The 113,047-nt window shown below is 34.1% G+C and overlaps 5 protein-coding genes across 5 annotated transcripts; 2 read left to right on the top strand and 3 right to left on the bottom strand.

The window, feature by feature from the left end:
- Nucleotides 1-15,139: 15,139 nt before the first annotated feature.
- On the bottom strand, nt 15,140-31,917 carry LOC132547493 (uncharacterized). Its single transcript, XM_060211251.1, has 12 exons — nt 31,107-31,917; nt 28,598-28,761; nt 27,238-27,330; nt 24,944-25,099; nt 23,640-23,819; nt 22,592-23,129; nt 20,326-20,531; nt 20,035-20,148; nt 19,354-19,512; nt 17,993-18,109; nt 17,341-17,526; nt 15,140-16,420 (listed from the first exon to the last, which is right to left on the bottom strand). Exons 1-12 carry the CDS (start codon nt 31,123-31,125, stop codon nt 15,899-15,901), a joined length of 2,454 nt encoding a protein of 817 aa, XP_060067234.1. The 5' UTR covers nt 31,126-31,917; the 3' UTR covers nt 15,140-15,898.
- Nucleotides 31,918-44,517: 12,600 nt separating this feature from the next.
- LOC132547479 (ubiquilin-1-like) lies at nt 44,518-62,659 on the top strand. The gene is made up of 15 exons (XM_060211233.1): nt 44,518-44,622; nt 48,535-48,687; nt 49,520-49,588; nt 49,977-50,108; nt 50,684-50,809; nt 51,586-51,636; nt 51,866-51,943; nt 52,299-52,431; nt 54,161-54,295; nt 54,598-54,737; nt 55,163-55,246; nt 55,601-55,716; nt 57,617-57,863; nt 58,405-58,489; nt 58,661-62,659. Exons 1-15 carry the CDS (start codon nt 44,518-44,520, stop codon nt 58,717-58,719), a joined length of 1,713 nt encoding a protein of 570 aa, XP_060067216.1. The 3' UTR covers nt 58,720-62,659.
- Nucleotides 62,660-63,686: 1,027 nt separating this feature from the next.
- LOC132547483 (DDB1- and CUL4-associated factor 12-like) lies at nt 63,687-75,562 on the bottom strand. The gene is made up of 9 exons (XM_060211238.1): nt 75,441-75,562; nt 72,451-72,728; nt 71,638-71,844; nt 70,556-70,616; nt 70,054-70,226; nt 68,284-68,346; nt 67,866-68,025; nt 67,349-67,494; nt 63,687-67,121 (listed from the first exon to the last, which is right to left on the bottom strand). Exons 1-9 carry the CDS (start codon nt 75,448-75,450, stop codon nt 66,966-66,968), a joined length of 1,254 nt encoding a protein of 417 aa, XP_060067221.1. The 5' UTR covers nt 75,451-75,562; the 3' UTR covers nt 63,687-66,965.
- A 3,338-nt stretch (nt 75,563-78,900) lies between these two features.
- On the top strand, nt 78,901-79,824 carry LOC132547515 (uncharacterized). Its single transcript, XM_060211270.1, has 2 exons — nt 78,901-78,951; nt 79,267-79,824. Exons 1-2 carry the CDS (start codon nt 78,901-78,903, stop codon nt 79,822-79,824), a joined length of 609 nt encoding a protein of 202 aa, XP_060067253.1.
- Nucleotides 79,825-97,975: 18,151 nt separating this feature from the next.
- Nucleotides 97,976-103,177, bottom strand: LOC132547514 (neuronal acetylcholine receptor subunit alpha-10-like). The gene is made up of 7 exons (XM_060211269.1): nt 103,102-103,177; nt 102,335-102,474; nt 102,041-102,085; nt 101,268-101,377; nt 99,889-100,424; nt 98,686-98,888; nt 97,976-98,332 (listed from the first exon to the last, which is right to left on the bottom strand). The coding sequence occupies exons 1-7, from the start codon at nt 103,175-103,177 to the stop codon at nt 97,976-97,978; spliced, it is 1,467 nt and encodes a 488-aa protein (XP_060067252.1).
- Nucleotides 103,178-113,047: the final 9,870 nt, after the last annotated feature.

The following is a 113,047-nucleotide window of genomic DNA, read 5'->3' as shown; positions in this document are numbered from 1 at the left end:
TCCGAAATGAAGATAGCATAGAACAGCCAATAAAAACGCTTGTTTCGGGGCCATTTGACAGTCGTATTATCATTTGTCAAACAATATCTTTTGAAGAACAATCATTATCTGTCATGTCATGTATACATAATGAGTCGTATAAAAAAAGAAAAAATAGTGTATTATTTCCAAATCATCATTCGATACAATGACGCTTGTGTCTGATCCATATTAAACCTTAGCAACATAGATATACATATACCTAAATATTCTAGTGAAAGTCTTCTAAATTTAAAAACATATATCCCCCTTTCAAAATGTCATTTCCGTTCTGAAATTTACATTTACCCTGTAACTGCAATTGATTATTAAGTACGTTTTCCTAACCATTTTGCGGTTTTATCTTGTCAACATATGTGAGTTTGGATGCTATCTTTCCTGGCTGACCTTAAAGAACATCTCAAAACAAATATAACACATTTGATGCAGTGTGAAAGTAGTTGCAGCTTTAAAACTTCTTACCTTGTTTTTTTGATGGTAAAAATATTTAACAACTTTAAAAAGCTTTTAAAAACACACAGATTTCTTTGTGATACAGATATGTATTTTTGTAACGTAAAGCGCCAGGGACTGGGTCAATACTGAAATAAAAGAAACAACAAAACGTGGCCAACAAAAATTAAAAGGCGTGACCGAACCTTTATCTTTCACGTTGATGATAGATAATATAGGATTTCTTAATGTTTGTGACTTCCAAGTTTACAGGTTGATCTATCACCTTAGTGCGATATGTGTTACTAGGATTGGCAGTCAAGCGTTTTCTTTCCAATGCATTGTACAACATGTCGGTTATAATGACGTCATTGCCGTGTTGTAATAGAAAGATCCCCACAGATTAAATTTTCTTCTTGTCGTATTTCTGTTATAATGTGTCACCGTCCTGTTATACTGTATTCAATTTCTACATTATTAAATGACATGAACAGTGTTGACAGTCTCATCTTGTAAACACCGAATACAGGTAAGTTAGCATACAAAATAAAGTGAATAATGCTCAGAACATATTATTGTCGTGTTTGAAGTGTTCATACAGGTTGAATGTGTTAGTCACTATAATATACTAGGTAGTTCTAACGACTGAAAATAAATGTTGCACAGGAATAGTCAATTTAACAAAAGGGAAGGTATGAAATAATAATGATAATGAAAATACTAATAACGCATTACAGAAAACGTGAATATATACAAGGGGGATATAAACAGATGCTTCGAAAGAGTAAACGTCCTCTGTTTTAGAATTTTAAGGCACTAAAAAAGAAAAAAAAAGTTAAAAATAAGTCGATTCATGTATCACATTACCTCAAAACACACAAGAAACATGTTTATGCTGATTTGTTTTCCCCAAGAAACCTTTTCATGGTGACATTTACGGTTTAGATTTTCAATCATAGCGATACTGAAGGTAATGTCTCGTTAATGGATTTCGTGTAGATATCACAGGAAAACAACGCCCTCAGATAGGTCCGTGTATTAACATATATTCAATGTCTGGACATATATACCAGTTCAATGACATGAAAGATGTCGAATTTATTTCGATGAAATAAGCAGGCTTGCCAGATTAAATTAAAGATAATTCATAAATTAACTTATTCATTTTTTTCTCCTGAGAATGCAAACAAAAAGATCATACGAAAACTTCAGATTTCAATGTTAAAATATTTGTGGAATATTTCAAATCGATACAGAATCTTATGAAACATGATACAGACATGCAATTTAATACATTGTTGTTATTGAAGTTCTGGATGAATGTTTATGAAGCACTTATTACGAAACACAACAGCGTAAAGGAGAGCCCAAAAATAATGACGGGTATTGCTTACTGGTAATTATGAGGATTCTTTAAAGCTAAGTTCTACATTATAACCATGCTCTACATGATACCCTCATAACTATTGGCAATGTCATCAAAACGGTTCACTTGTAAATCAACCAAACCAATATGCTCGATTTTAGTACAATGAATTGAAACGTTACACCACATTCTAAAGATTGTTTGTGATGTTTAAGATCCCAGCCAGAAAGAAAATGTTGTGTCATGCTCAATCGTTCGGTACGATATCAGTAACACTATACAGAAGACACACGGTTTTGCGAACTATTTTGGGCACTTTTATCTGATAGTCAAAGCTATCGTCTTACCTTGAAAACTAAGGTCGATACATATTAGTGGCATGGATTTTCATGTAAATAACAATGATGTTACTTTCAATATATCATTCGAAAACAATATTACAAAAAGACACGAGAAACAAAATGAAAATTAAGATTAATATATCCGTCTCCTACATGAGCCATTTCTGTATCAAAATTATATGCATTATACAATTAAAACACAGTGTTCGGAAACAGCAAAATTAATGACATGTTACTTTTTACCTGATGAAGACTAAATATCAGAGTTGAGTATTATGCAGTACAGTTGTATTTCTGATAAATGTAATTAAGAATAGTAAATACCTTCATGAGCGTTTAAAAGAATAATTTCTCATGTGTGAATATTTAAAATCACACAAGTTATCTATTTCAGCTTAACTAAATATCAGAATTTGCAGAAGTGTACCTTACATGAAAAAAAATATTGCAAGCAGTCAAGCATCTCTGAATTTTAGCTGCTTTTGAAGGTTTCAACGCACCACCGACGGACGTAACGACGACGTTGTATTGATTCCATCATATTCACAGATCTGAATACATTTTCAAGGCTTTCAAAAGTAATAATAAGGACAAAAATCATTATTATATAATACAGTTGTTAGTAATTTATGTCTCTTGTGCGTTATATGTGTATTCGGTTATACAATAAATATAATAATATAACATACCAATGACACGTGACGTACAACAATGAATAGCCAACATGCTGATACAGTCATTTTAAGAACATTTGCAAAATCTATACGCTACACATGTATTTATTTTAAGCTTCACATGTTATTTTAAAGCACGTCAACACTAGACAAATCACCATCAAGACATGTACATATGATCGTCACGAATTGGAAACATCGAGAAAATACCAACACGGCAACATAATAAGAATCCAAACTCAAATTCCATAAAACTAGGACAAAATGTAAACACAACATTAACACGGAGATTCCTGAAAAAGTACAGGGAAAATAAGACCAGGTGCTCTGGAAGTGTAAGCGTCTTCTGCTTCATTGACGACATCTGCCATGTAAACCTTGGTCAATCAAAATTAGTAATGTCACGTTCTTAAATGAGAACAAAGAACGGAACCAACTGGCAAACTAACGAGGATCAATCGTACATTGTTTTATATACATTTTCCTCTGTTACTATACACGATGTACACTTCAAGCCAAGAGATGGATACCCAGTCATTGACAAGGTCATATAAAGCATATACGAAATTCGGGTATGGACTGGAAGCTACAGGCAACAAAGGGTATATTCATTTCTTATTGTTTATGATATTATTAGATAAATACTTTCGCCATCAATTGTTCCATTACGATATAATGTTTATAGTACCAGCCTAAACCTCTACGTTTTTGCCACTAGTATCCGTCTCCTTGGTGATGCTTCAATATTTTCTGTCGAAGCATGTGTCATTCATCTGGCACTCGATTATATCAAATATAAAAAATAGTCTCATTGTCCTCAGACTCGCTTTTTCTCTTGGAAATTTAAAACCATGTCATTTTTAAATGCTTTAATCAGAAACATGATTCTGAAAATAAAGATCCAAAGGTTTTCAGGTCATGTTGAAACGTGGGTTATGAAAATGCGGACAGGGCAGCTAAAACGCCATAAATTTAGTATAAACTGACATCTGCCATATTTGTTTCTCAAACCAGACAGCTCTGCTGCAATTAAAGGTGAATGGCAGCAACGATGACTGCAAGAGACAAAGAACGACAAACACATCTTAACGTTCTTTCCATCCACGGGGTAAGGACTCATCTGTCTGTTGCACATGTGCTTCTACGCTTGCAGTGGAACAAGTTTTAATTGATTGTTCAGATTTTTTTCACAAATTTGAACGAAGTAATTTTAGATCCTTGATATGAAAAACCTGTCGTAGATAGAACTAGACAAAATACTGAACCAATTCTTTTTAACAAAATGTCGCCTACAGTTTGTCCATTTCCTGTCTTTTTTCTCCATTTTGACGATATTGGTGGGGTTTATTACAGGAATATGTAATATGTATGTAGCTATTACATGTAATACAGTCATATGTAGCATGAATGTGTTAATTCCGTGTAATGCAATATATGCACGAGACGATCCACGATGGTGAAGTATTTATAAACTAATCGTACATTAGATACCATCCGTTACCATGCACATATCAGCGTTGTATTGATTTAATCTGATATGCGAGACTGCTACCATGGACAAGGTCTGACTACAACCATGTCATTTGTCAGCCATTATCGTGTGACGAGATCAAATGACACGATCTTCACACCTCACTCTCTACATATGGAATATCACGTGGTAATAAACACCTTCATAGATATACACCTTTTTTCATTACTACGAAAACAAATATTATTTCATAATTTCGTCAATGCTAAAACATCTGCAAACGGTATTAGTATATACACGCTGAAATATGTTTTAAAAAATATAAGACATGCGTAAACGATATTTATATAGAAGCATAATATTTAAGGAGTCATTGCGATTACGAAGTTATATCCCTTCATTGAATCTCGTGTGCTGGAGTTATTAAAACAGATCAATAAACCGCGCGAGTTCGGGGGTAAATGACTTACTACCGGATCGGAAAATGTGTTTAAATGCAGAAATATAAAAATCTTTCAACATTTTTCAAATTCTACAAATAATTTCATGATAATTTCATAAAGAAAAAAGTACTTCAGTGCAGTCAGACGGTAAACTAAAAAAAAACACTTGATCGAATAATCATCACTCCGCTTTTTTCCAGTTCTTCTAGTCAAACTCCTTTATAGAAACATTTTGTGCTAAAATTGAATACTGCCGAAAAAATGAAAATGTTGAGATCGCTAAATAGCACCAACCAGCGTTTTGATATTTGCGACCATTTTTGATAGTAAAGAGTTGCCGCACTGACATATTTGAAATCGCCTCCATTTCTAAAGAGTTCCTAATCGCAATAGTCTTATTCCTCTATACTGAAAGTACCTAAAAATATGCATACCATCATACATATTGTGTCAGACTCTAGAACTGAGAGTTTATAGCTTTATTGACAAAATAATTTGACCTTCACCATTGACCTTGCGAACTTGAGATGTAGTTGGGTGAATTCATATCTCATTTCAAGTACTTATGCTCTGTTATTTTATAACAAAATATTTACCAGTAGAATATTTCAAAGTTAACTTCGTACTTTGATTCTTGAATTGTAAATTCGTTTTCAAATTAAATTTCATAGATCAAATGTTAACATTTCAGCATACATTTAACGAGCAAACGATGCCTTGTTCACGGAGATACGAAAATGGTCAGGATTTTTACAATTAGTTTTGTGAACACCATTTTTTTTTCGTCATCAGGTTCGTTTTCACCATGATTTTCATCATTAGATTTGTTTTCACCGTGTTTTTTACGTCATTACTTTAGTTTTAACTATGATTTTCACCATAAGTTTCATTTTCAAAAAGTTTTTTTTCAATATAAGTTTAGTTTATGTTTGGATTTACTATTTTTTTTTCTTTTAAATGTAACATAAGAAAATTTAGTGGTTTCCTGTTAAATATCATAAATATGTCATTAAACAGAAAATCTGTTTTACTTATGGTATTAAATGGGAAATCATTCATATCCGCCCTCTATTTAAAGCGCTTCAAAACAGCGAGAAAGACATGTGCCATAAAACTAGTAATTCAAGAAAGACAAGAACATGTGTTTTTTCCCAAAGTTTTTACACAACTGGACTGTTATCAGAAGCATTGTTTTCAGAACCATCAAGCCCAGAATTTAACAAAGATTTTCAAAATCGAACGATTTCAAAAGAACATCATCTACAGTAAATGAAATATCACACAGGTTACGGCAAATCCTGGGGTGTGAAATTACACCACCAGTGTCTTCCGCCTGCAAAAGCGAAGATTGTGTTGAAGACACAGATGAAGGTTTCAGTGTAACAAGTGTCGTGTTAAGTTGTATAACATGTCCCCTACTATTCTACAGTTGAGAATACACATTTCTTTGACTCAAGACCACATAGATATGTAAAAAGGCTTAAAATTATCCGTCAACATCTCAAATATTAATAATGCAGTCTAATTTTCTCACTAATGAATGAAAAGTTCTTGCTTAATGAGGTTAAGAGATTCACAATAAGGCTAACACCACCACCACATATACCTTGGCTGGCGTCAGATATTCTTTATTATATCTATAGTACGTGATACACGCATGCGGAAATAACACTCATCACAATTATGATGCACATCCAATCAGTTGCAATATCTGATGACATGAATCATTGCAGATCAGGAAACATCGCCCATAATTACAATGACTGTGATGTTTTATATTCGACGTGATTTACAACTGACGATATCTAAAGGGGGTTTCAGTAATTAAAAAAAGGTAGGTGAACAACTGAAGATTTAAAGATACACCTTTATCAAGATGCTTGATAGATTCATCCACAAAATATTGAGAAAAGTTTAAAAAATATTGAGAAAAAGTTTAAAAAATATTGAGAAAATTTCAAAGACACACCAGTGAATAGCATACTTCAATAAAAAAAAATTAGAATAATAAATTTAGAAAGAATATAGCTAATGATTAATTAAATTCCATCGTACAGCTGTTTCGTCCTTGTAGGACTTGTCAGTGGTGATAAGGGCATAAAAAGTGAAAACAACAGGAAACGGATTAATTGATAACTGGAGAAACTAATAGCATTGTAGTAATATTGTTACAATATAATAAATTATTGTAAATACATTATTTTGATTTTTGGGTTTGTTTTTTTGTTTTTTTGTTTTTTTGTTTTGCTTCTTTTTTTTGGGGGGGGGGGGGGGGGTTTTTTTTTGTCATTCTGTGTATACACTAACAACTTATACTATATAAAGTATCTTCGTTTTTGAAGAGGCTAGAGTTCTAATATGGTATACGCATACCATGCACACTTGTTAAACATTAACCGAATCACTACAATCGAGAATATCATGACTTTCTTACTGAAATCATAGCAATAATGACAACACATTTGATTCAAACATATTTTATTGCTATTATTTTCAGCCACGGGATTGGGCACAAGCTATTACAACATTATTTAAGCCGTTTCCCAAAACAAATTATATTTACAGCATTTGGCAAACAAGGAGGTCATGAATCGAAGCTTTTGATTAAATACATATTAGAAAGTTATATTGATCTCTGACCTAAAAACGAATGAGACTTATTGTAATTCAAAATATATAGCTAGATTTAATGAAAGTGTGCACATTTCTAGATATCATTACATTAGTGTCAACAGGCAGATTTTCCAGAAAGAAGTAAGTCTAGATTAAAATACAAGGCAACATTTTCAAGATTAAGGAACAGCAAACGTCTCTGCTGATCATAATTGAGACAATCCAAGAACAAAATGAAAACCATTTTTACAAGAGACTCAATATGAGCATTCGGCGTCACCAGTATGTCTTATCCATAATAAATAATATTTACTACATCGAGTGACCGCGCAGCTCTCGAAATGACGCTTAATTACGGTCATTAATATCGAATATACTTTAAATAGCACCACAGCGTAGGGAGTTAAATAACGTCTTAAAGTTTGTTTGATACGTCATTCGTTGTTTCCTTTCAGAGAATCCTCTTGAGAGGCTAAGACTATATATTGTTCAGTGTCATGCAATGACGTCATTCAAATCAATTAAGGCCGTCACAAATTAAATTAATGAATAAAATTGATAAACTTTATATAAATTGAAATATAATTTGGCAAAAATAGTCTATGACTTCAAATATTATCGTTATGATGCCTATTTTCTGTAATAGCAATATACACGGTTATTGTCACACATTCAGTCGATTAAAGATAGCGCTTATGTATCCAGGTAGTTGATGATGACTTAAAATACAAGAAAACAGGAAAGACTGCTTAGAGTCGAATGAAATATTTTAAACTTAATGACCACAGCCTTACCCTATGCTTTATGGAAGGACTTTGTTTGATATTTGAATTTCAAAACAAAAGGCTAACCAGTACTTTTAAATTGCGCGATAGGAATTTGAAACCTCCGTATGATGAGGATGTCATCTCTAGCGAAATCAAAATTACATTACAATAAGCAAACACGTTTAGAACTGTTTACAGTTACTAGCATTTGGACATTTCTTTTAGAACAGCGATGTTGATCGTTTTTAGATAACTGACCCCAATCAAAAACCACAAATGTCGGACGCACCTTGTCAGTGAGTAAGATAAGCGGAAGTAGAGGAGGTTTGTAGCTAGGGGCACTGATCAGATTATACAGAAACCTTTCCTTCCTTTTTATTACTGTCATATTGAATATTCCATAATGACATCGACACAGAATTTCAACCCATGTGTAAAGAATAGACAGCCGTCCTTGATGAACTTTTTTAAGTTCCTAAATGTAGGAAGGATTTCACAAGCAGTCAATACTGTGCATTTACTTATTAAATATCCACAGGTATTCTGTGAAAACATCGTATCAACTGATACATAATACTAGTGAAACCGGCCCATGGTCCACTTATACACCGCCAAGATATTTGACGGCATTCTGTACTGCAGACAAAATGTATGCGTATTTGTATGTGACACGGCCTTCTTTTCAATTATTTTCCAGGGCCAAATCAGCGGGGGTATAACACGCCTTTTAAAAGGACAGTTACAAAGCTGATCTATTTTTTGTGATGCCATGAATGATAATAATATAATAATGAATATATACAAGGAGATGAGGTACAGTCGTCATCGGAACTAATATGAATTCAATTTAGGATGACAAACCCCCAAACATATGTCATTTTAAAAGGGATTTGGGTAAATCAATATTTCTCCACATCATAAATATTTTGCTATGCGGTATCTCCACGAAGGATTATTTTTTTCTCGCAGAAATAAATATTTGTTTGTTGTGCAGAAGTAAGGAACAAAAAATCATCCACATATGTGAAAGTGTTTTTAATTTGCACCAACACCCTCAATATGTTGGAGAATATTTTTCTTTCCTTTTTTCACATTCTAATTCCAGTAATGAAAAATAGCTTCAGTTCAAGAAATTTCATTTATTTATCATCATTTGCGATTTTCCCAAATTTTCACATTTTCATTTATATTATTTTCCAGATTTGGTCGTCTAGATTGGAAGTAGCCGAAAAGTCGTTTTGTGTGTACATTGAATGAGAGGGAAACTTGGATAACACACATTAACATTTATTAGTTTAAAAACTGGTATCGTTGGTAACTGGTAACATTCCTATCAAGATTAAAATACGTGTCTCACAAAATCTGTAACCAAGTGTTCGACAAAGCCTAGTCGAATTGACTACAGTGCATAATTACCCTTTTTGTGCTTGCTTTTCTCTAATCTGTGATGAAGTCATTATTCGGCTGCAATAAAACTAATGGAAGGTGTTATTCTTTCGAATACGTAAAATCCTTGAACGTTCGCTGATGTGTATCTTTCATCCGAATATTCAAGTTTTCATTCTGTGCACAGGGACAAGGCATGACTTCCTAACCCTCGGTCCATATACATATATGGTCATCATCAATAACATAAGTATATGAATCTTGGGTTGGGAAATCGTGCCAAGTCCCTATGATTTTATGCACTACACACCATTTTCAACCACATCGTATACCGAGTGTGCTTCGAATAAATCCACGGTAAAAATAACGTGGACTAAATCGTAAGAAACTCCGGATGACAATCTATTTGAAAGACTTTGCATCAGGCTATTGGCATACCCGTACTAATCATAATTGTCCACATACAAGGTTAAATTTGCCGAAGAGTTCGTCATACAAAACATGCAAACCATGCCTAGCACTGTAATTCTAATGATTGAATAACTGTGTATGTCCTAATTGTAAATAAATAAATAAATCGATCATGTCCATCGGATATATTAAATACAGCGTAGCAATACGATAGCTTTAAACTTCATCATACAGGAAATTTTACTATGTTAGTTTAGTAGATATCGCAGATCTTTCGATAATGAAATCTTTAAAGAGAACTCCACAACAGCAACAGTCTAATTAAATGTTTTTATGGGCCTAGATAAAGTAGTAGGGTCTCGGGAGTCTTGCTAAATTATCTCTGTTTTCTAATGTATTGATTGTCAAGAGTGCTTCCTTCAATAGAACACCGAAACAAATGACAGTATGAAAAACATGTCTGTTTTAAGAGTGAGTTCCTGTACCCATCTAGTTGCCGTTATGTTTAAATTAAGTTTTATGAATCATGAATAATTGGTTTCTCCAAAATCTGACTAGTTACTTACAGGTTTGCACGGAAGTAAAATAAATGCAGGAGGCTTAGCGGTTTTGATGGTCACCTGAGATAAGCAATATTGAAAATAAGGTTAAACGGTAGTTATCAAGTGTCATGAAACAGAAATTTTGATCATGAATCTATTTTGGTAATTAAAGCACCCGAAGATTCTTCCATTTCTGGGTGTTGAGAAGATTTTTTTTTAAATTAGAAGTTAATTTGACCCTTTTTGGTACCGCCCATCAGTCCCTTTGGAGTCAACCAGGATCAATATGGGCATACCATTAAGCCATCATCATTCACTCGTAATTCTAACCAAGTTTAAATATTTCAAATGGAAATTAAACAAATTATGCTCAAAAATCTATTTTTCCTACATAAACTATAGTAAAAAATACCCCCTCTCCACAGGAAAATGGGAGACCCTGGGACCATGAAATTCACAATTTTGGTAAAGCACCTTAAGATGTTTCCATCCAAGAAGAGCATTTGATTCTACCATACCTGGGTGTTGAGAGAAGATTTTTGAAATTTAAGCCAATTTGACCTCTTTTTGTCCAGCCCATCAGCCCCTTTGGAGTCAACAAGGATCAATATCATCAAGCCGTCATTCTTCACTTATAATTCTCGCCAAATATAAAATATTTCAAATGGAAATTGAACAAATTATGCTCAAAATCTATTTTTCCTATATATAACTATAGTAAACTATACCCCCTTCCCTTTAGGAAATGTGAGATCCTGTGGCCATGAAATTCACAATTTTATTAAAGTAACTTAAGATGCTTCCGTTCATGAAGAGTATTTGATTCTACTAATCTGGGTGTTGAGAAGAAGATTTTTGAAATTCGAGTTAATTTGACCCCTTTTGACTCGCCTCTTAGGCCCCTGTGGGTAGGGGACTGTATAATTCATAATTTTGGTTCATCTTTGGCCAGGAAAGGTTTCTGCAAAATTTCATTGAAATCGGATCAGGAGTTTTTGAAAAGAAGTCGAAAATGTTAAATTGTTTACGGACGCACGACGCTGGATGAAGGTGATCGCAATAGGTCATCATGAGACTTTGTCTCGGGTGACCTAATGACAGATACAAAATGCATGACAAATTTTTATTCCTGAATGATGTTATTTATATATGAGTCAAATGATAAAAAATCGCTATGATTGCTTCGTCCCTGTCTACGTGTTCGGCAAGTCTGGATGTGTCCGTGAATGGCTGCTGGCCAAATGTCGATAACTCTTCATGATTATAATTTATCGTCTGTATAAAAATTTAATGATCCATTACCAGCGGTCAGCGAGGGCAATAATTGGGTAGATACATTATCTGATTGCGGTGGATCTAGTCCATTTGGTTTCTTGATATAAAGCGAATGGGAAGGAGTGTTTAAGTGCAAAGTATGTTGTATCGGATGATAAACTGAGTTGTCATTCAAACATTTGTAAAATTTATTGATCAATATAGAGTTACTTTAATAGTTGAGTTCAACAGTCATAAAATATTACAATAAAATCTAATTGATAATGAACCTTCTCGTTTATTTTTCCATTTCCTCTTTTGCACCGACAGGTAGTATAAGTCAAGATTGTGGTACAATATGTCTATAATTAACCTCAAGTTTTCATACTCTGGTAATTTTCTTTCTGTACAATTTAATCTAATGTGGTTTATTTTGTAAACTCAACCAACATAGTATTGAAAAATTATTACGCACAGATACCTATTCTTGTTGAAAAGATATGATGCAAATCCGTATACTATGGTAAATAATGGGTTTTGGTACATCGTAGTATGGGGAAATAACGAATATAAAATCGTCAGTCTTTTTTTTATCTTTTTATTCATCCATCAATATTGTTTTTCCATCAACATTTCTTGGTATATCATAATGCCGTCCTTCAACTGTTTATGCTGTCTTTTCTATGGGAAACAACATACTCTTAGAGTACGTATTTCTTCCAGCCTTAATTGTCACCTTATTGACAATGACATCACATTCACATTGACTGTATTAATACGGACACCGTTGGTCTGACTGTTTTTGTCTTCCTTAACAACGTCAATAAACGATGTTGTGAAGCAACTGCACCAGCTTCCTTTCTGTTGGCTGATGAATTTCATACTCGTGACTCGAGGGGTTACGCTCACTTTCACTCCCTGCATCCCTGAAACATTCTATGGAAAAATTGAAGTTCCATGTGCGACACCTTGTGGACAAGACGAAAAGACTAGTTTGATCCTTTGATGTACATCACACGAATCGTGAGGTCGCATAACGATATATTGTAATGGCCTTGAAGTTGGGTGTTGCTCTTTTGTAATTGGTCCAGGTGTTTTTCTCTCTCCTGAAACCAATCAAATTACTTTACTTGTGCCTTCAATTTTGTCATGACATGCTCTAGGGGCGTAGAGAGCGAAAATGATAGTAACCTCTGGGAATATCGAGGATGGAGGATTTTTGGAATCAATGTGACATAACTCAGAAAAAGTTACATATTGTGAGAAGAAAATCAAATGGAAGTTGCCATTTTCAACTGGTGTCATAGTGTCATTGTATATATCATGGCATCACAATTGATCTCTGACAGATACAGCTGATGAAAAACGTTCCAACCTATATTAAAGAAGTGACATTATGTGAAGGAAAAAATCATCAACACTTGGAGATGGAGACTACAGAAAAGTTTTATGGTCCTTATCATAAACTTTATTTGATTTTCTGTGTAGTATGTAGTTTGATATGGTCGATTCTCATTAGTTTACTTCATGGTTTTGTGGATTTCAGTCTAGTTAGCATTTAGAAACAAGAGCAGCCACTCTTTAAAAAAAACAGTCAAATCAATCTGCCATTCTGACTATCCGATGGTTGAAAAAGATCTGTTGAAAACTATGAGAAGAGATCTACAGACAAAGAGTTAATGACGGAGGTGCAATTTACCTCAATTTATTCCAAAGTTCCAGGAAACATCTTTTCTATGTTTGTTCATATTTTACTCTCTTTTTATTTATCTATTTGAAGTTTGGATATCTATTTTGTCTATTTTTCTCTAGTTGTTACTGAAATGTGACATTGAAATCCAAGAGTTCAGTTCATATCTTCTAAGCATCTTCCAAATTCATCATTGCATGGACCATTATTTTGATTGGTTTCAGACCTAAACATCTAATCAATCAATTATTTTATCATTTTACAGGACACATGGAACAAAGTTTCAATTTCATCATAACTTCTCCAATGATGCATAGAAAAGTGAATGTTAACAGTAAAATTAGTGATATGTATTCAAATAAGTCTTTTTAAAAAGATGTATCTATCTGTTTTGTTACCTTGGTTATGTAATATATTCAAAATCAATATATATGAATATGGCTTTATATACAAACATATTTCTATGTACACTTCATATTATCATGGACTTAGAATATTTTAAGTCGGTGATATTATATATCATAAAGTATGGTATCACACTGTAACAACATACAGAACCACCAATATGTATTGAAATAATGGAACTCATTTGCTAAACTATTTGAAGAAATATTGAAATACCTTTTTACATAACCATAAAGCAATTTAATATGATTTGGGAGGAGAGTGGGAAGGCTGCAAAACCCAGGTTTCAGCTGCACTCCTAGAACCTCTATCCCTAGACAGTAATCATGGAAACAACAGTGTATGAAGTGAGAATTTAAATAGCTGACCTTTGATAATCTGAACCGTGAGACTGTTTATAAATTAAGTCAGTAACATTACTATCTCACCAAGCCCCTTCAACATCATAATCACCAGGACTTCTAGTCTATATAAGAATATTTACAATTTACACTTTAAAAGAGAAAAAATTGGTTATTAAGTATAACAATTAAACCTAAACAATTCGAGTTGTATGTTTCTAGTGAATCAGGAATTCTTTTCAACTTTAAAAAAACTTTAGGTTTGTAATTTTTGAGTCAGTTTTTTTTGTTTTTTTTGTTTGTTTCCTTTGTTTATACAAAACTCTTGAGCTTGCAGCGGTAGTTTAGTAGGGAGTTTGAAGTATGAAGAGGACGGTGTTTATACATATTTTTCCTATGATCCTTCTCTGGTTGATAAAATTGTTTTCTATCACTTGCACGTGTGATATAAATAGTGAAGCGCATATGTTTCCTTGATGTGTACAGTGGGTAGGAGGCTTAAAATATTTGCATGTGAATCATTCTTAAATGATCTCTCCCGAAGGATCAGAATGACCTATAGCCATTGTGTTTTGTCCGTCATTTTGTCCGTCATTTTGTGCTGTCAATCGTCCATAAACTTTTTGCATTCAAACTTCTTTACAAATTCCACCTGTGGGATTCAGTCGAAACTTCTTAAACGATCCAGAGATCCGGGTCAGCCTGAACTGCAATGCAATGCAAAGAGTGTTTTTGGCCTTTACTGTTAAGATATCTAGAACTGTTTAAGTATTTGATAACCACTGCTGCTGTCATCTCCTATTTAAGTCTTTATTTGATAACCAATGCTGCTGTTATCTCATATCTAAGTCTTTATAGTCAGAGGACCCTTTAGGCCCATCAGCCTCATTTTATACTAGGCACACTTAACTATTGCCTGCCACAATGCAGTTGTCATATTCACATTAAACAACTACGGACTGTATTTCCAAACTTTTAAGATTTATTCAACTATTCACTGCATACACTGCAAGTTAAAGTTACTTTTACACAGAAATCTACAAACACATGATACCCTTAACAATATGTTGGTACATTATGTATTTTGTTGATTTTCCAGTAAAACATAGTAGCACATTTACCAGCAAATTATGGTCAGGAACTGTTTACATTAAACCACCATGCATTCACAGGGCACACAATTTTATTTGAATTTAGAATAATTAAGGTTTTCCAGAATGACCAAGCATTTAAACTCACCGATAATCAATAAAAATCAGTTCCATAACATGAATTTTCTATACAATTCCATAAGAAAAAAGAACAGATTGACGCTTTATTCTATATGGACATTTTTAAAAAGTATCAAGTTTTTGTCAATTTTCAAAATTGCAACATCATCATGCAGTGTAAGACAATTCATGAACACAGTGATATATATCACAAGTTATTTTGCATGTATATTATTGATTCTAACCCTGTGTTAATAATTCAGACAAAATGGACAGATTGAAAACAAATAGAAAGCTTTGTTACTTATCCATTGAGGAATGAGCGAGTACATTTGTCACATATACGTAGATAACAAAACGTTTGCCGCACTGTTTTAATTCACAAACATAGAATCTAAAAAAAAGCATGATACCAGTAACACACACACAAAAAGCCAGGTGACCCTGTCCTTAGATTTCATCACACAAAAAGTTGGGATGTCTCAATGCTTTTTTTCACAGATCGAAATACTTCATTTGTTCGCTTCCTCAAAGTCACTGTCAGGCGAGAATGTATCACTATATTGGTTGTCAATGGAAGGGTAGCGCCATCTGATTCTCGCAACCACACAACTGGGAGGTTTTGGTACCTCTATATCACCTTTCCCAAGATTATTCCACTGCCATAAGATGAAGCAGCGATACGCTTGACGTCTGTATTGGGCATTGGAGAAACTGCCCATTTCTGCAAAACTTTCAGAGGGCAGGCCAATGTCTAGTAGGCCCATGAGAAGGTGGTCAGGCCGGAGACACACGCTGCGGAATATAGGATGGAAACTGATACAAGGTGTCTGAGAGCAACACATCTGCATCTGGCTGTTTTGCATTTCAACACACTGAGTACAGGAGCACCATATTGGGGGCGTGTCTATCTGGACCCGGTGGTAAGGGGCGTGGTCAGGATTTATATAGGCTTCCACATGGAAGGGGTCATCTTCTAACATCTTGAGCAGGGCACTACGTGTTTGTTCCAGCGACATCCCCAATATTTCCTGCTGTAATCAACATAATGAAACATTTATGAATGATAAACGATTGTTTTTATAATTATATATTTTGGAAGATTTTTCAAAGTTATACGTAAAGCTTGAGGCAAACGGAGATGCAATTCTCTGTTTAATTGTTATTCTCTTTTTTTCTGGAATCTATTTTTCATTATGTTTTTTTCCTCACACCTCCACAGATGCTACATCAATTGTAATATATTCAACCCAAGTCACATGAACATTTCATGAATGACTGAATTTTACTAGACATGGACCATGCCATTACCATGCCCAATCTCCCTACAATATATCATAAAACCAAGGTGTCATTACAAAATAAATACGCATAGTGACCAGTTTACCAAGGCAACTAAAATATTTTTGTCAAGAAAAAAAATATTACCATGCATGCACATCTACATATGACTTATAATATTTCTCTGTAGTTTCACTGAGACTGGTTCCTGAGTTTAGGAGAAGTCTTGACAAGATCTCTCTAATCATAAGTCTTATTTGATTACCATGACAACCACTTAACATTTGACCTTTTGGAAGGTAACATCACTTTAATTACTATCCTTGATAATTATATAATTTTTCAGAAAAACCAGACAATATTTCAATTCTGGCCAATCAGAAACCTCCATTAAGTTTCAATAAAAATGGTCTTGAAACACCCAATATGTGAAATTATTGGGCTTTGATAAATCACACAACTATCAATGAGATACCCTCAAAAACAACCTTGACCAATAACAAACTACACTGAAGAATTTTCTTTTAGGGTCCCACTGAATAATCCTTTCTTTACAAAGCAGTTACTTTCCTAAAATGTTATCTTACACAAAAAAAATATTGCAGAAATATTTGGGCATCAAGCAATTGAAGTTTAAAGACACTCTGCAATATTTTGGTAAATAAAATCTCACCTGTACTTTATGGACAACAGAATTTTCTTGATACGTTTCTAATTCTGCTTCTCTCTCCAGTTGTTCATTTGGGGATAATTCATCTGGGTTGATTCGGGTGTTACGAATACTTTTTGCAGCATATGGTGTTTTCTTTTTTCTCTTCTCCTTTTTTATCCTGGTTTGTCTCATTGGTTTAAAACTACCCTGATAAAATGCCAAAGAAATACTTCATAAAGATTTGTATTTTGACATAAGCACAGACTAGATTTATGGAACAGCATTTTGTAGGTTCCTCCTTAAATTAATGACAGCTTAAGGCAACCTTATTGACATTCCCTAAACATCAACCTGAAAAGATGTGGTACTCGATAGATGGCAACAAAGATATATCAATATCATTGTTCGTCAGAGTACAACGAATATGAGTTCTAAATCTGTAGTGTTTGGATTTATGTTTCCACATGCTGGTATATATATATCACCCAAAATTAACCGATCTCAAAACTAGAGCTATTATGAATATAAGCTTTTTAGTAGTTTCTTACTAAATAAACCTGCATTTTCATAACATTGAAGAAAATAAGCTGTGTTTTATTATCAAGTTTTAAGGGCATACAAATACTCATAAAGAGACACACGATTTCCATTTAAGCAAGCTAAACTGACTCACCTCTTGGTTCCTGTAGCGACATGCATTATTGTTACATCTTGAGCATCCAGTTAATTTACAAACACATGTTCCACATGTACCTGTTCTGTAGCACGGACAACAAGGGTTTTTCAGCTTCTAAAATGACCAAAATAAAATGTTTTTATTGAATGGATCTTAGGTACAGGTAAGAGCAGTCTGTTTCAACAAGATGGAACAGCTTATTTCCCCAGTCAGAATAGAAATGGTAAAGTACCACCTGTCTGACAATGTTTGCTTTCTTTTCATCTCAAGGACAATATTCTTTTAAGTATTGAAAAACAAGAATTCCTTAGAACTGTATATGTCTTCTGCATAAAGTGTCACAGTCACCCAGAAATCGAACTGGATGTGCAATGTTCAACCATAAAGTTGTAATACCAAATTTCATTTCTATAACTCGAAGCATAAAGGGAAAACTGCACAAAGCAACATTCCTGAGAAATTTTCGAAGTTCAAAGGGGCATTACTCTGCCAAGAAGGGTTACAGACTGCCAAGAAGCAAACTCGATGCGTAACTTCTGACCAGGAACTCATATACAAAATTTCGTTTTGATAACTCAAAGCATAAAAAGTCCGGAAAACTTTCATACGGACGACGCAGGAGCCGACGCCAATGACAGAACTGCAGGCGACACAAAAATGAAAATTACTGTAAGTTCACGGTCTATTAGTTAATAAATAAATCTGAAGAAAACCAGCTTCAACGTTCTTTTTTGTAGTTTTTCAACCCAGGTAGTTAAAATGCATATATGTCTCAAAGATAATGTTTCTGAATACATGAATGAAGTTTGATGAAAACTACATCAGAAATGAAGATGTTATATTATACATAAATGATGTCTAATTTTAAATTTTGCTGATATATATTCATCAAATGTGAATATACAAATAAAAGATCAGATGTTATACAACTGAAAATATATATGCTATTTGATGATTTCACCAATCAGTAGAGAAATGAGTCTGTTTATCGATGACAAAAAATTTGTTATATAAATATGGACATCACTGAGCGATTTTTCTGACATTTCCCATAATTCCTAGTGGGGATATATACATGTAATTATACTAATACTTTGTATACCAAATTGAAAGCTTTATGAAATTACTTGTTTACATAAAAAATGAAAGTGTATGTATAACATGAGTGTAAACTAGTATATTAATTGCTTGTTAACACATGACACTGTACAGATGCCTTGACCTGCAAAACAGCCAGTAAGAATTCTCATTCTTACTTATTCTTATAAGTGTAAACAACCAATAGAATATCATTGAGGCATTAATGTATCTGAATAATCAAAGCTGCAGTACTATTTTACACTAGTTACAGTACTTACAGGACAAATGTAAATGGGATGATTTTGATGAACTTCAATACTGGGCACAGTCACATATATGCGCTTTTCTTGGCGAATTCTCATCTTCAACTTTTCTAGTAACTCCAAACCACATCTGAGGTTTTTAACCATTCCTACTCTTTTCTTTTTTGTATCAGCCTGTAAAAAATTATCAATGAAACAAAGGTTGAAAACTGAAAAAAGTGTTAAAGTGTAAAAAGAAATACACTTAATTTACAATGCACTTTATAAGACTGAAGTCCTCTTGCCCCAAGGATGCTCCAATGAAGTTCATTCATGCTTTAAATGTTTCAACTGATTTTCCCTATTGCACACTATCGTTCTGGCCTCAAAAACCATTTTAAAAAATACTTTGGGTGTACATCAGAACAGCCATACTAAGTACATCACTTAGTCAGGAACATTTCTCTCAGATTTTGAACTTTCCTTCTTTGTAGCAGGTCTTTTTGTCATAAGTTAATAAAATTTGATTATACACATTTTACTACTCAAAAATAAAAATGAAAAAACACAACAAAACAAAAACCCATTGCATGGGCATTGCATCATTTTTTATCCATAACTAAAAATGAACAAAGAGCTTATTCTAGTGAAGCATCCTGAATCTTAATAAATATCATCCAGATCTATTCTATATTCTGTATGTTCACATGGTCTTACTTTGAAATCTAAAAATCTGATGATATAATGTATAGAGATCAAAGCAGGACATGGCTGTTTCTTGAGAGTCTTCTCGGATTTCCGAAGCCTGCAGGTACAGACATCAGTGCAATTCTGTTAAAAAAAAATGTATAAATTTTAAACATTTGAAACAAAATTATATCATGAACATGAGACCAAATGATCTACAATAGCAATAAGGTAGTTCTTCGCTACAGGTATTTCAAGGAGGCCCTGCCTCAAAATGAAACTGTCTTCACAAATTGATTAACTTTATACACCATATCTCACCTTCTGCTCCTCCGGAGTTTTGTTACATAACACACACCACTTTTTCTTCTTTACTCTATTTATATTTGGGTTTCCATTGAAGCGACACATTCGAGTTTCTCTTCCCAGTACCAAGTAGGGTACGTTGTCAGCCACATAGTCAGCCGGCTTCCATTGTTCACAGAGTGGAACCCATCGTAATCGATGATTGTCCAAACACTTCACCTCTGCAAAATGAGATATTGCATAAAACTTGTGAAAATAAAACCTACAGTGATTTGTATATACTAACGATTTCATTTACCAAACTATACATGTATATATCTGAAACTTTCAATATACATACGAGTGAAATCTGAAGACCTGTCCTATGTTTCATTTCAACTTAATACAGATTTCATTTAAAACTTTTCTAGCATTTATCATTTGAAATCAGTGAACAGGACTTCATCTCATATCTTATCTTAATGATCTACATGTTACTGTAAACCACTTTTTTTGAGAATACTTTATTTTTGCGAACTCACCTGAACAGACATATTCACAACTAAATAATTCGTGTTATATATGTCTAGCAGATTTCATTGTGATAATATGATAATGTATATATGAATTCCATATATAAAACAAAAGTAAAGGCAAATTAACAACAAAGTAACAAGGATATCATTATGAGATTCAAACTAGTAATCATGAGATATTTGAATTCACAATTGGCTCTCCTCTCATATTTACGCAAAAATAAATCCTTGCAGTAATTTACAGTAAACAGCACAGTGTTCAGCATTAACTTTAACAAAAATAGAAAAACACCAAAAATTGCATCCCATAAAAACAGATCATCCTCCAGTATTAACACTCTAAGGTCCCTTTTGCTAAAGCGCTTGAAACGGTTCGACCAAAAGAACCTTCAAGAAAAACGTAGGTACAGATCAAGATGGAGGCTGGACTGTGGAATTTGGCACATGCAGATTGATGGGTCCAGCCATACCAAAACTAACTTGCTGAAAATCATTAGTTTGTAGAATTTCATCATTAAGTAGGGTCGGTGCACTCACATATTTCTGAGAGAATTGTGCTATTAAGTATGAGTGAAATGGATGGTATCTTAATTCTAGTTTCATGTTTTATACTTGACAGGAAATTTTGAAACTGCATTTTAAGCTTTACATATATCAGGTCCAACATCTGGTACATGTATCTTCTTTCATCATGGAATAATTCTAGACCACATGAACCATTTTAATTGAGCTATGCAAAAGCAGCCTATTTAATGGAGCATTAAATGAAGGCTTGCCATAGAATCCCACAAGTGTGTTGTTCTACATATATTACCCCATTTTTCTTAATATATCACATATCTATCCAGCTGAAAGAAACTGTAAACACGAAACTATGAATAACAACTTTGCTGAAATAGAATACTGTTTACTATTTTACGGCTGGTTATTGAAGCTAGGAAATGAATTTTGCAGATTTTTCAGGGAATCATTAAAACAGAGAATTCTTTTAGATAATCAAGAATGATGTAATACTTCATAATACACAAGTAAATGAAGAATCCTAATACTAATACAACACAATCACAAGTATAAATTATGACAAGCGAATATTTTATGTTGTATAGGGTTGCTTTAACATTTGAAATGGTTAGACCAACAGAACCTGCAAGAGCAATGTGTGGTATATAGATCAGATGCATTCATTCATCATATAATAATTCCCGACCGCATGAACCATGTCAACATGGTTAAATGAAAGCGACCTACTGGTTTAATTTTAAGGGCAAATACTTCTTGGATGTTCTTTTTTTGGGCTGGTTCATGGGTATAAGCTGTATGTCTATGAACTGGTGTGAACTGTAGAAATGTCAACTGTCTATTTATTATTTTGTTATCTTTACTGACCAAGAAAACAAATATCACACAAATATTACCACTACACAGTAATTCTATTTTTCATGACAGGAGCACTAAAACACTTAAGATTAGTTTGCACAGACATGTAATACATGGAAATATAGATATAAATTATGTCAACATACTGCTGTTAACCCTTTGTGACCTGATTTTTACTGAATATGTGTATGTTTGAAAACTGACAACATGAATATAACTATGAAATTTAGCACATCTTTTTTTAGACCCGTGGAAATAACTGACTATATGTTTATGGTAAATTTTAATACATTGTAAATAAAATGATAAAAAATTTTCAAGCAAAACTGCAATTACAGGTTTATCCTAAACCTTTGAAAAAAGAATACAAGCGGACATTATAACATTACCTGTTATTTCTAAATTTACAATCCTTGTAGTTTTATTGCAACGGAATATACTACATGTGTCCTCTTCATATTTCTTTATGCATTCTTCCATAACACTTCGATCATCAGTGTAAAAACAGTTATCAGATACAGCTACACTGCCCTCTATCCCTTTCCATGGCACTTTTTTCCTCTGCTGATCAATATGTACAAATTTCTCTTCCTGGCTTTTAGTACCACTTATTCCAGGTGACTGGAGAGACTTGAATTTTCGTCCCAGTGCTGGAGAATTTGACACTCCTTGTACCATCTCCTCCTGTGGTGTTTTTAACAGTACATATCGTGCAGTTTGGTTTGGTGACTCTAACAAAACTAATTTTGCATACGTTGTGGAATTTTGGGACTTGGAGGGTGATGACACTGATGGAAAGGGAGGTGACTTAGATATTATATCTGTTGGCCCTGTGTTCATTGAAGCCAATGCACTAGCAGCAATGTTCCTTGGAGAAGTGGGTTCAAAGTCTAAATATTCTGTTGCGTCTTTTCCATTATCAGTGATCTGTTCAGAAAACAAAAACTGCTGCATCAACTTTCAGCATAATACATTTCAGCACTTGTTAGTGTACACTTGACAAGATTTAAAATCAAATTCATCAAAGTTGATCAAATTTAGTAAAATCAAAATGAAACATTTTGTTATTATTAGAATATCAGCCCATGATGTGTCCATTAGTATATGTTTAACAATATAGTCATGTTCAAAATTATCATTCATATTGTTTCAACATTTCAAAACATATTTTGATATGAGGCATGATTAAGTTAAAATTTAATCATGACATTTGTCAAGAATTTTTTTTCATTTCCTCCCTTCTGTAGAGTGCAGTAACATGCCACTGGTCCTTGTCTCTAAAAAAACAAAAACAGAAAACTACCACAATAGAATCCTGAGAACATTCGAGAGTAAAAAAAGACCAGGAAGTTGTTACAAACCAGTGTTGACATTAGAAGGTGGTATGTACCTATTATAAGGTTGCATGTGTACCTATATGTTGATTAAAGTACTCACCTCTATCTCAATACCACTGGGTTCCACAAACTCCTCTACCTTCTTTTCCTCTTCTTCTGCAACCTCCATACTCTCAATACCAATTTTACTGACCTCTGCTGGCTCCTGTTTTATCTTGTCTGCTAACAGTTTCTTTGGCAGTGACATCAGCAGTTCTTCTAATGCAATCTTGACAGGCTTCTACAAGGATACTCTCTAAGTTTCAGCACTATTGACATACCGGTACATGCATTACGTAAACAGATATGTATTCCTACATAATCTTTAGAGATAGTTAAATGTGTATGTTTACAGAATTGGGACTTCTGTTAACTATGAAAATCACATAGATGGAAAAACTGTCAACCAGTCAACCAATCAACCATAACAGTATTTTCTGCAAGATTTTTGTGTTATTATATAATTTTAGCATATTGAATTTAGAATTCCAGTGGAATGGGGAATATAAGCTTGTATTACATTTTCGCATGTAAATGTAAATTTTAATAATGAAATTATACATGAAATTTTCCGGTGGATATAACAAGATTGATATTTTCATTCTGCTTTGGTCAACCAGATCACAGCAATGGCAGCAAAAACATCAATTCTGCCAGAGAGTATTATTGGAACCACAACACTGGCAGTGGTAGCATGTGAAATGGTAGGAAACAATTGTTTTATTGTTAATGTATTGATCCTGCCGATACAAAATGACTTATCGAAATGTTTCATGTGCCATATTCACTTACCATATGTTAATTATAAATGATAGCAAGATTTGTGTCGTAGATGTGAGACTATATATCTGACACTTTACTTACAATAAAGCATACATGATATATTTAGAGAACTAACATCGATGAAAGGTTTGAGAAATACATAACAAAGAATATTCATTATTAATTGATGAATATAAGTTATAATTCATCTCACTGGGTGCAAACTTGGATATTTTCAACCTCCCTTCAGAATTTTTATTGTAATTCACCAAAAAAATATTCTCTATATAAGTGAGAATCAATCAAATAATCAATAGCCAATCATTTAAGGCAATAAATCAATAAAGACAAAGTGGTAATACACAATGACTTCAGAACTAGAAAAGGGAAGATATCAACAAAATGTAAAATTATAGCTAATGATCCAGTATGTACAGTAGAGAATGTCAAGTAAAAATATTCATAAATTTTGTTAAGTAAAAGGAGAACGTTTATTGGTCTAGAAATCTTTATCGAATAGTTATTTCAACTTTAGCTAATTTTTTAACACAGGGTATGAGTATGACCCATTGGTAGCGATGAATGAGAATGGTGTATACATACCTCTGTTGCTACTTCAGGAGCAGGAGGGTGATTATGATCATCTTCCTCTGGCATCCTTACATATACTTTGTACTCTTTTATTGTAGATTTATTTGTAAATTCTTTCTGCAGCTTCTCAGACAAAATTGTCCTCTGGTTCTTGTCTTTTTCTTTATTCTGCATGTAAGATACAAATTCATAAAAAAACAGTCTCAGCTTTGGGCATTAAAAATGTAAAGATCATGAATCTGATTATCAAATAATAATTCATTAAATCACCAGCAGCTGTATCCACCAGTAAGTCTGGGGACATATTTCAGCTTCGTTGAGTTTTGAGAGAAATGAAACCATGAAAGCAGATTTAAATGTGCCAATGGCATCAGCAGAAACAAAAGACTGACTTAGGGACCAACTTCCATAGTGTGATACTTCTAAGATATAAAGAGTACATTGGGAGCAATTTCTTGATGTATTTTAAGTCATATAGATTACCAGGGGCTGGTTTGAATGCCGGGATTGATAGAGAGAGCGACATCATTGGATCCAGTTTACGGAGTAGGATGAGTCTGTATTGAAGTGTGGGGAGTTCTTACAAACACTCAACATTGGACTAGTATCATATACTTGATTTAGCAGGTGCTGTAGGTGTCGAAGACTGCAGCAGAATATCCTCATTTGGAACGACTTAGGGTTTCGTTGTCTAGTCCTTACTGAACTAGGTCTTACTTTAACACTGCAATGGTGGAAACCTAACAAATTGTTTTCTTTTGATGTTATAGAATTTATATCTCATCTGAGACAAGAGAGAGGCTCTCAAGATATCTGACAGAATTAATAGTGTCTTGTATGTAGTCTGTACATAGGGGAAGATGTGACTGGTTTTTGATGGAGACATGCAGGACAGAACATTTGTCAGGATAAACGGATATAAGCCAGTGTTCAGTTTGAAGTTTTTCTGTATCACAACATCCTCAATACTCCAGGGGTTACCATTAATTTTGCTCTCTACACCCTAGAACATGACATAGCAAAGTTGATGGCACAAGTAAAGTAATTTGATTGGTTCCAGGAGAAAAAAATTTACCAATCACAGGCTTATACGCTCATTTTTAAGATTACAAAGGAGTGACATCCAACTTCAAACCCAGTACAACATCCCGTTATGCAACCCAGAGATTGATTTGATGTACATCAAAGGATCAAAGTAGCACATAGAACATTCAATTGGGCTATAACATGATCCAGAGGGGCAGAGAGTGAAAGTGATTGTAACACTTGGAGTATCGAGGATGGTATCACTAGAAGTTTTTTATTTCTCAATGTGAAGCTGTCATTAGAGATAGAAAGTGCTATATTTTCATGTATTCTGTCGGATTATTGCACTTTGATTTTATCAGTTAACAATAGTATGAGGCTTAAAACAGTACTCCGAGGTATACCAGATGTGATAGGGATTGTACCGGATGTTTAGCTATCATGATATAGAACTGTTATAAACAAATGATGCATGCAAACTCTGAGTTTTTTATCCGATACCATAAAAGTTTCACTTATACAAGAGATCCCAGAAGGTCTTGGCACCCACCATTGCTTGGTCTTTATACATGTTTGTTCAATGAAAGTTTGTAATTTTAATTTCCCTTCTTTTTTATTTCTTCCTGTTTTTCTTCTTAATTATGTGAAATTTGAAAATTCCCCCTAAGAAATAGTAAAAATAATCTTCAACTGCCAAATTCAAGATGGCTACCTGTTGTCCATTTCGTTTTTTGATCAGTCCCAAAATGAGAAGGGCAAAGCTAATAACCAACGGTAATCTACATGATATATTAAATTTGGAAAGATCCCTACAGTACTTCTCCATAAATAGTGATAACATCCTTTCATTGACAAAATCCAAGATGGCCATATGTCTGCCATTTTGTTTTTCTGATCAGTTCCAAAATCAAAAAAGTACAATAAGAGATTATAGGGAACCTAAACATTAAATTTTAGAAAGACCGGTCTTATACATCTCAAGAAACAGTATTAACAAGAATTGTATATAGACAGACGAACCACAGACAAAGGGCAATTTGAATAGTAGAAGATCATACAGACACAAGACTTGTAATTCACCATAGAGAAATAAAGGTGAAAATTTGAAGCATTAATGCTTTTTGTTTTAATACTGGTTAGCTCCACAGGCACTTACCATAGTTTGAATATGGTATAAAAAATTAAATATGTATGCTTCCTTTTAAGTGTGAATAAAAGGTCGTACTATAAATAATACAATGCCTAAAACACTTCTTAAAAACAACAATGTGCATACCTACCTTAAACTGAGGGAATTTGATAACCTTGCATATCGTTACTTGAGCTAAACAATCAGTTTTGTCAGACACACCATATTCATGATCATCTTCACTCTGTAAATATATACAATTTTGTCACATTGATATAATGTCACTTCCCAATAGGCCAATATCTGACTCTGTGCACCCTTTTGAATATCATTGTCATATCTATGAAGTGTAATTCAGTTGCACAATGCAGTTTAATTCATTGTTTGCCTCTACTGAATCTTACCATATATAAGATATTGTATTAATTGGTGCCTATTCACTTGTGTGACTTTGTACCATTTTTGAGTTTGCAGGCGTTAGACACTGCTGGTGGTTAGTCCCTGAGGTTTGCCTTTACCTGCCACATTTTCACACATCCAAATTGTGGTATGCATAGTTCAGAATATACAAATGTACTTGACCTTCTTCGAAAAATATCTGATATAAGAAAATCATGAAATTTACTGAATTAAGGGACAAGTGCACCTCTCCATCTAGATTTTTACATTCTACAGGCTCTTCCTATCACTGATGAATCCTAGAAAGACAAAACAGCTGTATGATGCCGTTACTTCATTGGTTGGCCTTAATTTATCTGATCTTACCTTACATAATATCAAATGGTGCTATTCACTTTCGTGTCTTTTGTACAATCTTCTAGTAATTTTTTAATGAATCCTCGGTACATGGAAATGAAAATTGCTATTTTCTAGGCAAAACGGTTTCCTCAAAAAGCAAATACAGTATTTTGTAGTTTTATTTCAATAATATTTCTTCAATACCAGTAACTCAATACATTTTTAAACAAAAAAAACAAGCTTAAAGTATCAAAATCAATTTCATTTTAAGCTAATATTTTATTGCATATCTTGTATATATCTATCTGAATGGCAAACTTTGCCAATATCTATAAACTTGTCATTCTCAATAATCTACAGTCACTTTCGCTCTCTACACCCCTGGAATATGACATGGCAAAATTGAAGGCACAAGCAAAATCACCTGATTGGTTCCAGGAGAAAAAACTGACCAATCACAGACTTGAACACTCCTTTTCAAGATTACAAAGGAGTGACACCCTACATCAAAGCCAGTACAACATACCGTTATGCAATCTCAAGATTAGTTTGATGTCCATCAAAGGATCAAACTAGTCTTTTCCTCTTGTCCACAAGGTGTCGCACACCTATTATGCCATGACATGTTCCAAGGGTGCAGATTGAGCTAAAGTGATTGTAACCCCTGGAGTATTGAGGATGTTAACTTTGTGGACGCTTTCAAACTTGATATCTCTAAAATGACAAAGGACACTGAACTATCAAGATTAAAGAACTGTGATACAAGCACTTACCGATAGTTTCCTTTTGCGACTTCTTTTACGAGGATCCTGTACATGCACACATGGCTTTTCTTCCTTCCCTAACACAATGAACGGGATATCATCAGATGCCAAGTTGAACCCATATCCATCTGCATCTTCAACGTCATCCCAGCATATATCACAGCCAGTGTTATCTAAAGTGATAGTAAACTGGCCTTTATACAATCTTTCAACAATGCAAAATCATGATATATAGCAAAAAGATATGAGAAAATGTGTTTTTGTAGATCAAATCATTCTGATGTTCTATCAACCTTTTTTTGGTATCAGCCTTGAGTAAAGTATTTTTGGTATACCAGACAGCTCTTATAATTTTTTCAAAATTTCTAAAAAAAGACTTACAAAATTAAAGTCAAAAATCAAAAATCCTTTCCTATATAGCTTTACATTAGTGAAATGTATTTTTCCAAAACACAAAATCTCCCAACCAACCCCATTTCCTTGCTTTGCATGTCTATGTATCTGCTTCAGAAAACCAGATATCCAGATAAACAAAGCATAAAAATATGCTTCTGATGTATTTTCATAATTTTTGTTACCTGACATCCCCCCCGCCCCCCGCCCCCCCGGCCTCTTTAATACTACTAACACTCTAATCTATTTCCAAATTTTCAGCTTAAATTATTTTCATGAAATATCAGATTGGTAATTATAAGAAAAGTGTTATAACATTAATTCAAATTAACCATCTTCCTTTCGTTAGATAATTTCCATTGATATATATATATATATATTATTCATTGTGTGATCATAAACTTTCCATAACACTGATGACAACCTAATTCTAATCAAGAGTAGAGACAGAGTATGGTGTTAATAAAGTATCATACATTTGTATAAAGAAAAGAATAAAGAACATGGATGCTGTTGAGGATATTTTTAGCTTTCACTTGTGAATTCGAAAGGTTTGGATACTCAAACTTAGCAGATAATGATATTTGGCTTCTGAAATTACTGAAAATCAATTAACTGGACAACATAATTTAAGCATCTAATACATTTAAATAATATGTTTTTGTTAAATACATGTATTTGAGTGACTGCCTTTTCCTTGCCCGAGGTTTCGGATTATTTAAGAATTAGCAATTTAGCGGAACTCTGCATATATATGTAGATAACAAGTTTTTGTCACTCAAATAAAAGATGGATAAGTATGTGTGATTATTGATGGATAAGTCCTTGAAGTTCAAGATCTCATCACATTTTCATTTCTGAAACATGAGAGAGTTAGTCACTTGATCAGGTATAGCAAGTACAAATGTACATTTAAGTGCACATTTCATCTGAGCTCAACTGCAAATGTACCTCCATATCATCAATTTTTCACCATGAAAAAATCTAAAGGGAAAATTCAAGTGCAATATGCTGTTCCAGTGTTTAATGCTACCAAGAGAAATTCAATTATAATTAATGAACTACTCTTTATCAAAAACTGGTTTATTATTATTATTATGTTTATTCAGGCAAAGGCATAATAAAATTACACATTACAAATATCACATTACATGAGCAATTCAATAACAATTAAAATCAGTAATAAATTATTGTGGATTTCTTAAAATTATTAATTATAAAATATAAGATATCACAGAAGAATTTCACATACCTTAAAATATCACAGTTTAAACTAGTATCGCAGAAATTAAATTACACTGTGCTTGCAAATCTTCTAAGTAAAATAGTTGAAAATTTTAGAAATATCAATAAAAAAGAGAGAAATTAGATAAAACCAGATGAAAATGCCTTTGGCCTTGGATTACCCATAAAGCCTATAAAATAGGCTTATTTCCAATGGGGTCCATTTAAGGTGTAATCATTCCGGTTGAGATGTAAAGCCATGGAAAATTAGATTGAAATAATTTTTGCAGCATTAACTATAAATGAAACAGAGCACTACATTTGAAAGAAAATTACATTTACATAGAAGATATGAAAACAAATACTGAAAGTGAATAAAATGTTTTGGCACATTTCAGGGCATTTATGAAAAAGGATGGGATTTGAAGAGATATTACATAATAATATAATATGAACAATAATATAACATAATATGAACAATAATATAACATCACTACCCGTTCAACCAGACGCAAAGAAGTGGAGGTTGAGCTCAATAGTAGACGAAGGGGTTGTCAAATTCGCCTTTTGATTGTAGCATCAGAAATTGTTTTACTTTTTTAAAATGATATTTATTTTCAGAATTTTTAATATTTTCTGGAAGGGAATTCCAATCTTTTGCGGTCGAAGTAGAAAAGGAAGAACTTTCTATGCTTTTAACGTTTTTTATTGAGAAGTTCATCGTTCCAGATTGATCGTTTGATGGATATCTGAGATAAACAACTTCATTAATTCTTCTTACAGTTAAAAAATCTGGGCAAAAGATGAATTTTAGAAAAACACAATTATGCAAGCGGTGTGGGTAGGGAATAAAAAAAAACAGCGATATGTAGGGAAAAACCCATCAACAACAAAAACTCACATTTTTGTGTAATTTCCATGCGCAATCACAACGAAATCGAATATATATGTGAAGAATGAAAGTGGTCAAACTTATTGCTACAGACCAAAGATTGGGATTCTAAGTTTAGATAAGATCACAGACCACCGGTCTTGGGGACCTTTTTATGTGAAAATATTACACTGCTACAGTAAAATACCAGGAAATTATTTCATTAGTATCATATTTCTATGTCAAGACACAGAGACTTGGCACGAATCTTGACCCATGGGCCATATATATGTATTTTCGTGATAAGGGTTGTAACACCTTGATGTAGATATGGAATTTCTCCAACCAGGGACGTAGATCTACGTTCCTGCTGCAACATATGAAACATAACAACATCAAAGTGAATTCTGTGTGGACACAATTATGGTTATTGTATACCGAAGCAAGGGAAAATTTTGTGATTTTGGCATAGTTATTGATGTACTTATTGGAGACAAGAGCATGTTTCATCTGCACAAGGAAATCTCCACCTAGCAATTTCTTCATATATTATTATTTCTGAAATAGATCATAACTTGGTCAATTCTTGGTCAGTCATGTTAATCAAACAATCACTGGAAAGTTAAAATATTTCTCTTAAAGGTAATGTAGGATTCATTAAATTATGCGGTCCCTAGATTATCAAAACACACATATTTAGAAATTACGTTAGATTTTTCCCTTGTCGGGAGTTACAAACCTTTGTCACTATTCGTATAAAGTCCCTGTGTATGTGAAATAAAACTATTACACTAACAAATTAAGTTCCTGGTAATCGTAGTAGTGTAGTATTTTCACAAAAAACAGTCAATTCCTGAGGTCTGAATAACAGAGATAGTGTATAATGTTATCCCAATGTTACTTCGTGAAACCGAAAGTACGAAAACATTAGATAGGTAACATTTAGCGTCAAGTTGGACATGAGTAGGTAACTTTTAGCGTTCATGATTCATACCAATGGTGTTCTTAGTATTTTTGATTTTGTATTTCATACGGGTCCTTAATTCCTCATCACATATGAATTGATATGCATCTTCATCTGATAGAAATTCGCTGACTTTGCATTCTTTCGTTTGCAATGATACGGCATTGCCCTCCGCCATCTTCAATGTCGCCTAAAACGTAGACTCCCGAATACCGGATGTCGATAAAGGAAATTTTAAATAGGATCATCATCGGAAGGTCCACTTCCGGAAGCGTTTATATTATATAGTGCGTAAGAGATGTAACTTTAATCAAACTCCATTTTACAAGAATGTCGCTCACATGTATATATTTTTGTTGCAGCACCAATAATTAATATCAACCTACTTTAGTGAACAAAATACCTTTGAAATTCAGAAATAGATGATATTACGAATATTAGGTATGTACAATAGGAAGAATACCAACAACAATTTAGACAGTTAACTCACACAGAGAAACATTTAAAATCTTTTCATATGCTTCGATCTACATCCTTATCCAAATGGAAGTGGGTGGAGCTTTTACGTCATCAATGGTTGAAAGGAGCGTTTTGATTGGATCAGAACATCGGAGAGCTACCGTTTCGAACAAAAATGTGCATATCTTGGTTTTTGTTGAATTTCGTTTTAATATGATAAATACTTTGTCTCGTGTTAAAACCAAATTTATAATCTAATCTCCATTATACCCATAAAACAAGCAATAAGCAAACTACCTCCTAGGGATATACCGGCATTGATAAAAATGAAATAGGAATGAAACTGCTAGAAAGCTTAACGGTTTTCTAAAAATAGTAATTGTTACCTTAATTTTTACCTTATAACCCTCAAACTCTAACTTGATTTAGTCCTTTTTGAATGAGTGATAGCTGATTAAAATCCTTTAATAATTAAAGGCGCTAGAGTGCTTACATAGATTTCCAAAAAATAATATTATTGATCTCGAACTTCACAGTAGAAGTCTGAGATTCAAACTCTTTTCCAGACAGAGTATAATAGTCAATTGAGCAAGAATAAATTTTCAAGAAGGTCGTTAGACAAACAAGAAAATACAAACACGTGAAGAACAATTATCGTAATCCAAACTCAGTTTTAAAATCTGAAAAAGTACCAGAAAAATAAGACCAGATGTTCCGGAACAAAAAGCGTCTTCTATTTCATCGACATCCGTTATGTAAACTATGTGATCAATCCAAGTAAGTAATGTCGCTTTCTCAAATGAGAACAAAATGATACAACAACGGAACCGAACAAGTAAACTAACGAACAAACTTTCGAATCAACATTTAAAACCATAGGTAGGGGATGAAATGATGTTGTTATCCACAAATGGAAAATTCACAATCGGGAAATTGAAATCACAACGCTTATCATACAGTTTAATGTAAAGCTGTCCAGGTTGATTTTGTCACTGTAGGAAAAAGTCGAAATCAGCGGCTGATGTAGAAGTCTGCCTCGTCCTGACAAAGATTTTTTTAAAACAGTAATAAATGACCTTGACCTTAATCCTGAGACCCTGAAATTCGAAGTCGTTCAAGATAAAATTATTCTTTATATATGTGTGAATTTGATTAAAATTACGCTAAGGATGAAGCCGCTAGGATGCTGACAATGGTCTCTTATCTTTAAACAAATAAAGGGGGATAACTCTTACACATACATACAAAATTTTGAGGGGGGAATTGAAGACCAGAATGATGTATAGATTATATATATAAAGTGCTACATGTTTTAAAAATAATAATCAAAAGGAAAATGTCAAATTGGAAACAATCATATGCATAATACGTTCATCATTTATCGAAAATCCAAATTGCAAATTAAGGGGACGTGCTTCATTTTATTGAAATAAGTGCTCCAAAATGCTATCTTTTAAACAACACTGGTTAAAGTAAAGTTTAGAGACGGGAAAATTCATAACCATTGCTTGCCCTGTCAGGAGATAAGCGTATAAAAAGGTTATTTATTGAAATATGGTCACTGGATTCTGTTATTTTAACCAATAGGGCCTGTATCGCTCACCTGGCTTTGTTCGGTTGATTATCAAAGATTCAAACCATTCTAAATTCTAAACTACTAAATGTTTTAATCTAATTTTCTACTAGCCCCCATCTCAGTGGATCAGTGAAACTATTTTTAACTTTTCCTCGCCCTAGGATATTTCAGAGAAAATTAGCACAATTAGAAATAATCACAAATGAGCTGAAAGTGAAGAGAGGAGGGCAAGACTTAAAATAAAGAGCCTATTATGTCACAGATTCTGATAATGGTCAAACTTACGTAGGTCTTCATTTATATTATAAATAAAGAAGAAGATATCATACTAAGAAGGAACTCTGGGGAATCAGAATGGTAATTCACACCGTTTGTCAAATCCTCGATCTGAATCACAATGTACACGTAACGTAAACGTGATGTACACAAAATGTACTGTCCAACTTTGTACATATGCGTTTGATGTTAAGTGTTAGATCAACACTAACCTAAGCTTCTAGATTGAAGTATATAGCATAAAAAACGCAATGTTATTGGAAATAGCATCAGAGCGATACTCAACGACATCGAAGTTGTATCTCGAATTCCAACGACTCGGTTTTAAAAGACTGTATTTGAATCATGGAATCTACTTCTTCTACAAACAAAATCAAGAAAAGAAGTACGGTAATTAAATGTGTCACTGCCAACCAGACTGAAGTTTAAATATTTCGCATACTTGGAAGATTATTTTTTGATGCATGTTAAATTATAGCATTCTTATGTATAAACCATGTCGTGAAATAATTGTCCTTAGCGTGAGTTATCGCCCCTGTTCTAAATCATGTGACCTAATAGAAAAAAGAAGATGGAGTTACTGGCGGGGTTGCGACGAGATCCTAAAATTTGCACAAAAGACGGCCGACAGGTCAGTAATTACAAGTAAGTTTCGTTTTTATTGTAATCAATGATGTTATTATTTAACAGTTTATCCCTCCCACTGGACTCGGTTGTTAATTCAGCTCCATTCGATTGAAAGTTTACCTTTTTACTCCGATTGGTGCAGTGACTGCCAGTTACATACCCCAGGAAATACTGCCCGGCCTGAGGGAGCGGTTTCCCGTAATAGGTATTGTTTGCGGAACGTCTCTTCTGTGGGACTACTGAGTCCTGACAAGGAAAGATTACCTCAGGCCGACACCCCCACCCCAATGGCCACCCCTAAAAATATATTGAAAATCCTACCTTTACCTGGGTCCAGGGATCTGACATGGGGATCCACGCCCATGTTGCAGTAATTATATATAATACATCTTGTAGAGCACTTTAGACCTAGCCTCGCCTTTCAATACACACATATCTACATGTGGTCGACGCTGGGGTTAGATATTCATTTTTAATTATAATTCATAATAGGCCTACATGTTACATGCCACGGTGTGGGCTAGGGTGTGTGTGTGGAGGGGGATATATGTTAAGTATTGGATCTTTCAGATCAGTAGATCAATTAAAAGTTAATAAGTAGTTAACTTCGCTTGATAGCAAGCATCAGATCTTGACAGATGTTTAAATTTTAACTCCATGGAAAATTCAATGTGTTAGGTAAATAGTACTGTAGTGAAACTGGACTGGGCAGATCAATTGTGACCAGTTAGCTCAATAAGTTGAGCATCGGTTTGTAGTTTGGAAGGTCCTGGGTTTGAGCCCGCGGGTCTGGCGGCCCATTTTTTCTGCTCCTGTGTTACAGAACAATACCCCATCCTTTAATATTATAAGATAGCTATTGTTTTAACATGTGTATTCATGTAAGTGATTAAAATAAAGGTGTTACTGATTTCATTTTTTTCCTTAAGTGAACTTGGTAAAGGTGAGAAGGCAACAAGTTCAAGATCTGGAACATCTGGAATAAAGACAAAGTCCAGCGATATCTACTATCCAGTGACGATATTACAGCAAAATGACCAACGAAGTAGAGTCCACTATATAGGTAATCATAATGACATAAATCTGAAACAATTTTGAACTAGTGCTCTAGTAACAGAGTAAAAGTGTCCTTCCATGTGTATATTTGTTATCAAAAAAATAATTCATATAAATATATTTATAAATCAGGATTTGATTATTTCTGTAATTTTATTTGGAATAGATACTTCAATTTTACACATAGATTGTCCAGTGGTAGTCTCTCTCATAGTACTTGATTTTGATTGTTTTAAATGATTGCTGCTGATATAAACACTTGCACCTGGTATTGATCTATCTCATGTGAGGGGTCAGATACAAAATGTGACTGATATTAATTCTTCTTTTTGTAGGATACTCCCACAAATTTGATGAGTGGTTAGAGCGGGATGCAATTAAGGAGAGCAGAAGTACATGTATGATAAACAGCTTTCTGCTACAGCAGCTGCTGGTACATCTACTGAGGGAGAAGCTATTTTAATGTAATATATAAAAGTGTCTAATTGAGTTGAAAGTATACCAAATTATAGGTTACTGTGACCTACGTTTTGACCTTTAACCTACATAAAAAGGCTTGTCCTGGCTATATCTCCTATATATTATAGTAAATGTCACTGGAACTTCATACTTGTCTTCGGTTATGAGTTCACCTTGCCAAGCTCGTGCGTCACCTGTCAGAAGTAGGTCACTGTGAGCTCCTTTTGATGTTTGACCTACATTAAACAAATTCATTATATGCATATAAATTCATGCTCGTTGGAGGACTGTAATTTGTCAATTTTTTTTTTATTATTATTTGATTTTTACAATACTTAAAATTTGGAGAATATTATGGAGAGTCTTACACGGTGATTCTGAATAACCTTGGGTACATGGTACTTTTTCTTTTGAATCACAAATAGATAAATATTTCTTTTTTCCCCATTCACAGATCCAAATTAAAGACCAGCTGTGCTCATGTGGAAAGAAAGACACCCATAAAGTTATAAGGATCCCTATCAACGAGCAAAGTCTAGAGGATGTTGGGATGTTAATATCAAAGGCAGTATTACACAAAGTGACCCATGGAAAGCGTGTTTACTGCATCAGAAATAGACATGCTTTGGAAAAGTTCCTTGGGGTTAGTTGGGACTTCAGGATTATAAATCAGCAAGGTGACAATTTCTATGGCATCACAGACACAGTGAGGTTTTGGGTCCATGAAAGAAAGCCGATGAAAGAATACATTTTGTATCCAGATTATGCAGAGGAAACCTACTTAAACAGAGGAATGACATTCTGTTTTACTTTTGTTGTGAGCCCTGGAAACAAAGTTTTGTGGCCAGACTTGTTAAATGCTGATAAGTTATAGACATACCAGTCATTCTCTAGAGGTTTTTTTTTAGTTCAGACTTTTAAGTTTGAGTTACAATAAGGATTAAATCCTTCACCATATACAAAAGATATGCTTATTCCAAAAAAAGTTCTTTTTAAAGTATTGAAAAGTGGAGAATTTTGGGGGAAATCTTTAGGAAAATGTATGGAAAGATATCAGGAAATGTTGGAAGATGAAATGAATATTTCATTTATAGCAAATAACAAGCAAAGACATCTTTTGAAAGTTGAACTTGATAGATTAAGGAACACAAGTATTCAGAAACACAAGAAGGGTGGAAGGCAGCACCAAGAGTTCATTAAGAAATTGGAAAATGCAATGTACCATTGGAATGTTGGGTTAGATAGACATTAAATACAAGCAAAATTGGAACAAAAAACAATTGAGAATGATAAAATTTTGTTAGAGAAAAGTAAGCTTGAAAACACAATTTCATATTTATCCACAGAAAATGAGAAGCTTATTGAAAAATTGAAAAAGCAGTCAGAGTCTGAAAAGAGCAATTTAACATCAACTCCAAGAGTAGGTTTGAAGAGGAAATTAAGCGATTGTACACCATCATACAAAAGTAAAGTTAGAAAATTTGAATCCCAAAAGTGTAAAACCTCTCTGTCATTTCTCAAAGAGTTTAATTGCCAACCCATATCTGTGAATGTAATGCGGGACAACGGTAGACCTAATGTCATAACACTAGTAGATTCTGACAAATCAGTAAAAGATGACACTACCTCTTTATCTGTTGATGAGATTGAGGAACTAAACATGCTCATATATGTTCTTGATTCTTTTAACATTTCAAGAAATGCTTATCATGAAATAAGCATGTTGTACCATTCCCTACCTCGTAGTTATAAGCTTTCCCAGTATATATCGCATCTAAACTCTGGGTTTGATATAAGAGATACACCAGATGGGTCAGGTGTACAACAGTCTCTGAAGGTCAGACTTGAAGCCGTTATCAGTGACATTGTTTCAGACAATCCTGAATTTGCCCCTGAAAATGTGCTGAAAATAAAAATATCTGGAGATGGAACTCGCGTTGGAAAACATATGAACTTTGTCAATTTTACATTTACTGTGATGAATGATTCAAAGTGTGTATCAGTTCAAGGAAATTATCCCTTGGCAATAGTAAAAACTAAAGAGGCATATGATGAGCTAAGACATGCATTGACAGATCTGAGAAATGAGGTCAGAGATCTTCAAGGTTTAAAGCTGGATATTGGAGAAAGATCTTTTCATGTGAAAAGATATCTTGGAGGAGATTATAAATTTCTTTTAATGGCATTGGGAATGTCTTCCATCCAAGCCAACTACAATTGTATTTACTGCAATTGTTCAAGAAATGAGCGCTGTGATTTGAGCAAATGTTGGTCTTTAACTGACAAGGAAAAGGGTGCTAGGGTAGAATATACATGTCAATTTGTATCTCAAGGAAAGCAGCATAAAAGGTCACGGGTCAAACCACGGCAATCATTTTCAGTTGTCAATCCCCCGCTTTTCCCAGAAATACCTCTTTGTGATGTTGTTGTTGACATACTTCATCTTTTTTTGAGAATTATGGATAAGCTTTTGGCATTGCTGATCACTGAGTTAAGAACTGTAGACAATATTTCATCCCAAAGAAGTTTAAACGCAGGTGTACTTGATAAAACAAAGTTGAAATGCATACCACAATTTGAAAATGTACTACAAAATATCGGAGTTAAGTTTGTGTTTTTTATCAATAAAAACAAAGAGTTTGAGTATACAGATTTACAGGGTCCAGATAAAGAAATTGTCTTAGGCAAGTTACAAATCAAAGACCTTGGACTGAGTGAAGAAAGATCTTCTCAGATTCAGGAGGTTTGGAATCAATTCAGTGTTATTAACACCATGCTCAAGTCTAGGTGTGATGTGAATGAACTTGTGGAAAAAGTTGATGCTTGGTGTTCTTTGTTTGTGTTGGCTTACCAGTGCAGGGACATTACACCATACATTCACTTACTCAGGTACCACGTCCCAGAGCTCATAGAGATGCATGGAGGAATATCACAGTTTACCCAGCAGGGTTTAGAGAAAGCCAATGATGTTGTCACAAAACAATATTTCCGTAGCTCAAACCATAAAGGTAATGCAGCATTGAAACAAATAATGGAAAAGCAAAACAGAATATTTGAACTAGAAAAACACAAAAGACTGAAAGTTAAATCCTATACATGTAGCATATGTGGTTCTGCACATAGGAAAACTAAATGCCCTAACAAAGAGAATGTTTTGCAGTAATGAGTACATTCATTCTGAAATGAACTATAATATGAGAGCCTGATTTCATTCATCAAAAATTTAGATTCTATTGTATAAGAGACATTTAATGTTCAATTCAATTTGTTGTAACTATTTAGAAAAAAAACTGCAGGAGTTTGGATACAAATATAAGTCATTCTTTGGATGATCGTCGGTTCTTCATTTATTTGTTTTCTTTATTGTATTACTGTAAAAAACTTTCCAACATTTACCTTAAATAACAAAAGTTTCTTTCAAATTGATTAATTTCGAATTAATAAGTTTTTTTCTAACCATGGTACCAATATAACTTCTAGAGCATGTGTTAAGCTCATCAGTTGAATTAATTAATTTGATTGATTCATGCCATGTATACAAATGTGCACGTATATGTATTTCAATACGATTGCTATTACACATATACTAAAGTTCCGTCAATTCCCTATTTACTATAAATGCAGTGACAAGAAACCAAAAAGTGTGATAATTTTTTTATATAAATTGCTCATGTAAATTTCATTTAATCATTGTCAAGGCAGACATGTATTTTTATGTTTGTTAAATAAAATATATAAATATTTGAGCGAAGTTTGTTACTTTATCATCTCGTTTTGTTAGCTACATTGTATAACCAAGAGGAATTCTGTATGCTTGTGACCCTACATTATAAGGTAGAATCTTGAGGCATTCCGAATTGATTATAACTCAGAAAAAATTGGGCTTAATTTATGTCGACACCGGCAGTATTGGGCATCGCAATGAATATTAAAAAGACGGTATTTATTTTCATTTGCCATAGGAAAGAGCATTGCCGACAGCTTTGCATATAATTAACCTTATTTCCCACCAATGTTCAAGCAAATTGGTCGACCAACCTAAGCAGTGCCCATAGATTCCTGGAGTTGTTCATAAAAGTTGCTACAAAATGGCGCTTGGATTCTGCCTGAATATGATGGAAAATGTTCATTTGACGAATGATTCTCGTCATTAAGCACGTCAATAGTAATATCTTAACCATCAGTGCAACATGATTAAGAAATTAACAAATGTTCAAACTTGTACAACATGGATCCATTCGGCAATATACACAAAATTGTGAAAATGTAAGTCCGCGGTCGATAAACTCGTACATTGACAAAGGACAAGGGACATCACTCTAATTTTTTAAATTTAGTACAAATATTTCACAGTATGATTCGTAGAGAAAAAAACCCGCCGTAATAGTACATTCGGATTAGTTCATATTCAGACGGCAAAGCACACCTAATGGAAATGTTATTGAAAGAAAGTCCCTTTTATGGCTCACGAACTGTTGGGAATTTGACAATCAAAATCAAGGGTCAGTCAAGCGTAGCCGGAATAACTGAGTCAATGACAAGGTCTAGTGATGTGTTGCCGGAATATTGAGTCGATACTGACGCCGGTATACCGAGTCGTTACTTACTTATGGTTAGTCAAGCGTAGCCGAAATACTGAGTCAATGACAAGGTCTAGTGATGTGTTGCCGGAATATTGAGTCGATACTGACGCCGGTATACCGAGTCGTTACTGACCAGGATTCGTGATGCCGGTATACCGAGTAGTTACTGACCAGTACTAGTGATACCAGAATACTGAGTCGATACTGACCAGTACTAGTGATACCAGAATACTGATTGGATACTGACCAGTACTAGTGATACCAGAATGCTGAGTCGATACTGACCAGTACTAGTGATACCAGAATACTGAGTCGATACTGACCAGTACTAGTGACGCCAGAATACTGAGTCGATACTGACCAGTACTAGTGATACCAGAATACTGATTGGATACTGACCAGTACTAGTGATACCAGAATACTGAGTCGATACTGACCAGTACTAGTGATACCAGAATACTGATTGGATACTGACCAGTCCTAGTGATACCAGAATACTGAGTCGATACTGACCAGTACTAGTGATACCAGAATACTGAGTCGATACTGACCAGTACTAGTGACGCCAGAATACTGAGTCGTTATTGACCAGTCCTAGTGACGCCAGAATACTGAGTCGACACTGACCAGTCCTAGTGATACCAGAATACTGATTGGATACTGACCAGTACTAGTGACGCCAGAATGCTGAGTCGATACTGACCAGTACTAGTGATACCAGAATCCTGATTGGCTACTGACCAGTACTAGTGATACCAGAATGCTGAGTAGTTACTGACCAGTACTAGTGATACCAGAATGCTGAGTCGATACTGACCAGTCCTAGTGATACCAGAATACTGAGTCGATACTGACCAGTACTAGTGATACCAGAATCCTGATTGGCTACTGACCAGTACTAGTGATACCAGAATACTGAGTAGTTACTTACCAGTATTAGTGATACCAGAATGCTGAGTAGTTACTGACCAGTACTAGTGATACCAGAATGCTGAGTAGTTACTGACCAGTACTAGTGATACCAGAATGCTGAGTAGTTACTGACCAGTACTAGTGACGCCAGAATGCTGAGTCGATACTGACCAGTACTAGTGATACCAGAATCCTGATTGGCTACTGACCAGTACTAGTGATACCAGAATCCTGAGTCGTTACTTACCAGTATTAGTGATACCAGAATACTGAGTCGATACTGACCAATACTAGTGATGCCAGAATACTGAGTCGATACTGACCAGTACTAGTGATGCCAGAATATTGAGCCGATACTGACCAGTGCTAGTGATACCAGAATACTGAATCACTTCTAGCCATGCTTATAAGCGAATTTTTCCGGCATGCGTCTTTTCCGTTTGAAAATTTGTTTTAAAAATTGTTGTTACACTTTTAAGTTTGAAATAAGTTTAAAAAAGAATATTATTATTGGGTTAGTCGTATATATTTGTATATATGTATGTCATTCTAAAGTACAACACATAATTCTAATAAAACGTAATGTTACATTGAATCATGATATATCATTTCGTGTCTGCATCAATATTTAAAAAAATATTTCTTGTGAAGCTAACCTGAATTATAAGAAAAAAGAAAATAGCAAATAAAACAAAAATAAAATTCCACCTGTTTCTGCCTGAAGTACGGCCGTTATTCGAGAATATGAATGACCAATAAAAGAGAAACATAACTATATGTTAATTTTCAATAAAAAAATATGCCTTGTGTAGTTCTCTTTCGTGTTTGCTGCCAATTTTTACTTCTTTTTTTTCTCTCTCAAAAATCTCAAGAATAGCATTGGGAGAATTGTGGAATGAGTGGGTCGGTATGTCTTGTATTAAAATCATGATGAATTCAGCATGGGAAATTTGTGAAAATAGTCTTCTCAGTATGTGATATCAGAATTCAAATTCAAAATGAATTTGTGGTACACGTATCTTTTACTTCTGTCAGTAAAATATCACATCAACAAATCTTGTAGTTTGACACAGTGTCCCATGTGTGCGTGCATATGTGTTTGGTAATATATGTGTATTATAGTCTCTGTGGGTATATAGTCAGGTGGTGCCTTGGAAACGCGATGACGGCCGAGGTTCGATTCCCGCCGAACATATATCCCAAAACTAAAAGGTATGTGTTTTAACTGCCCAAACTGGTACTCCAGTAAGTTTCTCTCACAGCCAGATCATTCGCGTGCTTCTGTCAAGCCAAACGGGAGTGATTAATATCACTTTAATTAAATTAAGTTCATATTTTACCGTGAATGCTACTTGGACGCGCTAATGTGATATCTTTCAGTGTCACACCACTTTATTATCAGCACAACACAGAACATTTACTATCACAATAAAGAAAGTTCTAGTTTTACCAATTCAAACTGATTTATTTAATTTGGGTTTATAATTATCGCCCCGTGAACAGCCAGTTTCACTTCGAGGTGGGGTCTTTCCCTGACGGCTGGTACATCACAAAACAACATGAAGAAGTAAAATAATTTAAACCTATGAGTTAGAAGAAAACGAAAATCCCTTAAAAATGGGGACATGCGGTTTGTTAACATGTATTGTAACGGAGTCACACATTCAATGGACTTTGCGGCGTCAGTCACGTGAGGTGGTCTTTCAGGTTTCGGTTCCAAAGTAAAATGGATACAACGATAACTTCTTAGTCAAATTTGTGAGCCTTGATATAGAATTTTTTTTTCCATTGAAGAAACCCTGCGTTTCGACCAGCGACTGTTCAATCTTTAAGTATATGTATGTATTAGACAGAAAGTGTCTCGTCCCATTTGAAACACCGTCCTCTTATCATAGTTTTTTTTAGTAAATAGAAAACATCAGAAAAATTGGGTAACAATTGTTTATTTTACATAACTGTACAGCGATCAATCGCCCATTCTGGAAGATTCGGACGGCCACGCACTTTGTGACGGTGTTCAAAATACGCTTGAACAGCAATTCTAAGGAATAAAACGGATTCGGTGATTGATAAGTGACAATACGACGATATATATAATGCTGGATTAGCTGAACTTTGCATTAAAATCATATCATAGTCAAAATTTGCATTTGAATTAAATCAAATCAGGACGAATTTTTCTGTATACCATAAGAAGCTCTCTACAAGTACTTTGATGTGGTCTTTGGGACAGCCTTTGATATGCTCAAAAACTCGTCAAGTCCCGGCGACACAGTACTTATGCTAAGAGTTTGACGTAATACCAACCAATGAAAAGGATTCGTTATCCGGGCTGAAAATGTAAAGAATTATCGAGCTGTTATTATTTTCTTTCTAGTTTGAAAATTGATAGACGCTTTTCCTAACTGGAGCTTGCTAACTGGTATGGATTTTGTTTAATTCCGGAAAATAATTCCGGTTAATATACAATATCTTTCAAACATTTCGACGACCGATATATATCCCATGATTCATCAAAAATAAATCAAAATGGCTGATGACGATAAGTCTGAACCTAAGATGATGACAATTTCGGTGAAAACGCCGAAAGAAAAACAAGATATTGAAATCAGTACAGATACATCAGTGAAAGAGGTAAACATGTTTCTGAAATTCCGAAATTGTCCACGGATATAATCCCTGTAATCTGTTGGTGATTGCCGACATCTGTCGGTCTCAACAGTTGGTCGCCAGTCTTCGCTGTGTCACAGTAGATAGATTGACACACCTTCAAAACCTTTTGACATCATAAATCGTCAAATCCAATTGATGGTGATATGCCATTGGTGTAAAAATATAAATATACTAAATCATTTTAAAGTGTACATGCATGCAACTTTTGCATTACTAAATAAATAAGTTGTTCAGAATATCGTCTTAGTTTTTATCCAAGGGGTTGTGTGTGTGTCTTTATTGTACTTTCGTCTTTGTACTACATTTCTGTATTTTAGGTTGAACAAGTTCGTCGCAACATTGCATTTGATTGAATGTTTCGTATTTTTGGATAAAAACTTCAAACACTCTCTGCAAAAACATGGTGCATATGCGCAATACTACTCACTTGAGCAAATCGAAAAATTAGGGATACAGCTAATAGGGCGCCTCTAAATACCCAATACCAGCTAAAATACTAACCCAATACTAAAAACTATTACTAGGAACTACCCATTACTACCCTGGTTTTAACAAATATGGGTAAATAAGAGAGTGTTTTCATTAATGTTCTAGAGAGGGCAAGTCGGTTTTGGTACAAGGTTGTTTTGGTACTTCAAATAAGTTGTTTCGGTACTTTTAAAAATGTTTTGATTTATGTTTTTCATTAGATTTTTAAGGTGTTTTATCATTGATAAATATTGCTCATTCTGTTACTGAAAAACTATCACTCAAAATGACATTCTAGCTTTGTAAAATATTTTGTAAGTACTGAAATGACTAGAGTTTATTCTAGAAGGCAAGGCTATCATTATGGTTTAACATTAAATTAAACTAGCATGGGATGGTGGTTAGAATCTAGTGTGCAATTGCAGTTTGTCCAAGTGTTGGGTGTGGTAGCTACAGCTTCAAGGAACATAGTGTGAGATCAAGGTTTTAAGCATTTCCAGTTTACTTGTAAATAGCAAAATCTCGGACGATGAAACTAATTAGTCAGCAAGCACACCATGCAAGTTCATGATTGACTGATTTTCGTAATTATTTTCACAGTAGTTATTTTGTACCATGAATTGAGGGAAATTTGAAACAATTTTTTAAAAAAATGTCAATTCTCCAGATAATGGACACAGATATTTTTAAAGTTCATGTCGAGACCAATTTTACCCACTGATTAAGTCATTTTTATTCAAATCACCCTACGACTGTAGTCTGCCTTCTGTCAGTAAATAATTATTGTTATCACTATTTCTTTTACTGAGTGGAACTATCTGAAATATCATATGTAGGTTCCCCTTGGTTCGTATTTGTGCCCTTTTGTGATTTTATGGCAGATAAAAAACTAAATGGCTTAATGATGACCATCATGGATTTAGACAAAGTACTGGATGGTTCTTTTACAAATTTCATATGTAAGTACCACAAAAATTTGGGAATAATTTTTAAAAATGGCCATCTTGGATTTCAACTATAAAAATTTGTAATCATTATTTCTTGAGAATTTCGAGACAGAGATTTCTCAAATTTCATGTGTATTTTTACTTTTGGTCCTTAGTTGTGCCCTTCTGGCAATATTCGGCCCCATTCCCAATGCAAAATAGTATCTTTTTTTCCCAATTTAGACCCCAAATTTTCCCAGTTCTAAGGAAATTGCTGCTATTTTCCCCAATTCTAAGGGCCCTGGGCCCCAATCCCAAAATAGGGTGTGAGAGCCTTGTAATGACAAATGGCCTTAGTGGATTTTGACAGTTAAGATTATGATTTCTGATGGGTAATTTTAAAATTTCATATGATTAAGTACTACATAAGAGGAAAAAAGGGGAAAGATTGAACATTGAAAGAACAAATAAATATAAAACAATGGTGGGTGCCAAAGGTTCCTCAAAGTTCTGTTGTTATTTTTGTTGCTTATCTATCTTTTGTTGCAGTCTGCTTAATGTCTGTTTTATTCTGATCAATAAAAGAAACAATTCAAATTATGAATTAAAAACTTGCTCTGTGATCAACCTTAAACATCCGGTGGAATGGAATGAACAATATAAAAGAAACTATTATCAGCACAGGTGTTTCTAAATGTTCAGTTAGTGAACTGTTTTTATCAAGTGGCATTAGTATCAACATAAGTCATTTTTTATTTATCTTTAAGATGAAATTATAATCAAGGTAAAAAAGTGTAATTAAAAGCATGAAGAATTATTTCATACTGATCTCATTAATTATTTGCACAATGAAAATGCAGTAAGCTTGCTTGTAGAGTGGCCTTGCGACAACTAATAAATTTATTTAAATAGTAGAGATGATAAATTTGATTTACCTAAAGACAAGGGAACTCATATATACTCTGAATCTTAACATATTTGATTCTAACCCATTGAAGACAGGATATTTCAAACTTTGATTAAAATCCATCTGCTTATCATCAGAGAGGCATTAACACATCATGTCCGCTAAATAGATGATTCTTTTCATGATAAACATCCAGAGACAAGTTTGTTTGAAGATGTATTTGAGATTTTTTTCATGCATGGTTGCATGATTAAACATACTTGTAAAATCAGATAGGAAAATTAGATACTGCAGAAATTTAATACACCCAGAAAAACAGATGTACTTCAAGAATCCATCAATATCTCTGTAAATGATGTCACTAAAATCAGCCCTTTTCAGGACTACTAAACTATACCACATTTAAAAATAAGCTATAGCTTAGAAATACTATTTCCAATGACTGTATCTAATTAGGCTCCAGACCCTTGTAATTTCAGCCAATTAAAATTCTAATCAAATACTAGGCCAAGGTTGCCTAATAGAATTGCTGGTTTCAGTTTACACAATCACTTGTTTAATTATAATGCAACTGCTAGATGTGAAAGCTTTTGTATTGAGTCGTGACATTTGATGTATAAAGTGGCATAACATGTCTTAAGTAAATATTTAAGAAAAAATCTATTTTGTTGTATTGTTGTAGAATAGTGTACAGAGTAGTTTTGGTCTAGTAATTTATGAAAAGTTAGATATTTGATTATTTGCAATTATCAATTGATATTGAAGTGTTGGGTCAGAATTGGGAAGTATTGTGTAATATTGTGTAATTAGATATGATGTGCTGAGAAGCTGAAATTTGAATTATTGTGTTAAGCAAGCCCAGTTTCTCATAAAGTACATGTGCTTTTCTATTAAAACTAGAATATATTTCTGATTCTATAGTTACCCTATAGTATGGCCATTTTAACCCACCAAATAGATTGATTACATGAATTCAATATTTTTGGGTGTAATTTGAGAAAAGGCAACAAAGTCTTTATTTCTTGTAAAACAGTCATTTATAAAATAATTTATGAAATTAAAGAATGTACAAAATTTTCACTTCCTGTTTCATTAATATACCTTAATATTCATATATATAGAATATAATTTATGGAATTAAAGACTGTACAAAATTTTCACTTCCTGTTTCATTACTATACCTTAATATTTATATATATGGATGGAGGAAGTGACATTAATCATTGCTTAATTTGCTTTTAAATGATGACACAAGCAAAAAAGATAAGGCATGTCCTATATAATTACACTATTTAATAACAAAATCAATGTGTGAATCCAACTACATTCACCACCCGAAACCTCCAAGTAATTTAATGACCATCTTCCAAGCATATGTTTGATATGATCAAGTGAATTCTTCCCTAAAATGTTATTTGCAGAGAAATTCTCATGGTGAAGGAGCAAACTAAAACCAGGAATATGGATGTAAAATGTACAGTCTCATTACTGATTTTTGTTAATTAAGAAAATGTTTTTGTTTAGAAAGATATCATGACAAAATGATACAAAACTTTTCAATTTTTTTTTCAGTTTCGAGAAATTGTTGCAAAACAATTTAGTTCTCCTTGTGAACAGTTGTGCTTAATCTTTGCTGGTAAAATTCTGAAAGATGCTGACACACTGGAGCAGCATGGAATAAAGGATGGGTTAACTGTTCATCTGGTCATCAAATCGGCAAACAGGGTAAGATTAGAGAATTAAAATCACTACTTTCACATGATTTTCTTAAATTTGTAAACAATTTATTTGAATGTCATGAAATTAATAGATTTTTTGTACACTACTATTGAATTATTATTATTATTTTGGTTTCTGTTTTATAATTATTTTCTATCAACATTTTAATGGAAACGTTACCAGCATAGTAAAACAGTCAGTTTAGGATGAAAGTTATTCTGACTGCCTTCAATAAAATTATGTCCATTTAAAGTCTGATTTCCTGGCCTGGCTCCCTCCATGAACTGTTTATCTATATCATGTGATACTAGTCAGAGATACCTGATGTAGAGAATTGATTTGGAAGGAAGGAATTAAATTTTCCTTTAAAGCTTATTAGCAATTATAATTTATGATAATAAATGTTGTAATGTTATAATATTTTTTAAGTTTACAAAGGGAAGTAACTATCATTACTCTTATCCAGTACAAAAGTCTGGTGTAAATCTTTCAGTTGTTTCCTAATGATCAGCAGCAAGCTATCACTGTATTTTTCGAAGATATTTTTAAATGGTCAGATAGACATTATATTTCTGTATATTTGAGGGGGATATTGTATTTAGTACAGTGTTGCAGCAGTAAAATTTTAGTCCACCATTATCAGAATTTGGATTTGGCAGGTAAAGATTATCATTGCTATTTCTGCAAAGAAATGTTCAAATGTATTATCATTAAGATCAAACAATGGTTGCGCCAAGATCCCTCTAGGATCTCTTGTTTAAACTGTTTTTGGAAAATTGCCATCAGTAACTATTTATATCAAAACATATGTTTAAAGCCATTTTTTTCTGTGTTTTAGTCACAACAACAGGCAGCAGAGGTGAGCGCTGCAGCGAGTCCATCAGCACCTTCTCCAGCTGGAGTACAGGTATGTTTGTCTTTTGGAATATTTTATTTACTCTGGTAGAACATCGGTTGATTTAAATCTAGGTTAAGTCAAATTATGTTGTTAGTCTACAAAAAAATCACATTCATGTTTGGACAAAAGGATTCACACTTGATGGTGTGTGATTAAGATTGAATATGGTTGGATGAGGGTTTGAGAGTGTCATCTAGACCCTGAAACACTCCGTACAGAATTGACATAAAGAAATCTGACAAATGCCAAACTACTTTAGACCATTGGATTCATGTTCGAAATAACATAGATTCACTTGATAAGACAGAAGTATTGATTTAATTAATAAAAAATGCTGTTATTTGTTAGTATGTTGAATTGGATGGTTATTGACTTGATATCAATCATCAACTTGCAGCCCCCTGCAGGGCAGCCAAACATTGCTGAAACCCCATTTGGAGTAGGTGGACTTGGAGGACTGGCAGGCCTTGGTAACCTTGGAATGGGCTCAGCTAACTTCATGGAGATGCAGCAAAGGGTACAGAGAGAGGTAGGCACAACACAGCCCTTTAGAGACATCACAATCTCGGACAGATTATATCCTCACATGGTCTCATACAGTGTTGTCTCATATAATCTCACAGCGATGTTGTAAACAGATCAGTCTCTCACAGCTTCATGTAGTATTGTTTCTCACATTGTAATCTGTCACAGATCAGTCTTATAGAGTTTCATACAATGTTTTTTTTCTCACAGTGACAGATCTCATAGATCAGTTTCACACAGTTTCATGCAAAGCAATCTAACATCGAATAGTCACATAGTCATGCAAAGAAATCTAACACAGTATTCTCAGAGTTTTCAGAAGTCTCACACAAGGTATTGTCACAATCTTATGCAGAGCAGTTTCGCATTTCCCCAAGGACTGTTTTGCATTATTTTGTCCAATTTGTTCATTTAAAGCTTGTTACGAAGAACCTGGTGTACTAAGTATTCTGTGTTCTGATTGTACAACAATAAGTGCAATGTTCTTATAGCATGTAAAATGGGCTTGTTCAGAGTTGAGTAAATCCATTCAAAACTGATTTGGTTGCTTCATTCACAGATGATTTTATGTTGCTTCAGATGATGAGTAACCCAGAAATGCTACGTAATATGATGGACAATCCATTTGTCCAGCAGCTCATGTCGAACCCTGATGTGATGAGACAGATGATCACCACCAACCCACAGATGAGGGAGCTGATGGAGGTAAGCAGAGGGTTTTCTAAAAATATTGTATACTTTGGACCTTTATAATCTGAAACCTTATTTATATCTCTTTTATGTTAAATAAATTGATAAAAAAAACTGAAAATACCATTTTTTAAATTGTAGAATATTTCAGAAATTACATTTACATCATGAATGGAATTAAAGCTATAAATTAAAAACATTTATTTTTCCAGAAAAGAAATAAATCCAAAAAGGCCTGTGTTCTGTTTAAAGTTTGATAATATGTGTAATAAACTACAATATTACTGACAGTATGCAGAGATGCCAATAATTTGTGGAAATTTTCTGAAAGTTTATAATTATATAGGAACATTTCATCCAGATTACTAAGAACACTGAACTTTGTGATCTTGAATGTATGTACATATGTCACTATAATCAGGCCTTTCCAGAAGTAAAGGACTAGGAAATTAAAGAAGGCACAATACTTCATTTATCCCTCGACCAAAAACAATTTTCTGGCTGGTTTTGTAATCATAAGGAGAAAAACACATCAAACAAGATTTCAAGTTGTAATACCAATTAGACAAAATTTGTGATGTACATTTTATGAAGTCGGTAGACATGTGACCTGTTGTTCTATAATTTCAGTAAGTAGATTTGTGTGTTGCTTGCCATTGTTTTCATTGTTAGTAGTACAAGGGGTTAAAATCAATGAAATAGTACTGGTAAAAGTAACACAATAGTAAAACTTTACACTACTGTGCTGATTCTTGTAGTCTAATGTATGTTGGAATAATTTTGTGTTTTAGAGAAATCCAGAAATTACACATATGTTGAACAATCCAGATTTGATGCGGCAGGTGAGAAAAGATTCATTTCTTTATAGATTGACAAGATAATTTTTTCAGCCTGAATCTGTTATTTTGCATATGTATTAAGCAATTTATTATTTTTGTTGAATAAGAGATTTCTGAAGAAGTAATTAAATAGTTATCATTATAAGTGTTGTAAGAAAAAAAACATAAGAAATTACTGGACATTTAAAAGTTTTTTTCTTTATTTACGTGTCTTTTCTGTTTTGTACAACAGACAATGGAATTGGCACGGAACCCTGCCATGCTTCAGGAGCTAATGAGATCACAAGACCGTGCCATGAGTAATCTAGAGGTAGGTAACAAATTGTTTCTCAAAAGTTTTAGATATTAAATCACTTCGGAATAAATGTTAATGTTGAACCATACATTCACATTTACCATAGAAAACTGTTACTCTTGTCTTTCACTGCTGATAACCTGCTCAGTTGCAGAAAGAAGTTAAGGATTTTTGTTGCACATATTCTATGTAGTTTAAATGTCTATACTATACAGGTATACCTCACACAGATTATTCGAGTTGTTCAAATGAACTTAAATACAGAGTTCTTATTCAATGAAATTGAAGTGGTAGTTATTGGGTACACAAATGTATACATTGACTAATTCTAGTAGATAGATGTAAAAAGAGACATTGTTTTCATCCACAGAGTATTCCCGGTGGTTTTAATGCTCTACAGAGAATGTACCATGATATTCAGGAACCGATGATGAACGCAGCACAGGAAGGTTTTGGGAGCAGGAATCCCTTTGCTTCACTTGTCCCTGGAGAGTCATCAGGAGGTTAGTAGCATGACATATTATCTGATATGTAAATATTGAGGTTGGGCAGGGAGGGTTGGAGGAAGGAGGGGGTGATGATGAATCAAATTATTGTGGGTGTTTGGGGTCGTAATATTCAATTTAATTATCATACAAAGAGTCTTCAAGGGTATTTAGGAATACTCCCATACATATATTTGTACATAAAAAAATGACTTCCAACCTTGTGCATTAAAAATCTAGGTCGCTGATACTATAAATAGAAACCTTATTACAAAATTTTCATATCATTGTTCTTAAGGCTCCATTGCTTGTCTGATTCATACCAAACTTCATATATGTGTTCACATAGATCACCTATTGTATGAGATCAAGATTTTACCTTTGATGTTTAAAAAGCTAGGTCAACTTTACTATGAAAAGATTTTGGCTAAAATTCACTTTACAGACTGCAATTTGTCTACCAGGAGACTTTGATTGTGACATTAATAAAACACAAATGCCTTATCATCTTTAAAATACTCTTATCATATTAAGTCACATACCTAACATTTTGGTATGTGTCAGTTTATTAGATTATATCTATACCATAGACATTGACGTCATGAAATCAGCCACCATCTGTCAAGGTTTTTGCCAAAATCTGATAACTGGATTTAAATTGACAGTTTGATTTTTGTAGTTTAACCTCACACTTCACATAAATTTCGGGGTTACATGGTATGTTACTGTAAGTATGTGCATGGACTGTTTTTGGTTTTTGTTTTTTTAGCCAACCATCATCAGATGGTGGGCTAATCAAATCACGCTGCATCCATCCATGTACTGTTCGTCTGTCCGAAACAATTTTGTTATTGCTATTTCTAGAGAAGTACTTGATGGATCTTTCTCCAAATGCATATGTAGGTTCCCTTAGGTCCCTTATAATGCTTGTTTGATTTGGGACGGATAAATAAAAACAAAATGGCTGAGAGGCAGTCATCTTGGATTTTTTTCAATGAAGTTTGTTATCTGTATTTCTTGAAAAGTAAGGGATGGATCTGTCTCAAATTTTATGTATAGGTTCCCTTAGGTTCTTAGTTGAGCTTGTGTGAGTTAGGGACTGATCAGATAAAACAATTGGCAGACAGGTAGCCGTCATGGATTTTGCCTAGTAAAGATTGTTATTGCTATTTCTCAAGAAACACTGAATGGATCGTGATTTACACTATATGCAAAAACAAGGCATGTTCATGGAAGTTTATAATCAGATTTTGGTCCATAGACAATGCCTTCCCATATCAAAGATGATTTGTGTACGATAATGTCGAAGTGAAAAAAAAACACGAAAAAAATTAACATCTTTCTCTGTCAATGTTATTGAGTTTCATCTCGATTTTGTAAAATTGTAAATTAGACATGGTATTGTGAACACTTCTGATAATCATGTAAACAGACAACATTTCTGTCATAGAATTGTATAAATGTTGTCAGTAAATATATGTCCATTCTGATTAAGTGCTAAAAATATTATTTTAGATCTCCCTAATCTACTGTCAAAGCCACTTGCAGTATCAATTTTTTTAAACACCAGACAAAGAAGGAAATAGGCTTGCAGCAAAACTGCTTCATCAAAATGAAAAATATCGAAGTGTTAGATGTTAAAATTACACATCTTTGAGGTGTTAAAAAAAAACCATGGTAGTGACCCATAGATCAGGGGGTGGGGAGTACATCAAGCTCATGCTCACTTGCGTTTTTATTTTTACAGCAAACACCAATGCAGATGGTCAACAAGGTAGGGAAAACACAGATCCATTGCCCAACCCCTGGGCTCCTCAGTCCCCCAGTGCCACCACCACATCTGGAACCACAGGCACCTCCAGCACCACTACACCATCTAGGGGTTAGTATTATGAAACTATACTAGTGTGTGGCGGAAGATGTTTCAGCCTTTTTTTAGCCATTAACTGTAATTTCTCCCAGATATAAATGTTGACTGATTTTGTCCCTATTTAGTATCCAATAATTTTGTAATGTCATATCATGCTCTATAGTGTAATTACTATGATATGACTAATAACATAATAAGGCAGCATCTCTGTTTTGGATGGAAACTTCCTACTGATTATAGATTTGAAGAACTTTCATTTGTCGAATTGGTATCAATTAGCGGCTGAATAGTTACCATCTAAACACCTGCTTTAGGAATGTTTGAGACGCCAGGGATGCAGAGTTTGATGCAGCAAATGACACAGAACCCACAGTTAATAGAAAACATGCTACAGGCACCTTACATGCAGTCGATGATGGAGAGCATGGCTGCCAACCCAGACATGGCACAACAGGTAGGTCATCTCCATGTCCATTTAGATATCATTTTGTTTACAAAATGGAGAAAAAAAAGGAAAACAGTTATTATGGTTGTATCTGCCATGGAATTTGTAGCAAATTAGAGGAGGAGGCTTTAAAAAAGGGGGTATTGGATCAAAATCAAATAAAATTATGTAAGTAAAGAGAGAGGAAAAGAGAGAGAGAGTCTGCAGAAGTAGTCGATTGAAGTTGTTTCTCATTGAATCATATGTAGAGATCCTAGTATGATTTTTGTCATCAAATGTAAGGAATTATTGCTATTGCCTGATACAGGTGTCAACTCCCACATAAAATTTATTTTTTGAAAAGTTAATGGCATCAAGGAATGCCTTTTTAATTTGATGAGATGGATGTTATGATTGTTTGATAAAGAAGATAACATTGTGTTTACTACTGTCAGATGCTGAGTGCTCACCCTATGTTGGCTGGTAATCCTCAGCTTCAGGAACAGATGAGGCAGCACATGCCTGCCATGATGCAGCAGGTTTGTACAAACACTGAAAAGCTGAAGTAACTGTTTTTGAATTAATTTGTATTATAATGCCTGCTCTTGTTTCATTTGCTACCATTTCAATTCCAAAGACAAAATTTCATCAGCAGTTCATCACAAGCTTTCAATATCCTTGTGAAACAAGAGAAAAATCAGAATTCGGATTTGTGATTTGAGATTGAAATCAGAAATATTGAAAGTAACAAGATGTAGATTTGTATCGTTATATTTGGTAAAATTTTGCTGAAAATTTATCATTTTGATGTTATTGAAATTTGTATACTTGTCCATTATGATTCAAAAGCAACTATGGGGCAAAGAAATGACCTAATGTCTTTTCAAATTCAGATGCAGAATCCTGATATCCAAAGAGTGATGACCAATCCTAGAGCATTGGAGGCTATGATGCAAGTACAGTCAGGCTTACAGCAGCTACAGTCTGAAGCTCCAGGTCTCTTCCCTCAGTAAGTAATACAGAAATAACATATAGATATAAAAATCTGAAGCTCCAGACCTCTTCCCTCAGTATGTAATACAGAAACAACATAGATATAAAAATATGAAGCTACAGGCCTCTTCCCTCAGTAAGTAATACAGAAACAACATAGATATAAAAATATGAAGCTCCAGACCTCTTCCCTCAGTAAGTAATACAGAAACAACATAGATATAAAAATATGAAGCTACAGGCCTCTTCCCTCAGTAAGTAATACAGAAACAACACAGATATAAAAATCTGAAGCTACAGGCCTCTTCCCTCAGTAAGTAATACAGAAACAACATAGATATAAAAATCTGAAGCTACAGGCCTCTTCCCTCAGTAAGTAATACAGAAACAACACAGATATAAAAATCTGAAGCTACAGGCCTCTTCCCTCAGTAAGTAATACAGAAACAACATAGATATAAAAATCTGAAGCTCCAGACCTCTTCCCTCAGTAAGTAATACAGAAACAACATAGATATAAAAATCTGAAGCTACAGGTCTCTTCCCTCAGTAAGTAATACAGAAACAACATAGATATAAAAGTCTGAAGCTCCAGGTATCTTCCCTCAGTAAGTAATACAGAAACAACATAGATATAAAAGTCTGAAGCTCCAGACCTCTTCCCTCAGTAAGTAATACAGAAACAACATAGATATAAAAATCTGAAGCTCCAGACCTCTTCCCTCAGTAAGTAATACAGAAACAACATAGATATAAAAGTCTGAAGCTCCAGGTATCTTCCCTCAGTAAGTAATACAGAAACAACATAGATATAAAAGTCTGAAGCTCCAGGTATCTTCCCTCAGTAAGTAATACAGAAACAACATAGATATAAAAATCTGAAGCTCCAGACCTCTTCCCTCAGTAAGTAATACAGAAACAACATAGATATAAAAGTCTGAAGCTCCAGGTATCTTCCCTCAGTAAGTAATACAGAAACAACATAGATATAAAAGTCTGAAGCTCCAGACCTCTTCCCTCAGTAAGTAATACAGAAACAACATAGATATAAAAATCTGAAGCTCCAGACCTCTTCCCTCAGTAAGTAATACAGAAACAACATAGATATAAAAGTCTGAAGCTCCAGGTATCTTCCCTCAGTAAGTAATACAGAAACAACATAGATATAAAAGTCTGAAGCTCCAGGTATCTTCCCTCAGTAAGTAATACAGAAACAACATAGATATAAAAATCTGAAGCTCCAGACCTCTTCCCTCAGTAAGTAATACAGAAACAACATAGATATAAAAATCTGAAGCTCCAGACCTCTTCCCTCAGTAAGTAATACAGAAACAACATAGATATAAAAGTCTGAAGCTCCAGGTATCTTCCCTCAGTAAGTAATACAGAAACAACATAGATATAAAAGTCTGAAGCTCCAGGTATCTTCCCTCAGTAAGTAATACAGAAACAACATAGATATAAAAGTCTGAAGCTCCAGGTATCTTCCCTCAGTAAGTAATACAGAAACAACATAGATATAAAAATCTGAAGCTCCAGACCTCTTCCCTCAGTAAGTAATACAGAAACAACATAGATATAAAAGTCTGAAGCTCCAGGTATCTTCCCTCAGTAAGTAATACAGAAACAACATAGATATAAAAGTCTGAAGCTCCAGGTATCTTCCCTCAGTAAGTAATACAGAAACAACATAGATATAAAAATCTGAAGCTACAGGTCTCTTCCCTCAGTAAGTAATACAGAAACAACATAGATATAAAAGTCTGAAGCTCCAGGTATCTTCCCTCAGTAAGTAATACAGAAACAACATAGATATAAAAGTCTGAAGCTCCAGGTATCTTCCCTCAGTAAGTAATACAGAAACAACAGAAGAACTGGTCAATGTTGACTAAAACTATGTTTATGTTGATATTCAGATTGAATCCAGCAATGGCTCTTGGTGTGCCGACTACCTCTTCTCCTGCAACACCTGGCACCACAGACTCCCCAACAACTACTACTTCTTCTCCCTCAGGCGGTGCCACCTCCACTACGAACTCAACAACCTCCACCACCACAGCGGCAGGTACCACCCCTAGTACGGGGACCACACCTGCAGCCAGTCAAGAACAACTTACAAATCTGATGTCACATATGATGCAGATGATGTCACAGGGCAATGTCGTAAGTTTTTAAATTCTATTGTCACAGGGCAATAACATAAGGTGTGAACTTCATTTGTCACATGGCAATATCATAGAGTAATGTAATAAATTATAAACTCAATATGCCACAGGGCCATATCCCATATCGTTATGCGATTTAACCAGGACATGATGCAGGCTATTTTTGCTTGTTGGCTTCATTGTTGTATACTTTGTTCTCATTTGAGAAATGACGTTGCTTATTTAAATTGACCAAGATTCCAATGGTGGGTATTGTCAATGAAGCAGAAGACCCTTATGCTTCCAGAACATCTAATTTTATTCTGTGTGTTCTTTTTCAGGAACCTTGGTGTAAATCTTTTTTGGTCTTGTTTTTCTCTAGTTTTATTGAATTTGAGACTGAAGTATAATTATGTTGACATGTTGGTATTATCTTTTAGTTTTTGTAATGACATTATTATCAGTATGTCAGTCCATATGTAAACAATGCTGATTTAGCATCTAAAATTATGTCATTGATGTTGGCTTTGAAGTTTTGCTAATGTTTGTCTAACTTTCAGAATCAGCCACCTGAACAGAGGTATGCATCACAGCTTGATCAGTTAGCCATGATGGGTTTTGTAGACCGAGAGGCTAATATTCGAGGTCAGTTCTTCTAATTTTTAGTAAAACTTTACATATTGTAACTTTGCAAATTGTATCACCTGAATACCATAACTTCACGTCTATTAATATGTTACTTTTGAAAATGAAGATTTATCTCTGGCCTTACAAGTTTACGTAAAATTACCTGTCTTTTCTCTTTGTCTATTTCAGCATTACAAGCTACGTTAGGAGATGTGAATGCGGCAGTGGAACGATTACTGCAACGATGATAATAAGCAAAATACACGAAAAAAGACATTATTTTATGTGGTTACAGATACAGACACAACAAACCTGGTTATTGACAAAGTGTTTCACGACTTCAGAACATCTCAGAAACTTTCAGAACGGTGGACTGCATTCTAGACTACAGCAATCAGCATTGTACATTCGCAATCACATTATGCATGTGCATTGCCAATTTTCAATATAGAGTTGGAACAGCTGAACAAGCAATTTGATAAACAGAAATGTGGTTGAACCTTGTAGTCTGTTGAATTAACAATTGGTTTTTCTTTGTGATGATTTTCTAGATAAAAACCTAGGGTTGAATTTAACAGTCTTTTTGAAATAATTCTTCAACGTAGTATTAGTGCCTAGTTCAGCTGTTACAACGGAGTAAATGAAAAGAATCCACCTTTTCCGAGTATATTCCGAGATTATTCATGATCTTTTTTCTCCAATTCAAACATAAATTAGTAATTTAATATTTAGATGATGTGAATTACAAAGTCTTGAAAAGAAACCATTGCATCTTTAATAGTGTTTCTAGAATATTTCTCAACCTTTTTTTCCACAGTATGATTTTTTGATGTGTAATTGACAATATTACAACATGTAAGATTTAAAGCTGTCTAAATTAGCTGTTGCTTTCGGAATAATTTTTTGATGTTGTAGAGAAGCGTTTTTAATCATTTGAGAAGAACAATTTTATTTACAAAAGCTGTAAAAAGAAGTTAAAATGTGAACAGTATCTAAAAAAATTATATTGCAAATGCCGATTACCCAACACAATAATATACTTGTTTGTATGTTTAATGGATTCAGTGGAGTTTTTTTCTTTGGTTTTTCTTCTTTTTGCAAAAAAAAATTCCGAATTTCAGAAAAAGGACACCTGACCAAGCAAGAGCCCAACAAATGATAATGTCTCTTTGATACTATATTTGCTTTTACTGGTATTGAATACAAAAGCTACTTTTGGTACTTATCTCTTAAATGTATTATAGCCTTTTAAAGAAAACCTTGATTTTCAGTTTGTTGGAATGAAGACATTACTGTTGATCAAGATTTGCCCATATTGATGACGTTGTATTGATATTGTATTGGTGCAAACTTGACAGGTGGTATGTATAATGTGAAGTTAAATTTGTTGCGGACACATGTACTTCATCTTTATTACAGTTCTATTGTAGTTTTGAAAACCTCACAATTTTTAAGTATATGTATACAATGAAAGTTGATCAAAATTTGGTCCTTGATAAATGGGTGTTTGATATCTTCAGTTAACAGTCCCATAAAAAATCAAAACTTGATTTGCGTCTCAAAATAAAAGTTTGAAATTTATTTTTCAATGTTTCATTCGGCCAAGTTAATAACATCAATTCACTGCTTGCTAAATTTGACACCATCCCATCCTGTACCTTGGTTTATACCTGGCATTCGTTGACTGTTTAACACTTTACCGAACACTAACAATTTTCTTTTTACATTTATTTACTCAAGTAGTTGACATGTTGTATTATATAATTATAACTATAACAGTTTGGTTTTTGCCCGTTTCTAAATTTTTCCTAGTTTCTGCCCTAACTTTTTTGAAGGAACTTCTCTTCAATGGCAAAAACATGACTTGGTTGAAATTGAATATAGCACTTTTGACAGCAAATGACAAAATTTGTGCATTGCAAAATAAACTATTTATACAGTGTATTAACTCCAATGTAGATTTACTGTAGTCAATATATTATTTGAAGTTGAAAGTCAGTCAATACTTTGTTATATGATCAGAAATAACAACTGTTTGTTAAATTCCATGGTTTTGAAATTAAAGAACGAAATCTGTATTTATTGGGGAAAAAAAAAAAAAATTATACATTCACATTTTAGTGGTAGTCCATTGTAATTTCTGTTTTTTTTTTCACTGGGTTTTCTTCACCTGACTTGTTTGTCAACTTTCTTTTGGAACTACAAGTTCTCCATTTATTTTTACCTTATTTTTTTAAACTTTAAATCATTAATATTTCAACAAAAATATGAAATGTCACTGGACTTTGATTTCATTTTCTTTTATGAAATATGTTTTCATTATTTTGAAGAGTACTTTTTGTTAAGATATATAGATAGGAAGCTTGAATATAGGATGCAGTCACTGAATGTGAAAGACGATTGATCTTTTTCAGTGTCTATATTCCACACCATTTCACCAAATTTTATTTTTACACCATTTCATTTGAATTAAATGAAGAAAAACAATACATGATGAAAAGAGTATTATATTTCTTTTGCATTGTATAGCTAATACTATAACAATAATTATATACAGAATAAAAAAACAGGTGATGACTTAGGAATACACTTCATTGCTATGTGAATATATCACAGGCAGGTGTACTTTTTGTGTTGTATGATATTTGTTTTGTTCATTATATTACATGTTCATCTGTATTCAGTCGGTGTTATACACTATTAGTCCTTCTGGTCAAATCTTTTCTTGTTTAAAGCTCACTATATTTAATTTGGTGAGAAAAAGACAGATTTCTTTGGTGACCTCTTGAGTCCGGTTAAAGCTATTCCAGTCAAATATCTATCCCACCTCAGGACTACTGGGGTACTACCCATGTAATTCAGTTGATAATTTGCTTACAAGTGATAGGTAGGAAACAGACATGATGAAAGTGATTTATTTTTGGAGTCCTTTGGTCAAGTAGATGTTTTACTGAAATAGGCCTCAGTCCTTTGGGTGAATTCCTTTCCTTTTAGAATGCAACATCTTATTTCATTTTATTTTCTGCTTGCTGGTGTTGTGAGATATATATCAAAATGTATAAATATGTGCCATGAAATCGTTAATGCCATGGTAATACAGAATTTTTTTTTCTGTTTGAAATATGGTTAATGGTCACTCATGTATGTTAAAGCACCTTTTGTACTGTTATCAGGGCATTCTATTTTCTCCGTCAACATATCATTGGTGCAGTATTTGATGTTTACTTTTAAACCTTCAGCAGAAATGGGTTAATCATGTTGGGCTACAATAGTCTACACGATCTGGATAAACACTGGTTGAAATTTTGATACTAGCAGTATTTCATTTTTATGATCAATAGGTTTTTGTGATCAGCTGCATCAGAAATTATTTGAGGAAGTGTGCCAGAAAACCACAAGTAAACACAGCCATCAGGATAGGTGTGATGTTTTTCGTATTTGTTTTGTGGTAAATCGTGTCATGGTTAACCTTTCATTGTGTAAACTTTGCCTTGTTTATTTCATTTTATTTCAAAATTTTGTAAATCTTTTTTCAGCTGTTGTGTACTTTAGTCCATGATATTTTTGTCCAAGTTTACAAATCTTGTTGGAAAGTTCAGTGATTTAGTCAAACATCAGAATTAAGATTTACTGTAAAGAGGTGAAATCTATTGACTCGCCATAGTTTCTGGTTTATCTCCAAAGTGATATGTTGATCTGTGTACATAAATTGATCCCTTGATTTTGTGTATAGTAAGTTAATACATTGTCACAGCATAGCCTTTAATGAATTAACAAATTAATTCTATTAGACTTTTAATTTATTGTTTTTTGTTTTTTTCCTACAGAAGTTTTTTTTTATGTTTGGGTTTAGGTATGGAAAACTCTAAAAAGTGTTCAAAAATTTGTTGCTTCTAAAATTTCAGTCATCTGTGTTAATCAGTTCAAATTTGTAATATGGCACTTATTTGGAAAATACATTCTAGCTAACTTTTCAAACAGTAATTTAATATTGTATATTAAATACCTGCTTTGTATATTGACCAGTTCTGAGTGAACAACTTGCTATACATGGTGAGTGTTCAATCATCCTGATGGGTTCATCATTGTAACCTTTGCCAGCTTATTCTAGAAATTCAGTGCATGTTTGAAACATGTTCTTATACTTGTAACAATGATGATAAATTGACAAATGGTAATATTACAAAAGTGTTTGTGTTTTTATTTATTTCATTTTCAGGAGAGGAAAAAACATAAATTATGCTCCCAAAAAGTTCATGCAATTGTAATGATGAGGCATGTGTGTAAAAGATATTTTCCATTCTACATAACACAAAAGATTTGACATTCGCTTATTGCTATAAGAAACTTAAGCCTCAAACAAAATTAAAAACCCTTTAGCTTTAAGTGACCTATCCTGACATGAGGGATTAATCTGAAGATAGCTTCCCTTCCGCAGCTGGAGCTATCGGGCAGACACTTCATCAGTAGGTTGTCACACCAAGCTCAAACCCATTCTCGGTATCTATTGCTATGCATTTGACTTTAAACACTCGAACCATATAAAGATTGGCTTACCAATTTTTGTCTCACACACTTTAAGCCAGGGCTACATGGTGTCGGATATTATTGTGTTATACACTCGCAATAAATAATGTCACCATTTTCTCATTAACCAAGGGGACAGCACCATGGTCTGTGTCGACTTGAGACGTGCTGGACGAGGCAAGACTAGAATATTCTATCTCATTCAAACAGGTCACCTGGTGTATGTTTAAGGGCCCAGACTTGTGATGGGGTGATGTATAAGTTGAAAACAGTTTCAATCAGGTCTTCCTCTGTCTGACTATACAACTCCAGATCTCACACGACCTTGCTATACAGTCTGCAGGCTAACAGCACCGACAGACTGTCTTGCCTCACTCTATCCTTCCTCCATTATATGACTGTTAAGATCTCACATAACCTAGCTACAGCTGCCTGGCTAACAGCGGATGGTAAGTCTTGCCTTAGTCTGTCCTGATATACTAAGCCAGTTAATTGACATTAGTCCTAGCACTGGCTTCTCCGGCTCGAAGGAGGTGATGTACGGTCTTAGGAAACCCTATATTCTGTAAACTTGAATAACAACCAGAAACAATTTTACTTCTGTTGTTTGTATTCTATATATAAAGGACTCATCCAGAGAGTCTAATCGTCTTGGATATTATTTTTTAAATATAAATAAAAAAATTGATACATATTGCAGGGATTTATTTTAAAATTTAAAAATGCAATTTTCTACAATATGAGAACATTTGCACATATACTTATTCATTTTGAATTTTTTTACAGTATTAACACATACAAAATACCACTGCTTTTCGGGTAATATGTATCCCCATTCCCAGTAATGTTCTCCATCAACAGTGTTATTTCTCTTCTCCTTGTTGGCAATAATCCAGATACTCAAAGATAATTGCATTCCATTACCATGAAAAAATCTTCAAACTGGAAATTATTGACCTATAGCTTTTGAGGAAAATAGCATTAAGTCAAAATGATCACAAACTTCTTAACAAAACTGTAAAGTCATAAATTTGTGTAGGGGATATATTTTCATGAACTTCGTGCCTAATATTAATCCATGAATTTGTATATCAATGAATTGTTTTAATAAAGCATTAATTGTAATCCATCTAATGTACCTTTACCTAAATCAAATGATACTAAAATCTTACTATTGCAAGAATATAATTAAATCTTTTAATATCCCCTCACAAGAAAAAATATCAACCTTTTGACCCACACAAAATCAAACTTAACAAGTGCCTTCAATTTTGCCATGACATGATCCTGGGGTACAGAGTGAAAGTGATTGTATCCCCTGGAGTATTGAGGATGGGTTATATGTATATGGTAGGGAAGTACGGTATTTGTTTTTAACAAAAATACTAGATGGAGAAGCTAAAATATATACTAAGTTGTGAGAATTTGTAGGGCTTTCAGCTTGCACTTAGGGAAAACCATCCTTAAGGGAGACAACAAGTTATATTTCTAACAGTAGTTAGCAGCACAGGAACAAAAAACAAACAACTTTGTAAAATCAATAAACAATCTACATATTACTGGTAACTACATAATCATGCCTTAATCCTACACAAAAATTGTTTTATACAAATAAAATTCAATTTTTACAAGTGTTAATATTAACACACATATCAATCATTTTTACAATTAGAATTATACACAAAGTTCATTATTTGATTTCAATTTTATTGACTTAATATCAAATTATTGAACTTTCCAAAGGTAAAACTTAATCAAATATACACATTGATAAAATTGATGCTAGTAAAATACTGACCCCTCTCCACTACACACACCTTCAAAACAATTTTGGGGATATATTGTCTGGAAAACCTTATCGTTCCAGCTAATATTGAATCTGTGGATTTATAAATGGACAGCACTGCCTTTGTACATGTAATTCTTGAAAAGATGTTACGACTTTACCTGAATGAGTAATGAGACAACAGGGACAGTCCCTGTAATTCTTAAATAAGAAATATTGAATCTACCCATCATATTGTTTTGGACACACAATAAATGCCCTTTACAGTGATACAGTCTATCACATAAACAAATGATATAAAAACAATTATAATCAAATTAAAAATCTCATTTACATAAATTTCCACCAGGAAACACTATTTTTAACCAAAAATAAATTATAATTCATAGCTACATTCAATGGTAACAAATATTTTGCTTGAAAATGAAGGTGACAATTTCATTGAATACATCAATGCTGATATATCCTACATGTACTACCAGTGATTAATCAATTCCAGAAGTCTAATATCATTCAATTAATGTGACAATCACTCAATAATTTTGGCTCCAACTGAAGCACTTTTATCGTTAATCCAAGGAAATTCCTCCTAAATACTAAAAAACAAAACAGAAAAAAACACAGCAGTCATCATATTTTTACTGTGAAGAAAATGGAAACTTGTTTTTAGTTTTCCAACTCCAGATTCATTAAACTACATCCCTGTTATATATAACAGAAGTACACAAGCAAATCTCTTCTCCCTAACACAGATCTTTACAGTTTTTAAAATATTACAGCAACTATGAGAATGAATATCAATAAAAATTAAAAATCAGAAAAAACTTGGAAGTGTTTACTATTGCAATAATCCCAAACAGTTTGGTATCCAACGCTGAACAGGTCACCATATCCGGTGAAGCACCTTTTTAAAAGGTTAGTATAGCAAAACTTCCGTGAGGTATATGTGCTTGTCTCAAATGATGATTATTCAATAAATAATTTAAGACAAGATTCAACAAGATTTCTTCAAAGAGTATCATACTGCTGTTATGGTAAGCACTATTTGATAAGATTACCAATGAAAGCTCCTCTTTTCCTTGGTCACAATAGCTGTATATTCATGCTTGTTGTATGCTAAACTCAAATTTCTTTTGATTGAAACGTAATTTCATGATTTCAGTATCATTTTTCCTATCCTTCAATCAGCAGCTTGTGTTCTGTTTGTGTCCTTTTTACACCTAAAACTTTCAACACCAATAGTTTGTTTAAATATACAATGAAAACTTTCATCATTAATTTGTGTAAAATTACCATTGGTTTTTTTAATAATATCTACTATGAAAGGTTTGAGGAGACGTGGTCATTAAGCTAATAATTTCTATCATATCAAAATATGGGTTAAATCTTATTTATTTAACTGTGAAAATGCTGTCCAAGTTACAAAGCAGGAATTGTTAGAGTAAAAAACCAAACATTTTAGATCTTATTCCTAAAATTAATTTAGAGCTTGTATAATGAACTTGTACTTCATTTTGAATTTGTCTTATACGGTTGGCATTCATCAAGCCATAATCACCAATTAAAAGCAGTTCAATATTTTCAATTTTCATCTTGTGATAAGAGGAGGGAACCTTTGTCTGCTATCACTTCTTGTAATATTCCTACACATTCAGCGGTTCCAGTTAATAATATACAACTGAAAATATTCTAAAAGAAATAACTGATTCCAAAAAATTGACTTGATTGTGTGTACAGTTTCAAAATTACATTTAATTAAGTAAATTAATACAAATTTTAAACTGCCAAACAATTGTTATTTAAGCTATCGCCTATAATTTAATTGTGGAATTAACTTATTCTAGTTACATGAAACCAAAAAATATTGACTAAGGTAGAGTACCATAAGTATTTGTTAAGAGGCTGTGTCTGATAATAAACCCACAGCATTATTACAGTGTTGTGGACATATCAACTTTTATTATTTTTTCACTGTCAACAATTAAGGAATATGTTGAGTCAGAGAAAAAGTTTCAATCCCTGGGCTTATTGGCGAGTTCATGTAATGACAGTATTAATATTGACTTATCCAACATGTTTGATAAGTTGATGAGATCTAGTCTAATTGCTTTAGATATTCTATGTTTTATATCTTCAATGTCTCTATCACATGTTCGCTGCAGAGTCCTATGAAGAGTAATATCAATGCCAGAGACCAGCGTAGTTACCCCACAGTCCAGCTGGTAGAGGTCCACCAGCTGCAAATAATCGTGTCCCTGTACTGTCAAACTGGTGTGTGTAGATGGCGTTAGGATAACTGTTGTCCATAAAAAATTCTCTGTAGTTCTCATCTCTAGACTATAAAATGAAAAGATAAAAACTGTGTAAAACATTTTGCAAAAATTTATACATGTAGTTAAAATCTTAAACCTTTTTTTTATCAGTATATTCTGGAATGATAACAATAAAGAGGTCTGGTAGTACAAAGAGAAAGATCTATCATAAAGGACTGATTAAATAAATCGATAATTTGACTCCAGTACAAATGAAAAAAATAAAATTTTATCACATTAGATGAAACATACCAAGAAGCCATCCCCTACTGTCATTGTAAGTGGATGGCCACAACCACACTCCAAGTATTTCCCAGCTTTGGTGTCAAAAAATAGAATATTGCCGACACCTGTTCCTATTGTCAGAACATCATCTCGGAAACTCACAGATCGTACCCCTGTTGAGTAATAATGAGACAAATTCAAGCAGCTGATTTCATCACCGTACATTTTTGAAAATGAAAAGGATTCATGATATCTCAACTATCAAAATAAAGTACGAACTTTGAAAACCTCGTTCTAACCTTGAACATGAGGATCTGCCGAGAATGATCCTTTCAGCTACCAGGTAATGATCTAGTCTTTCTAATTAGACTATGAATTCAGTACTTATGACACCTTGTAGGCACTGACAGCATGTTTCAAATGTTCAATCATGAGCAACAAATGTTCAGTTGTGAAGAGGATGAAAAATCTGAGCATACAATAACTTACCGGTAATCAAGTTAACAGAGCCCATTAAATCTTGAAGATTGTAAAATATACCAACCTCCACCACGATAACGAGAGATTATGGTTGTAAGGGTGTTAGGGCAGCGAGGGTCAACAAGGTTGATGTGAGACTGTGAACCAACAGCATATAATGTTTTTTCCTTTGAGACACACATACACACATTTTCCTTTGTATGAAAGAGTCGTCTATAGGTCTTCTGCAAAATGTCAGTTCATAAATTGTTAACATGTGTATTTCATGAACTCTTGCTAAACTGAGTTTAAAACATTTATCTCTAACATATCAGGACTGCACAGAAGTCTTGAATGATTTTTAGTTAGAAAAAAAAAGAAAACTCTACAAAAATGATAAAATTTAACAATGCTATATAGGTATCATAATTTATGTCACAGTCAACTATAAGTTCTGAAGGTCTTGGATAACATTATCACAGACCTATTTCAAGAATACTTACAGCTGTGAACGTCTCGACATCCCAGAGGTAAAAGTAAGCATTCAGAGAAAGGACAGCTAACTCCTGAAACCATTACACAATCATGATGTACAAGTGGATCTAACAGAAGTGAAAGCAGATCACTGTCAATGCATGTATGATTGTGCAAATTCCATTTCCTTTATGTCGTTGATATAATAACAATTAGTGCAAAAATTGCAAAATTTTGAAATGCCCCCTTTGTCATAAATTATGGTTAAGGAAGGACCAGAAGTGTTTGCTGTGTTAAAAAAATTTCCAGATCAAATTGATCAAAATCTGAAAATATTGAAATTTCAACAAATCAAGAAATAATCATTTTTTATCTTTTTTTTTTGTTGTTGTTTACTGGCATGTAAACTGCAATGTTTTATAAATGTTTTAAATGACATTTGTGAGTGTATTATATTGAAATATCTGTAAAAAAAAAAGATGCAGTTAACATACCAGAAAACACAAAAAACAAAATTGTAACACTTATTTATTATTTACATTACTTAAAAGAAAAAGAAGTGTCATTCAGGGGATGATATATGCTCTGATGGATCAGCTCGACAACTGATCAAATAGCAAATTAGAGCTGAATACATTTTGGTGGTAATTAATTGTTGTCGGACTTAAAGTGTACTTAATTGTCAACATCAGTTTTGTTTGTAAGGCCAAATCGAGTATAAACACTGGAAATGTAAATAATATAATAAGCAAATGTCGCTGTTACTGTTGGAGTACGCATAAATTTGTAGTATAAACAAATACGGCATCTATGTTTAATATATATTCCACCAAATTCCAGACTCCTTATCCTTAATTCAAGACATCTTCATGAAATTAAAGGCCTGATAAGACCTTTTCACCATTTTCAAGACAAGGCCTCTTCATGAAATTGAAGGCTTTGTAAAGCTTTTTCACTTTTCAAGACAATGCTAAGTTTCCAGGGCCTGAATGCACCCTGAAACATTTCATGTTAGTCCATTTGTAAAGACTTGAATAAGAAGCTCACTCAGTATCTATAGTATTAAAGTAAACCGACAAGGACAATCAGTACCTAAATGTGATAGAAATTACTAAACCAATCAGGAGACTCTTATTCGGTTTCCATAGTGACCAATTGGAAAACATGTAATTTACAATCTCCCAAAAAATTTCTAAGCGAGGACATAGCTAATGAAAGCAAGCATGTTCAGAATAATGCATTTACGCACTGTCAGCAAAAATCACCCTGATCTTAACCTAATGATATCTTAATGTTGTTTATGCCCAGTGGTATGAGCTACATGTATGTAAATTTTCTTTTGTAAAAGCTGCCAACAAATAGGGAAACTAGAGAGACGACAAGGAGTGAAACGTGACGACAAGGAGTGAAACGTGACGACAAGGAGTGAAACGTGACGACAAGGAGTGAAACGTGATGACAAGGAGTGAAACGTGACGACAAGGAGTGAAACGTGATGACAAGGAGTGAAACGTGATGACAAGGAGTGAAACGTGACGACAAGGAGTGAAACGTGATGACAAGGAGTGAAACGTGACGACAAGGAGTGAAACGTGATGACAAGGAGTGAAACGTGATGACAAGGAGTGAAACGTGATGACAAGGAGTGAAACTAAGTAAGAAATTCCTTAACTTTAACTGACAATTGATAGAAATTGTCTGATATAAGCCGATAAAAACATACAAAGTTTCATAAAAGTAATTTCAAAATGTGATATTAGTGTGATGACAAGAAATTCTATTTTTAAAATTTTTTCCACCTTTCTCTGATCGTTGTAGCATAATGCTCGAACTTTATTAGCCTTGTCACAGTACTCCACAGCCTCTGGACCCTTGATGGCATACTCTGGCACCTGTAGACTTTGTAACCGAGAGGTCTGATCAATGTCATCATTGTCCACTCGCCACAGACACAGTCGACTGTCTCGAGAGCCTTGTAAACAAATCAGAAATTGTAATAAAAAAATTAATTTATTCACAGACTGTACATACAATCCAAAAAGCAAAGCTGTTAGGACTGTTTGAGTAAAACATCAATTTGGCCCAAGAACTCCAAAATAAATTACTGTTGTTCATGGTTCAGTCTGCCACCTATTATTTCTAAACAAATTATTGAATGAATTCTATCAGCAGTACCCCAAAGGAAAACATGGAGTCCTTGGGAGGTATAGATGTTTACTGGAAAAGTCCTTACTATATAAAACTAACAGATGTATCATTTTTCTGTATCTTAATTACATAACATTTTGTCTAATGACTTACCTGTCACCAGAAATTCATCGTCTATCCAGGAAATATCAAATATCCAATCTGTATGACCTTTCTGAAATTGAGAAGAAAGCTTCAGTATGTAACCCATGAATAAGACATATATATATAATACTACAACATGCTCATTGATATAGACACGATCTTAAATGACTTTTCATATGAGATACAGCTGTATTATGAGACAAGTCTTGGAAGTTTTCACTTTTGACATCCTTGATGAGACTCATAAAATTTCATACATGAAATGAAAATCAATTTAAAATACTTCTTATAATCATAACATAACTCAAAAAAGTTAAATTTTGACAGGATTAAATAAATGATAAAAATTGAAATGTGAAGGACAAAATCAAATGACAGAGTAAGCCATTTTGTTGTGCCATTTAATAATTCATGAAGTAATGTCTTTGTCATAACATCACAATCAATATCTGACTGGCACTGCTAATGACAAACATTCCTGGGTATACAACACTAAAGATATAAATGTATGCAAAAATATTACATTTTTCCATAATTTGCATAATATCACAGGTTTGGAAAAAATGTCCTTGTCAATCAATTGTATATGTAACAATGTTATGTTACTTGAAAAAGAGTGTACTCATTCAAAGTCAGATGGTTAAGTCATGTTCAATCATGCCTACTCAAGTGTATCTTTATGTCATCTATCAATGGACACTAATGATAGACAGTGAAGTCTCAACAAGTTTGCTCAGCTTTCTTATAACCCTCATTTTGTCATTGTGCATGTGTTTACCTGCACACTTACTTCAGGTAACATCCCAGCCTTAATACATCCCAGCCCATACTCTACCTATATTTTACTTACACTGTATTTGGATTTGTTTGTTTTCTGGGATTAACAATTGCCTGATTGAACAACCTAGATCATTTCAGACATGGAACTCTCGCTAATGACTACCTTACTGAACATCATACCTGAGGACCACAACATACTATCTAGATAAAATATATAAATATGAAAACTTCAACAAAGTATCATTAACTAAACTGAAGCTTTGTACTAGCTGAAAGCTAATTATAATAATGAGAAAATGAATTAGTCTAACCTCCCCAACCATCACTGGGTCAAAGGTTGGAAGTTGGTAAATAGCCAGATCATTGGTGTTTTCAGCCCCAGTGGCAAACAATGTCCCTGATGGGTTTAAAGCAATGCTGTGTATTCCGCAAGGACACTCTGCAGGATAACTATCATCGCTGCTTTTTATGGATGGAATTTGAAAAAGTTTTCCTGTCGAAGAATCCAACACCATCAACTGAAAATTGAAGAGTAGAATAGTGAGGAAACAACATGGTTATTTGTATCACCATTAATTGTGTTGATAGAAAGAAGACAGACTCATGTGTGCCCCCTCCCCCACCCCCCCCACTCCCTTCTCCCCAATTCTCCTTATGTATCCTTTATAAATTGGGATGGGACAAGAGGCCCCAATAGGCCTGCATCACTCACCTCATATTCGATGTTCATGAAAAATGGAATCAATGTTTATCATAAATACATTAACTCGTACACCATTGTTATTCAATGGTTATTAAGAAGAAGTCATTTAAATAGAAAAGTTGACGTCAGATAGATAGACAACAGATGGACTATGGACACTGCACCACCGCATAAGCTCACTTAGCCTTTTGGGCCCATTATTTTCAGATTTTGTATCATATTCGGAAAATAACACATATTTTGACTTAAGGAAATAGGCTTTTTTAGGGCTGTATAAAAACATAATAAAATTACAGCACAGATTGAAAGTCATCACTCCCTTATCCCAAGTAAAATCAGGACCACAGAGGATATGTGTACATCAAGAACATCTGAACCTGAAACATCATCATGTCATTTTAAAAATCTCTAAAATACTTACTTTATTGCATTTTGTGCCAAAGGCAACCTGTCTTTCATTCAGCCAGTGAGAAGAAAAAACCTTGTTTATATCACCTAGATCGTACTCTTTTTCTATCAGCAAACTCGGCAAAGCTCTAGCAATATAATCATTCACAACTGTTTGTGCTCTTTTCTTTTGGTTGCCATACTGTCTCATTTGTGTGTAAAGAAATATTTCCTTGCTTGGGTTTTTGCCAATGTTCAGGTGTTGCTCAGAGCTAGAAAATTCCTTGCTTTGAGGCTTACATCCTCGCCAAGCTGCAACAGAGATAAAGAAATTATGTAAAGACATTAATTTTTATCATCTCATAAATTCCTGAGATATTTTGCTGAAATAAACATTCACTATCATTCTATATATTATCTTATGTCCAGTAGAATATTTCCATCTAAGGCAAACAAAAACGAATAATTTACATGAACAGTATGTAAACAAGATGTCTTTTTACAGCATCTGAACTTTCATTGTAAAATATTTCCATATTCAACTATATGCATGTAGATCTGAAGTCATCAACCGACGATATAAAGGACAAAGATGTCATGTAAGAAGATGAGCTAGAACATGAACAAACATTTGGGTAAGTGTTTGTATGCACTTAGGATCACAATGATCAATCATGCATGAATTCATAACATTCACCCTAAGAAAAATATATTTTGCTAAATTGTTCCGACCCCAGAAAAAGCTATTCTCGATTGGTTATCAGATGTAGAATAACTGGAGCTTCAGACACATCGTAAACACTATGAACACAATTTAATGATCTGGATATACCCTTCATGCAGAAAATGCTGACAGTAAGAAAATTTAATCATCAAGAGATCGGTAAATGTTTTTTTTTGTATCTGTTACATTTTTAGCATCCTAATGCACTCCAGGTGATCTTTCATGTCAGAAAGTTCACAAAGTTTTGTTCCCAGCTGAAAGGGTCCAAATCTATTAAAAATATATATTGCAGTGATAATTAAATGAAACTGGCCCCTCAATATTTCTATTTCCTTTCAGACTGAATGTTCCCTCTTATTATAAGATAAGTTTATTTCTTGTTCAGGACTTATATGCAAGTCCTCTATACCAGACTAAAAAAACATATACAAAATATTGAAAATATTACAGTTATTTTACATAGACCTCTTGCAAATGTACATCATTTATACTTTTTGGAAATTATGTGATTGCAGCTCTGTAATTAAAGGACAGGTCTTGGTTTTCCCTGTGTTTGTCTACTTCATTTTTAAATTTGTTAATATTACTTGCTTAAATGACATGGTCAGGTAATTTATTCCAAAATGGTTGCCGATCTAATTGAAAATCTTTTTTTCCTTAACATGGTTGAAGAATGCTTTGGATATATTGTTCTTGAGTTTACCCGACGACTATGTCGTTGAGCAGCGTTATCCCACAACATTACTGAATTTCAGCATTCCTGGTTGTATACTCCTTTAATAGTTTTTCTAAAGTTCAATCATATCTCGTCTTACTCTTCAAAAGGCTAATGTTGGTAGATTTAGTCTCTCCAGTCTCTGGCTGTAGCTTAGGTTACTTATGCCTGGAAGGCTCTTGGTTTCCCTTCTTTGCACTCCCTCTTTTTTATAGATGTGCTTTTTTCTTATTTGGCGTAATCTAGGGGTGAGCATACTAGGCATTTGTATAAATTCTCATGAGTTACTGTAAGTGTGTCCAATTGAGGTGATATGTTGAGCCAAAGGATTCCTGTCCTCGAGCAGACTCATTGCCCAATCTCATGTGTTTGCATTTGTCTGGGTGCATTTTAAGGAGCCATGTGTCGCTCCATATAAACATTGTATCTAGATCTTTTTGGAGGCATTCACTATCTTCCCTGGTTTTTACAATTTTGAAAATCTTGGTGTTATCTCCAAAAAAAAAGGTACATTTCTGACTGGATGGAGCCTGGAAGATTGTTAACAAACAAAAGAAATAGCAGAGGTTCATGAACTGTTCCTTGGGGGATTCCTGATGTAACATTGGTCCATTAGGAGTCCACACCATCTACTTAACTTTCTGTAACTGACCTTTTGAAAAAACCTTTTATCCATGCAATTATTTGTTCTGAAAAGTTATAAGAATATATACTTATTAGGCAGTTGTGTGGAACGGTATCAAATGCCTTTTTGTAGCCCATGTATATACAATCTATATACTCCCCTTAATCTAACGCCTCTGTCAATTTATCTAATACTTCTAAGAGTTGAAAGGATGTTGACCCCCAGATAAGATGCCATACTGCTTGGTCCAGAAGTAATTGTTGTTTTTCATGGACTTATAGATGTGATTCCAGGATTTTGCTTATGACCAATGTTAAGCTAATGGGACAATAGTTTCCAGCTGCACATTTGTCTCCCTTCTTGAAGATAGCACAAACCTGGGCCCTTTCCCAGTCATCTGGTAGACTTCCTGTTGCTAATGATTGGATAAAGAGTTTTGTCAGTGGACTTGTTATGGTCTAAACGATGGAGATCATCCAGTACCGGAGATTTTTCTGGTTTGAGGGCCTTCAGTAGTTCTGAAACAACCTCTTCTTTACAGTCCAGACTGTCATATCTTCATTAACCTCTAATTGATACAAGCGTGGTGTGACTTCCTCCTCCTCTTCCTTCACAAAAACATTACTGAAAAACTTACAAAGTACATCTGCTTTATCTTCATCGACTGTGATTTTTCATCTTCTGGGTTCTCATTCTTATTCCTATATTGACTCTAATTTACCGACTCACTTTCAACACCCAGATTTTTTTCTTCCACAGGAAAAGAAATCATTTGTCGTTTTGACTCTTTTTTCCTTGCTATTGGCGATCACCGATATTTTGACCGGGGGAAAGGGGATGAGCAGGCAATTGCATGAAGAATAACGATTGACAGTTGGTTGGATAGGTTAATCAAGCCCTGCGTTAAGCAACAGAACAGAAGCAAAATTTCGCGATATCTGAGTTTTAAAAAACATTAACCTTTTGCCATTTTGTCTGGTCGTGACAAATATATCTGCTAGAGCTGATTATTATATAGCCGATCATTTACGTGAATTGATTTGATACATCTTGTCCACTTTCTGTCAAACAAAACCACAACGGAAACCAACAGCGCCCTCTACCGAGTTAGGGGGAGGTGTTCCGAATGTTGTGGCGATATGCTTATAAAATGTAAACCAACTGACGGGCAATCTATATCCGGACAACATTGCGTTCCCAAAGAACAAAAATGTTGCCCCGAGGTTTACAAGACCCATTACAATTTTATCATTTACTCACCCATAAAAATGGCATCCTGTTCTTGGAGTCCAGAACTACAGTAACATGTAACTTTGGTTATAAACAACTAGGTCCAATGCATGAGGTAAATTGAAAAAAAAAGCTTTTTGAAATAAGTGTTATTTCCTTTAATAATAATAATAATAATAATAATAATAATAATAATAATAATAATAATAATAATAATAATAATAATGAAAATAATTAAGCTGGAATTACATGAGATTTGGTTAAAACAAATCGCTGACGGAACTGGATATTAAAAAGCACACACAAAAAACTAGCGTACATCAGAATATAATGTAGTCTGATTTCCTGAAGTTTTGACATCGCGGCATTACAGCAATGGGGTCCTAATTAAATCGATCCATTAGGTCACTACAACACTTGTAACTGATTTCACAAATTAAATACTCATATTACAAACTCTGAATGCATAGCCACTTTGATTGGATTTGAATTGTTTGGAGTTGAACGTCTTGTCAACAGCCAGGGTTATTTTGAGGGGAACTACACGACTTTAAAAACGCAGACCGGTACCGTTTAGTGGTGAATACTTTTCATTTGTTAAGTAGATTTCAGAAAGAAAATGTCTAAAGGTTGTGCAAATATATGCATCCAATGCCGGGTTTAGTATCTTTACATAGATGAAACTATATAGAGAGATAAATAAATCTCACATAACGAAACAATTTAAGTTTGTACGAATTTGCGATTTTGTTTTTGTTTTTTCTCTAAGGAGCCCTCAAAGTGGTAATTCTATAGAGGTCTCCTTTAGGTCTCTGACGAATTTATATACATTTTGCATCAGTAAATTCGTGATAGCTGTTAAAGATAAATTGACTGCATTTTCCCCATTCACGTCAAGTTATTAAGAATTGTAACAAAAGGTAAACACTTTTGAAGTATTGTGACTATCAGAATATTGGACCTTTATGATACAATGGTATTTGTTAGAAAGTGCTGGTGATCTCCCCAGTTTATTGTTATGCTATTTTATATAGATAAGAAACTATAAACTTGGATTTTGACAATTACAGATTGTTATTTGTGTTGTCATAGCTGATAAAATTTTAAAAGTGGATTTCTCTTAGTTCCTGGTTGTAAATATTCAATTTGTTGACTGATCAAATACAAACAGGCGGCTATCATAGATTTTAATTGACAACTTATGGACTTTTCTCAATCAATACATCAAAATATGGCACATTTACATCACGTGACAAACAAATACTATAAACATTAATACATTTACATATATTTGTCAATTTATGGCATGTGGATGTAGTGTTTAGATAGATTTTCATAAAGGCTGGATGAGGTAATAGGAATTGGGAAAGAAGAGAATCAGAAAGTGAAGATTCATATAGGTACTGTAAAATCATTAATTTTCGTGGGCGATTTATTTTCGTTGATCCACGAATTCATATGTCCGCCACCTGTTCATCATAAGTATATTTATTGAGCTATATTTATCCAGGAATCGAGTGTCCATGAGATTGAGTTTTTTTTCTAATAACTATGAAAATTGATCCCCACGAACATAAAAGACTTTAAAGTAGTTCAAAACGCTTAGTTTGTTTAGGCTAACACGGAATCGACAACGTTACTGTTAGTTTCGACTAGTTTTCGATAATCGTCACTTCCTACTGATTTTTTTTTCTGCCCAGAAGAAAAAAACACATCTCATATAGACTGATTGAACAAAATAGTAGACAGAAATTGTTCTGGTTGTAGCCTTCAGTATACTTTGGCTTATCTTGTCAGAAGCAATATAAGTTTGATAACTTGTGTCCAATCCCGTTGTATATATTTGATGCTAACAAAATATGTTTAAACTTAGGAGCAACTGTCTTTTCTATATCAAGAATAGATAAAATGTCAGAAACTTCGTTTTTGTCTATAGCAATATCAGTAAGAGAGTTTGAAAATTGGTTGAGTGGCAGTGATAGAGACATTACACAAAATTAAGTTGAAATAGTTATTGAGTATTTCAGTGTTTTCCTGGTGGCTAGAAAGCCGTTACTTGTGTAGTCTAGGGTAGTAGTAGACCGTGATTGAAATGATAACTCAATTTCTCTTACATTTGAATTCAGACCAATGGACTGGGCGCTTTGAACTAAGTGGTTTTTTTGCTTTAGTACGTTACATATACGATAGTGTTTTCGTAGGACTATTAAACTATGGTTTATCCGAGGGGCTTTGGCAGTTGAAGTCCTGTTTCATAAATTTACTACGCAAAATCTCCTTTGTCTATTAAGTTGCCTGTTTGATTTTGAGATTGATTGGACGCTGGGAACATCTTGTAATTTCAGGGTTATATCGAAAGAAAATGATGTATTCGTAAAATAATCGATGAGGGTTCTAGGGGCCGTTTAAAGCCCCAGGCCTCGGCTGGGTCCTTGGTAAAGCCTGATATTTATTGGGTCCAGGATGCAAAACGCCACACACACCCACAAACACACACCACCAGCACCAGCACCACCTCCACCATATACACACACATCCACACACACCGGATGGGTTGACACATAGTTCGAGTAGTGGCATGCGCATCATAATGAAATATCCATAACTCCACTTATTACCAATATATTATGACGTCACAATTAGATGACGTCATATTCATTGTATCACGGTGATTTTCCATCACAACGCGGTGGACATACTGGTGAGCTGTATTTCATTTTTCTAATTAAGAATGGTTTATGCAAATGAGTACAAAGTATCTCTTAAATCCAGGAGATAGAGAGAGAGAGAGGGAGGGAGAAAGAGGGAGAGGGAGAGAGAGAGAGCGAGAGAGAAAGAGAGAGAGAGAGAGACGGGGGGGAGAGAGAGACGGGAGAGAGAGAGAGATGGAGGGAGAGAGAGAGAGGGAGAGAGAGAGGGGGAGAGAGAGAGAGCATATTACTGACGAATCCTGTTATTGGTGGAGTGGAGGTTTTTAAGTTCCGTTGATTTCGTTAATAGCTCGAGTGGAATTCGGAACTACGGTTTATGTACAAAGTTAAATATTCACGATTTTTTCTTGTAAATCACGACATTTGAGCTCCAAGAATACGTGCGTGTATCACCAGTTGAATAAATAGTCATGCAATTAAATGAAGTTCCTCTATTTCAGATTTTTGGTTGTACGATTTGGTTATATTGCATTCACGTCATGACTCAGCGACGCCACATTGTAGTAGACCCCTCTTCTATAGATCCAAAGGTATGGTGACTTCACAATCATTATGAATAATTTACATAAAATACCAAAAAGAAATGTTTCTGTTGTAAATTTGCTTGTTGATTGCTCCTAACATGGAATGACATATTATATTTCATTGTTGACAGTACTGCTTCCTACAGGTTTTCACAAGAAGACAGAACTACGTAATTTTGAAGGGAATCTACTCATAAAATGAAAGTATTAAATGTTGTGTTGTATCATGGGAAATTGACAAAGCATTTCGCACACTTACGTGAAAGAGATTGTACAAATTAAATTGTTTGTGGTATCAGAAATCCTTGTTCTTATTCGCAGGACCTTGATGATATGGCCAGTTTGGATGGTACAGAAGGGTGCCCAGCTCCACTGTTGGGAAGGTGTTTGTTGGGATGTTACTACTTTTTCAGACCGAGTAAACGACCCATTATTTACGAGATTGACCAAACATTATTCGTGGAGCCTGTTTGGACTGGCACTCATTCTACTGACGTTCAAACAGACGACGAAGTGGTAATCGACACATTAGTGGAATCTAGGCCACTGCGACTCATGTCTTCGGTATTCTCCAGCACCTTGGTGCCATTTACCAGCTATCCTAGGGCTGCGGTCGAGCTACCAGGCCAGCTACTTGACAAATCGGAATCTCCAGCTGAATTAATTTCGAGGCAGATGTTAGGATCAAAAGGTCCGATTTATGAACACACCAAAGGTTTAATACAAGAGAAAAGTGTGCAGGAAACAATGGAACTGCCCGACGTGTCGGCAGCCGATGGCGACGAGAGTAATCAACAATCAATTAAAAAGACCCCGGATGTGTCCGTGCATCGATATGAATGGTTCCGATCCACTCTCGGATGGACCAGCTCTGTGTAATTAGAACTGTAACAACAATGGTTTGATCGGCTCACGATTTACCAATAATGTCCAATGTAATTTCTATTTACTAAACCCACAATGCAACAGGTTGTTTGATAACTTGATAAAGTACACGTACATTGCCAACAATCTTGTGCGTGGTTTGTGAATTTTCAATAACGTGTTTGTCAAATAACTGACCAGATAACCACTGACCGACCAGATGATGTGGTCATCTGGTCACATGTGAACAGTTGATACTGATCTTTATCATGTACACAAACCATGATGGCTATATCCCAATAAAACATGGATGATTGCTACCTTCTTATTCTTATTTAAAAAATAATAACAGAGAAAATATACCGTTTTGAAAAGAGGACAATTTAATATAATTTTTGTCATCTTCAAAACACATCACGAAACAGATACGTTCGTGATTGAACATAGCAAACTGTCACTAAAGACTTGGATAAAAGAAATTTTATTATGTTGACGTGGTAGTATCGTATTTAGTACATTGTAAAATATCATTACATTGAATTTGCATAACAATCACGGACTTTTTGCTTGAAAATTAAAAACATGGTGCTACAACAACCAAGCAAATGGATTATATAAAATAAGAGTGACAGCTATCTTAATGAGAAATAAAATGTACAGGTTCAATGAACTCGAGATTTGCTCTGTACTATGTATTTGTATTGGATAGAAGCACTGACATGGTAGAGAAAAAATGTCTTTTTAAAATGCTGTGGTTAATCAATTTCTAACCATTGTCCTTCTTTTCTTAGTGTACTGTAATGAGTTACTTTAAGATATAGTTAACGGTAGATGTTGTAGATCCCTTCCGATCTGAATCCTTGATAAAGAGTTTTCAGTTGTTAATCATCAAATTTTAATTGTAACAATAATAATCAATTGTTCTTTTCAAATGTGAAATCATATAGGACATAGAGTCAGAAGACGAGAAATTAACCCATGAAAGAGATGGCTATAGTTCACACCTGTCCAGGTAAACTACAGGGGTTCTCAGTTAGGGTTTTACAGGCGCGTCCTTCGAAATAACTGACCAAATGCACTTATACAATGATTTTTTTTATGTTTTTTTATTTTTTGAAGTCCATCTAACATCTTAAAAATAATTGTATCGTCTGATACTGTCCTTCGAACCATGGATCGGTATTATCACGCCTACTCTTTTACGAAAAGTCTCAGGGGGGACAATCCTCACACGGGCCACCTTTTGAAGTCCCATCCGTTTTTGTTTGTCTCGTCTTGAAAACCTTTCCTATCATATTATCTTTATCACTTTACAAAAAGTCTATAGCTTTCTGCGATTCCTCTCCATTCCTTCTGTATGCTTCTGTTCACTATGCCGACTTTTATAGTTATATATGTGATTTCTGTGAATGTGCTGTGCGGTTCCCATCATGTTTGAACTTTATTGGCTGTACGGTCTTAAATGTGGACTTTGTGCATTTTCCTTCCTATTCAGTCGTTTGTTTTAACAAATAATTGAAGGAGCGTGTTAACTTGTGTGTGCTGCTTAATTTATTTGTACTGTTTCAGATTATTTCACAAATGTGAATGCTGGGGGTGGGGCACAGAGGAGGACGCCACATACCTCATGAAATGTCACTATGCACCAGTGAATGAGAGCGAACAGTAGTAATCCTCTCTGGTACAGTCTCCCTTGGTATCATGGAGATCCTTCCTGTTGTGTATGATGTTGTGTAGGTTTCTGATGTTTGGGAGTTATCTCCCTTTGACCATTCTATTTACCGTTTATAATTTGTCTAAGTAGTCAATTTTTCTTTGGAATTCGACGAGCAGTTTATGGACTAGTCTTCCATTTTCATGTGATTTTAAAACCTGGTTGATGGATGTGTATTGGAAATTTATTCTTTTTAATTCGGCAATGATATTTTTTGCCTGATCGAATCTATTGCAATATAGAAAAAAATGTGATCTATTATCTCTTCTGTTCTACAATTCGTACAGTCTGGTGAGATATCTTTAACCATTATACTGCTGTTACTTTTTAATTTTGTGGTTCCTAACCTTAGTCATGTGGTGATCATTTCTTCTAATTTATCCTAAAGCTTTTGATTTAGTATTTGGTTTATCTACAATCTGTCTTAGGTTGCTTGATCTTTCCAAATGTTTCCATGTTTCTGACCATCTATTATTGATTTGTAGACTGATAAAAGATTATACTTTTGTCTTAGATAATTTCACCTTATATTCCATTGTGTTTCTCTGAAGAGTTTTTTTGTCTAGATCATCAGCTTGTTCGTTTCCAGGTATATTGACATATGATGGTACATACTAAAAATTTACCAAAATTTACCTGTAGTTTTTATCTAGAGTCAGTATTGAGTTAATTACCTTAGTGCTTTCGCTTTTTCTACTATAACATTTGGTGAAAATTAAGGCTCTGGAGTTTGAGTTCTAGCCTAGTATTGTAATATTATTTTTTCTCTCCTAAGTTTTAATGATATTTCACCAGTTTCCGCATGTAGACTTCTTATAGTGGGTGGGTTTTTTATTGTTCTAGGTGCCTTGTGTTATCTTATATCTAGTGTTTTTTAGGCGTTTAAAATGGTACCTACTAAGCCTATATTAGTAATTTGATAAAATCACTCATCCATTGACTGGCCCCATTCTACATGTGGGCTCTCGTGCCTACGACTCGATAAACGCTAAGGGGACGTAACCCATGGTAATCTGTAGAAATAGCTACATATGTGTAGTGGATTATCTTTGATTTTGATAGTTGTAGAATAATCATTTAGTGCTGGAGGGTATGTAACAAAATTCATGATTCATTCCTGATTCTTCTTCAAGTGAGGTGTCCTTGTTACTTAGCTGATGATGAGGGCTGTTACAGAAAAGGAACATACTATTTAACGTACAGATGGATCTATTTTTGTTGAAATTGCATCAGCAGCTTCGGATATTTACTGTATAAGGCTGTATCTCTCGAGAGCCACACGAGCGGGAACTCTTCAAAGACTATAGTTCGAGAATTAAAATCGCAGACTGGACTGAATTTATATTCTATATATATATTTATGCTCTCGGATCGAAAGATTGAGGGCATATTTATCTGCAGTCCGCGTTTGTCTGTTGCCAACTTTAACCTTATCCATAATTATTGCACGGTAAGAGGCAGGGCTTTCATATGTGGTGTATGTATTCCTTGTGACAATACCTTCCTGTTGGCACCAACAGTATTTGAATATGTGATATTGACTGCGACCTTCGACGTACATCTGAAAGTAATTACCACAATACAGATAGTGTTTGATACTTGAAAAGTAGGCATGCAATCAGCACATGTCTTACAGAGTACAGTTTTGATGTCCCACTTCAGAATTTTGTTGAAACCTGGGATATAGTGTTTCATACACACATCTTATTTTATTCTTTTTGCAGAATATGTGTTATTTGAGATTTAGTTCCTTGATATATATATATATATCAATATCCCAGTAATGGCAATGTATAATTATAATAAACACACACACGTTAATAGAATTGTGTCTACCGTCCAAAGGACACCATCACAGCAATGCAGGCAATAATTCCATACAACCAAATATCAACTAATTAATAATTGAATACAAATCTAGATTTAGATCAACGCGACACCCTGCCGGCTTGAACTAGATACATGCCATTAGCAAATGCTAACCCTTTTAAGGCTTTGCCTTTATCATATCTAAATCTGAATATAATCTGATAAAGATGACCTGGACGGTGACCACTACCGGGAAATCAAATTAGGATATAATTGATGACGTATGGAAGATTCACGGTATCAATGTAGTAATACGACTGCACAAAATAACATCAAAGTGATACAAAAGATCATCGGCCGGTAGGGCGTAAGAATAGTACCTGCTGCCTCCCCACTGTCTCATTGCTTGATCTTAAGAATCTACAAAATTCCGATCTTATCTGATCTTATCTTACTCTTTTTCTGAACTGCTTTCTCCATTGACACTGCATCAATCATAAATAAGCCTAAAGTCACGCTTAGTCCGTCCCTGTCAGGAAGGATTTGTGTTCTGCCCCCTGACCATTTAACCATGTCGAGAAGGTTTTGTGTTCTGCCCCCTGACCATTCAACCATGTCAGGAAGGTTTTGTGTTCTGCCCCCTGACCATTCAACCATGGCAGGAAAACTATTTTTCTGCTCCCTGACCATTCATCCCTGTCAGAAGGGTTTTGTGCTTTGCCCCACTCACCATTCATCCTTGTCAGGAAGGTTTTGTGCTTTGCCCTACTCACCATTTATACCTGTCAGGAAGGCTTTGAGTGCTGTCCCACTGACCGTTCGTCCTTGTCAGGAAAGTTGTTTTTGCTCCCTGACCATTCATCCCTGTCAGGAAAGTTTTGTGTTCCGCTCCCTGACATTTCGTACCTGTCAAAAAGGTTTTGTGCTTTGCCCTACTCGCCATTCATCCCTGCCAGGAAGGTTTTGAGTTCTGTCCCACTGACTGTTCGTTCTTGTCAGGAAAGCTTTTTTCTGCTCCCTGACCATTCATCACTGTCAGGAAAGTTATTTTCTGCTCCTTGACCATTCATCCCTGTCAGGAAAGCCTTTTTTCTGCTCCCTGACCATTCATCCCGGTCAGGAATACTTTGTGAGTTCTGCTCCCTGACAATTCATCCCTGTCAGGAAAGCCTTTTTTCTGCTCCCTGACCATTCATCCCTGTCAGGAATACTTTGAGTTCTGCGCCCTGACCATTCATCCCTGTCAGGAAAGCCTTTTTTCTGCTCCCTGACCATTCATCCCTGTCAGGAATACTTTGAGTTCTGCGCCCTGACCATTCATCCCTGTCAGGAATACTTTGTGTTCTGTCCCCTGACCATTCATCCCTGTCAGGAAAGTTTTGTGTTCCGCTCCCTGACCATTCGTACCTGTCAAGAAGGTTTTGTGCTTTGCCCTACTCGCCATTCATCCCTGTCAGGAAGGTTTTGAGTTCTGTCCCACTGTCTGTTCGTTCTTGTCAGGAAAGCTTTTTTCTGCTCCCTGACCATTCATCCCTGTCAGGAAAGCTTTTTTCTGCTCCCTGACCATTCACCCCTGTCAGGAATACTTTGTGTTCTGTTCCCTGACCATTCATTCCTGTCAGGAAAGTTGTTTTCTGCTCCCTGACAATTCATTCCTGTCAGGAAAGCTTTTTTCTGCTCCCTGACCATTCATCCCTGTCAGGAAAGCTTTGTTTTCTAACCCCTTGACCGAGACATAAGCGAATTTCAATAGTGTTACAATATATGTATTCGAGGGTTTACAATAGGATATTTGATATAACTATCGCAGCATGACGATCAGAGTTTAAAGTGACTATTGAATGAGAATTAACAGTAAACACAAGCCAGGATAAATAATCAATTATGCATATTGATCGTGGAATGTTGTTCAAATGCACCAGAAATGTGACACCCAGGTTAATGTGCTTTAAAATTGCATCATGTATCCATGTCAATTAAAAACGTGGTGCATGATTTGTGAATGTGACGTAATTGTCAGAGTTTTCACATGTATGCTTTGTAATCCTCGAACAAATAATATTGACGAATTAATTAACAAGTTACTTGTACAGGGATAATATGTCACATTATAATGTGAAGATTTTATCGATGTAATTAAAAAACGACTTAAACGATACCGCGGAAATTAAAAGTATAATTCTAATCACATCGTGGCAATAAAAGGATAACATCTTTACCTCACTCATTTCTAAATAATTATATTGGTGGTCAAGTTATAGAAACAGACATGTTAAAAGTTTTGAAACAAATACTTTAGGACTGGCTGCTCAAAGATTTGTGTTATAGAATTGCTAAGCAACGGCATCTGCGCAAATGGGTAAACCACGCCCCAAAATGGCTATAACCTGTCAATCAAAATGGTGTGATACAATTTCATGAGCCAGCAGCCAAACAACTGCCATAGGCATTTTAATCACCATTGAGCATGCGTGGTGAAATTGTGAGGTTTTATTTCGAAGAGATGTACACAATGAATTGCTGAAGTTAGCCAGAATGAAAACGGACAAAATGGCTCTATGAAAATACATTTTCCGAAGGACAACGGAAAAATGATATAAATTGTTTTAAAATTAGTTCTAAATGTAAAAAGAAGCTTAAAATGTCAAGACGACGCTACGTCAGCGTTTATGTAATTATATAGAGTTGTATGTAATTCCGTACTAGTTTGTTTTACAATACTTCTGTTCCATTGATATCTAACCGTTTGTGTTCGTACCCAAACGTCTTTCACGATAGGGATACTTGTCTTGTGACTGAAACTGTTGTTTGAACATGTCTCTGGCGCTGACTGTTTTAAAACTCTCTCTCTCTTGTTTACCTTTGATAATGATAATAATTATATGTGTGCCGGTATACATCCTTAATGATCCGCTTGCTTAATGAGTAAATTCAATAGTTCACTGCAAATAAAAAGATATGAATGAATCAGTTTATGGTAACAGTGAAACCAACTACAAATTCTTATAAAGTATATCAAACACGGTTACATTAGCAGGTAATCGCATTCAACAAACCCAAAAGGTCTGTACGATGGTGTTTGACAGGACTTGAATTCTACCAATATCTACACATGTTGCGGACACATTTGGGTTATTTCCCAATGACAGCATGGATGCTGGTCTTGTAATTCATACTTTACTTGCGTTATGTTACACTTACTGCTGTTAATGCATTCTCGACCCCCGTTTTATAGGTGTAGTTAAAAAGAAACTTCGTACGGATGTTTTTATTTCAGTACATATACAAACAAAAATCTTTACTTTGTGTCCCTACTGAACTCGGAGCCCCTCTGGTTTGTCTGGATAGTCCTATGAGTATGAGTATCGGTATCGCCGGTGTTTTTCAGACTGTCACACACAACCAACAAACACATTATCAGTATTTCATATTAACTATCCATATGTTTTTGTTAAGTGTTAGTGACGATTGCCTTTTGTGACAGATAAATTCATTTCATTCCATTCCATGGAGCTAACAATAAAGCAGATGCATTTATGGGATTCTCCTTTGAGATCTCTCCAAAGACGAATCTACGTTGCTTGGAAAAACATCATATTTATAGTAGAAGGAAACATGTATCACCCATGCAATCAAAATATTAAACAATAACAATCTATTGCACTTGCTTACAATAGAGTATTGTAATAACAGGAGACCTAAATGCTAATATATTAGCTGGCCATCAGTGATATACTCATCACCTTTAAGTTACAACTTTTAGAGTCCCCGACGTTTTATACAGAAGCTTACACGTCTTTGTTAGACATAGTTTGTACTAGTGACATCAATTATAATTGGTAAATGTGTTTTTGGGGAAGGTTAGATATCACTGCCCGATTGCTCTTTTTAATATCTTGAAGTCGGTGCAGCATACGTTCAAACGTGACGTTTGGTTCTTTGATCGTAGGAATTTTCATTTGTTTAGAGAGAAGTTAAATGCAGTAAATTGGGACACTCTGATTGAAGTAGAAGATATTTTGAAAAAAAATCAGCTCCTTCAAATCTCAATGCAAAGGACTGGTGGAAAATCATATAACTGCTATTACCAAACTCCGGAAAACTCTGCATACTACTTCACAAGGATACCTCGATCTCTGATGAGTTTGGGAAATTTTGTTTATCTAATTACTTCTGTGCACAATCATATATTGATGAAATTCATGCTGTCCTTCCTAAAATTATTGATGAGTGTAACAACAGTTTATCTAATATTAATACATCTGTTTTCTATGTAAGAGATGTTATAATTTACCTTAATTGTTCTAAAGATGTTGTCCCAATTCTAGTGAATCCATGGTTACTTAAAGATGCTGTAAATATCTTATGTAAACACCAAAGAATCCTTTTTAATATATCTTTAAACTGTGATGTATTTAAATCAGAATGGAAAAATGCAAATATCTCTCCTGTTCATAAAAAGAAGAGTAAATTTTAACTAATTATAAGCCTATATCTTTATTATCTATACTTGGTAAATTGATCGAAAAGTTTGTCTATAAACATGTCTATAAATTCCTGCAAGTCAATTCCCTCTTATCAGCTCATTAGTCTGGATTTAGACACGGCGATTCCCCTATCTACTCATGCTGTGTACTCTGCCCTAGATACCGGTCAAGAAATACGAATGGTCTTTTGTGATACAAGCAAAACATTCGATTGGGTTTGGCATAAGGGTCTTCTTCTTAAGCTTTCAACCTTTGGAATTCGGGGCTCACAACTTAATTGGTTTAGAAATTATCTTTATAATCGTTAACAGAGAGTTGTTATTTACGGCAAAAGTTCAAATTGGTCTGAAGGGAAAGCTGGTGTTCCCCAGGGCTCCATTCTTGGGCCTCTTTTGTTCGTAATATTTATCAATGATATTGCTCACGATATAAATGTTATGATAGAATAATTCGCAGACGACACCTCGTTGTACGTCATTATCCATTCCTCAAGAATCAGTGCCGAAATTTTGAATAACGATCTTAATAAAATCCATGATTGGTCCAAGAAGAGGTTGGTAAATTTTAACCCTGATAAAACCGAAACTGTTTAATAAAGTAGGAAACCTATCGCCCCTCTCCGTTCCCCCTTATCATGAATAATACTGTCATCACTAAAGTTGTTTTTGTCAGGGAATGCTTGTTGGAACGAACATGTTAACTATATGAAATCTATTTCACCCGAAATTGACATTTTGAGGAAATTTAGATTTACGTTAGACCGCAGATATCTTCAAACTGTGTATTTCGTACTCAATAGTCTTATATATATTAGAGTATGGTGATATTGTTTGGGATAAACTAACTAAAGCTCCATCAGACTTATTGGAAGATCTCCAATTGGAAGCGGCGCGAATAGTTACTGGTGGCACAAGGCTTACTAGCAGAGCAAACTTATATATTGAAACAGACTGGTTGTCACTGAAACAAAGACGTTGACATCATAAAATTAACTGTTATCATAAAATGGTTCACGATCTCGCCTCGCAATACTTAGATATTTTTCCTCAACGTAACAGCCACATTCACGATCACATTACCCGTGTCGGCAATAATTTTCGTCCAATTTCCTGTCGTACTACTTTATACAGTAAATATTTGTACCTTTTGTAACTGAACTTTGGAATTCCTTGCCAGACTTAATTAAAAATGATCCATAGATTCTTAGACTGAAAAAAACACCTCTTTGATCACGCCCACAAAGTACCTCCTGTCTATGATATTGGTAGCAGGATGGGTCAGATCCAACACTCTCGATTGAGAATGGAGTGTAGCTCTTTAAGATTCTACTTATACTATAGAAGTCTCGTTCATCTCGTCTTCTCTCTCAATACAAGCATGTCAAGCTTTTTCATTTACTGTGATCTTTATGTATATGCAGTTAGTATGTATTTAAAAATTGTTTAATGGTATATCTGAGTGGCCCAGCCCAGTTTCTCCCTCTTCTACTCCTAAAGACAATATACTATGAGTATAACTTGTTTTTTTCTTTTCTCATGTGTTATGGTAGTTTTATGTACTAAATTTCGATTGCGTTTTCTCTAACTGGAGATGGATTTATATAAGTTGAAATGTTGTTTCTAGATCCAATGTTTGATGTTACTACTGATGCTATGCAAAGAGAAATGAAATCAAAGTTTACAGTAAAATATTGAACAGGATGAATGAATGCGACCTCGCAACTCCAGTCCTTTAACCCTTATCCAACCCGCTGGACAAACCCGAGTTTCCGATACCGATTACCTTGGACAGTGACCTCTCTTTCTATACAAACATCATAGCTGAGGTTCAGATAAGTTAAGATAATTAATGGATGTATCTAATTACACAACATTACATGTATAAGATATTTCTTTCCTCTGTTTATACACGCATGCGCACTGCATTACGTGTACTTTATATCTAATATGTTTATGTTGTATATCTCTCTATACCTTTGTTTGCAAAGATGTTGAGAAAACATTAAGATGAAAAATATCAAGATGTGTGTTCATTGCATAGTACGTTTCAACAACATAATTTCATTTATGTATCATCAAAGGCGGAAATAATAATTTTAGTTCATTTTCCGTCGACTGAAAACGGTATTATTAAAACGGACAGTTTGAAGTTACATATCGTTGAGTGTTGTAAGCGCAGATTCGCCAAGTTATGACATTTTTCTCACTGTTTTAAAGAAGGATGCAAAAGACACCACTAGAGCGACATTAGTGGACAAGTTTCTGGTAGTTATATTGAACGGGTTGACATTTTGTTCCGGAAAAGGACAATAAAAATAATGAATTAAAAAACGAGAATTCATCTATTACACAAGGCACTACCAGACTTGGAAATGTCAAGTTACAAAGTAAAAATTATGTAAGATCGAATACTCCGATCATATACGTTAATATTTTTGTGTTTTGCTGAAACATTTTAAAATGTGTATAAAACAAACATGATATAATTTGGTTTTACTACAAGAACCTACAGTTATAAGCTTAAAGATTATCATAAAACTCCGGTATTCTTTGTACAATTTATTTTTTTGTATAAAAAAAATGTCTACAACAAAATGAAGAATGTCGATGTCTGATTGGTCCAGCTGATGACTAGGAAAGTAATGCTTGTATCTCTAAAGAATGTTTGTCTGCCATCATCTTAAACACAGTGGCAGATGAGATTATGCATGCTGCAGTTTTTTTTCAAGTAAAACATTTATTTTGATGATTAACAAGAGGGGAACGATGAACAAACACATGTGGTCCATAATAAAACCAACATGAAGGGCGGGGCACGTGCTACATATTACTATATCACTCGTCTCCAATGACGAGAAACCCGGAAGTTGACAACCTATTATCAATACGGATGTACTGAACCTTATCACCCCACTCTGAATTCACTATATGACAACGAAAAATATACATCTTCCTATATCAATTATCATAGTATATATATTCGTGTTCTATTCCTAGAACCAATCAAATTACAAATATAGACAATCTGGTATAACGCCAGGAAAGAATATAAACCGGCTATTTTCTATAGCGTCCGTTATATTTGTCATAATAATATGGAAACCTGGAAATTGTCTCCCCTTCCTGGTATTAATAAAAAACGTTCGAGCATACCCTACTAGTCCTGGAAATTTTAGTCCATATCCTACCTTACTATAATATGGAAATCTCCCCCTACCCTGTACTACTATAATATGGAAATCTCCCTACCTTACTATAATATGGAAATCTCCCCTACCTTACTATAATATGGAAATCTCCCCTACCTTACTATAATATGGAAATCTCCCTCCTTACCTTTTCTCCCCTACCTTACTATAATATGGAAATCTCCCCTACCTTACTATAATATGGAAATCTCCCCTACCTTACTATAATATGGAAATCTCCCCTACCTTACTACAGTAATATGGAAATCTCCCCCTTACCTTACTCTCCTACCCTATAATATGGAAATCTCCCCTACCTTACTATAATATGGAAATCTCCCCTACCTTACTATAATATGGAAATCTCCCCTACCTTACTATAATATGGAAATCTCTCCTACCCTACAGTAATATGGAAATCTCCCCTACCTTACTATAATATGGAAATCTCCCCTACCTTACTATAATATGGAAATCTCCCCTACCTTACTATAATATGGAAATCTCCCCTACCTTACTATAATATGGAAATCTCCCCTACCTTACCTCCCCTACCTACTATAATATGGAAATCTCCCCTACCTAATATATGGAAATCTCCCCTACCTTACTATATATGGAAATCTCCCCTACCTACCTCTCCTCTACCTTACTATAATATGGAAATCTCCCCTACCTTACTATAATATGGAAATCTCCCCTACCTTACTATAATATGGAAATCTCCCCTACCTTACTATAATATGGAAATCTCCCCTACCTTACTATAATATGGAAATCTCCCCTACCTTACTACAATATGGAAATCTCCCTTACCTTACCATAATATGGAAATCTCCTCTACCTTACTATAATATGGAAATCTCACCTACCTACCTTACTATAATATGGAAATCTCCCTATAGAAATCTCTCCTACCATACTATAATATGGAAATCTCCCCTACCTTACTATAATATGGAAATCTCCCCTACCTTACTATAATATGGAAATCTCCCCTACCTTACTATAATATGGAAATCTCCCCTACCTTACTATAATATGGAAATCTCCCCTACCTTACTATAATATGGAAATCTCCCCTACCTTACTATAATATGGAAATCTCCCCTACCTTACTATAATATGGAAATCTCCTCTACCTTACTAAAATATAGAACTCTACCCTACCTTACTATAATATGGAAATCTCCCCTACCTTACTATAATATGGAAATCTCCCCTACCTTACTATAATATGGAAATCTCCCCTACCCTACAGTAATATGGAAATCTCCTCTACCTTACTATAATATGGAAATCTCCCCTACCTTACTATAATATGGAAATCTCCCCTACCTTACTATAATATGGAAATCTCCCCTACCTTACTATCTCCCCTACCTTACTATAATATGGAAATCTCCCCCTACCTTACCTTATAATATGGAAATCTCCCTACCTACCTTACCTTACTATAATATGGAAATCTCCTCTACCTTACTATAATATGGAAATCTCCCCTACCTTATTATAATATGGAAATCTCCCCCCTACCTTACTATAATATGGAAATCTCCCCTACCTTACTATAATATGGAAATCTCCCCTACCTTTCTATAATATTAAAATCTCCTTACTATACCTTACCTCACTAATATGGAAATCTCCCCTACCTTACTATAATATGGAAATCTCCCCTACCTTACTATAATATGGAAATCTCCCCTACCTTACTATAATATGGAAATCTCCCCTACCTTACTATAATATGGAAATCTCCCCTACCCTACAGTAATATGGAAATCTTACTAAATATGGAAATCTCCCCTACCTTACTATAATATGGAAATCTCCTACCTTACCTATAATATACTCCCCTACCTTAATATGGAAATCTCCCCTACCTTACTATAATATGGAAATCTCCCCTACCTTACTATAATATGGAAATCTCCCTACCTTACTATAATATACCTTACCTATAATATGGAAATCTCCTCCTACCTTACTACCTTACCTTACTATAATATGGAAATCTCCCTACCTTACTATAATATGGAAATCTCCCCTACCTTACCTACTAAATATGGAAATCTCCCCTACCTTACTATAATATGGAAATCTCCCCTACCTTACTATAATATGGAAATCTCCCCTACCTTACTATAATATGGAAATCTCCCCTACCTTACTATAATATGGAAATCTCCCTACCTACTCCCCTACCTTACTATAATATGGAAATCTCCTCTACCTTACTATAATATGGAAATCTCCCTTACCTTACCATAATATGGAAATCTCCTCTACCTTACTGTAATATAGAAATCTCCCCTACCTTACTATAATATGGAAATCTTGTCTACCTTACCGTAACATGGAAATCTCTCCTACCCTACAGTAATATGGAAATCTCCCCTACCTTACTATAATATGGAAATCTCCCCTACCTTACTATAATATGGAAATCTCCCCTACCTTACTATAATATGGAAATCTCCCTTACCTTACCATAATATGGAAATCTCCTCTACCTTACTTTAATATGGAAATCTCCCCTACCCTACCATAATATTGAAATCTCCCCTACCCTACAGTAATATGGAAATCTACCCGACCTTACTATAATATGGAAATCTCCCCTACCTTACAGTAATATTGAAATCTCCCCTACCTTACTATAATATGGAAATCTCCCCTACCTTACTATAATATGGAAATCTCCCCTACCTTACTATAATATGGAAATCTCCCCTACCCTACCATAATATTGAAATCTCCCTTACCTTACTATAATATGGAAATCTCCTCTACCTTACTATAATATGGAAATCTCCTCTACCTTACTATAATATGGAAATCTCCCTTACCTTACCATAATATGGAAATCTCCTCTACCTTACTGTAATATAGAAATCTCCCCTACCTTACTATAATATCTTCCCTAACCTCATGCTGTATTACACTACACGGAAAGGTCCCCTGCAATATATTTCAAAGGAAATCGGGTTTCAATATTTTCATAAACACGATTTTGATAACTGTGTTATTGTGATTCTGAAATAAAATCAGGCGAGACTCAACCGAGGTTCAATGGTTAGTTGTACTAATTAATCATAGCGAGCCATTCTGTGCTTTAAAACATTAACAATATATAACAGAAACGAAATAAAATATTGAGTTATAGCGATAAGGGTTCTTAATAATAACAGGACATCAAAGTACTCACCTGTTTCACCACACTGCGTTCTATCAAACGCTCTAGCCACCGAATACACGGAATACACAGTCAAAACGAAAGTAACGAGACGGAAGTGTTAACATCATACATACTAAACATTAACCCGTGTACGGTCACGGCGTTTTCCGGACATTTCCCTCTTACATTGGTTGTTTTGATATTTAATCATAGACAGTTCTCCAAAATCGATTTGTTATTACGTAAAACGACAGAATACTGAGAGAAGAATCCATGGATTCATACTTTTCGTCTGCGTGCACGTGACGACCTCTCATCTAAAAGCAAATTGTTAGCCAAACTTAAAAGAAAAAAAAAGTTTCTTCAAGTTTCTTTCCATTTTTAACTATCTTATTATTCATATCTTTTCATAATTGGATTTCCAAAAAGATATTGTCGGTCTTAATGAAAAATTGACTGGATTTGGCGAAAATTGAAAACGTATATTTAAATCGATCTATTATGTTATGTTGAAGTTAAGAATAAACAGTAAAATTATATCGATTTCTCGAGTTTTTTATATGATTTTCAGATTATCACATCAACGTTCTGATCCAGACTTAAAATGTCTAATCTTCTTAGTGATGGCATTTTACGGATAATACGGAAACTACAATTAAAACGAACTGTCTTCGAGTATGTCGGTGTTTAGAAATATATAACGAATTTTCCTTCACGGTATATCCATGATAACTTGCCATATTGGTATGCTCTAATTTCCCCAGACCGTTTCCAGCTGGCTATCTGTGATAATAAGTTATTTTCTTTTATCCATCGCAGAAAACACCAACTAAGATCAAATGGGTAAAAATTAATTTCCGGAAATAATTCGTAACTTGTGCACAGAAGAGTTACATGCCTGCCGCTATTTCTGTATTACTTTTCATTTCTTCAGAGTTACATCCGTTTACATATTTTTCAAAGGACATAACCACAAGGCAATTTCCTACCGTAGAAACGATAATGCCGACGATTTCAGATTTTGTAGGAAAAAGGTCGATTTGTGAAGATTTGGTCAACTACCTTCAGTAAATCTAGTGTAACAAATTGACCATCATTGCACTGAAGTATTAGATTACTATATCAATAGAAATAACAATATTATTGGTAATTATACCATTAGTACGTATCACTGATCCAGAAGCAGAGGTAGTAATCGAGTGCAGCGGCGGGAACCTCAACGACGATAATGGGATAGAAAATGATGGTCAATCGATAACTATTTATTTATTCATTGATTCATTTATTATAATGAGCTGCTCATTATCATACCATCATCAGATGGTAGGCTGTTCAAATCTATTTCCGTCCGTTCCGTCCTTCTTTTAAACAATACCTGTTTTCATTATTTCTCGAGAAGATTTGGATGGATTTTTGTTTCATATGTAGGTTTCCCTTTGTCGCTAGTTATATATTATGTACTTTGGGACTGATCGGAAAAACTTCATGACCGACTATCGGTATTTCTGAATAAATAGGCCATTCTTCTATCTAAAATGAGTTGTGTATTGTCTAATTAGCATTTGGTTTCGATAGTATTAGTACGAAAGGGACTACTTTCGACACTTAATATTTGGAAAAATAAAATGGCCGATAGGCGACCATCTTAGATTTCAGACTATTGAAATACTAAAAAACGGATTCGGGAACTGATGACAAATTGCTGACAGGTGCCAATCTTGGGTTTTGCAGTGAAAGTTTGTTATTGCAATTTCTTGATAGGTACTGTCTGGATTTTTATTAAATGTCTTATGTACATATGATCATACAAAGGTGGACACCAATATCTCCCTAGGATAAAGATCGTAAGATGGTGTGCAACAAGATACCTATAGGATATGAAGATCATACGATGGTTGATGCAAGCATCTCTCTGGGAAATAAAGATCATACAATGGTGAGTGCCAGGATCCCCCCGGGATTTAAAGATCATACAGAGGTTGGTGCCAGGATCCCTTTTGAATATAAAGACCATACAATGGTGGGTGCCAGGATCCCTTTTGAATATAAAGACCATACAATGGTGGGTGCCAGGATCCCTCTGGAATATAAAGATAATATAATGTCGGGTGCCAGGATCCCTCTGGGATATAAAGATAATATAACGTTGGGTGCCAGGATCCCTCTGGGATATAAAGATCATATAATGTTGGGTGCCAGGATCCCTCAGAGATCTTTTGTTAAGCATTTTTTCAATACATGTACCTGACTTTATCCGTGTAGTATATTTTTATAGTATATTCTTGTTTTACTTTTGGAACTACAATTCAGAAATAACTTATTAAACCAGCACATTAGGAATTTTATCGTATTGTGTATGGGAATTCAAAGTGCCAACCAAAACCACTAAACAGCATATGTGATCAACCTTGAGTAGCTAGACTATTAGAACTTTTTTTCTTGAAACGGCCTGTCAACCCCAGTCTTATCGATTGGGTGAATAATTATACAATTTACCTACAAAATATCCTGTCCAACATTTACGTGGGAACAAAACCATACTCAAAAGATAAACAAAATTCAAATAAACTTGACAAATACATAAATTAATGATTTGAAACCAGTAGTAATTAAAATTTGTTCGAGAAAATAGATGTTTACCTAAATGAAAAATATTGAAAAAGAATCAAAACATTTCTCTAGGTCGTAAAAAAGTGTTTTTATTACGCGAGGATCTAAAAACATCTAATTTACTGCTTATAGCGTTGATCACATTACGCCGAAAGCGTTGTAAGAGTATCAAAATTGAGAAAGACTGAGAGTTTGCTTTAGTCACCATCTACACGTACCAAAGTGGCCATATTTGAATGTGTAAACCAAGTTAAATACGTACTATACATACTAAATACTTTTGACACCCAGTTTAAGAAGACAAAAAGTTGAGCGAAAAACATCAAAACGATAATATATAAAACTCAAATTTTAGTCCACCATCATCAGATTGTGGGTTATTCAGACTGGTCTTCATTGGTGTATTTTTATCTATGTCATCATACAAACTATTACAAAATACTTGAGAACGGTCATAAAGAAATATCACACAATATCACGTTTATTAGCAAAGCATTGTCATTTATATCAACCATAAATGTGACAACAAGACAGAATGACATTTATTCAAGAACAAAATTCCTAGTGTAGACTCGTCCATATACATGCAATCATTATTCATATTCATAAGTAAGAAATAATATTTTTGAAATGTCGACCAGTATTATGACGAGAAATCATGATGTTAAAATCACTAATGCCACTACAATGAATATTGTTCTCAAAATTTATACATGGTAACGAAATGTAGATTTATAGAACGAAGGTGAAAGCGTACCTTTGAAGTATACAAACGTTTAGACTATACAATGTAGATCGATATATATATCGATCTACATTATGTATCTACATGCTATATATATATATATATATTGATGGATAATTTATACAATATATACAATGTATGATACAAGACTATATATCAATCGTTACGTCATCGATTTGATCACATGATTACATAAGTAAAAAATATAACTTCGGCTACATATGGCACCGGACTTAGCATCACATTTCCATCACGTTTTTCGCTTTAAATATTTACATGCTATGTATTTGTTTCATAGATAAAAATGATGAAATATATTTCTAAAGCATTTCATGACAGTGACAATCATCAGGCTATTTAATTGCACACGACATTGTTCCAGACAATATTATGGCTACTGTACTACAACGGTTTCTAAGACTGAAATGTAAAGTCAATTTGTGGAGGTTTGGATGAATATTGTTACAGTGGTGATGAAACTGATGATTATGAAGATGAAAAGGAAGATTCGGTCCACGATTTGGCCTAGAAGTTGCCACTCCGCAATATTCTCCTCCCATTTGTTGTGATCGCGCATGAATCTTTCGATCTTGGACAGCGACTCGAGTTGTTTTCTCAAGATGTTGATCAGTTCAGTGGCATTCAAATGAGAATCAGATTCACTCGATTTGACATTCTTACTGTTTTCATATCTATTTGTTTCATCAATTGTCTTGTTATTTTGTTTTCCGTTGTCAAGGCTGTTGTTTTTCATTTCAAAATCAAAGGCTTGAACTTCAATTATCTTTGGCTGTGAAATAAAATGAAATAAAATATATAAATAAAACATACCAACATAACAGATTGATCATCACAGATGTTTGGAAATCGCTAATTTTTTTTTAAAAAATTGTGACTTGGTTTGGATTGTGATAACAAACCCGACATCAATACATTTTCGAAAAACATTAACTATATAAAATGTGGTTTCAAACACTTTGAAACTTTATTTTCTACCAGCTTATTCTTTCATATTGTTAGCAAAAATAGGAATCGGAGTGTTTTGGGAAGACATGAATATCTTGTTGACGGGCGAACATCTCACAGAAAGGGACCGTGTACCGTTCTTTCGATTGATTTAGAATGTTACAAAGTACAACATACCGTTGGTGGGGAGGGCGCGACTGTCGCTGTGGATTTTTGTGGTGTTTTGACTAAGACCAGTTTCCCGAGGACACCGAAGAAAATGTTCCTGATAATCTTCGGAACCTCTTTGCCGTGATTGCCCTTGTAGTGGAGATTGAGTACAACGACTGTCATCAGACAAGAAACAGATACCAACAGCATGGCACATAGAAAGTAGACACCTGTAACAGGAAAAAACACACACTTGTAATAGAAGTCGACAATTAGATTGTAAACAACAGTCACATAATTGTCACACAAATTGATTGATGGTATCACACAGGATGTTGACACTAAATCAAATTATATACTTATTTATATACAGTTGTGGAAACGAACAAGGCACCAAAAATTTCGTACGCAGATCGCGCATACATCGTGCGCACGATACATTATCCTGCACACAACTGTACGATAGGATCGCACACTTTGTTCAGTTTGGTATAAATGGTTGACTAAAATAACGTTTTTGAAAATTAAACTGAAAATTCGTGAAGTTATCACTTAATAGCGATCACGTGAATACTGTATATATCAGGTCCGAATCCGTACCAGCTGGGCTGCCCGTGTAACAAATACAACACTTAAGATTTACCTGAGCATATTTTTTTTTTAAATAAATGGAAATGATAGTAATACCAAAGTAATGGAAATAAAATTTTCGTTCTGACGGTATGAGATTATAAATGATTCACTGCTGTGACATAAAGAGACTTCCATTGAATGTTAACATATATAATGTGCACATAATGTGTGTCCGTACACTAAGGTTGGTCACATGTGGCCCTTTGTAAACAAAACACTTAAGACTACGAATGTATCTAACTATTCAGTGTGTATCTGACATATCTACAAGTGTACAACCTATATATCAATAGCTCAATTTTAAAATATTCTTATATATTTAGACAATAAATAAACACTATCACACTTATTTATCACCCATTTCTAAATTTATATCAACCGCGAAAGAACCGCTCAACGTGTGGACAAATGTGCGACGGCTTATTTCCTCCAATTTTTCCTATCGTGCCCAAATCGGGCAGACATAATGCGCACATCGCAACGTGTAACGTTGTGCGATTCCACAACTGTAGATACGATTTTAATGGTGCTTGTTCTTAAACATAAATACAGGATGCAATACAATTTTAAAAATTATTTTTCTATGAAAAAAAGTACCTATATATGGAAATGTCTCCGATGAAGGAGGCAATGTTTCAGACACGACCAAAAGGAAAACAGCCAGTGAGAGAAGGACAGTTATCTCCAGGGAAACTTTCTCTCCGGAGTCCGGGGGAAGTAGGAAACCCAAACAGGCCACAGATGTTATCAGCATACACGGAAACATCAAATTTAGCAGGTAAAATAGGGGCTTCCGATCGAGTACGAGATAAAACGTCACATCCGGGTAGGGTTCCGGGCAACATCCATAGTATATTACGTGACGAATAATGTTGACGGCCTTCACATCCCACTCTACGTTGTTCACGAATGACGTCAGATCTCCTGATACTGTACTGTTCGTGACGTTGAGCTGTAACCCATGGTAAGCCCAGGATCCAAACGTCAGTGCGCATGTTTGAGTATCAAAAGGAAAGTAGGTCACATCGACCTGACAGAGACTAGTGATGACTGTTGGGAAGTTGTAGGCGATTGAACCCGATGATGAAATGGTTAGTCTGTAGTCCTTTACACCCTCGACAATACTACCGGCACTGAAAAGGCGAAATTAAACTTTTCAACGACACTAGGAAAGCTAAAAACTATTTTTGACAAATAAAAAAAACCTTCCAAGTGTAACGATCTTGTAATTAAAGAAATAGAGTTTACACGACAAGTAATTTTTATATATGATAGTTCCTTATTTTTCAACAGTTTAGAAAAAAAACATGAGATTTAGCGAATAAATTTTAAACTGAATTTGTTAAAAATCAAAATTTAAAATCCTTATACATGTACACATTTTTTATAGTAATGTAGAACTTGATAAATTGTCAGAATACGTAATCAGTTAAATTTTGCGAAGTACGGAATTATGCCATCATCAAAACTACAGTTTTTTGCAATTTCTTTTATCTTATTTACGATAAGACAAGGATTATTACAATGGACAGTTACTTTCCAGTTCACCATTGCCCTTTTAATTAATTACATTACACGAATTTCCATTTCGTATTTACGTTGCAAGTTTTGCAATTTTTTGTTGTTGTGAAGTACAAAATTCGTGGCGAGTTTCATAACATCTCATACCAAATGGAAACGAATATAATATTCTATTTATCAGCAAGTCAGATACTTTTACAAGCATTTATGAAAACCATATTTTATGAGACTGAAATATCGATTTGAAATCAGCGACATTCTTACACAAATAATTCTTTCGTGACTTCACAAAGATAGGACGTCATGAAGTAACTACGGCACCACAGTTGAAATTAACAATGAAGTCAAAGTTTACGAAATGAGTATTGTTACACCAATAACAGAAAGGTTAGATGATGAACAGGTTTAATGGCGTGTCAAATACTATCATCCGAGGAGATGCGGGTGTCACTTACTTATCATAAAGAGTGATGTCTGGAATCCATAGTTTTTTGACTGGGACGATGAGATGAGCTATAGAATCAAATTCTGTAGCGTTCCATACCAGATTACAGTCATCCCAGTTCTAAAAAACACCAACTAAATTACATCAAAAACAGAGAGCGAAAAATTAATAGCAAGCTGACACTATAACTTTCAGACATCCATTTTTAGACTGGAGCACTTTACTTCAGTAAATACTGCAGTCAGCTAATATTTTAAACTGTAAATGTTTGTAAATACCATATTTTCATTAACATATTGTGCTTTACTCTTAATCTGATTTAATTAGTGAGAGTAATTAGTACAGAATTTTGTAATTAGATATTTGAATTCACATAACAATTACTTCCCGGTTTGTAAAAGATTCTCCAAAACTTATCCAGATTTGACGTCAAGACATGCTTGAGACTACGATTGTTCATAAAACGGTATTAAAACACCATGAGGGACAATTTGTATGCTGTGTAGATTTCATACCACTTCTTTTATACATACGCCGGTTTTTGTTGTTGTGTATCAGTATGTTCAAAGACTCCGTTATAATGACATACTATTATGTACTATTAATATGTTACACCAAAAAACTGATAATTTCTGCCTAGTCAGTAATTCAAAAGTGTCCCCGCCGTTTTATATCACTATTTCATTCTGTGACCATAGCATTGTGTATTTCTTAACTTAATTCAACGATCAATTGTGACTTGCTAAATATAGATGTTGTTTTTTTTTCTTCTATACAACTTACCCATCTCATCCAAGCATTTATCTGGAGAAGTTGTTTTGGTTCATTCTGTAGAAGAAAGTTTAAATAATGACTTATATGGTGAAGTCATAACAGAATCAGCATGACTAAATTTCATTAACAACAAACAAACAAACAAAACAGATATTATGATAAATGTTGGTAACATATTGTGTATCCAGATCCTTTAATACAGCTGTATGTTAACAAAAACTAACGTCATTTTATCTTTTTTCCCAAATTTTGGTCAGACTATCATTGAAAAGTACCTTAAGCACTTGAAATGGCTTTACTTACCAACTCTATAATTTGTCTGAGAGCCATTCCAATTCTTACTTCGACCGGTCTGTTGATGTCACACACTGGTTTAACTTCATTATGGTAATTCGTGAAGAGATGGGTCATAAGGGCAGAGACGTTGGCCTTTTCAGCAACACCTGCGGGTTCACAAATTCAAGACTCAGTGGAGGTCAATTATCGATTTATCAATAGATCTTGCATTATTACCAATCATTTGATTGAAACAAACTAACTACCCCGTCACGTGAACCATTTGTAAAGATTGTCGTCCAATTTCAATACAAAGTGGATACTAGAAGAAAAATAAACACAATAATTGAATGTCATTCAATGCTTTCAATTGTTACTTATGAATATTTAATGCGTTTGATATCTTTGAAATTATTGTATTAGGGACAACATCAAGAAGAACATATTTACATATCGAATTATAATGTCGATGTGATTAGGGTAGACTATTTTTTTAAATTATAGTCGGTGTTGTCTAAAACTATCAATACATATTCATAAATACTCACTTTGTTTTGATTTTTGCATATAATTCTAAATAATTTAAATATGCATATACATTCATCGACGCTTATAGATTATTTTTCTATCGTAAATTTTCAAACAAGCAGAACAAACACTTTTTAGGACTTATGTACTGGTTTATCGTTTAACTCCAACAAAGAACATTTAAAATGTTTGCTTTGCAATATTTTTGACATCCGCTGTAAACATTTGAAACAGGTGATTCTATTATTTTTTTTTTTTTTTTGTACTGCTGGCACATGGTTGAATCAATTTCAAATACATTACTTTATATTCCATTCGTTTATCATACATGAAGAACGACATTGTGCATTATGAAAATTGCCGGTATGTATTACGATGAATAATTTTTTTCAAGAACTTTAACCCTAACTCGAAATACATGGACTAGAGTAAAATATTATAAGCACAATTGAACATATAGCGAAACTTCTGTATACATCGATATATTATTTCTTAGGAAAAGACGAAGCCGTATTTTGAAATTTTTGACAGCATGTCGCAATCGAACGGTCAAAAAACCCAGTAAGATGGTTAATGTAAATGTATATAATCTATTTTGTGCTGAAAATATTACACTAAAATATGATTGAGTAATGGCGCTCTTTGTTTATCAATTATCACTGATACCCGAAATAATTTTTGCGTTAATTTGCCTTAAAGTGATAAGTGCTAAAGTTTGGTTACGGCAAATTAAGTGTTTACAGCATCTGCGACAGTTTTTCAAACGGCATGTTAAATGAAAACATGAAAACACAAAACTTTTTATTTTCTTCTAATCTTGCGTAAATATCTCTGTTGTCAAAGATATGGTCAATGAACGTGAGATTGCACTGACCGCTATGGGTCACGTGTCTGTTTGTGGCGTCATCAATAATTGATTACGTGACACCTATTTAAACAAACACATGCAGCACTGTCCCAGTTGTTCTATGGGTTGTCGGAGAAAATACCAAAATGTGTATAGAATCATAATGAAAATTTAATTTTGATAACACTAGGGCAAGATATGAACAAAAAATAAATTACACGGATACTCCTGAAAAATTACATGGAAAATATCGTCTGCATCATCGACAACAGCTGTCCTGTAGATCTTGGTCAATCCAAGTAAAAATGTCACGTTCTCAAGTGAGAACAAGGTCTAACACAATGGAACCAACAGGCAGACCAACTAGCATCAAATACGTATAATTTTATATCGTACAGGAATTAGAATATTTCCCAAGATCTCTATAACGACAGTAGAGTTGACCAGTGGCCAGTGAAAAATTCAAACTGTTGTCTCGGGAAAAACAGGAGATTTGAAAGTGAACCTAAAACTAACAGTTTATCAATCATGTCCCCTCAAATCAACAACTTAAAAAAAAGGAAAACGATCGATTGACTAATTAGATGTACTTGTTCTTTATAAATAAATAAACATTGTAAGATGTACTTTCTTATCAATTCACATCAGTGGCATATGCATTAAAGAAATCTCGAAAGACAAAATGACGTTTGTGGAGAAAAGGTAGATTTACTCATGAAAGCGATTCCACCTGTGATGCCTTAAAATACTTTCAGCAACCTTCCTGACGAACACGATTAGTCCAAGACATCCCAAGGCTTTCCACACACCTTATTGTAAAAAAACCCACTTTTGTTTGAAATACCAAACCCGTAATTGATTCATGTCCCTCAGACACGTTACAATGATAAAACATTAGAACAATCACAACGTCAGATCTAGCTAGCTTGCATCACTATCCCATTTCCGCCTCGCTCGTGGGAAATGATAACCAACAACGCGTCATACCCAGGGAATACACACAATACTTAAAATAAACAGTCAATGATGCATGAGGTTTGTTTCAAAGTAAATGAAAACATTCAATCGTGATCGCTAAATGTAAAAAAAAAAAAAAATTAATATGGCGTAATAGTGCAAGTTCATTTCGAGAAGTTGTCGGTGCTATAACTGGTATACAGTACGACTGCGGTGAATGAAGCATTCGGTTTATCCATATTGTCATTTCTACGTATGCAAATCATAATCAAACTTTGCGGCATTCAAAGGCGTAGGTCAATGATTTATGGCAGAAACGGGTTTTAATCGAAAGAGTTTCATGTATATGTCACGTAACTCATTAAGACTTGATTGCTGTGATCGGCAATATTCAACGGCGTTTATTTCATAAACATTAAATGACTTTCTCACTATATTTGCCGATGCCAATATTGCTCACATTCATACAACAATTTCTTGTGTGTCACACAATTACTATATAATTCTAAATCAATACCTTGTGTGTCACACAATTGTTACACAATTTTAAATCAGTATCGTGTGTGTCACACAATTGTTATATAATTCTAAATCAATATCGTGTGTGTCACATAATTACTATATAATTCTAAATCAATACCTTGTGTGTCACACAATTGTTACACAATTTTAAATCAGTATCGTGTGTGTCACACAATTGTTATATAATTCTAAATCAATATCGTGTGTGTCACATAATTACTATATAATTCTAAATCAATACCTTGTGTGTCACACAATTGTTACACAATTTTAAATCAGTATCGTGTGTGTCACACAATTGTTATATAATTCTAAATCAATATCGTGTGTGTCACACAATTGTTATATAATTCTAAATCAATATCGTCAGTGTCACACAATTGTTATATAATTCTAAATCAATATCGTGTGTGTCACACAATTGTTACACAATTTTAAATCAATATCGTATGTGTCACACAATTGTTATATAATTCTAAATCAATATCGTGTGTGTCACACAATTGTTATATAATTCTAAATCAATATCGTGTGTGTCACACAATTGTTATATAATTCTAAATCAATATCGTGTGTGTCACACAATTGTTATATAATCAGTTTCGCGTGTGTCACACGATTGTTATGTAACTCTTAATCAGTATCTTGTGTGCCATACGTTGCCATAAGAAATCAATGCTTTCCTCCAAAAGTCGCCTGTTACTTTACGATTTAGATCTATTGATTTAATTCTAATTATTTTTTATCTTAATTGTTATATAATTTACAGGAAAGGTAAAGCAGGAACACAAATATATTTGTTTATGGATTGGTAAACCTTACTACTCCTATGAATGTTTTGTGTTTTATGACAACGGAATCCTTAGGGTAACGACAAGAATAATATGATTATAACTGAATGCACAGTGATTAGTGAAGACTAAACGATGCATTCGTACTGTCACTTTTACATCAGTTTCTCTGAATGAATTTTCCCTTTCTGGGTAGCAATATTTCTGCACCCCGACCTATGATGTTTACTTTTCGCAGTTGATTTTATATTCAGGCGCTTGTTACCAATATCCCGATTTTCTTACAAAATGTGACAAAATTACAGCGTTTCGAGAGATGTAGGTAGATGAGATTTTGGAACCGTTTACAGCAGTCATTCTCATCTCATGACGAAAAAATTCTGAATTTAGAACATGGTGGGTGTCGTTGATGAAGCAGAAAATGCTTACCCTTCTGTGCTTCACTTGTTCAGAAGCCTTTATAAAATCTTTCGTTTTTCATATTTTGCCCTAGTTTTTTTATTTGAATGTAATTTTCTTTTGACAAGTCGGTATTTTCAGTGTTCTTTGTGCATAGCGAAACCACTGTTACCACAAAATAAAATCTAACATGACATTCTGATAAGAGGGAAAAAGGAACAAGCTTGTGAATACCAAATTTATTCTGACATGTGAACGCCGTATTGCGGGAAGCAGGAATGCCACTGACAAATCATACAAGGCTCGGAATATATTGCTCTAATCATCCAACCAATTTGTTGTATGAATTGTTGATGATGACGTTTGGTTACGCTATCAAGCGGTGATGGATGCGAAAGCATGTCATTTCTTCAAAAATGAAAACGAAAGTTATTCATGGGAAAAAAACCAATTAATCTTATCCTTTATAACAACCTAATGTCATTAATTAAAAACAGCAAGTTAGAGCACTTAGAGGCATTTCCTTTTGTATGAGATATTGGCACGTCTTTGATTTCAATTCTATTTGATTTCACATGTCACAACTTGACGTCAATGTATAAATTGATAAACAGTGCTAGGTAGTTCAATGTTTTTCTTACTTTAAAATAAAAGTTAAGAGAAACATAATCCCTGTTGCGACCTAAATAACTGTTTTGACCTCAAAAGTAGCCGATGAAGTGTTCTGGTGCGATGTCACTGAAAATATCAATAAAAATGCAAGTGTGATAACTAAAATGGGTTGGATGACTAATAATTTAGTCTTTGGATGTAACTAATTTAATAGGAAAAAGCCCACACTTATTAATTGAGAAATGAGCAGTACTTTATCATTATGACAATTTTCATTACAATGGTTGTGTTGCTGGCTGGAGACAAGTTTCAATGAACGTTTCGAGAAAAACATGCAAAAATCACACTATTGATATTTCTTTAAATGGAAAAACTTGTGGATTTGATTAAGATTTCGTAATTATTCCTTTACAAATGTCATTTAAGTAATTTCATGATCACAACTTAAAGCACGATCTCTTTTTATCAATTTTCAAAATCCAATCAGAAGAAGTACTCAAGACAAATTGATTGAGCTTGCTATTTGATCGTTATATTTTGCATTGAAACGTTTGAAGGTATTCAGAAGAAAAAAAAAACAAAATTCTAACAATAACCTAAACTGTGTTATACAGCTTATTCGTCCTTCTTGGTCCTGTCAGTGATGATGACAAATACAAATTTAGAATTCAATACAACAATGTCAAACAGATGGTTCGTCCATTCTTTTACTGGTCAGTAATGGTAAGGCTTAAAATGTCTTAAGTACTCCCCCGAAAGAAAATAATATAATGTCCTACCTATACCTTTTATCTCAAAGCGTCATCGAATTTGTAACTTGATTTTGTTCAATATTAATAGGTAAATAAGAAACAGTTCAACGGTATCGAAAGAAACAATGGCAATTTCTAAAACAAATACATCAGATATCGAACTGAATTCTTTTGTCGTTGCTGACCGCTGACCTGAATGGAAACTACCACTAACAAAGATAAGTACATCTAAGACCGCTTCCTTTGATATTCATTTTATCAGAAATAGAAGTTTGTAATGACTGTATATCTTCAAAGCGATCGATTTATCGAGTAAGAATGTTTGAACGCCCATTAGGGGCAAGAAATTTAAACGGATAGCCTTACCATTGTACAATGGTTTTTGATGTTTTTGTGATACGGAGTATTGACAATATATTGGGTAAGTGACACATGAGGATCAGGCAAATACGTAAAATTGTTCACAAGTTCATAATTGAAGAACAATCAATAACTGTAACTCAGTTTACGATCACTCCTGTCAGAATTATTTATTGACAAAACAGATATATTCGGTAACGAAGTTAGAAATTCAAAATGTCACCAACTTATTTACAACTGTACAGATTAATTGTATTTCTGGATTCTGTACAATCATCGTGGGACTTGATTTCAAGTGAATTCTTGTCTTATCTGAATCCATCGATTCCTATGTCCACCGGCTGTTTTATATAAGTGTATCTAAGTATGAATTCATTACTAGAGCAGTATCAGTTAACAAAAGAGTTCATAAAATAGTTTTCAAAACCCCACAAAAATTGAGCCCCATTGAAACTATATGATTTTAGGGCATACTTTTAGGGTGCTCGTTTTCATGATCTTTAGTAACCTAGAAAACCCAGAAACCGAGATGTCCAGGTAAAACAATTTTCCTATAATTCAATAACCTTCACATCTTGATATACGTTTTCTGATATATTTGTTTTGGGGCTTCGCTGTTGAACTAATTGATAGAATTATATACAGTATACCAGAGTTTTATAACTAAACGCGACAAAAGTTAAGTTATATAGATATTATAACTTTCAAAAACCAAAGTGTTAAAAACACATGTTATGTTATAAAATCTTTTCGGTGGTGATAGCATAGGATGTAAGATATTTGATCAATATTGTAAATTGGTTACATTGAAATATAGATATATATATACATGATATAGTTTCATGTTGTGGTAAGGAAAAGTATGTATCTTTCCGAAGTTATATGTACACTATCTTTCTATATAATCATATGGACAAACCACGCTTGTTTGGCTCAAAATATTTATGGCCACGGGTAATTCAGGTGCTTTGTTACTCAACCAGTCTGATCTGGATCAGTGTTGTAGGCACAGTCATAACCTGTAGAGCTGTTTAGCGGCTTTAAATCCTATTATTGATATTGTAAATATGTTGGAGAAACACAATACATTTGTATTAAACATGCTAGGAAGACAAGGGACTTAACTTTGAATCGATGCTGTTAGGCGTAGTTACTCAATATGTACATGACTGAAGAGATGCAGGTATACTTAGAAAACATATAGTCAATGTCCTGAAATACGACCTGTGTTTTAACGAATGTATGAAAAGGGCCTTTGTCGAGAATTTTCGTCTATCTGTCGACTCCTAAATTCTCTCGAATCCTAAACATATTGTGTTTAACTTTGTTGACCTTTGTCACCACACTAAAACAGACGACTTATGCCAAACAACTCACAAAAATACTGCTCTAAATTTGATGCGGTTATGTTACTATATAGATACCTAGATATTCACATCTTGACTAATACTAATTGACCTCTAAGTGTTTATGATTGCTAGTTGATGACACTCACTGAAATCAGGACAGATGGTTCCCAGCATTGACACCAGTCACAAGAATTGAAATGAACAACCTATATATGCTATCCGGACGGGTTATACAAGTATGGCAAGTGAGAGCAATAGCGTGTTATAAGGATATTATATGCGTGTTATAAGGATATTACATGCGTGTTATAAAGATATTACATGCGTGTTATAAGAATATTATATGCGTGTTATAAGGATATTATATGCGTGTTATAAGGATATCATATGCGTGTTATAAGGATATTACATGCGTGTTATAAGGATATTATATGCATGTTATAAGGATATTACATGCGTGATATAAGGATATCATATCCGTGTTATAAGAATATTACATGCGTGTTATAAGGATATTACATGCGTGTTATAATGATATTACATGCGTGTTATAAGGACATTATATGCGTGTTATAATTATATTAAATGCGTGTTATAAGGATATCATATGCGTGTTATAAGAATATCATATGCGTGTTATAAGGATATAGCATGCGTGTTATAAAGATATTATATGCGTGAAATAAGGATATAGCATGCGTGTTATAAGGATATAACATTCGTGTTATAATGATATTATATGCATCTTATAAGGATGTGTCTAAGGCGATAGACCAAAAGTTCTAAGACGATGAAAGAAGTAAAAGTAAAAAAATAAAAGAAAGAAAGAAAAAAAATATAATCTCGGTTGTAACTATATGATAATATATATCCTGTTATTATATTGCAAAATTCTGAAAACTTGTTTCAGCTGTCATATCACATTATAAATCAATAGTTAACTTTTTCTGAATGCACCAGAATATATTCAACAATTCAGTTAGCTATATACTGATTTCAAAGATAGTCATACCGCTTAATTAATTCTACACGTAGATTAACACGTCTCATAACGTTTCCTTTAATTAAGATAAATATGCAAATATTGGTTTAAGTCTAAATAAATATTGCACTGGATTTCCCTAACAACAGTACAGGGTGGTATGTACTCTTTTTTACGCTTCGTTGATCGAATGTACTGTATTTGCTCTGCATCAGGATTATTTCACCATTCCTAGAAAAAGGAAGTAGTTTTTGTTATCTACTTAATGAAATTTCGATCCCAACTCCCATTGAATGAAATACCAACTGGTATATAAATCGAAAGTTATTGACTAGGTTTTGATGAGAACAAACATGACAAAACAATCCCCAAAAGTGAGTAAAACGTGGCACAATCGTTCAAATTGTGTGCCTTTTTTTCATGAAAAGCAGGTTTCTATATCATTTGTTTTTCTCAGCTGCTATTTAATTCATGTATCTAAATGTATTTTGTAAATACGGTGGTCCGGTTAAATATCGTATTAGATTTGCGGTACTTGCGGTTTCACTCCATACACCGCTGGTGTTTCAATAATTTCTGCCTTTAGCATCACTGTTGAGTCCTAGTTTGACAGCTATGTGATGCAATGCAATACAATGCAATATAAATGTCTCAGATATATCTAAATTCGTATTGAAAGGTGCTATTCAGCCTTTTGTACTGTCTAATTAGATAGTCATCAATGCAGCTCAAATTACAAAAAAATTATCGCTGTTTGCCATTCTTAAGAAGAACAAGAGAAAGGCGAGTGCATTCTGAAAGGCTGTTATACCACGCTTCGATTATCTTCTATCTCGTCGTTTAAAGAATTCAAGTAAATAATTGTTGATTTAACAAGAGAAGAATGTAAAAATTGGGATTTAAGCGCAAAGATAACTCATTACAATTTTTTTTGCAGATTTTATGTTTATCAACAAGCGAAATTGAATTATTATTATTATGTTATAATTTTGAATGCTCCCTAAAGGATGGAGTACTCTTCTGATATCATGGCTAACGGCAAATAGATTCATTTCTATGTACTTTTACGTATAAGTCATTGTACACAGGGTTATATATATGTTCAATTGAAGCGAGAGCAGAGAAAAGTCTAATATATTATATTATATCCTTTTTTCACGAAGAAAATTGTATTTCAAAATGCTACTCTTTGCATAATATCGTTCTTCATTCCAAAATTGTTAGCTAGAATGTGTTTACTTCGCTTCAAATAAATCACTATCGTTTAGCCTCACTTGCTTCAACATCTAATGCAGTTTTCCAGTTATCAATCGTTTTAGGACTTTTATTACAATCAATATATGCCATCTGTTAACCATTAACACGTCAAGAATTTTTTTTTCAATAAATTCAATTTGGTCGTGGGGTGTGCGTCGTAGCAAACACTATAACATTTACAAAACAACCCCTGTCATTGTCAAAAACTGCATTTTAAATTTGGAGAACATTCTCTTACATAAACGATATTACTAATATATGTTCTTTATTTTGATTATTTTTTCATTAGATTATATTAAATCGAAGAACGTGATTTAAAACGAAATGCTGCTTAATAACATTGCAATGAAATAGAAATAAATACATTGATAAAGTAAGGAAACACTTCATCTCCTGTCATATTTTGATAATAATTTACTTAATAATTAATCTCAATATATAAATACTAAAAAGAAAAACAAAATGATATTAATAATTACCTACCTTGCGAAATAAGGCAAATCAGGAGACACAATTGGTACATTGAATCCATAGTCTTTTCTTCAAGGCTTCACCATAGTGGAAAGAACAAAGTCCATCTGAGTAACGATAAACAGCTTCTCCACCGCTTACCTGTAGACAGTCTAATGTACCGCTGAGTAGCAAGCGGCCAGTGTATGGATTATTTTTCAATAGTCTGTTGAATAGATAATTCGTTAACTGCAGGAAAATATCTCACTATGGGAAATAGACATCATAGTCATCAAATTCATTATAAATTGCCTTTAGTCGTTGGTGATTATATGCGTAAAGTCCCAGCAGGATATCACCTGGTGATTGAATTGGTTAACTCACCTGCTGGACATATGACCGTGCACTATCTTCTCAGCCGTGACTTGTATCAGCGGGATTATGGTTCTTGGTATGATATTCTCGGATAAATAAGTAATTGAATAGGTAATATGTTTACAGGAAATAAGATCCCGTCCTAATCAATTAACTACATCGATATTGATGTTACAAACAAGGATTACTATGTCCTACATATATAATTAATATCCATTACATCAAAGATCATATAAGTGTGCAGTTTCTCTATAAGATGAAAGAAGAAAATGTATTGATGACTAAAAACGTTGTTCACAACGCATTACCATATGTTACTTAGTGACAAGGTTGATGGTTCTTTATGGATGCATAATTCGGAAGCCTTTTCAACATATCCTCTCTCCAAACGGTTTCATTTGGTGACTTGCCAAACAGACAGTTATAAAACATTACAGTTGATGATACATACAAAATTCAATCATTTCAACTTATCTATCATACAATAGAAATCCTAAGGGACACACATGGAAAGATGTTGCTAAATAGTATTTTATAAGTGTTACGGAATTATACGTAT

The sequence above is a fragment of the Ylistrum balloti genome, unplaced genomic scaffold, assembly GCF_031769215.1.
Source record: "Ylistrum balloti isolate Yb309-2 unplaced genomic scaffold, AGI_CSIRO_Ybal_v1 Utg369958, whole genome shotgun sequence".
Classification (NCBI taxonomy): Eukaryota; Metazoa; Mollusca; class Bivalvia; order Pectinida; family Pectinidae; genus Ylistrum; species Ylistrum balloti.
This window is presented reverse-complemented; position numbering and strand designations above follow the sequence as displayed.

Coding starts and splice junctions, on each gene's coding strand:
- LOC132547493 (XM_060211251.1), bottom strand. Junction 23,820..24,943: donor CTCCTGAAGTAGCAACAGAG/GTATGTATACAC, acceptor GTATCCTTGTAG/AAGCCTGTCAAGATTGCATT. Junction 23,130..23,639: donor CCAGTGGTATTGAGATAGAG/GTGAGTACTTTA, acceptor TTTTCTGAACAG/ATCACTGATAATGGAAAAGA.
- LOC132547479 (XM_060211233.1), top strand. CDS start 44,518: ATGGCTGATGACGATAAGTCTGAACCTAAGATGATGACAATTTCGGTG. Junction 44,623..48,534: donor CAGATACATCAGTGAAAGAG/GTAAACATGTTT, acceptor TTTTTTTTTCAG/TTTCGAGAAATTGTTGCAAA. Junction 54,738..55,162: donor ACCCAGACATGGCACAACAG/GTAGGTCATCTC, acceptor TACTACTGTCAG/ATGCTGAGTGCTCACCCTAT.
- LOC132547483 (XM_060211238.1), bottom strand. Junction 68,026..68,283: donor ATGTCGAGACGTTCACAGCT/GTAAGTATTCTT, acceptor GACATTTTGCAG/AAGACCTATAGACGACTCTT. Junction 67,495..67,865: donor CTCTCGTTATCGTGGTGGAG/GTTGGTATATTT, acceptor ATTACTCAACAG/GGGTACGATCTGTGAGTTTC.
- LOC132547515 (XM_060211270.1), top strand. CDS start 78,901: ATGACTCAGCGACGCCACATTGTAGTAGACCCCTCTTCTATAGATCCA. Junction 78,952..79,266: donor CCTCTTCTATAGATCCAAAG/GTATGGTGACTT, acceptor TCTTATTCGCAG/GACCTTGATGATATGGCCAG.
- LOC132547514 (XM_060211269.1), bottom strand. CDS start 103,177: ATGTCGTTCTTCATGTATGATAAACGAATGGAATATAAAGTAATGTAT. Junction 101,378..102,040: donor TAAATGCTTGGATGAGATGG/GTAAGTTGTATA, acceptor GGTGTTTTTTAG/AACTGGGATGACTGTAATCT. Junction 98,333..98,685: donor TCGCGCCCTCCCCACCAACG/GTATGTTGTACT, acceptor TTTATTTCACAG/CCAAAGATAATTGAAGTTCA.